The sequence below is a fragment of the Salmo trutta genome, chromosome 14 (assembly GCF_901001165.1).
Source record: "Salmo trutta chromosome 14, fSalTru1.1, whole genome shotgun sequence".
In the NCBI taxonomy this organism is placed as follows: Eukaryota; Metazoa; Chordata; class Actinopteri; order Salmoniformes; family Salmonidae; genus Salmo; species Salmo trutta.
Window position 1 is genome coordinate 19,069,076 of NC_042970.1, and position 144,179 is coordinate 19,213,254.

General features: G+C 42.0%; 5 protein-coding genes across 12 annotated transcripts; 3 read left to right on the top strand and 2 right to left on the bottom strand.

Moving 5' to 3' along the window:
- Positions 1 to 5,177: 5,177 nt before the first annotated feature.
- On the bottom strand, positions 5,178 to 39,652 carry LOC115207557 (microphthalmia-associated transcription factor-like). Of its 3 annotated transcripts, XM_029774740.1 has the most exons (10): positions 39,632 to 39,652; positions 31,654 to 31,924; positions 8,369 to 8,596; positions 8,044 to 8,139; positions 7,754 to 7,871; positions 7,420 to 7,503; positions 6,991 to 7,044; positions 6,786 to 6,861; positions 6,470 to 6,617; positions 5,178 to 6,322 (listed from the first exon to the last, which is right to left on the bottom strand). In XM_029774740.1, exons 1-10 carry the CDS (start codon positions 39,643 to 39,645, stop codon positions 5,921 to 5,923), a joined length of 1,491 nt encoding a protein of 496 aa, XP_029630600.1. In that variant the 5' UTR covers positions 39,646 to 39,652; the 3' UTR covers positions 5,178 to 5,920. The 3 variants fall into 3 exon arrangements, with proteins under 3 accessions (XP_029630600.1, XP_029630602.1, XP_029630601.1); XM_029774742.1 differs by lacking the exons at positions 31,654 to 31,924; positions 39,632 to 39,652 and adding an exon at positions 31,086 to 31,251; XM_029774741.1 differs by lacking the exons at positions 31,654 to 31,924; positions 39,632 to 39,652 and adding an exon at positions 9,067 to 9,349.
- frmd4ba (FERM domain containing 4Ba) lies at positions 30,144 to 115,363 on the top strand. Of its 4 annotated transcripts, none has more exons than XM_029774736.1 (23): positions 30,144 to 30,200; positions 79,659 to 79,724; positions 79,844 to 79,938; positions 80,429 to 80,521; positions 81,208 to 81,292; positions 86,393 to 86,449; positions 86,886 to 86,908; positions 97,010 to 97,093; positions 97,842 to 97,907; positions 98,380 to 98,437; positions 98,938 to 99,024; positions 103,589 to 103,665; positions 104,281 to 104,419; positions 106,689 to 106,830; positions 106,961 to 107,094; positions 107,177 to 107,293; positions 107,733 to 107,961; positions 108,192 to 108,248; positions 108,375 to 108,522; positions 109,161 to 109,298; positions 110,602 to 111,347; positions 111,584 to 111,725; positions 113,416 to 113,548. In XM_029774736.1, exons 1-23 carry the CDS (start codon positions 30,150 to 30,152, stop codon positions 113,537 to 113,539), a joined length of 2,958 nt encoding a protein of 985 aa, XP_029630596.1. In that variant the 5' UTR covers positions 30,144 to 30,149; the 3' UTR covers positions 113,540 to 113,548. The 4 variants fall into 4 exon arrangements, with proteins under 4 accessions (XP_029630596.1, XP_029630598.1, XP_029630597.1 ...); XM_029774738.1 differs by lacking the exon at positions 30,144 to 30,200 and adding an exon at positions 47,981 to 48,261; XM_029774735.1 differs by lacking the exon at positions 30,144 to 30,200 and adding an exon at positions 74,530 to 75,022 and having other exon boundaries at positions 113,416 to 115,363.
- Positions 115,364 to 127,288: 11,925 nt separating this feature from the next.
- Positions 127,289 to 131,440, bottom strand: LOC115207560 (PRA1 family protein 3). The gene is made up of 3 exons (XM_029774747.1): positions 131,168 to 131,440; positions 128,590 to 128,807; positions 127,289 to 128,399 (listed from the first exon to the last, which is right to left on the bottom strand). The coding sequence occupies exons 1-3, from the start codon at positions 131,344 to 131,346 to the stop codon at positions 128,221 to 128,223; spliced, it is 576 nt and encodes a 191-aa protein (XP_029630607.1). The 5' UTR covers positions 131,347 to 131,440; the 3' UTR covers positions 127,289 to 128,220.
- Positions 131,441 to 131,910: 470 nt separating this feature from the next.
- trnt1 (tRNA nucleotidyl transferase, CCA-adding, 1) lies at positions 131,911 to 136,277 on the top strand. 3 transcript variants are annotated; one of them, XM_029774743.1, is made up of 8 exons: positions 131,911 to 132,017; positions 132,371 to 132,509; positions 133,524 to 133,717; positions 133,953 to 134,091; positions 134,191 to 134,317; positions 134,458 to 134,651; positions 134,867 to 135,120; positions 135,271 to 136,277. In XM_029774743.1, the coding sequence occupies exons 2-8, from the start codon at positions 132,374 to 132,376 to the stop codon at positions 135,517 to 135,519; spliced, it is 1,293 nt and encodes a 430-aa protein (XP_029630603.1). In that variant the 5' UTR covers positions 131,911 to 132,017; positions 132,371 to 132,373; the 3' UTR covers positions 135,520 to 136,277. The 3 variants fall into 3 exon arrangements, with proteins under 3 accessions (XP_029630603.1, XP_029630604.1, XP_029630605.1); XM_029774744.1 differs by having other exon boundaries at positions 131,914 to 132,017; positions 132,374 to 132,509; XM_029774745.1 differs by lacking the exon at positions 131,911 to 132,017 and having other exon boundaries at positions 132,400 to 132,519.
- A 599-nt stretch (positions 136,278 to 136,876) lies between these two features.
- On the top strand, positions 136,877 to 138,177 carry LOC115207559 (oxytocin receptor-like). The gene is made up of 2 exons (XM_029774746.1): positions 136,877 to 137,738; positions 137,951 to 138,177. The coding sequence occupies exons 1-2, from the start codon at positions 136,877 to 136,879 to the stop codon at positions 138,154 to 138,156; spliced, it is 1,068 nt and encodes a 355-aa protein (XP_029630606.1). The 3' UTR covers positions 138,157 to 138,177.
- Positions 138,178 to 144,179: the final 6,002 nt, after the last annotated feature.

Here is a 144,179-nt window from a genome sequence, read left to right on the forward strand (position 1 = left end):
TAAATCCGACCACAACTCTATCCTCCTGATTCCTGCATACAAGCAAAAATGAAAGCAGGAAGCACCAGTGACTCGGTCTATAAAAAAGTGGTCAGATGAAGCAGATGCTAAACTACAGGACTGTTTTGCTATCACAGACTGGAACATGTTCCGGGATTCTTCCGATGGCATTGAGGAGTACACCACATCAGTCACTGGCTTTATCAATAAGTGCATCGAGGACGTCGTCCCCACAGTGACTGTACGTACATACCCCAACCAGAAGCCATGGATTACAGGCAACATTCACACTGAGCTAAAGGGTAGAGCTGCCGCTTTCAAGGTGTGGGACTCTAACCCGGAAGCTTACAATAAATCCTGCTATGCCCTGCGACGAACCATCAAACAGGCAAAGCGTCAATACAAGGCTAAAATTGAATCATAGTACACCGGCTCCGATGCTCGTCTTATGTGGCAGGGCTTGCAAACTATTACAGACTACAAAGGGAAGCACAGCCGCGAGCTGCCCATTGACACAAGCCTACCAGACGAGCTAAATCACTTCTATGCTCGCTTCGAGGCAAGCAACACTGAGGCATGCATAAGAGCATCAGCTGTTCCGGACGACTGTGTGATCACACTCTCCGTAGTCGATGTGAGTAAGCCCTTTAAACAGGTCAACATACACAAGGCTGCGGGGCCAGACGGATTACCAGGACGTGTGCTCCGGGCATGTGCTGACCAACTGGCAGGTGTCTTCACTGACATTTTCAACATGTCCCTGATTGAGTCTGTAATACCAACATGTTTCAAGCAGACCACCATAGTCCCTGTGCCCAAGAACACAAAGGCAACCTGCCTAAATGACTACAGAGCCGTAGCACTCATGTCCGTAGCCATGAAGTGCTTTGAAAGGTTGATAATGGCTCACATCAACACCATTATCCCAGAAACCCTAGACCCACTCCAATTTGCATACCGCCCAAACAGATTCAGAGATGATGCAATCTCTATTGCAGTTCACACTTCCCTTTCCCACCTGGACGAAAGGTACACTTATGTAAGAATGCTATTCATTGACTACAGCTCAGCGTTCAACACCATAGTACCCTCAAAGCTCATCACTAAGCTAAGGATCCTGGGACTAAACACCTCCCTCTGCAACTGGATCCTGGACTTCCTGACGGGCCACTCCCAGGTGATGAGGGTAGGTAGCAACACATCTGCCACACTGATCCTCAACACTGGAGTTCCCCAGGGGTGCGTGCTCAGTCCCCTCCTGTACTCCCTGTTCACCCACGACTGCATGGCCAGGCACGACTCCAACACCATCATTAAGTTTGCAGACAACACAACAGTGATCACTGACAACGACGAGACAGCCTATAGAGAGGAGGTCAGAGACCTGGCCGGGTGGTGCCAGAATAACAAACTATCCCACAACGTAACCAAGACTAAGGAGATGATTGTGGACTACAGGAAAAGGAGGACCGAGCACGCCCCCATTCTCATTGACGGGGCTGTAGTGGAGCAGGTTGAGAGCTTCAAGTTCCTTGGTGTCCACATCAAGAACAAACTAGAATGGTCCAAACACACCAAGACAGTCGTGAAGAGGGCACGACAAAGCCTATTCCCCCTCAAGAAACTAAAAAGATTTGGCATGGGTCCTCAGATCCTCAAAAGGTTCTCCAGCTACAACATCGAGAGCATCCTGACTGGTTGCATCACTGCCTGGTACGGCAATTGCTCGGCCTCTGACCGCAAGGCACTACAGAGGGTAGTGCGTACGGCCCAGTACATCACTGGGGCTAAGCTGCCTGCCATCGAGGACCTCTACACCAGGCGGTGTCAGAGGATGGCCCTAAAAATTGTCAAAGACCCCAGCCACCCCAGTCATAGACTGTTCTCTCTACTACCGCATGGAAAGCGGTACTGGAGTGCCAAGTCTAGGACAAAAAGGCTTCTCAACAGCTTTTACCCCCAAGCCATAAGATATTTCGTCATTTAGCAGACGCTCTTATCCAGAGCGACTTACAGTAGTGAATGCATACATTTCATATTGTACTGGCCCCCCGTGGGAATCAAACCCACAACCCTGGCGTTGCACACACCATGCTCTACCAACTGAGCCACAGGGAAGACAAGACTCCTGAACAGGTAATCAAATGGCTACCCGGACTATTTGCATTGTGTTGTGGGGGTGCTTTGCTGCAGGAGGGACTGGTGCGCTTCACAAAATAGATGTCATCATGAGGCAGGAAAATGATGTGGATATATTGAAGCAACATCTCAAGACATCAGTCAGGAAGTTAAAACTTGGTCGCAAATGGGTCTTCCAAATGGACCATGACCCCAAGCATACTTCCAAAGTTGTGGCAAAATGGCTTAAGGACAACAAAGTCAAGGTATTGGAGTGGCCATCACAAAGCCCTGACCTCAATCCTAATGAAAATGTGTGGGCAGAACTGAAAAAAACGTGTGTGAGCAAGGAGGCCTACAAACCTGACCAAGTTACACCAGCTCTGTCAGGAGGAATGGGCTAAGGAATGGGAAGCTTGTGAAAGGCTACCCGAAACGTTTGACGCAAGTTGAACAATTTAAAGGCAATGCTACCAAATACTAATTGAGTGTATGTAAACTTCTGACCCACTGGGAATGTGATGAAAGAAATAAAAGCTGAAATAAATCATTCTCTCTACTATTATTCTGACATTTCACATTCTTAAAATAAAGTGGTGATCCTAACTGACCTAAGACAGGGCATTTTTACTAGGATTAAATGTCAGGAATTGTGAAAAACTGAGTTTAAATGTATTTGGCTTAGATGTATGTAAACTTCCGACTTCAACTGTAGTACGTAGTACAATTAGCACACATTATGCAGTTAAATGCCTTGTTCAAAACAACTGGTCATCGGAACTCAGAAATCTCAGGCTTCCGACTTCAGTGTGTTCAAAACAACTGGGAACTTGCGAAAAAAAACGAGCTCCGACTGGGAATTATTTTTCTTGAGGGCATCTTTCTAGAGCTCCTACTTTCTGACATGAAGGTCACTGACGACATGATTTGACCTTGTTTTTTCCCGAGTTCCCAGTTGTCTTGAAAGCACCATACGTAAGTAGTAGGCAAGCCAGATTTCGGACGCAAAAACAATTAATTTATTATAATTTTTTTAATTGGGGGGGACTATCTTAATAGACATAGAAATGACTAAAACTAAATTAAATATGACGTGTTGGGTTACATTACCTACAGTATTTACTAAAGGGCTATCTTTTACAGTGAATCATGGCATAACGCCTCTGACCTAAATAGCTTGTAGCATCTCCCCCCTGAGCACATCTGGTGTTTGGGTTAAAGTTAAAGATAAGATGTGCCCTTGGCATTAGAATATCAGGTCCTGCTTAAAGAATGTAAACAAAGCCAGTAGATTAAGGACTTCGGTCATGCTCTGCATGATATGATACTCTGCTCAGCTCACTGACTAACTGAGGTTGTGAGAATCTCTCAGGCTGTTTAAAGAACATTGGTGCAGTGACATTAGGTTATCAGGGCCTGCCTCAGTAGAGCAAAGTATTATTGATGTATGGAATGTTGGGTTTAAGTGTATAAAGTGTGTACTGATGGACGCTGCTGAGTATGAATGTGGTGTGGGGGAATGAAGGTGGAAATGTTAGACAAGTTGCTAAGGTGGAAACCATCAAGTTGAAACTTTAGAGGGAGGAAACTACACGATTCAAGGTTGCTGAGATCACGTCTGTTAATTCTGATCATGGTGGCTAAGGTGAAAGCCACAGCAGAATCCAAGGACCTTAGTTAAAACTCCCATCTGATCATGGTTAATTTGATATAAGTAGGAGCCTAACAACTGCATCTGATCCTGGATAATTTTATATGAGTAGGAGCCTAACAACTCCTTCTGATCCTGGATAATTTTATATGAGTAGGAGCCAAACAACTCCTTCTGATCCTGGTTAATGTTATATGAGTAGGAGCCAAACAACTCCTTCTGATCCTGGTTAATTTTATATGAGTAGGAGCCTAACAACTCCTTCTGATCCTGGTTAATGTTATATGAGTAGGAGCCAAACAACTCCTTCTGATCCTGGTTAATGTTATATGAGTAGGAGCCAAACAACTCCTTCTGATCCTGGTTAATTTTATATGAGTAGGAGCCTAACAACTCCTTCTGATCCGGGTTAATTTTATATGAGTAGGTGCCTAACAACTCCTTCTGATCCTGGTTAATGTTATATGAGTAGGAGCCAAACAACTCCTTCTGATCCTGGTTAATTTTATATGAGTAGGAGCCAAACAACTCCTTCTGATCCTGGTTAATTTTATATGAGTAGGAGCCTAACAACTCCTTCTGATCCGGGTTAATTTTATATGAGTAGGAGCCTAACAACTCCTTCTGATCCTGGTTAATGTTATATGAGTAGGAGCCAAACAACTCCTTCTGATCCTGGTTAATTTTATATGAGTAGGAGCCTAACAACTCCTTCTGATCCTGGTTAATTTTATATGAGTAGGAGCCAAACAACTCCTTCTGATCCTGGTTAATTTTATATGAGTAGGAGCCAAACAACTCCATCTGATTCACAGGGACCTTGTTCATGAGCAGGTCCAAAACCTGGCACAATACCTCAGCTAACCCTTCATGGGTGATACTGTAACGCGTTACACAATATCTCAGCTAACCCGTTAAGGGCGACACAGTTTAGCTGAGGTGCTATATTCACGTGCTATATTCACGTCAGGGGAGTTTAGCAAAACAAGGTTGCTATATTCCCGTCAGCGGAGTTTAGCAAAAAGTGTCAGCCTATGTTATATATAAAAATACAAAAATGAATGTATTATGTCATGTTTTGTGTGGATCCCAGGAAGAGTAGTTGCCGATTTAGCAGTAGCTAATAGGGATCCTAATAAAATACAAAATACTTACAGAGGACCATGTAGTGGTCTTATGGAAAGTTATATTAGGAATTGATATTAGTCATCATGAAGTTATATTAGAGACAGTAATTCAGCAGTCTGACATTCAAAAACAATGGTTGCAGGTGCTCCTTCTGAGCTAAATATGTGTCATTGGTTTGACCTGGACAAAATATTATCTTCATGTGCATTACAACTTTGTACGGGGTAAGAGCAATGATCTAAATGATACGGTTGAGATAGCCAAGGGAATAAAAATAAAATGAATTCACTTTCAATTTAATACTTAATTAAAGGCCTACTTCAAAAAACTAAATCACAAAATATGTATATTTACAGTGTTGTTTTGTACAAATATCTTCACTTCAGATATCACCACGTCGGAAACAAAATTCATCAATAGATTGTATTCATTCAAATTGTATTCATTGTTCCTGAAAGTTGTTTCTAGTCGCAAATAATATTGTAGGTTTCAAACCATTGCTTCTAAATTTAAGGGTAAAAATGTGTCTTATCTCATCTTAAAATTTTGGTGAAATTTTATTATCAGTTAATTTAAGTATTCAACTAAATATATATTTCTCTATGATATCTCACAAAACAAATGTTTTAAACTAATTCAACAAATGGTCATGATATGAAAAAAATATCAAAATATTACACATGTAATACATTCTTGTCATGTTATTGTGCACTTCCTGTCAAATAATTCACACATGAAAAGTGAACGTTACAGTACAGTGAAATCTCAGCAGTCACCTTAGGTAGAGTAGCCTAATCTGAACAGCCAGATTTGATTCCAGAAAGAGACACAATATTGTAAAACAAACAAAAACAAAAGACAAAAAAAAATCCCACTGTCTTCATCCACTGAGTATGGAGGACAGCTTTGGATGCTAGCAGGGAAGCATCTCAAGGAATAGGCCATAGCAGCACCTAGCGTTGGCTCCAGTAATAACAATGCTACTTTATAAAATGTCAGTGTGATTTGAGCTTGTGGGCAGTGCTAACAACCATGATCATTCTCCTCCATGCTTGAGCTGCTGCTACGCCTGCTGCTGCTGTTGGAGGTGTCTGGGGAAGCTGAGGACAGAAGGGGGTCATTGGATGATATGGGCGACAGGGTGTTGTCCATTAGAATGTCCTTCAGTTTAGTGGATGCTTTGCTGGAGCCATATACCCCTGGGTCACCAGCATCCACAGGGCTGTCGTTAAAGTGGATGGTACCGTTGTTGAGGTCCAGTGTGGTGGGAGGGGACATGTCGGGACCTGGCTGCTGGTACAGGTCTGAGGGACAGTCTCCTAAGATGGGCTCCTGCTTGATGGCTCGGGCTATCAGCTCAGAGGAGCAGAGGGAAGACGATGGCAGAATCGCAAGACCATGAGCCCGTGCCTGCATCTCCAACTCCTACACAGAAACACACACAGAAAACACATTAACCCACAAAGAGTATTAAAGTACACATTCCAAGGAGTATTAAAGTACAGAAGTACAAAGGTTTTCCCTCAAGGCGCCCCTGTACCATGCTCACTGGCTCCCTCTGGACTGGCGTACCTGTATGCGCAGCATCAGATGGCGGTTGGCATGCTCCAGCCTTCTCTGTCTAAGCTCCACCTCCTTAGCTCTCTGCTGCTCCCTCTGCAGCTTCCTGATGTAGTCCACTGAGGCCTTCAGAATGGTGCCCTTATTCCAGCGCATGTCCCTAGGGACCGCAGGAGACAACAGTCAGTGCATACATGAAGCGTACATGTAGCAACTAAGCAGCTGATCCTTAAACTACATGAACCTTTATGCCATCCGGAAGCAGCCAGAGATTTTTGGTAGATAAAAAAGATGAGTATCCAAAAGTGGTATAAACTGTGCTACTTACGGATCATTAGACTTAGGAATCAGGGTTCCAAGCTCTTTGATTCGATCGTTGATGTTGAACCTTCTCCTTCGTTCAACTACAGCGTTAAGAGATGAAAATTAGGAATCAGTTATAGTATCGTGAGGATCTGCAAATCAACTCTTGAAAATATCAATATCAAAATATCCCAAATAACTGACTGCTCCTCTTTGCCATAGAAACTCACTTAAGTTGTGGTTGTCCTTTTTTTGTCTCTCTTTGGCCATCGCTCGAACCTCAGCTTTTGGGCGGAAGGGAAACACTTTTGAGTGACAAAAGAAGGTGTCCTATTCCATACATACTCAAGATGATTACAACCCATTTCTGGCTAAATACCATTCATGTTAGCTATCTTTGCTACAATTTTACTGAGACAGTATATAGATCCATATTGTGTTATATTTTTCAATATGCACAAAATACTTCACAGAGACCTTTAATGCTGCATTTCATATTACATACACAAAATATCCAATCTAAGATAGATTATTATGAATTCCCATTGGCATTTTAGTTCAGGTACATTAGTGAGCCGCCATGAAAATAGTTTCATAAATGTATTAAAATAATTCAAATGACAATGGCTTAAAAATGTGAAAATCTAGTGATAACGTACCAACTGGAAAGCCCTCGGGCCTTTGGTAGTTGTCAAACTGGCCATAGGATCCAGTATTGTCCAGTACGTGCATCATGCCAGGAGCTGGAGTATTGGTCAATTATTTGATCAATTTAATGTATAGCTAACAGTATATTTATGCATTTTACAAATTGTACACAATATTTATGCATCTTTGCTTCTTTAACTGTTAGTATATCACTACAATGGTTTCACAAATTGAATATAAACATCTTTAAATATTTTTAATTTGAAAGGGTTGAAATTATTAACATGGAGCTGCTTTGCTGAGGGTGTTATAATGTGTTATACCCGGTAGACAAAAAACATTAACCTGAGAATTCCCTTTTGATGTTGGATAAGCTACCAGGGCAGGAGTTACTGATGGCAAGTCCACTTGGGGGAAGCCCTTGATTTCCATACATGTCCAGAAGGTTACCAGATACAGGGAGCTGAGGAAATGAACAGAACATTCAATAATTGCAATGCAACAATTAAGAAAGATATTTATATTCTATAGCATACAAAGCTGTAGTTCCTATTCAGTAAATGTGTTGTAGGGCCTGTAGCTATTGCACTCATCACTTGAAAAAGTTGTTTCAATTGTAAAGGATGTCAACTTACTGTATTAGTAACCTGGAGTCCTGGGTCCATAAGTCCAAAAATATCCTCATTATAACTTGTTTCCAAGCTAATAATGTCATCAATGACATCATCCATCTGTAATAAGGATGGAAAACACATTAGAAACCAACCTATATAGTAGTACCAGATTTTTATTAAAATAATGTTCTGATAAATAACATTGAAAGATATACCAGAAATCTACATGTATTTTGTAATCAGTTTGCCATTTTCATGAAGTTAGTTATAAATCCACTGTGAAATCCAAATGAGAAACCAGGGTGAATGTTATATTGGATCTCTGTGGCATCTCTGTTATGCCTACCTCCTTCTCGCAGTTGGAGCTGAGGGTCAGCAGGGCCATGGGGCTGTTGGGGGCACTGCTGCCTGGGCCGGGGGGCATCCCGTGCTCCGGGGGCTGGCTGGGGCACTGTAGGCTGCCGGCCTGGCTGCCAGGCTTACCCCCAAGGGTTGTGGACAGGTACTGCCTCACCTGCTTCCTCTGGGCCTGCTGGATGTGATACTTGGTGGGGTTCTCCAGATGCGTCTGTACCTTGGTGGGGGAAAAGGAGAGACATGGAAGGCAATTAACATTTTTCAGAAGTCAGTTTTATTCAATGTCAGTATTGAGGTAGTCATCTTATCCTATGGAAACGCATAGTTATCCACTGAAATGTCGCTTTGTAAAATGTTGTCTCACAATACAGATCTTTGACATTGTGTGGATTGATCTTCAGACTAGAATGCATGCCTGAAGATCAACACACATGGATGTGACACAATCAGAAACAATGGACAGAATAATTTCAATCAGCGCCTCCAGTTATACACCACGTAATTTATATTACTCAATGACAGTCAATTATACAACACAGTTAGGACATTGTCATTGATTAGTGAACATTTCTGTTATATTATTAGAATTCTCAGAACAAACATAGTACTGTAATATACTAGAAATATAGTAATACTGCATCCTGATAGAAAACCAAACCAAAAAAATAGTTCAGTAGCACATCTCACCTGGTAATGGCTGTATTCAAGCATCTCCAACATATTGTAATTTGTATGATAGTATGTATCAGATATTCCCTTGTTCTGGTCAGTCAACTGTGTGGACACAGGGCTAACATGAAAATAACAGGACAGACTTGGTCAGTTGAACTTATTAAAGGAAAACCCCTCATGAGTTATGTAAGTTAGGAGACAGGGGGAGGATACCAGGGCTCATCCTCCCTGTGTTGTGTTGTTCTAGTTAAACTGAGAATTTATGTCTTCACAGGGTTCATTTGACGTCAACATCTCTGTCTCACAAAGGACCCTTTCTGCTGGTGGGTTACTAGTCTCCAAACTGAAACTCGCTCACGGCTAACTAACGTTTCATCTTTAGTTCCGCTCATCTAGTATAAAACATAATTTGTTCTGAGAACACGGAATACAATTGACACCACTGTTCCATTACAAACAGAGCATATGAAAAGATAAATCCCAAAATGTAGCAGCATTTTTAAACAGATTGTCCATCCCCCTACCAACTTTTGGTGTTAAGTATTTAAGCACTAGTCTGAGAGGTTCACAAATGGTGTTCCAGGATCCACTAGTCAACTAAGTCATAGCCAGTTCCTACTTAGTCTGCCATTTAAGAGGCCACTAGGGTTAAAAAGGCATGGCACAATAATGGAATCACTGCTGACTTGAAACCTCTGGAATATGACATTACCAGAAACAAATATAACTGTGTAATTAAGAACATTAATCTATGCCAAAGTTCAATAGTTGATCCAGATCACTAGGCCTGTATGCTAATAAAGTTCAACACTGCTTAGTGAAATCTGTTATATCTGGTTTGCAGAAGACACATGGCATTCATGGTTCCAAAACCATGTCAAATATAAATAAATAAAGACAATATAAGTAGTTGTATCTAACACAAGGGGCAACTGTACTTTATATAAATGAATCAGTTAAGATTCCTATAAACAGAGAATATTCTCACTCACACCCTTCTATAGAAAGATCATTGGTTTTGACTGGTTTTGGCCTGTCTCTGCATGTGTATAGAAGCTATGAGCCGAGTGTGGGTCTATATGCCCACTGGGATTTCCACTATGCAAAAAACAAAGAAAGTATTAGCTAATTTATAGAACTATTCGTTTTTAGTATAGAGAAATATGCAACCAAAAATTGTAGAATAAAAATAAATAAAAACATTTAATCCACAAATCGTTCCAAAAATCCTCATTAGAAACACCCGCCACCCTTTCCTCCAAAATCTATTATCATAAATGTTGAGCTCACATCTGACCATTCTATTCTAACAAAGCTAGCCCATTATTCTGGGACAGTAATTTAGAGTTATACAGCAGGCGTCATGCCTGGAGCCAAGACGTGTGATGTTGCACACCTCTCTCTCTCTCTCTCTCTCTCTCTCTCTCTCTCTCTCTCTCTCTCTCTCTCTCTCTCTCTCTCTCTCTCTCTCTCTCTCTCTCTCTCTTTCTCTTTTCCCACATTACTATTAGTAATTAGATTTAGTTCTTCTCTAGCTGCCTGTCAACAGTATATTATATTGACACTCCTTGCACCCTTAAGCACATACAGTGGATGCCTATACATACATGCTTTCACACAGGTCATAGTAATCAAGTTGTGGTACATTAAAGTATTGTATTGCTTGATTGTACTTCTTTAAAATATCACACAGAATGTAGATACACGTGTGTGCAGACTGTGCACATATCAGTGTCTATTGCCTTAGTTAAATAAAGGCTAACACCACACCCTCACCACTGACCAATCAGATCTACCTGACAAAGACTGTGTATACTGAGAATGAAGAAGGAACCCTTAGCAAAACATAAATACAACTTAGAAAGACTCCACAAGGCACATGCTTGACCAGTAGCACTATACAGTAATTAATCTGTCTTAATCGTCCGTTATACATTGTAGCCCTTGGATATATACGAATAACCACAATAATATGTTTGTTCCAGGTTTATTTAACCATTGTACAAGTTTGTTAAAGGCCCCTCATGAGTTATGTAAGTTAGGAGACAGGGGGAGGATACCAGGGCTCATCCAAAGTGTGATTTTCTTGTGTTTTATATATATTTCCACAGGTTGTAATAATATTGTGAAATTGTTAAAATTATAATAATGCCCTTTCAGTGTAAGAGCTGTTTAAAAAGAGCACCTGAAATTTCTACCTGTTTTGGTAGGATGGAGTTTTGGCCTGCCTGGTGTCATCATCAGGTGCAAAATTATCTAATAGGAAATAAGAAAGAGAGTTCCAATAGAATAGCATAGAATAAGAAAGAGAGTTCCAATAGAATAGAATAAGAATGAGAGTTCCAATAGAATAGCATAGAATAAGAAAGAGAGTTCCAATAGAATATAATAAGAAAGAGCGTTCCAATAGAATAGCATATAATAAGAAAGAGAGTTCCAATAGAATAGAATAAGAAAGATAGTTCCAATATAATAGAATAAGAAAGAGCGTTCCAATAGAATAGCATATAATAAGAAAGAGAGTTCCAATAGAATAGAATAAGAAAGATAGTTCCAATATAATAGAATAGAATAGAATAAGAAAGAAAGTTCCATTAGAATAGAATAAGAAAGAGTTCCAATATAATAGAATAGAATAGAATAAGAGAGTTCCAATAGAATATAATAAGAAAAAGAGTTCCAATAGAATATAATAGAATAAGAATGAGAGTTCCAATAGATTAGAATAGCATAAGAAAGAGAGTTCCAATATAATATAATATAATAAGAAAGAGAGTTCCAATAGAATAGAATATAATAAGAAAGAGAGTTCCAATAGAATAGAATATAATAAGAAAGAGAGTTCCAATAGATTAGAATAAGAAAGAGAGTTCCAAACCTCTCTGCCAATAACAGCTGGTTTTCAGTGTTCCCCTCCCCACTCTAACCACTCCTAGACAGTCATAGCAAATGTGTTGCTAGAGAAATTGCTCTTTGCTAAGAAGCTATTTTTGTTAATTTTTTACCATTTTAACTGAAAACAATCACAGTAAGGTGCTGAAATGATTTTTTGATTTACCCAGAAATTATTTGATATTGAGATAAAAACAGCTGCATTGGATCTTTAAGTTCCGCATGCCCTTCGAGCCATGCACACCATATGCTGCACTAGTCGAGACATAATTCTTGGAAATAACCCTTGAAAAGAAAAATGGAGCTTAATATCTTTAACATAGAATGTCCTTTCTAATTTAGGAACTTCTGCTTACTAAGCTGTTCAGCGCTGTACACCATTATGTCAAAGAGACAAACATTGTTCTGAATGGGTCAAAGTGTAAACAAAAAAATGTCATGTGTCTTTCTCTGTCTGAAAAATCTAAAGAGATGAGGATAGAAGCCCAGTCATTACAACACACTAAACTGCTGGTCTGAACATGCATATTTCCCCATCGATGTCTCCCAACTACATACTCATGTAATTGACTAGAGAAGTATTCAAAATGACTGTGCTAATAGTGCCAGCTCTGAAAACCCTTCCATGGATGGGAGGTGAACAAGTTGGTGAAAGAACTGCGCAGCCGTGAGTCAAAATTTATGAGGATCCTCACATGAGATAAAGCGATGTCAATAGCCGCTCTAACTAACGCAAAGGTCTACCATTCCATCCTAAACAGTATGATGCCTTTGTTGGGATTACTGGAAACCGTGACTTGGAGTGGAGGAACGGGCTTCCAGATAGAGATAGAGAGGTGAAGCACATGCAGGGGAAGTGCCCTACGGCCTGGCAGAACCTTCACCGATAATAACCCAGAGAAAGATCTCTTTGTGCTAACATAGTAGAGGACGTCTTTGTTCCGCCCTCATTTTGTGGCCTTTTCCTTCAGCCAAACCTTTGGGTTAAGACACATACGTGAAGAAGAGCAGTATTCCTCATCTCCCCACAGCGACTTTACCCCTCTTTTATTTATAGGCTCTTCGCGAGATGGAGGTTTACCACCTTCCCACAGAGAGCACATGGGCTTACATTGATGGCTATAGCCACTGGCTGCCATGATCCCTTGGCCTGTGTATAACTACTTGTACACACTGCTGAGGAAAAACTCTTGACTATTTATCAAACTGCATTGAACTAATGTTATTCTCCAACTAAAGTCATTTAAAGTATAGTTTACTATACATTACCACCTCACATTCTTCTAATCAGAGAAACAATGTAACTATTATGTTTATTTCAGAAATCACTGTAGGGTATCATAGCCCTACTAGTGACCTGCAGACCCTTTTCTTGCTCTATGATAAAACTGTCTGTTGTCTGGATGATAGCCCCTTTGCCTAAAATGGGATACTCTGAGGTCTTATCCTAACTTGAGACGTGTTCACATGCATCAGGCTGTCACTAATCTTGCATTTCCATGAAAATTTGACATTAGGGTGCCCTGGTGCCATGCAGTCTAGAGCGTAAAACTGGACCAGAAACCAGTCAATGGACACAAGAGAGGTTCATGCCCCATGATATATTCCTAAATGACCCTTCAGGTTTCATATCACCAGTCCTGGCAAAACCTTATCTCCCCAAAAAAACAGATGTTTGCTTTCTTTGGACTATTCTGTAATGATGGGGAGGTGAGTCGGAAGCAGGTGAAACGTTTTAATAAAACAACAAAATCACGAACACGACACTAACATAAGGCATAACGCCGATACACAAGAAAAATACCAGTGAACCTGGGAGAGTGACATATAAAGGGGAGGAAATTATGAAGGTAATAGAGTCCAGGTGTGAATCATAATGAGTCACAGGTGCGCGTAATGATGAGTGCCAGGTGTGCGTAATGATGAATCCCAGGACCGGTGGTTAGTACTCGGGCGACTTCGTACACCGGAGGGGAGGAGCAGGAGCAGACGTGACATATTCTTTAAATACTTTATGCTGAAGTTGTGGTCTGTACATTGTGATCATAAGAACGGTAATGTTATACTGTTGTTGGGGTGAAAAAAAGTAAATGCAAACATAATTTCCATTTTAGTCATTTAGCAGACTCTCTTATCCAGAGCAACTTACAGTAGAGCGTGCATACATTTCTCATACTGGGAATCAAACCCACAACCCTGGCATTGCAGTAACCATGCTCTCTACCAACTGAGCCACAAAGGACAAAATGCATACAGGTGACTATTAAATCCTTTTTAGGACCAATCTGAATTTTAAACCGCCTGGCCACTGCCAGCTTGTTTGGTCAGTTGTGTGATGGGGCAGGGGAAACCCTAACTTATCTCACATTCATAGACACAGCTAAGTACTAAGCTCATAAGGCATGTGCTGTATAAATTACATTCTTTAAAAATCAATGGGTATATATCTTCAACAGCAGAAAGCCTTATAGATTGTGCCTTTAAACCATTTCACAGATGGGATGTATACACTCTTATTCACCCCTTCTTCCCTTGGACTTTGATTTCTTAGATGCAGGGTTAAGATATGTGTCAAGGAGGTAGAGATTTGGTGAACAGAGTGGGAGAGAGATACAGCGTGGAAGTTGTTGAGACCAGACAAAACACTGAATGCATATCTGTGAAAGACAGCTCTTCGTTGAAAACAAGAGAGACTTTGTGAGTGTTTAAGTGACCGCTATGTGTTGGGTTCCATCGTAGCCCCAAGGCACTGGGTCTTGCTCTCTAGCCTTCCAGCCCATAGTTACAAGCCTCTGACATTGCAGGCGTGGGAGCTGCTGTGATGACATGGGCTGCTCAGCTAAGAGGATGGCAAACGGACAAAGAGACATCTTCTACTTGGACCAGGGGTTGTGTTGTGTGCTATTGGGCCTGTGGCAAGAGAAGTTAACAAGAATGTAACCCTTCTCTGCCCAGAATGGCAAACATTGTCCAATTTATGAGGGATTAAGAAAATGCACTTGCCTAAATTATGAACAAAAGAGCTTATGTTTGCAGCCGCGTAAACCCACAGAGCTGGTTTATCATAGCCTGGTATGGGACTATGAGATCTCAGATAAACTTGCTATGACAATGTAAGTCCATTAAACAAGGGAGGTCTGATACTGTACATCCTGCCGTAGGGTCAAGAGGCGTAGAATCTATAAATGTGTCATGAGTTCAGCGATGTACTGTATAGCACAATACTAAAAATACTAATGAATGCAGAAGGCAGAACATTTGTTCAGTGTGTCTAACATATATATATATTTTAAACTACTCAGTGAATCAAAAGTGGAGACTGCAATGCATTTATCAAATCTGAAACAATATCCCCCATCATGCCTCAGCTGGTCCTCTGTAACTCAGTTGGTAGAGATTTTGGGTTAAATTCCCAGGACCACCCATATGTAAAACGTATGCACGCATGACTGTAAATTGTGTCTGATAAATGGCATATATTTTGAGCAATGTTCCCTCTAATTTTGGGGGGCACTGAGCAAATTTTAGGCCTTGTGGTCGGAAACTTGAGAGAATTTTGTGCAACTTCCGGCGCGTTTACAGTGAACATTGAAGCTGTACCCTTACAGTTTTAGACAGTAGCCAATAGGCTATTGTGGCTATTTCAGTATAATGTAGGCCTACCAATGGAGCAAATCCCATAGCATTTTCTATGATATAGCCTACAGTAGCCTATATGTGGTGTTCATTGCAGGCCTACATTGTATGATACTTTTTAAAAGCGTTTTTACATTATGAAGGGCTTGACATTAATTCATGATTTTTTACTTGGTCTGTAAGACCATGGGCCAACTAGGTGACTGTAAATTGCATTGTATTGTGTTGTATGATGCAAGAAATCACTTTTCAAAATAAAATGTATTATTATTACCACACAGAATATTAGACAATGTAGGCTGCCCCTCTGCCTATTAGCTTATTTGCAAATTCAAGTCTGTCTCAAAATATAAAACTGTCTCTTTAATTAAGACATAAGCTTTTTACCTGACTGGCTTTTCAAATACAGCATGAAATGTAGCCTTCAGGTTTTGTGCTCTTGTAGGAAGCAGTAACTCCCCATTGCTGACCTATACTTATCTATAACTGGATTAATAACTCATTAACTAGCAAAGAATATCAACAAACGTGCACTGTGATCTGAAAAGCGTTCACTTGCGGGTGATTAAAAGACTGCTCGTGTGCCCCGCCAATAGAATTCTACTCCGTTCAGCTCTGGCTCTGCCTACAACAAAATCACAGACTCAATCTTTCAAAGTTACAGTTGTAGTTGGAAGTTTACATACACTTAGGTTGGAGTCATTAAAACTCGATTTCAACCACTCCACAAATTTCTTGTTCACAAACTATAGTTTTGGCAAGTCGGTTAGGACATCTACTTAATCTAGTAATTTTCCAAAAATTGTTTACAGACCGATTATTTCACTTATAATTTACTGTATCACAATTCTAGTGGGTCAGAAAATTACATACACTAAATTGACTGTGCCTTTAAAGAGCTTGGAAAATTCCAGAAAATGATGTCATGGCTTTAGAAGCTTCTAATAGACAAATTGACATCATTTGAGTCAATTGGTGGTGTACCTGTGGATGTATTTCAAGGCCTACCTTCAAACTCACTGCCTATTTGCTTGACATCATGGGAAAATCAAAAGAAATCAGCCAAGACCTCAGATTTTTTTTTGTAGACCTCCACAAGTCTGGTTCATCCTTGGGAGCAATTTCCAAATGCCTGAAGGTACCACGTTCATCTGTACAAACAATAATACGCAAGTTTAAACACCATGGGACCAGCAGCTGTCATACCGCTCAGGAAGGAGACGCGTTCTGTCTCCTAGAGATGAGCGTACTTTGGTGCGAAAAGTGCAAATCAATCCCAGAACAACAGCAAAGTTAGGTTATGTATAATTTGTCAACATAGTTAAGGTCTGTCCTCTGCTATTCCAGCACCATTTCAACTTAAACATTTAAACATCATAAAATCTACAAGGCTATATATGATTAGTCTAATACAGTGAAAACAAACTTAAAGATACCAAAAAGGCATTACAGAGGGTAGTGCGTACGGCCCAGTATATCACTGGGGCCAAGCTTTCTGCCATCCAGGACCTCTATACCAGGCGGTGTCAGAGGAAGGCCTTAAAAATTGCCAGACTCCAGCCACCCTAGTCATAGACTGTTCTTTCTACTACTGCACGGCAAGCTGTACCGGAGCGCCAAGTCTAGGTTCAAATGGCTTCTTAACAGCTTCTACCCCCAAGCCATAAGAACAGCTAATCAAAAGCCTCGCTACTGTTATTTTATTGTTGCTCCTTAATTATTTGTTATTGTTCTATTTTTCTTCTTTTTAATTTTTATTTGTTATTTTATTTATTTTTTACTTCAGTTTATTTTATGAAATACTTTATTAATACTTATTTTTCTTAAAACTGCATTGTTGGTTATGGGCTTGTAAGTAAGCATTTCACTGTAAGGTATACTCCTGTTGTATTCGACTTTGTGACAAATACAATTTGATTTAATTTGAATTAGATGGTTACAGTTCATGGTTCTTATTGATATGGATTATTATTTTGACTTTCTCCAAAATGAAGGCCATTATGCCAATAATAGGTTATCCCTAGACATTTGAAATATCTTTATGCCTAGAAGGACCCTATGATCACTCGGGCTACACAGCTGATGCCTGCTGGACTGTTCATTAACACGGTACTTCATTTTGTTTATCTGTCGGCCCCAGCCTCGAACTCAGGCCCTGTGTGTAGCTAACTGACCCTCTCCGCCCATTCATCGCCATTTACCCGTTGTTGTTGTCCTAGCTGTTTACCCGTAGTTGTCTCACCCGTTGTTGTCTTAACTCTCCCAATCAACACCTGTGATTGCTTTATGCCTTCCTCTAATGTCAATATGCCTTATATACTGTTGTTTAGGGCAGCTCTCATTGTTTTATTTTACTGTGGAGCCCCTAGTCCTGCTCAACATGCCTCAGATAGCCCCATTGTCCCACCCCCCACACATGCGGAGACCGCACCTAGCTTAACTGGTGCCTCCAGTGATACAACCTCTCTCATCGTCACTCAATGCCTAGGTTTACCCCCACTGTACTCGCACCCTACCATACCCTTGTCTGTACACTATGCCCTGAATCTATCCTACCACGCCCAGAAATCTGCTCCTTTTATTCTCTGTTCGCAAAGCACTAGACGACCAGTTCTTATAGCATTTAGCCGTACCTTCATCCTACTCCTCCTCTGATCCTCTGGTGATGTAGAGGTTAACCCAGGCCTTGTGTGTCCCCAGGCGCTCTCATTTATTGACTTCTGCAACCGTAAAAGCCTTGGGTTCATGCATGTTAACATCAGAAGCCTCCTCCCTAAGTTTGCTTTACTCACAGCTTTAGCACACTCCGCCAACCCTGATGTCCTAGCTGTGTCTGAATCCTGGCTTAGGAAAGCCACAAAAAAATCTGAAATTTCCATCCCCAATTACAACATTTTCCGTCAAGACAGAACTGCTAAAGGGGGTGGAATTGCAATCTACTGTAGAAGTAGCATGCAGAGTTCTGTCCTACTATCCAGGTCTGTGCCCAAACAATTCGAGATTCTACTTTTAAAGATCCATTTCAATAAGCATTTCTCTACAGCTGGCCATGCTTTCCACCTGGCTACCAAAACCCCGGCCAACAGCTCTGCACCCCCCGCAGCAAGTGGCCCAAGCCCCCACCGCTTCTCCTTCACCCAAATCCAGACAGCTGATATTGTGAAAGAGCTACAAAATCTGGATCCCTACAAATCAGCTGGGCTAGACAGTCTGGACCCTCTCTTCCTAAAATTATCTGCCGCCATTGTTGCAACCCCTATTACTAGTCTGTTCAAGCTCTCTTTCGTATCATCTGAGATTCCTAAAAATTGGAAAGCGGCTGCGGTCATCGCCCTCTTCAAAGGGGGAGACACTCTAGACCCAAACTATTACAGACCTATATCCATCCTGCCCTGCCTTTCTAAAGTCTTTGAAAGCCAAGTGAACAAACAGATCATCGACAATTTTGAATCCCACCGTACCTTCTCCGCTATGCAATCTGGTTTCTGAGCTGGTCACGGGTGCACCTCAGCCACGCTCAAAGTCCTAAACGACATGACCGCCATCGATAAAAGACAGTACTGTGCAGATGTCTTCATCGACCTGGTCAAGGCTTTCAACTCTGTCAATCACCGTATTCTTATCAGCAGACTCAACAGCCTTGGTTTCTCTAATGACTGCCTAGCCTGCTTCACTAACTACTTCTCAGATTGAGTTCAGTGTTTCAAATTGGAGGGCCACAGGGTTCAATTCTCGAGCCAACTCTTTTCTCTGTATCTATCAATGATGTCGCTCTTGCTGCGGGTGATTCTTTGATCCACCTCTACGCAGACGACACCATTCTGTATACATCTGGCCCTTCTTTGGACACTGTGTTAACAAACCTCCAAACAAGCTTCAACACCATACAACACTCCTTCCGTGGCCTCCAACTACTCTTAAAAGATAGTAAAATGAAATGCATGCTCTTCAACCGATCGCTGCCCGCGCCCGCCCGCCCGCCTGACATCCCTACTCTGGACGGTTCTGACTTAGAATATGTGGACAACTACAAATACCTAGGTGTCTGGCTAGACTGTAAACTCTCCTTCCAGACTCACATTATGGATCTCCAATCCAAAGTTAAATCTAGAATCAGCTTCCTATTTCGCAACAAAGCCTCCTTCACTCATGCTACCAAACATACCCTCGTAAAACTGACTATCCTACCGATCCTTGACTTCGGCGATGTCATTTCCAAAATAGCCTCCAACACTCTACTCAGCAAATTAGATGCAGTCTCTCACAGTTCGATCCGTTTTGTCACCAAAGCCCCATATACTACCCACAACTGCGACCTGTATGCTCTCGTTGGCTGGTCCTTGCTACATATTCGTCGCCAAACCCACTGGCTCCAGGTCATCTATAAGTCTTTGCTAGGTAAAGCTCCGCCTTATCTCAGCTCACTGGTCACCATAGCAACACCCCCCCGTAGCACTCGCTCCAGCAGGTATATTTCAATGGAAATCCCCAAAGCCAACACCTCCTTTGGCCGCCTTTCCTTCAAGTTGTCTGCTGCTAATGACTGGAACGAATTGCCAAAATCACTGAAGTTGGAGACTTATATCTGCCTCACTAACTTTAAGCGTCAGCTGTCGGAGCAGTTTACCGATCACTGCAACTGTACACAGCCCATCTGTAAATAGCCCATCCAACCAACTACCTACCTCATCCCCATATTTGTTTTTGTTTTTCTGCTCTTTTGCACACCAGTATTTCTACTTGCACATCCACATCTGCACGTATATCACTCCAGTGTAAATTGCTAAATTGTAATTACTTTGCCACTATTGGCCTATTTATTGCCTTACCTCCTTACTTCATTTGCACACGCTGTATACACATTTTTCTATTATATTATTGACTGTACATTTGTTTATCCCATGTGTAACTGTTGTTTTTGTCGCACTACTTTGCTTTATCTTGGCCAGGTCACAGTTGTAATTGAGAACTTGTTCTCAACTGGCCTACCTGGTTAAATAAAATAAAAATAAAGAGCCTCCATGCTTCCATCATAACGGTCAATTTTGAATGAGGAAAAAAAAATATTCCAGGGTTAGTTTGGTAAAACTAATCCCATCCGAATAGTCCACTGGAAAAACAAACATGCTGGGATAATAATTACATAACCGAAGTTATATAGTAATACTAGTCCCATGCCAATAGGGCTTATTGGTCATACTAGGCTACCATGCTAAAATGTTTGCTAGCCTAACTTCCTTGCATGGGCAAAAATGAACCAGCTAAATTAGATAGCTAGCTAGTTAACGTGCACCTACTACATCTAAGCTACATATTACACTTCAATCGTCTCAGGCCAGGCTATCATAATCATTGGCCTGTACAGAGAATTAAGTAAAAACACTAAGTCCAAATACCCATCTCCATTCATGGTTTATGAAAAGAAGGATTTAGCTAGCTAGCTACAACAGGACATCAACCCATCACATGCTACCAGAAACCAATGCTTTTGATGTGATTTGATTGGTGTGATGCTAAATCCAAACAGGCCTCCCTTGGGGGACGTTTTGCTTAGCCAAGATCACCCACAGTTTAGCTCAATGCAACGCTGAATGGTTAAATAGTTTATCAATGTTTTATCAATGGCAGCCAAATGCTCACTGGCATCCATCCATCAAATGCTACAGTGGCAACATGTCATACTCTTTTTGTCCAGACAGTATCAGATACATGGGCTACACATACTGAGGCTTTTGGGCGCTGTTTCACTCGCTCTGATTATTTCTCCTGTGGGATAGATACAGCCAATTGCTAATTGAATGACAATTATGAAAACACAGAGAGACGAAAGAGAAATTGTTTTCTAATTTTAAAAAATGCATTGGTCAAATTTTTGGGAAAGCCTGGCTTCCTTTGGCCTCCATGAATAAATGGCACTGATTATTTTCCTCCTAGAACAAAAGGGATCAAATTAAGATCCGACATACTGTATGTAGGATCTTAATTTGACCAGTATTGTTTTAGCAAAATAATCCTGCAGCAACAGAATTTAAATGTTTAGTCCATAATGTTGCTTGGTCGGTGGTAAGTCTATTAGCTGGACAAAAGCAGGCTAAAATACTGTTAATATAACCGTGTGTTAGTGCAGGTTTTCAGCGAATTTATGTAAATCTCAAAGCCCATCTGCATTTCCTGTGGTGCAGGAAAATTCTCAGCAACAAAAGAGTGATCAAATTAAGATCCAAAATCTGTAGGAAGAGAGTCCTCAGAAATCCAGAGTTATGTTGGTCTTCTTACTGAACTATGTTGAAACAAAGACCTTTTTCACATTGCTGGGTTTTGACAAAGTATTAAACCTCAGAGCTGGGCTCACCAAAATGAGGAGCACAATGATAAAGCATTATGCAGCTCCACACTAGGCCCCGAGCTGAACATTTCCAAAGTTCAACCCGACTACCAACTATCAGAGGGAGGGAAAAGACAGCAAGTCTACTCCGCACGTGGAGCTAAATCTGATGGTATTTAAAAGTCAACTGTATGGAAAGCATCTCCACTTAGTGCAGTCTGGGCAACTTTATCTGATATCTAATCAATACAGTTTATGAATTTAGATGATTTAAAAGGCTATTTATTTATTAAGCTAGACTGAGTCCCCTTCCAGTTCAGCCCTCTCCGACTCCTACTGTGCCCACCCAGGTGAAGCTTTGTTGAGCTCAATGGTTACAAAATACCTTATTGATGTCAAGCTGTGATAATCATCCTAAAAGCCACTAATCCTAACTCTGCACTACCCGCCACTACCCACCACTAACCACCACAGCACTACCATAGCCTCTACAGGTCAGAACCAAACAGAAAATATGACTCTCAAGTGATAAGCCCTAATAAAACCGTTATTGTACCGTAAAAAGTATCAGGTACGGATCAAAAGTGTACATTTTCACCCCACACGAACAATGTGATCGTTCCTCAGTCTGTATAACTGTAGCACAGGTTTGATTGAACATTCTGTAGAAGATCCCTTGGAACACAGATAATGTCTATAAGAACAATCGTTCATTTTAGTTTTTTTGCTCATTTGTCTGTTAATGTTTGTCTGTTCTGGTTTCAAGTGATTCTCCTAATTTAACTATTAATTTACAGTACTTACACTTGCCTTTGTGTATGAAAGAAATGAGAATGTTCCCTTTTGCCCGAAAAGACAGAGTAGATGTTTTTTCTGAATGGGCTTACATTATTTGGGGAGCTGAGTGGACGCCATACATCTGGGTCCCCCAATAGGATATATATATATATATATATATATATATATATATATATATATATATATATATATATATATATATATATATATATATATATATATATACACTGCTCAAAAAAATAAAGGGAACACTTAAACAACACAATGTAACTCCAAGTCAATCACACTTCTGTGAAATCAAACTGTCCACTTAGGAAGCAACACTGATTGACAATAAATTTCACATGCTGTTGTGCAAATGGAATAGACAACAGGTGGAAATTATAGGCAATTCTTTGGGGGGCCGCACAGCCCTCCATGTGCTCGCCAGAGGTAGCCTGACTGCCATTAGGTACCGAGATGAGATCCTCAGACCCCTGTGAGACCATATGCTGGTGCGGTTGGCCCTGGGTTCCTCCTAATGCAAGACAATGCTAGACCTCATGTGGCTGGAGTGTGTCAGCAGTTCCTGCAAGAGGAAGGCATTGATGCTATGGACTGGCCCGCCCGTTCCCCAGACCTGAATCCAATTGAGCACATCTGGGGCATCATGTCTCGCTCCATCCACCAACGCCACGTTGCACCACAGACTGTCCAGGAGTTGGCGGATGCTTTAGTCCAGGTCTGGGAAGAGATCCCTCAGGAGACCATCCACCACCTCATCAGGAGCATGCCCAGGCGTTGTAGGGAGGTCATACAGGCACGTGGAGGCCACACACACTACTGAGCCTCATTTTGACTTGTTTTAAGGACATTACATCAAAGTTGGATCAGCCTGTAGTGTGGTTTTCCACTTTAATTTGGAGTGTGACTCCAAATCCAGACCTCCATGGGTTGATAAATTGGATTTCCATTGATTATTTTTGTGTGATTTTGTTGTCAGCACATTCAACTATGTAAAGAAAAAAGTATTTATTAAGATTATTTCTTTCATTCAGATCTAGGATGTGTTGTTTAAGTGTTCTCTTTATTTTTTTGAGCAGTATATATATATATATATATATATATATATATATATATACACAAAAGTATGTGGACACCCCTTATTTCAGCCACACCCGTTGTTGACAGGCGTATGAAATCAAGCACACAGCCATGCAATCTCTATAGACAAACATTGGCAGTAGAACAGCCTTACTGAAGAGCTCAGTGACTTTCAACATGCCAACGTCATAGGATGCCACCTTTCCAACAAGTGAGTTTGTCAAATTTCTTCCCTGCTAGAGCTTCCCCGTCAACCATAAGTGCTATTATTGTGAAGTGGAAATGTCTAGGAGCAATAACGGCTCAGCCACGAAGGAATAGGCCACACAAGCTCACAGAACTGGATCGCTGAGTGCTGCAGCGCGTAAAAATTGTTTGTCCTCAGTTACAACACTCACTACAGAGATCCAAACTTCCTCTGGAAGCAATGTCAGCACAATAACTGTTCCTCGAGAGCTTGAGGAAATGGTTTCCATGGCCGAGCAGCCACACACAAGTCTAAGATCAATATGCTCAATGCCAAGAGCTGGTTGGTGGTGTAAAGCTCGCCACCATTGGACTCTGGAGTAGTGGAAAAGCGTTCTCTGGAGTGATGAATCATGCTTCACCATCTGGCAGTTCGATGGAGTAATCTTGGTTTGGCGGATGCCAGGAGAACGCTACCTGGCGAATGCATAGTGCCAACTGTAAAGTTTGGTGGAGGAGGGATAATGGTCTGGGGTTGTTTTTCATGGTTCAGTCTAGGCCCTTTAGTTCCAGTGAAGGAAAATCTTAATGCTACAGCATACAATGACATTCAAGACGATTCTGTGCTTCCAAATGTGTCAACAGTCTGGGGAAGGCCCTTTCCTGTTTCAGCATGACAATGCCCCCGGGCACAAAGCGAGGTCCATAGAGAAATGGCTTGTCGAAATAGGTGTGGAAGAACTTGATTGGCCTGCACAGAGCCCTGACCTCAAATCCATCGAACACCTTTGGGATGAATTGGAATGCAGACTGCGAGCTAGGCCTAATAGCCCAAACTCATTGCCTGACCTCACTAATGCTCTTGTGGCTGAATCGAAGCAAGTCCCTGCAGCAATGTTCAAACAACTAGAGGAAAGCTTCATAGATGTTATAGCAGCAAAGGAGGACCAACACCATATTAATGCCCATGATTATGGAATGAGATGTTCGATGAGCAGGTGTCCACATGCTTTTGGTCATATACAATGCATTCAAAAAGTATTCAGAACCCTTGACTTTTGAAACATTTTGTTACGTTACAGCCTTATTCTAATATTGATTGAATTGTTTTTCCCCCTCATCAATCTATAAGCAAAACCCCATAATGACAAAGCAAAGCAGTTTTTTTGAAAATGTTGCACATTTATTAAAAATAAACAACTGAAATATCACATTAACTTAAGTATTCAGATGCTTTACTCAGTAGTTTGTTGAAGCACCTTTGTCAGCGATTACAGGCTTGAGTCTTCTTGGGTATAACGCTACAAGCCTGGCACACCTGTATTTGGGGAGTTTCTCCCATTCTTCTCTGCATATCCTCTCAAGCTCTGTCAGGTTGGATGGAGAGTGTCACTGCACAGCTACTTTCAGGTCTCTCCAGAGATGTTAGATCGGGTTCAAGTCTGGGCCACTCAAAGACATTCAGAGGCTTGTCCTCGAAGCCACTCCTGTGTTATCTTGGGTGTGTGCTTAGGGTCGTTGTCCTCTTGGAAGGTGAACCTTCGCCCCAGCCTGAGAGCTCTGGAGCAGGTTTTCATCAAGGATCTCTCTGTACTTTGCTCCATTCATCTTTCCCTCGATCCTGACTAGTCTCCCAGTCCCTGCCACTGAAAAATATCCCCACAGCATTTTAATTTTTTAAACCTTTATTTAACTAGGCAAGTCAGTTAAGAACAAATTCTTATTTTCAATGACGGCCTAGGAACAGTGGGTTAACTGCCTTGTTCAGGGGCAGAACGACAGATTTGTACCTTGTCAGCTCGGGGATTTGATCTTGCAACCATTTCGGTTACTAGTCCAACACTCTAACCACTAGGCTACGCTGCCACCCCAGCTGCCACCACTATGCTTCACCATACTGGTGCCAGGTTTCCTCCAGCCGTGACACTTAGCATTCTGGCCAAAGAGAATCTTGTTTCTCATGTTCTGAGAGTCCTTTAGGGGCCTTTTGGCAAATTCTAAATGTGCCTTTTACTGAGTAGTGGCTTCCGTTTGGCCACTCCACTATAAAGGCCTTATTGGTAGAGTGCTGCAGAGATGGTTGTCCTTCTGGAAGGTTCTCCCATCTCCAGATGGAGGAACTCTGGAGTTCTGTCAGAGTGACCAAGGCCCTTCTCCCCCAATTGCTCAGTTTGGCCGGGTAGCCAGCTCTAAGAAGAGTCTTGGTGGTTCCAAACGCCTTCCATTTAAGAATGATGGAGGCCAATGTCTTCTTGGAGACCTTCAATGCTGCAGAAATGTTTTGGTACCCTTCCCCAGATCTGTGCCTCGACACAATCATGTATCAGAGTTCTATGGACAATTCCTTTGACCTCATGGCTTGGTTTTTGCTCTGACATGCACTGTCAACTGTGGGACCTTATATAGACAGGTGTGTGCCTTTCCAAATCATGTCCAATCAATTTAATTTACCACAGGTGGAATCCAATCAAGTCGTAGAAACATCTCAAGGATGATCAATGGAAACAGGATGCACCTGAGCTCAATTTTGAGTCTCATAGCAAAGGGTCTGAATACTTATGTAAATAAGGCATTTCTGTTTTTATTTGAAATAAATTTGCACAAATTTCTACAATCCTTTTTTTTCTTTGTCATTATGAGATATTGTGTGTAGATTGATGAGGAAAACCATGTATTTAATTAATTTTAGAATAAGGCTGTAACGTAACAAAATGTGGAAAAGGGGAAGGGGTCTGAATACTTTCCGAATGCACTCTATATACAGTACTGGTCAAAAGTTTGGACACACCAACTCCTTCAAGGGTTTTTATTTATTTTTACTATTTTCTACATTGTAGAATGATAGTGAAGACATCAACACTATGAAATAACACATATGGAATCATGTAGTAACCAAAAAAGTGTTCAACAAATAAAAGTATATTTTATATTTGAGATTCTTCAAAGTAGCCACCCTTTGCTTGATGACAGCTTCGCACACTCTTGGCATTCTCTCAACCAGGTAGTCACCTGGTATGCATTTCAATTAACAGGTGTGCCTTCTTAAAAGTTCCTTTGTGGAATTTCTTTCCTTTTAATACGTTTGAGCCATTCAGTTGTGTTGTGACAAGGTAGGGGTGGTATACAGAAGATAGCCCTATTTAGTAAAATATTAAGTCTATTTTATGTTAAGAACAGCTCAAATAACCAAAGAGAAACAACAGTCCATCGTTACTTTAAGACATGAAGGTCAGTCAATCGGAACATTCGAAGAACTTTTCAAGTTTCTTCAAGTGCAGTCACAAACACCATCAAGCGCATTGATGAAACTGGCTCTCATGAGGACCGCCACAAGAAAGGAAGACCCAGATTTACCTCTGCTGCAGAGGATAAGTTCATTAGAGTTACCAGCCTCAGATTGCAGCCCAAATAAGTTGCTTCACAAAGTTCAAGAAACAGACACATCTCAACATCAACTGTTCAGAGGATACTGCGTGAATCAGTCCTTCAAGGTCAATAAGAAACCACTACTAAAGGACACCAATAAGAAATAGAGACTTGCTTGGCCCAAGAAACATGAGAAATGGACCTTAGACTAGTGGAAATCTGTCCTTTGGTCCAACTGCCGTGTCTTTGTGAGACGCAGAGTAGGTGAACGGATGATCTCTGCATGGAGGAGGAGGTGTGATGGTGTGGGTGTGCTTTGCTGGTGACACTGTCTGTCATCCAATCTGGTTTGCGCTTAGTGGGACTATCATTTGTTTTTCAACAGGACAATGACCCAACATACCGCCAGGCTGTGTAAGAGCTATTTGACCAAGAAGGAGAGTGATGGAGTGCTGCATCAGATGACCTGGCCTCCACAATCACCCGACCTCAACCCAGTTGAGATGGTTTGGCCACAGAGTGAAGGAAAAGCAGCCAACAAGTGCTCAGCATATATGGGAACTCCTTCAAGACTTTTGGAAAAGCATTCCAGGTGAAGCTGGTTGAGAGAATGCCAAGAGTGTGCAAAGCTCTCATCAAGGCAAAGGATGGCTACTTTGAAAAATCTCAAATATAAAATAGATTTTGATTTGTTTAACACTTTTTTGGTTGCTACAGGATTGCATATGTGTTATTTCATAGTTTTATTGTCTTCAATATTATTCCTCAATGTAGAACATAGTGCAAATAAAGAAAAACCCTTGAATGAGTTGGTGTCCAAACTTTTGACTGGTACTGTGTATATATATATATATATATATATATAATTTTCATTGTTAGACATAAAATAAAATTACAAATCACCAGGAAATCAGCTCAACATGATTTTAATTTAGGAAATATGTTCCCAAGTATTTCCCCGCCTAAATAGAGGGGCATTATGTGCTCGTATCCCAATGTAATCATGGTTTGAAATGGTTCTGTTCTTCCGCCGAAGTCGGTCCCTCTCCTTGTTCGGGCGGCGTTCGGCGGTCGACGTCACCGGTCTTCCAGCCATCGCCGATCCACTTTTCATTTTCCCTTTGTTTTGTCTTTGTTATCTACACACCTGGTTTCTATTCCCCAATTACACGTTCATTATTTAACCCTCTGTTTCCCACATGTTAGTGTACGTGTTTATTGATTGTTCATGATGGTACTTGTCGGCTGGTTATGTTTGCCGGGTTATGTATTTATTTTCGAGTGACCGGTATTTCTCCGCACCTTTAGTATTGTCTGTATACTGGTGCTGTCGTGGAATTAAAACACTTGTACACTAATTTCTACTCTCCTGCGCCTGATTCACTGCACCAGTTACCCACCGCCTGACAATCTGTTTGGGCTTTATGCGGTCAATTTGCAGTTTCCAAATTATTTATAATTGTGTTCCGGCCCCCCGACCATCCGCTCACTAAAATAAATCGGCCTGCGGCTGAATGGAATTGGGACCCCTGCCATACATAAAAATACGTTCCCACCAAACAACAACTTAAGTGTTTTCTTGAGTACCCAACACCAGATAAATCACATTAACCACTGAGAATCAACAAACAAATGTACTGTATACAGTACCAAGGTTAAGCTAGACTTTATTGTAAGTCTGTGCACAAATGGCTATATGTACCTATGAAAGATAGTATTTATAGTGGCTAGTGAGCAGTTCACTTGGAATCCAATAAGTAGGATTGTAGTCTTCTTGGTCTGTGTTTAGACAGGCAGCCCAATTCTAATCTTTTTGTGAAGAAAAACAATATCTGATGTGAAAGATCTAATGTTATCGGTCAAAAGACAAATTAATGGAAAAAATATCAGAATTGGGCTGCCTGATTAAACGCAGCCTTGGGGAGAGGACTTATGAACTTCACCAGGTTTTCATGACATTAACAATTTTATTAAGGGTCACTCATATAGTAATTAGGAAATTGTATTTTTGGTATGTGCTACCCAAAATTTCAAACATTAACTGTGATAATGTGTCTGATAATTTTGAGCTCATTGGATACGAACCTATGATCATTATTTCAATGCAGTAGTTTTTTTTCTTAAACAAGCTCAAGAATGAAAGTATTGGGCCTAATTACAAGCATTCTTTGCTGACTTAGTGTTCTGTGTGTGGTAAAACTCTGTGCCTGCCATTGTCTTGATCCCTGAACTGGATTCTTACTAGTTTCTTGTGGGGTCAGAGGTAACTTTGCTAATTAAGGGTCTCCTCGGTCTTTAGACAAACTCATCTGAGCTTAATGTTTTCACTTTCATGGCCCAGCGGCTCTGCCTGGTACCTCTCTAAGCTAATTTTGCCTGCCTGCATAGTTTTGGTGGGACCCTGTTAATCTAGGCATAGCCAGGTCAAGTTCAAACTGCCACAATACATTTACCAAGGTCTTTAGATTCTGGTTGGTAATTTTTACAATGAAAGAAAACCCTACACATCTAAGAACCTCTTTAATGTTAATTATTTCTCCAGTTAGTAACCCCAAAGCTTTCCTGGAAACAGTTTGATGCTCCAGTAAAGCCTCACAGCTCAGTTTTAACGTTATTGAATGTAAAATGTATGATATTCTCAGAAAATATCTTAAAACCAAAGAAACTTGAAAAAAACAACATTTATCAAAACAAAACATGAACCAACGTGTTTTGCAAGGTTGTAGTAGGGTGGGGCCACACCACTGTGTGACTCAAATAGAAATAAGACGTCTGATAAGTCTGCAGCAGAATGGAGATACAAGGCTATCAAATGTGGACAAACTCTGCTGGTCACTACTCAGACTACTCTGATAATCAGAATGTAAGTAGAATATAAAAATGTTAAAAAAATACTTCCATATCAAAAACTTGCAGATAATTTCCCCTAAAAACGATTGTGTGCCACGTGTGCAGTTAGGAGCGGATATTTTGCTCACATACAGTAGATCTCTCATTGTTTACCAATAGCATCTCTATCAGAACACCTATTGATATGGGATCTTAATTTGATCACTCTTTTGTTGCTGAGAAATGCAGATGAGCTTTGTGATTTACTGAAAACACACACTAACACACGGCTATATTAACAGTATTGCACTTTTCATGTAGCCTACTTTTGTCCAGCTAATAGCCTAACCACCGCTCAAGCAACATTATGGAGTAAATATTCAAATCCTGTTGCTGCAGGATTATTTAGCTGTGACAATATAGGTCAAAGTAAGATCCTACATCTGTATAACATTGCTGGATTCTTTACTCAAATATCTTATTAGCCACAACTGCAGCACATGCATATCTCTGAATATTCATCTCTGGTGGAGCATTTAGTAGAAGAGGAAACGCAGCCAAACAATCAGTCAACCAGCATAAGCAAAAATAAACATACAGTTTATAACTACTGAGACTAATGGCAAACAAATGCATGCTATTAGTCTCCAATACTGAGCCAATCTTATTCTGCTAGGATGTTATGATTTGACACATTTAAAACGCAGACATTTGCTGCTTGACTCCCTTTCCTGTTTATAACAATCACATACTGTACATTCTCCATGCAGTAGGTTCGTTTGATCAGGAGAATTTGGCATCAAATAACAATGGGTTGTAAATCTACACGGATCATCTTTGTAAAACCATTTATCACGACGATTAGTGACAGTCAAATAAAACAACGAATACATGCAATGTAGAGAATATCAAATCTTACCCGTTGTTGATTCCTAAGAGTTGGCTTGGGAAAACATTGGTTTCTACATCAGTAACATCCTCTGTCTCATTACAAAAACATAATACTACTACAATCAGTTTTTAGAATCCACTCGGACATACCAGAAATCAAAGCAATGAAAATACGTCAATGTAGTGGAGCAAATAGGATTAAACATGTTGAATGTCTGGAAACAGAGGAATTCTTTCAGGAGATAATCCCCACTATGGATTTAACACAGTTCAGTCTTAAAGAGCTGTAATGTTTTGTTTTAAAGTGGCACCGTCACCAGAATTTCTGTAGCATAACCTAGTTAAATTAACAATCTAAACAAAATGCTATAAACTGTAATCTGTTTGTAATCACGTTTAATCAAGGATCTAAATGAAATTCAGAAAAACTGGGCACTGAAAGACAATTCCACTGCAGCACTAACAATAGGAACCCATGTACCTAGGAAACTATCAGTAAAAGTTTCAGATGAGAACCCCTACCTTCTGGCAGCTCCTCTAGTGAGTGGTGAACGAGAGTGTCCAAAATTACCTGCCTGGCACTGTAGACGGCTTACCTTGAGGATTTCCATGGGCACATGGGTCACAGTGGGCAGGTTGGAGGGCAGCGTGACATTGATGGGAGGGGTCTGGGGGCTGCTGGGGTGCAGGAGATGGTGTGAGGGGTGCCTGGTGCTCCTCTCTCTCTGTTCCCTCTGTTCCCGCTGGTCCTGCTCCTGGAGCTGGTCCTGCATCAGCTGCTGGTGGAGCAGGGCACGTGACGTCACTGCGGGGAGCACTGTGGGGCTCTGGGGGGGCTTGGGGAACCCATGTTGGTCCAGAAGATCACTGCAGGCCACGGCCCAACCAGAGCAGGGCAGTGGTGGGGAGAAAGTCACAGTCAATCAGGACACACACAGTGATAGGCTGATTGCATTATTCTGAGCCATCCAGGTTTAAACAAACATATTAGAATACAATTCAATGAGAGAGGGAGGTAGAGAGAGGCATTATGAGTATGTGTTGGGAGCATGAGAAGGAGGATATGTCAAAGAGGTAAATAGTATGAAGGTAGCAAGCAGGTGCAGTTACAGATGTAGGACCTTAATTTGACCTTTATTGTCGCAGCAACATAATCCTGCAGCAACAGGATTTGAATGTTTAGTCCACAATGTTGCTTGATCAGTGGTTAGGCTATTAATGAACTGAGGCTTCATGCAAAGTGGAATACTAATATTTCTGTGTGTTAGTTGTGTTCCAAGATGGCGTAGCAGTCGTGCGTGTGTTTTGTCTTGTCCCGGCCTGTCCTGTGTAAATATCGTTTTCCTCTGTTTTTTTCGGATATATTTCGTATATATTTTAATCTCATTTTTCATCTAGGGACTGAATATACTCTCCTGCAACCCACCTCACCCAAATGTGGTATGGATCTGCTATTTTTATACTTTAGAACCGGAACCCCCATCAGAAGCTAGCCAGCTAACTAGCTACTAGCTAGTTGTCAGTTAGCCACTGCTAGCGGTCTTCCCCGTTAACTTGGACACCAGCCAGCCTCAGCTTGGTCAATACCTGCCAGTCTGCATAGCGCGATATCAACCCAGAGCATATTGGACTGCTTTTTCTCTACCACATCTCCGGATTCCTACCGCAAGCTCTGAACATTTACACCGGATCATCGCAGCTAGCTAGCTGCAATCAGAGTGGCTGCTCCTGGCTAACGTCTCTGTCCCGAAGCAAGAACCAGTAAGCCTTGAGCTAGCCTCGAGCTAGGCCCATCTCCCGACTAGCCGAAGAGGTCCACCAGCTAATTCTTGGGCTACAATATCTCTTTTGCCAATTGGCCTGGACCCTTTACTACCAACACGGAGCCCCGCCAATCCATCACGACTGGTCTGCCGATGTAATCGTCCGAGGTGGTGTCAACAGGCTCTTTCGTTGCGACGTCGCCGAAGGCCCATCTGCTAGCCCCGTCCCGTTAGCTGTGTGAATCGCCGTGTCTCCAGCTCGCCTAGCGTAGTTGCGACTACTGAATCGGCTCCCTGACTCACCTATTGCTACTCATTGGACCCTATGATCACTCGGCTACACATGCCTCTCCCTAATGTCCATATGCCTTGTCTATTGTTGTTTTGGTTAGTGATTATTGTGTTATTTCACTGTAGAGCCCCCAGCCCTGCCCAATATGCCTTAGATAGCCCTTTTGTCCCACCCCCCACACATGCGGTGACCTCACCTGGTTTAACTGGTGCCTCTAGAGACAAAACCTCTCACATCGTCACTCAATGTCTAGGTTTAACTCCACTGTACTCACATCCTACCATACCCTTGTCTGTACATTATGCCATGAATCTACTCTTCCAAGCCCAGAAATCTGCTCCTTTTACTCTCTGTTCAGAACGCACTAAACGACCAGTTCTTATAGCATTTAGCCGTGCCCTTATCCTACTCCTCCTCTGTTCCTCTGGTGATGTAGAGGTTAATCCAGGCCCTGCAGCCCCCAGCACCACTCCAATTCCCCAGGCGCTCTCATTTGTTGACTTCTGTAACCGTAAAAGCCTTGGTTTCATGCATGTTAACATCAGAAGCCTCCTCCCTAAGTTTGTTTTATTAACTGCTTTAGCAGACTCCGCCAACCTGGATGTCCTAGCCGTGTCTGAATCCTGGTTTAGGAAGGCCACCAAAATTCCTGAAATTTCCATCCCCAACTACCACATTTTCCGACAAGACAGAACTGCCAAAGGATGCGGAGTTGCAATCTACTGCAGAGATAGCCTGCATAGTTCTGTCATACTATCCAGGTCTGTGCCCAAAAACTTTGAGCTTCTACTTTAAAAAATCCACCTTTCCAGAAATAAGTCTCTCACTGTTGCCGCTTGTTATAGACCCCCCTCAGCCCCCAGCTGTGCCCTGGACACCATATGTGAATTGATTGCCCCCTATCTATCTTCAGAGTTTGTACTGTTAGATGACCTAAACTGGGATCTACTTAAGACCCAGGCCGTCCTACAATCTAATCTAGATGCCCTCAATCTCACACAAATGATCAAGTAACCTACCAGGTACAACCCCAAATCCGTAAACATGGGCAGCCTCATAGATATCATCCTGACCAACTTGCACTCTAAATACACCTCTGCTGTCTTCAACCAGGATTTCAGTGATCACTGCCTCATTGCCTGCGTCCGTAATGGGTCCGCGGTCAAACGACCACCCCTCATCACTGTCAAACGCTCCCTAAAACACTTCAGCGAGCAGGCCTTTCTAATCGACCTGGCCCGGGTATCATAGAAGGATATTAACCTCATTCCGTCAGTAGAGGATGCCTTGTTGCTCTTTAAATGTGCTTTCCTCAACATCTTAAATAAGCATGCCCTTTCATAAAATGTAGAACTAAGAACAGATATAGCCCTTGGTTCACCCCAGACTTGACTGACCTTGACCAGCACAAAAAGATCCTGTGGCATTCTGCATTAGCACCGAATAGCCCCGGCGATATGCAACTTTTCAGGGACATCAGGAACCAATATACACAGTCAGTTAGAAAAGCTAAGGCTAGCTTTTTCAAACTGAAATGTGCATCCTGTAGCACTAATTCCAAAAAGTTATGGGACAATGTAAAGTCCATGGAGAATAAGAGCACCTCCTCCCAGCTGCCCACTGCACTGAGGCAAGGAAACGTTGTCACCACCAATAAATCTATGAAAATCGATCATTTCAATAAGCATTTTTCTACGGCTGGCCATGCTTTCCACCTGGCTACCCCTACCCCGGCCAACAGCTCTGCAACCCCTGCACCAACTACCTCTCAGATAGAGTTCAGTGTGTCAAATCGGAGGGCCTGTTGTCCGGACCTCTGGCAGTCTCTATGGGGGTGCCACAGGGTTCAATTCTCAGGCCGACTCTTTTCTCTGTATATATCAATGATGTCACTCTTGCTGCTGGTGATTCTCTGATCCACCTCTATGCAGACGACACCATTCTGTATACATCTGGCCCTTCTTTGGACACCATGTTAGCAAACCTCCAAACGAACTTCAATGCCATACAACACTCCTTCCATGGCCTCCAACTGCTTTTAAATGCAAGTAAAACTAAATGCATGCTCTTCAACCGATTGCTGCTCGCACCCGTCCGCCCGACCGACATCACTATTCTTGACGGTTCTGACTTAGAATATGTGGACAACTACAAACACCTAGGTGTCTGGTTAGACTGTAAACTCTCCTTCCAGACTAACATTAAGCATCTTAAATCCAAAATTAAATCTAGAATCGGCTTCCTATTTCGCAACAAAGCCTCCTTCACTCATGCTACCAAACATACCCTCGTAAAACTGACTATCCTACCGATCCTTGACTTCGGCGATGTCATTTACAAAATAGCCTCCAACACTCTACTCAGCAAATTGGATGCAGTCTATCACAGTTCCATCTGTTTTGTCACCAAAGCTCCATATACTACCCACCATTGTGACCTGTATGCTCTCATTGGCTGGTCCTTGCTACATATTCATCGCCAAACCCACTGGCTCCAGGTCATCTAAAAGCCCTTATCTCAGCTCACTGGTCACCATAGCAACACCCACCCGTAGCACGCACTCCAGCAGGTATATTTCAATGGACATCCCCAAAGCCAACACCTCCTTTGGCTGCCTTTCCTTCCAGTTGTCTGCAGCCAATGACTGGAACGAATTGCAAAAATCACTGAAGCTGGAGAGTTATATCTCCCTCTCTATCTTTAAGCATAAGCTGTCAGAGCAGCTTACCGATCACTGTACCTGTACACAGCCAATCTGTAAATAGCACACCCAACTACCTCATCCCCATATTATTATTTATCTTCTTGCTCTTTTGCACCCGAGTATCTCTACTTGCACATCATCATCTGCACATCTATCACTCCAGTGTTAATGCTAAATTGTAATTATTTTACCTCTTTGGCCTATTTATTTACATTTTACATTTTTTTTTGCCTTACCTCCCTAATCTTCTCCATTTGCACACACTGTACATAGATTTTTCTATTGTGTTATTGACTAGACGTTTGTTTATGTGTAACTCTGTGTTGTTGTTTTTGTCGCACTGCTTTGCTTTATCTTGGCCAGATCGCAGTTGTAAATGAGAACTTGTTCTCAACTGGCCTACCTGGTTAAATAAAAGTGAAATAAATCTTAAAAAATTAAGTTAGTGCGGGTTCTCAGTGAATTTATGTAAATCACGAAGCTCATCTGCATTTCTGCTCATCTTGCAGGAAAATTCTCATCAACCAAAGAGTGATCAAATTAAGATCCTATACCTGTAGTTCCTAGATGTAACTGCACCTGCTTGCTACCTTCATAATATGTACCTCTTTCACATATCCTCCTTCTCATGCTTCCAACACATACTCATATAATCTCAGAGACCTGGCAAGTGGCAACAGCAGACTGGCTTGGAACAAGACTCCACATCTAGTTTAATCAAACAATGCACTCATACTCACGGGCACAAATACAAATGTTTTAACCAATCAGCATTTTAAGATTAGACCCACCCATTGCATAAATGAGCAATAAGTCATTCCTCTCCATCTATCACTATTATCTCCATCCACTCTCATCTCCCTTATGAAATACATGCAAAATATGTTTCTCAAGACGGACTCTGTCCATCCCAGACCTAAATGGATGTGGCAGTGCATGCGCTGTCAGGACGAGGCATTCCCTAGGTAAGTGATCCTTTTGATAAAACCCCTGCAAAGCCTCTCAGCCCGTGCATCTGTGTGATAATCGCACTAATTAGCAAGTCATGTCAAATCTAGCCATGGTCTGCAACTATCACTTAGCATCACCATGCACATACTACAGCACAGTGGAGGCTTCATCATCTTATAGCCCCAATATAAATGTCTAGACAACAGTTACAGTTACATATCACAATACTACTTTTGCAATATTATATAGATAATTTGATTTCAAGTATCGATTTGTAAAAAAAATATATATATATATGCTAGGCAGTGTTAGCTAGCGCTAGTCAGCTGTTCCTGCGCCAAAATGCAGGTATTTTCCATCCTATAGCTTGTTCTCCATCTTCTTTTTAAATCGTGAGCCAACATGTTTTCAGCACTTTTATTTCCATGACTGATCAAAACAAATTTTCTCATGTGCCCTCTTGTCTCGCTGCAGCAGACATATATAGTGAGTAATATGTTTGGAACATCAAATCGCAATAAAATCGTAGGATCGAATCGCAGGAAACGTGAGAATTGTAATACATATTGTGTCGGCACCTAAGTATCGTGATAATATCGCATCGTGAGGTCCCTGGCAATTAATACATATCGTATCCGCATCTAAGTATCGTGATAATATCGCATCGTGAGGTCCCTGGCAATTAATACATATTGTATCCGCATCTAAGTATCGTGATAATATCGCATCGTGAGGTCCCTGGCAATTCCCGCCCTACTATTCACGCAGAATTCAAGAGTCCTCTGGCTCTCGTCTATTGACATACAGTTAAAGTAACTATACATACGTTGATAAAGGCCTTTATAAAGACATGAAGTTTGTGTAGTTTGTGGCCACTTAAGGTACAGAGAGACATCAGGGAGAGGGTACAGAAATTTACCAAACCAAATATCAAATCATCATTGTGCCTTGCGGGGACAACAGCATTCTGTATGGCTTGACTGGTCCGTTCCTTCCGAACAAAACCAAAACATTTATCATACTAGCATATATAGGGTAATCTTCAGGCTGTGATTGACTGACCTCATCATTGACCATAGCCACAAACCATTAACCCCTAAGAGTCTAAGCCTCTAGATTGCATTATCTACTAAGCTAACATATGGAATTGTTTTAATACGGTTATAAGATGGACCATTTAGCTATTTGTTTTTGAGTTTTAGGAACTCTGTAGGTATCCATTAATTAATAAAATACATGTTTTTGATGAAACATTGAATTTGGCTTTACTGTTATTAGCCGATAGAAACGCAGTGAATAACATTCATACATGGCAATTTTTTTTTATCCCAAAACCTTATCAAAAGGAAGTATGGTTTGAGGTGTCTGAAATGCATCTGAGAGATATAGGAAAGCTAAAAAAAAGGTTACAAAAAAAAGGTTACATATGTAACCCTGGTCCCCAAAAATCATATTCAGTAATTTTTTACCTCAGTCACATTGACTTTCTCACGAGTCCTGTGAAGCGTGTGGGCGTCGTAGAGCGTGTTCGTAAAAGTCTCAGCTTTCCATAGAGTAGTCTTTTTAGTGTCTAGCCCAAACCGTTTGGACTCTACATACGTTTTTTTTTTAATACTGACTTTCTGGATGTCTCCTGGTCTGACAAACCCTGTTGTAGCTCTGCCACCTTCCACCGCAGATGCGGGAGGCCGACATACTGTAGGCGAATGAGGTGGATTGAGATGCAGCCCATGCAAAAACCCAGAAGTCTTTTGAAACTGCTTAATAGTTTTTGTTGTTGTTGCTAAATTAGCAAGGCCACCATGTAGTATTAGCTTGTACCGATCGGTCGATTCATTTATAATTATAGAATAGGTTGTAATAGCAGTGTGCCCCATACATTAAATAATTAATTAGGCCAATTATAATTATTATGGATGCTAAGCTAATAAAAAGGTCTGGTGACAGAATGTTCCAGACCGCTGAGATCAATTAAGCACATCACAATGCAAGGATGTCTCAATATTTAATCTACTTCCTAATCTTAATACATTTCAATAGCACAACATGCTATTGAGACATTTGAAATGTATTGAGACACTGTGAAATGTATAGATATGCCACAATGCAGTTATTGTTCCATATATCACTAGAGTGGCTTTTGCCAATTCACTAACATACATTTTCTGGTCTGGTTAGCAGTTACAAAGTATCAAATTGCAGCCAGGGACAATCCCTCAAAAGGCTGGTTGAAGAGAACCAAATATGCTCGGGCAATTCAATAGAACAATATCATAGATTCACACCTGGAATATATATATCTTTTTTTAAAGAATCATAATATTGGTAAAAGCACGTAGCAAGAAGAATTTGGGAGCACATGCACCTAACTCACCAGGGATACCAATTCAGTATTCAAATATAAAAATGACCAAGTTGTTTCTTCCCATAAAATATCATAGAAAAACAAGCATGCATGACAACTAGGGGAGGACTGACCTCAATGTCCCATGCCGCTAGATAAAACACAATGTTTTCCAGCCATTTCCTCCATAGTAAACAATAGTAATCCAGAGTAAACAATTACCCTGTGTGCGCGTGGCTTGGACACAAATCATCAAGTGTTGCCAATTGGGTAGATATGGCAATGGTGAAAGGTTTCGCACCAAGCATGCATGCATCAATAAGTGGTTCCAACCAATAAAACTAGATAACCCCAGAAGTTATGTTGAATATAAACTGGAAGAAGTAAACTCTCAAAGCAATTACAAAGCAAGGTATAATATTATGTCAGATAGCCTAAATATTGTTAAGTATGAGCAGATTACACTCTGTAGATTAGGTATCATAATGTATTTCATGAAAGACAGTTGATCATATCCTACCTTTTTATTATCATGATTGGCAGTGGCTCTTTTGAGACTAACATCAATATGTATGTGGTTTAAAACCTAGAGTCCTTTTAAAGGAGAAGAGGATGGCAGTACTTCCGGTTATGACACAATAATGTCTCACTTTCAGATCCCCACTCTGCTTTCTGAAGTATCATTGAATGTCTAGAGGTAATAAGCCTTACACGCAATTAGCTGTGATACTTTCATTGATAATGTTGATTATTTACACTAAACATGATAAATAAATCCAGATACACTCCCTCCAACCATATTTGACGTTGGGAAAAATTTGGGTAACACTATATTTATTGCAATAACATATATGTCTGTAAAAAACATGTAAACGCAAACGGCCTGTGTCCTGTGACGCAAATGTGTTGACTTGCTTCTTTTGAAATATGACTGTTCACCATTCTGATCTAGTCAATGATCAGTTTGTCTCAGATACACACCACATGCACACAATAAAACACACAGCCGTACACAAAACACTCGTAAAGAAAATACATGTTGAGACACTAAACTCATAAAAATACATGATGTTTCTAAATAATTGCTGCAAAACAATCCTAAAGATATCTTTGGAAGACCTTGTGATTTTTACTAAAATATCTGAGTCTCCATCTCGAAGTACACATTTTCCAAGACACTTATTTCAATATATTTAGTACAGCCTGTGGTCACAGAATAACAGGAAGGATGGGCTGTGATTCAACTGTTTCCATGTAGTAACGGTATAAAAATAAAGTGTTCTCTGTTCCAGACCCTAGTAAAATGTTTCACCTTCCTATTATTGCATGAGTGGAAATCTCAGAGTCCTCTACTATAGTTCAATAATTTTGAGGTAAAAATGAATCACACCGGAGGAACCTGTTCACCAACTTATTATTATCAGTGCATTGCCCTCCATTTCATATTTCACATGCCATTTCACAATATCACAGATGACAACATGTTAACCTGCCAAATAAGTAAGCTAATGGCATGACGGGTCTTAACAGTTACGGAGAGGTACACAGAAGTGCTATTGTATGTATCCAAATGCAGTGGGTGAATACTGAATAGGTCCGAGCCTATATTGTATCTCTCTTTCAATAACATTTGTTTCAAGGATATTATTCTAAAGGAAATCCCAGCAAAATAAGGTAATCATTAGCAGTTAAATAAAGTAAGGAGTGAAAGGTAATGACATAACACAAGCCAAACCAAGGTTGTTGCGCAACACATACACAAGATGCTTCATAAGTAACATCAGTCTTCGCATTGGCATTTCGACTTGGTTCATAACAAATGCACAGTATCTCTGAAGGAAGTAACTAATTAGATGTAATTTTAGCGTACTAGAATATCTGTCCACTACTTTATGAGGCATGAAAATCCATGTCTGATTTCACATGTGGAAAATCACATGATTTCAGATGCAACATCATATGTGAAATCATGTGAAAACGTGTTTTTGGAACACTTCACATGTGGTCACGTGTTTTCACATGTATAGTTTCATATTATCACATGTTGCTTTACATGTTGTCACATGTTATCAAATTAACGCCAGGCAAGATCACGTGATTACATGAAAATGTGTTTTTGGAACACTTTCGTAATGGGAGTTAAAGCACCATCTTGTGTTCACTTCACAAGCATACAGATGATATACTGTAATACATCTACTTTAATGTATAAAATGCTGTTGATATTACCGAAACCCAGGAGAGTATCAGATAGTATACTGGTTCAGTACAATTTACCTTAGAGGGGAATATGACTGAGTAGAAATTATAATCAACCAAATTGAATCCATACAAAATCATCAAAGCATTCTGTGCTGTATACAGTACATCTACAGAACATCTCACTCACATTTCTGCATTCATGTAACCAAATTGCATAGCCTTATATAGCAAACATGTACATTTTGAAAGTAGTTACATGACTGATCTCATTGAACATTTTCAGTTGACTGCCTCAGGTGAATATACAGACACTTCCCGTTCAGTGAATCCATGTCACATGTTTGTACAGCTCACAGACATGTTATCTTAATCCCTTGGGGCAAATTCCTGCTCTCTCAATCTGCATCTTCCCTATAAGGGACCACACCTTCATACACCACCCAGACAGGGAGGCCTGTCAGAGCAAGCTTGACAACACAAAGCATTATGTATTAGTATCACTGTGGGATCAGTTGAATAACGATTACAATAAGGTGCCAGATGGGACAACCCATTCACAACAGGGATAACTGTCTCTGCAAAAAGGATGTCTGCTCTGATAAAAAGGTGATTCTATGCCAGGATAGTCTGAAAATATTTGTGCATGTCAAACATCCTTCCTCCCAGAACAATCTGAGATACCACATGACAATACCAGTCTTTTCACACCTGTTGCCATGTGAGATTTGGTTATGGGTGCCAATTTTACTTTCTGCACACTTCTGGTCAATCTTAAGACAAAGGTACAAACCTGATAAGCACACGACGGCCATATTCATTATTTTATCATGATCAAGATTCATGTATATTAATAAGGTTTCAGCAATTCTGCTGGCCAGAATTCTACACTTGCTACACTTCAGTGATGTACATTTACCACAGAGAAGGGAGAGGGAGAAAGAAATGTGAAACATGCTCAGCTCCAGTGCTTGAAGCATTGAATTGGATGAACACTGGAGAGCAGTGTTCAGACAAGGTCTTCATTCCAGGGGTAATGCTGTTCAGTAACTGAGTCACATGTTGTCTCCACATTGGTGCTACCTACAGTCCAAACAGAGAATGGCCCATAATGTACATGTTACACCCACTGGGCAAAAACTGGTTGAATCAACTTTGTTTCCTCGTCATTTCAACACAAAAATCTGATGACATTGAGTGAACATGGAAAACTCATAGTTTTTTTCCCCCAACTCAACCAAATGTGAGACGTGAACTGACGTCTGTGCCCACCGGGACATAACAGACTTACTCTGATGATCCATCATAATTCTAGCTAATTAGACATATTTATATATTTGAAAACATCAACAAACCATGTGCACTTTAATGAGCCTATCTGTCAGACTTACTGCACTACACTGTGTTGACAAGTTTAGCTTAATCTGCACTGAAAACCCAGAGTGGGAAATATGCATACTGGGAAACATATCTGGTTTACTTTAGTCTTAAGCCTAGGTGTCCCCAAATTCAATGGGTTATTGGGTTATGATGTTGTATTTAAGTAGCATAGTATCTGCACAAGATGTTGCTCAAATGTCAGGAAAGTTGCTTGAAAGGTTTAGAAATAAAATCTCAAATGTCTGGTGAAACATTTTGGCTGAATGTGCAAATCTGTCTATCAGCAATCATAAATTAATCATCATCTTACCCATCCAGCTCCAAGGCAGGCAGTAGGTTGTAAACATCTGGACTGACTTGCTTTTCAAGGGCTTGCTTTTCAACTCGTTAAACGTTTTGGATTCGTCCTGAAAATCTTCGTCGACCACAATATCTGGAACAATTCCTGAGTCTGTCGGCATTCTTTCCCCGTGAAACTTTCGCACGTATCGACAATGGCTAAAATACAAATAGCCTAAACAAATTTGATAAACCGTCATTTGAAAACGTTATTTTCCGCTGTCATGTCCTCTGAACACTCTAGATGGCGCCAAATAAAATAAACAACTGATTGTTTTCTGTGACGTTCCTCAGTGGTGATGATTTGGCTTATACAGAGAAAACAAAAGCCAGCTAAAATAATGCAATTTATATATGTTACAAACTAAAGATATTCTACAATATTGTTATTTTTAATACCTAGAATACTCTACCAAAATGTTTCTGGCATAAATTAAGATAAGTGAAGCCATTAAGTCCACTAGATGGTAGTGTAAATCAAGAGGAAGTCCAGTATTATTCACTCAAGTCTGTTATCGCTGTACAAATATTGAACAAACTGATGTCATCAAAACCAGGATAAAAAACCTAGCTTGAAAATATTATAAAAAATATATTAATGTTTTAGAATAGTCGTTAATGTTAAAATTGTATTTGAAAGTGTTTTCTAAAGTAAGAATGTTTGCACCTTTTTCAAATGAACACAAAAACGAACTCTTCTTATATCACATTGTCTGGCCTAAAATATATATTTTTTCTAATATTGCATTTTGTTACACTTTCGTTAAGATAAACATTATGAAATATATGCAGGTAAATGAACAGTGCTGTTATTTTTGTATTTCATTTTTATTGAACCTTTATTTAACTAGGCAAGTCAGTTAATTAAGAATACATTTTACAATGATAGCATACTAATATGCTAATATGGTTTTAGCTAAGAAAATGTGGAACAAGAGTTACAGAGAGACACACGGGAGAAAAACTGGAAATTCACAAACAAAAATCCCTCAAGCTTCCTCCACACTATCCCCCAGTCACATAACACCTCATCTTTAAATGAGGGATGGGGGATAGGGGATGGGCGAACAAAGCTGAAGGAGAGACTAATGGTGGATTATTTCCCTGTGACCTGGAAAATACTAAAATTGTCCTTTCATTCCAAAGAAATGAACAAGCAGAATGAGGGCTGGTGGCTGTATTAATACAGTACCATTATACAGTCGACCTGTTTCGGCTGCTCTGCTGTATGAGATGGGATGTCTATAGCCCATATAGACACTAGCCCATATGGTTACACACCCGCAATTCTTCTTGTGTCCTTTGTTTTATATTAAGGATGTAAACAAGTTAAAAACACAGAAAACAATATGATTTACAATGTTAATGAGAGGTGATGTCTAAGCATCAACTATCATATTACCAGTTAACCAAGGTCAAGTCTAATGGTAGTGGCTGTCAGAGTTAATCTGGCCTGAGGCCTGTAATAGGAGACAGATACTTGGAGATGCATGGTGATGGGATGCACACTGACACACTGACAATGGCCCTACCAAGGAGATTGGCATAGTGTGTGAATCAGCTCCGGGTCTCTCCTGCCCCCATCATGTCCCGGGAGGTTATCCCTCCTCTCCATGTTAACATCTGCTCCACGAGGGTCACTGATGGAACATAATCCTCTCTATTTAATATTCATGGTGTTAATCTCCCCTAAAACAATGATCCCTCCACTTTAGCGGTTGATATCTCTGCTTGTTATTTTGAATAACTATGAAAATATGACTTACTGTACAAGTTATTCATCAATATTCAGTTTTCTATTAAACATTATTCATACAATTATTCTCAAAATCAGTCATTTGTTGTTTTTTTCATCTCAAGGGACCTGTACATTTTTAGCTTATAAATAAATAATTGTATGGTGAGGCTTTTGGTTGTTCATACCTGCACAAATAGGTCTTATTCTTATTTATGTACAAAATTAATTTAATAGAGGTTTTACTCTGTAGCCAATACCGTCTTTCTCATCAATGACCAGACTGATTTTCTTTTTCTTTTGGAAAACTGGCTCCATCCTTATAAAAAGAAAATTAGTGTGCAATCTATATTTATTTTTTAGTGTATCATGAATAGGACAGATATAGGAAGTGTCAAAGTGACAAGGCCTTCTGTGGTAATCGCCATGGGACCTGAGGCCAGGATGAGATTTGGGGGTAGAGATGCTTAGTGCACACATGGCACTGGGTTAAGCCTAATCACTCGCAAGCAGAAATCCCCCAAAATGGGGGATGGGGGTGAGGCAGTCCCCTGGGTGACTAATTTAGGCTTTGAACTAAACATTTTGTCTCCGTACACACCAGTAGGTTGCCTAGACACAAATGATAATCTTTTGTTTTAAATGGGTATGCAAGGGTGAGATTGAGAACAGGGCACCACCCACCTTTAGTTTGTCTGTTAACGCTTTGACCTGGTTGAGCTACCTTACAGTAAACCTAGTCATTTTTTCAATTCCTCCCATTTCCTAGTCCTGCAGTTTCTGGGGATTTCAGAGTTTTTCCATTGTTCAGTTTCCAGTGACTCCACAATGATCTGGCACTCCCTTCCTTTCCCGTACAACTTGTTCCACAATTCTGTCAGTTGAAAGATATGCATTTTGCACATTCACATAAATTCTACTGACCAAGTACTACTCAATCATTTTCTATTTTTAGTAATGGGCCTGTTCATCATTTTAACAATGTTATAATTTTCATGATAACTCTAACAGCTTCCTTTTTTGACCTATAGATTAATCATCATAAAAATTGAACTTTCTGCAGACTTAGTCTAAAAAACGTATTACCCCATTGGTTAGACTATCACTGTGCTCAAGAGAGAACAGCAGCATCCACAGAGCCAGCCATGTTTGAAATCAGAGGTCTGGACAGGACTGAGAGTTGTTATTATATTTCCCTGAAAGCAAAATACACATTTCTGTGATCAATGTAATTGAATGAAGTGCACCTGCAAATATATTGGCATATAAATGTTAGTGTTGGATAGGTTTTGTCCTTCACAAGAAAATACACATTCAGCTCTTTAGCATCAATACCTTGAGAGGTTGGATCCCCAATGTTGTTTTCATCAAGTGGGCTTGCTATTTCTCCGACAACTGAAGGATGAATGCAATGTTTGTTCCAATGTTAACTAATTTGAATGTCCAGCATAAATACATTTTACAGTTCAGAAAATATTTAAACCCCTCTAGCTATCCTACATCCAATTAAAACATTATTCTAACTTGAAATGAATAATGTGGTAATTGAGCAAGTTGAGTACGACTAAACTACTTGGAGGGGGGCTCCCGAGTGACGTAGTGGTCTAAGGCACTTTGTCTCAGTTCTAGAGGCATCACTATAGACCCTGGTTCAATTCCAGGCTGTATCACAACCGGCTGTGTTTGGGAGTCCCATAGGGCAGCGTACAATTGGCCCAATGTCGTCCAGGTTAGGGTTTGGCTGGGGTAGGCTGTCGTCGTTTATAAGAATTTGTTCTTAACTGACATGCCTAGTTAAATAGTTAGATAGATAGTTAAATAGTTTCAACTGTTCTGCCTGCGGCTACGGAACCCTGACCTGTTCACCGGACGTGCTTGTTGCACCCTCGACAACTACTATGATTATTATTATTTGACCATGCTGGTCATTTATGAACATTTTAACAACTTGACCATGTTCTGTTATAATATCCACCCGGCACAGCCAGAAGAGGACTGGCCACCCCTCATAGCCTGGTTCCTCTCTAGGTTTCTTCCTAGGTTTTTGGCCTTTCTAGGGAGTTTTTCCTAGGGAGTTTTTCCTAGCCACCGTGCTTCTTTCACATGCTTTGCTTGCTGTTTGGGGTTTTAGGCTGGGTTTCTGTACAGCATTTTGAGATTTCAGCTGATATACGAAGGGCTATATAAATAAATTTGATTTGATTTTTTGATTTGATTTGAAATAAAGGTTAAATAAATACAATAAAAAAATATAAAACTTTTGTAAACGATTATGGTCAAAACATTAATACAACAGTAGCTAGGATGTGCAGAAGTCTGTCCATAATAAAGCGCTGCTCTTCGTTCTTAACAGCACTATCAAAAAGGCAGGTCCTACAGGCCCTAGCTTTGTCACACCTGGACTACTGTTCAGCCATGTGCCACAAAGAGGGACAGGAACATTGCAATTGGCTCAGAACAGGGCAGCATGGCTGGCCCTTAGATTTACACAGAGAGCTAACATTAATCTCTCCTGGCTCAAACCGGAGGAGAGATTGACTTCATCACTACTTCTATTTGTGAAAGGTCTTGACATGTTGAATGCACGAGCTGTCTGTTTGAACTACTGGCACATAGCTCGGACACCCAAGAATACCCCACAAGACATGCCACCAGAGGTCTCTTCACAGTCCCCAGAACAGACTATGGGAGGCGCACAGTACTACATAGAACCATGACTACATGGAACTCTATTCCACATCAAGTAACTCATGCAAGCAGTACAATTAGATGTAAAAAAATATATAAAAAATACACCTTATGGAACAGCGGGGACAGTGAAGCAACACAAACATAGGCACAGACAGACACATGCATACAAACCCACAATAACATACTCACTATGCACAAGTAGACATGAATTTTGTGTTGTAGATAGGTGGTAGTAGAGTAGTGGCATGAGGGTACACACTTAATATGTTGTGAAATCTGTTGTAAATGTATTGTAATGTTTAATTTTTTTTTTATAACTGCCTTAATTTTGCTGGATCATAGGAAGAGTAGCTGCTGCCAATAATAAATATAAAACACAAATTTAGAGCTACGTTTGCAGAGCAGAGACTGACAGAGCTTTGTTTATATGGACTATAGTTCAGCAGGTCCCGCATCGCTTGTTCGTGGACCGTGCATTTGGTCAGGTCATGCCAGCACTGGCACAGAATAAATAGTGGGAAATTCGTCTTCTCTGAATTGGCTGAAGGAGACAGGGGAGGAGGCAGAGAGAGTGAATGGATGGGACTGTGGACGATAAGGATATGCGGACCTAGTAGACAGCTTCGCTTTCTGGACCCAATGGATCACTAGCGAAAGAGCAGCGGTTAATTTTACGTTCGTTATTCGTTTTTGTGGGCTACAGCCGGAGAGAACGCCGGTGGAATAATTTGTTTTTATCGCTGCCGGTAAAAAAACCTGTTCATACAAAAAGTTCAATTCGACCATAACAGCGACAATAAAAAAAGGTAAGGAACTATCCAGTTTCTTTTCAAACGAATCAAACATGCTTTTGATGGTAACTGAAGCAATGTTTATCAAAAGCCATACTGATTGGGCTGGCAACCATCTGTAATTGTGCCATGCCCATTTTATATGATGTATGGTATAAGTTATATTTTCATCTTCATTGTAGGCTACACTATTTTTTTCTTCAACAATAAGTAAACCTATGTAAAACAAGCTCGTAATTGTTCTGTTCACTCTGTTCTCTTCCTTTATCTTGTTGCATTGTGCTTACTTGGCACATGTTATACACTTAAAACTATTTTAAACACTCTAGTAGCCAACAGCATGAATATGCCTACCTATTGTACCTAGACACTTTATACAGTAATAAGTATTCCCCTAGTTTATAGGTTGTATTTAGTTTATGCCATTTCATCATTGGAAGTAATGTTAATTTATTAGTTTATCTCAAGAAAGAGATAAGATCACCCAACAATATGAGAAAAAGAAGATAAGAATGCAATTCTTTTCATCACCTTCATTTACTTACTCCCACAGCTGCTATGAGGTGATGACCGACTGAGGTATCACACCAAAACATGTGTACGCTTGTTTTCTAATAGACATGCTGCTGTTAACATGCACGCAGGGTGTTGATTATGTCAATACCATGTCCAGAGGGACAATAAAGACATAACAGACAACATACATTCACACACACAATCACACACACACACACGCACGCACGCACGCACACACACACACACACACAGGCTGAGACACAAACAAACAGGTTTTAAAGTCACAGACTCACAACTTCTGCCTGAGTTTCCTGTTTCCTGGGAAAGACAAACAATGGGAGAAAGAATGTGATATCCTGTATGGGGTTTGTGTCACTCTGGACTCAAGTACCAAAATAGGCCCATAAGAGGAATTAGACTGTAGACTTGTAGGCTACAGATAGGCTACTCAAACCATTAATTTATAGGACAGAAGCTACAGATAGGCTACTCAAAGCATTAACTTTATAGGACAGAAAAGCCACAACTAACTGTAAACAAGATGGATAGGTAGCCTACAAAGTTTGATTAATAGACCTCAGTTTACCTCAGCAGCTCAGTTCACTCAGTTCACTCAGGTAGTTTAAATAGCTGTACATGCTGAGGACAGGCAGTGCTAATGTGCCTGTCCTGTCCCTGTCACTATACTGCATGGGTCTGGTTAGTAAAGGGGACAATATTAAATTAGAGGCTCATAAAAGAAGTGTCACACACAGATACACACAGACACACATGCACGCGCACACACACGTACACACACACTACATTAGAGTACAAAAGCAGGACAGCATTTTGTTTACTTCAGTCTGGGATGTTCAGTTGGTTTTAATGGGGTCAGTGCTTCCAATTCAATAAAGCTATTAACTGTCACCTAAGATTCCATTGCTGGTGCTCCAACCTGGTCTCAGAGCATTTTGTATTATTCTGTACTTAAAATCTAAAATACTTCCTTTCTTATTTGATCTTACATTTCGTATGTTGTGTATTAATTTGTGGCTGTCCATCGCCCAATTCGTATTATATGTTACACATTTGCAAAACGTACCATATGTTATGTATTTGCACAATGTACTATATGTTACGAATTTGCAAAACTTATGATATTTTACAAATTATAGCTAGGTGGCTAACGTTAGCTAGGCTAGGGGTTAGAGTTAGGGGTTAGGATTAAGGTTAAGTTTAGGAGTTAGGTTAAAGGGTTAAAGTTAGGGTTAGGGGAAGGGTTAGCTAACATGCTAAGTAGTTTGAAAGTAGCTCAAAAGTAGTAAGTAGTTGAAAAGTTGCTAATTAGCTAAAATTGTCAGTGATGAGATTTGAATTCGCAAACCTTTGGGTTGATAGAAATTTGCGTTATACACCCACATATCCACCCCGACCAACCACCTACTTTAGTTTTTGCTTTAAGTAACCATCTGTCTTATGTAACCATACCAAACATAACATATCATACTAGTGGTTAGAGCGTTGGGCCAGTAACCGAAAGCTTGCTGGATCGAATCCCCGAGCTGACAAGGTAAAAATCTGTCATCTGCCCCGAGCAAGGCAGTTAACCCACTGTTCCCCAGGCGCCGAAGACGTGGATGTCGATTAAGGCAGCCCCTGCACCTCTCTGATTCAGAAGGGTTGGGTTAAATGCGGAAGACACATTTCAGTTGAATGCATTCAGTTGTACAACTGACAAGGTATCCCCCTTTCCCTAATTTGAGTGTCCCGATATGTTACGTCTAGTCTATGAGACCAGGCTGGGTGCTCAGCCAGCACAGATAAGAGTTATTTGCTAATCAGAATACATTAATTCACGGAGCCATTCATACAAACTAGCCTTTCAGAGAGTAAACAGTAGAAACAGAGGGACCTTTTCTGTCTAGACGTAACTTAGCCTACAAAGGCAACACATGCAGAAACCTGGGTCTGAGAATAGTGTTATTATAATTTCCCACCTTTAGACCCAGCCTTTCTTTTGTCTTGAGACTTGGTTATGAGCATTTTCTGTTTTTCACACACATATCATTTGAACGTTTTTCATGCACATAGAGCAGGAGGATTGGTAGTTATTAGATTCTGTGGTCATGCAGGTGTCATCTGACAGAGTGAGCAGGTCCTGTTGAACAGGTTTTCCACCCAGGTCATTCCTCTAGTCTACAGGATATACTCTAAACCCCTTACTGCGTACAGATTTCCACAAAAAGACAAAATACGAAAGAAAAGGAATAATGAAATAAATTGATGGCATCTCTCTCTTCGCAAAATTCTGTACTTTCGTAGAGTTTGAAATAGTTTGTTTGTACTTCAGCATGCTTACTTTTATGAATAGGCCTAATAGTGTGGCTACTCAACTTGATTATGGTGGGTTCTAATGTAAGTTTATGCCCCAAAGCAGTGCTGATCAATTCCACGGTGACAAAGTAATGCTGAGACTCCGATTTGTCACATTAAAATGCATGCCAAACAAAAACCAATGATTGCAGTTAAACAAACCATGCAACTCTATGCACAAGGATGCCTTTTAACAATTTCCACACGGTACTCTACCCTGAACCTTAGTCACTGTTGCCCTATGTACAGTACATAGTCATTGAACACTGGCCACTTTAATCATGTTTACATACTGTTTTACCCACTTCATATGTAAAGTGTCTTCAGAAAGTACTCATACCTCTTGAATTATTCCACATTTTGTTGAATTCAAAATGGAATTCAAAATGGAATTCAAAATGGATTAAATAAAAACATTATCACCCATCTACACACAATACTCCCTAATGACAAAGTAAAAATAGTTTTTCGAAATTCTTGCAGATTTATTGAAAATGAAATACATAAATATCTAATTTACATACGTATTCACACCCCTGTGTCAATACTTTGTAGAAGCACCTTTGGCAGTGATTACAGCTGTGAGTGTTTCTGGGTAAGTCTATAAGAGCAAATGTTGCACCTGGATTGTGCAACATTTGCCCATTATTCTTTTCAAAATTCTTCAACCTCTGTCAAATTGATTGTTGTTCATTGCTAGACAACAATTTTCAGGTCGTGCCATAGATTTTCAAGTTGATTTAAGTCAAAACTGTAACACTCAGGAATGTTCACTGTCTTCTTGGTAAGCAGTGTAGATTTGTGCTTGTGTTTTAGGTTTTTGTCCTGTTGAAAGGTGATTCCATCTCCCAGTGTCTGTTGGAAAACAGACTGAACCAGGTTTTCCTCTAGGATTTTGCTTGTACTTGGCTACATTCTATTTATTTTTTATCGTGAAAAATACCCCAGTCCTTAAAGATTACAAGCATACCCATAACATTCTTGAACATATGGTGAGTGGTACTCAGTAATGTGTTGTATTGGATTTGCCCCAAACGTAACACTTTGTATTCAGGACAAAAAGTTAATTGTTTTGCCAAATGTTTTGCTGTGTTACTTGTATTATTTGCCTTGTTGCAAACAAGATGCATGTTTTGTAATATTTGTATTCTGGACAGGTTTCCTTCTTTTCACTCTGGCAATTAGGTTAGTATTGTGGAGTAACTACAATGTTGTTGATTCATCCCCAGTTTTCTCCTGTCACAGCCATTGAACTCTGTAACTGTTTTAAAGTCACCATTGGGCTCATGGTGAAATCCCTGAGTGGTTTCCTTCTTCTCCAACAACTGAGTTAGGAAGGACGCCTGTATCTTTGTTGTGATTGGATGTTGTATCAATACACCCAAAGTGTAATTAATGACTTCACCATGCTTAAAGGGATATTCAATGTCTGACTTTTTCTAGCAGTAGGTGCCCTTCTTGGCAAGGCATACTAAAACCTCCCAGATATGCATCTGTTGGTCACAGATACCTTAAAATAAAAGCTATGGATGTGGATCAGAAAACCAGTCAGTATCTGGTGTGACCACCACTTACCTCATGCAGTGCGACATATCTCATTCACATAGAGTTGATCAGGCTGTTGATTGTGGCCTGTGGAATGTTGTCACACTCCTTTTGGTAGGAACTGGAACACTTTGTCGTACACGCCGATCCAGAGCATCCCAAACATGCTCAATGGGTTTCATGTCTGGTGTGTATGCAGGTGTCAGGCGGTGGGTGTAGCTGGTGCATGAAGTCAGGCGCAGGAGAGCAGAGATGAGTGAACAACGCAACGGGTTAAAAACATGGCCCACCTTGCCTGACGAGGATTCAGTCCCCTCGCTGCCCGGATGTACTCCAGGTTGCAGGGGTCAGTCCAGATGAGAAAAGGGTGTTTAGCCCCCTCAAGCCAATGTCTCCACGCCTTCAAGGCTTTCACCACAGCCAACAACTCCCGGTCCCCCACATCATAGTTCTGCTGCGCAGGGCTGAGTTTCTTCGACAGCACTTTGAGATATCAGCTGATGTAAGAAGGGCTATATAAATACATTTGATTTGATTTGAAGAAAGCACAGGGGCGGAGCTTCGGTGGCGTGCCCGGGCGCTGAGAGAGCACGGCTCCTATCCCAGCCTCGGACGCGTCCAACTCCACTATGAACGCCAAAGAAGGATCCGGATGGGCCAGCAAGGGAGCCGAGGTAAACAGAGCCATTAGGTGACCAAAAGTCCTGTCCGCCTCAGCCGACCACTGCAAACATACAGGACCCCCCTTCAGCAGTGAGGTAATGGGAGCCGCCACCTGGCCAAAACCCTGGATAAACCTCCGGTAGTAATTGGCAAACCCTAAAAACCGCTGCACCTCCTTTTCCGTGGTGGGAGTCGGCCAATTACGCACGGCTGAAATGCGGTCACTCTCCATCTCCACCCCTGAGGTGGAAATGCAGTACCCTAGGAAGGAGACGGCCTGGACGTACAGGTCATGCTCCAACAATCGTCCTAGCACCCTGCGCACCAGGGACACATGCTCGGCGCATGTAGCAGAGTATATCAGAATGTCATCAATATACACCACTACACCCTGCCCGTGCAGGTCCCTGAAAATCTAGTCTACAAAGGCTTGGAAAACTGATGGAGCATTCATCAACCCGTACAGCATGACTAGGTACTCATAATGCCCTGAGGTGGTACTGAACGACGTCTTCCACTCGTCTCCCTCCCGGATACGCACCAGGTTGTACGCGTTCCTGAGATCTAGTTTCGTGAAAAACCGGGCCCCGTGCTTTGACTCAATCGCTGTTGCGATGAGAGGTAGCGGGTAACTGTACCTCACCGTGATTTGATTTAGGCCTCGATAGTCAATACACGGGCGCAGACCTCCCTCCTTCTTCTTCACAAAAAAGAAACTCGAGGAGACGGGTGAAGTGGAAGACCGAAGGTACCCCTGACGGAGGGATTCGGAGACATATGTCTCCATAGCCGCCATCTCCGCTTGTGACAGGGGATACACGTGACTCCTGGGAAGTGCGGCGTCTACCAGAAGATTTATCGCACAATCCCCCGTCGATGGGGTGGTAATTGAGTCGCCTTCTTCTTACAGAAGGCGACAGCCAAATCGGAATATTCAGGGGGAATGCGCACGGTGGAGAACTGGTCTGGACTTTCCACCGTAGTAGCACCAACGGAAACCCCTAAACACCTCCCCGAGCACTCTCGTGACCACCCCGTGAGAGCCCTCTGTTGCCACGAAACAGTGGGATCATGACAGACTAACCAGGGTAGGCCTAGCACCACGGGAAACGCAGGAGAATCAATAAGGAAGAGACTGTTTCTCTCCTTATGATCCTCCTGCGTCACCATGCCCAGGGGCACGGTGACCTCCCTAATCAACCCGGACCCTAATGGTCGACTGTCTAGGGCGTGAACTGGGAAGGGCATATCCACTGGAACAATGGGGATCCGTAATCTATGGGCAAATGATCTGTCAATGAAATTCCCAGCTGCGTCTGAATCGACGAGCGCATTATGCTGCGAATGCGGGGAAAACTCAGGAAAAGTAAAGTTCAAAAACATGTGGGCAACAGAGAGCTCTGGGTGAGCATGGTGCCGGCTCACCTGGGGTGACACGAGAGTGCCCTGCCTTCTGCCTCGACTCCCAGAGGAACCTCCCCATCACCGAACCTCCCCATCACCATCATGAAACGGAACCTCCTCCGGTCTCCCTAAGCGCAGCACCTCCCAGCTCCATCGGCGTCGGAGCGGTGGTGCTGGGGGATGGAACCGACAGACCCCGATCTGGATATCCGCGGGTAGCTAGCAGGTTATCCAACCGAATGGACAGGTCCACCAGCTGATCGAAGTGAGGGTGGTGTCCCTGCAGGCCAACTCCCGACGGGCGTTCTCGCGCAAACTGCAATGATTGTGGTCGATCAGGGCCCTGTTGTTCCATCCCACACCAGCGGCCAGGGTCCGGAAGTCCAGAGCAAACTCCTGGGCACTCCTCGTCCCCTGCCTCAGATGTACGAGACGTTCACGGCAGGTGAAATCTTTGAAGTGGTCCAGCGCCGCATCTGCTTCTCCCCACACGGCGTTGGCCCACTCCAGGGCTCTCCCTGAGAGGCATGAGACGAGGGCGGACACCCTCTCTTGGTCCGAAGGCGCCGGGTGAATGGGTGCTAGGTAGAGCTCTAGTTGTAATAGGACACCCTGACATTGTGCAACCATCCCATCATACTCCCTAGGGAGGGCCAGACGAATCCCACTGGGACCGGGTGAAAGAGGGGCGAGTAGTGGAGACCTTGGTTGCACTGGCGGAGGCGCTGGAGGACCTCCCTTTCTCTCTCAGCGATCCATAGTCTGTAGAACGCGATCCATGGTGGCGCCGAGATGATGGAGCATCGCTGCTTGCTCCTGGACGTGCTCCTGGACCCCAATAACAGGGGTACCTGCTCCTGCTGACTCCATGACGACTGGTGTGTGATTCTGTCAGGCGGTGGGTGTAGCTGGTGCATGAAGTCAGGCGCAGGAGAGCAGAGATGCGTGAACAACGCACTTTACTTGAGAAGACAGCACAAAGTAACAATACTAATGTGCGAACAATAACGGTTGCCACAAAACACGGGAAAAAAACACCCGGAAACGTACCGACCTTTACAATAAATAATCACACTCAAAGACATGGGGGAAACAGAGGGTTAAATACATGACCAGTAATTGGGAAATGAAAACCAGGTGTGTGGGAAACAAAGACAAAACCAATGGAAAATGAAAAGTGGATCGGTGATGGCTAGAAGACCAGCGACGTCGACCGCCGAGCGCCGCCCGAACAAGGAGAGGAACCGACTTCGGCGGAAGTCGTGACAGCAGGTCATGGAAGATCTGGGACATTTTCAGATTCCAGGAATTCTGTACAGATCCTTGCAACATGGGGCCATGCATTATCATGCTGAAACATGAGGTGATGGCGGTGGATGAATAGCACGACAATGGGCCTTAGGATTTTGTCACGGTATCTCTGTGCATTCAAATTGCCATTGATAAAATTCAATTGTGTTCGTTTTCCATAGTTTACGACTGCCGATGCCATAACCCCACCACCACCATGGGGCACTCTGTTCACAATGTTGACATCAGCAAATTGCTTGCCCACATTAAGCCATACACATTGTCTGCCATCTGCCTGGTACAGATGAAACCGGGATTCATCTGTGAAGAGTATACTTCTCGAGCATGCCACTGGCCATTGAAGGTGAGCATTTGTCTAATGAAGTTGTTTATGACGCCGAACTGCAGGTCAAGACCCTGATGAGGACAACGAGCACTCAGATGAGCTTCCCTGAGATGGTTTGTGACAGCAGAAATTCTTTGGTTGTGAAAATCTCCAGTTTCATCAGCTGTCCGGGTGGCTGGTCTCAGACGATCCCGCAGGTGAAGAAAACGGATGTGGAGGTCTTGGGCTAACATGGTTACACATAGTCTGCGGTTGTGAGGCCAGTTGGACGTACTGTCAAATTCTCTAAAATGACATTGGAGGCGGCTTATGGTAGAGACATGAACATTAAATTCTCTGGAAATAGCTCATGTTGACATTCCTGCATTCAGCATGCCAATTGCACGCTCCCTCAAAACTTGAGACATCTGTAGCATTATGTTGTGTGATAAAACTGCACATTTTAGATTGGCCTTTTATTGTCCCCAGCACAAGGTGCACCTGTGTAATGATCATGCTGTTTAATCAGCTTCTTGATATGCCATAATGATGGATTATCTTGGCAAAGGAGAAATGCTCACTAACAGTGAAACAATTGAGGGAAATAAGCTTTTTCTGCGTATGGAACATTTCTGGGAGCTTTTATTTCAGCTCATGAAACATGGCACCAACACTTTACATGTTACAGGGGGGTGCAGCTCAATATTAGGAAGATGTTCTCTATTTTTTATACACTCAGTGTGCATACAGTGGCAAGAAAAAGTATTTGAACCCTTTGGAATTACCTGGATTTCTGAATAAATTGGTCATCAAATTTGATCTGATCTTCATCTCAGTAACAACAATAGACAAACATAGTGTGCTTAAACTAATAACACACAAATTATAGTATTTTCCTTGTCTATATTGAATACATCATTTAAATATTCACAGTGTAGGTTGGAAAAAGTATGTGAACCCCTAGGCTAATGACTTCTCCAAACGCTAATTTGAGTCAGGAGTCAGCTAAGCAGGAGTCCAATCAATGAGACAAGATTGGAGATGTTGGTTAGAGCTGCCTTGCCCTATAAAAAACACAGTTTGCTATTCACAAGAAGCATTGCCTGATGTGAACCATGCCTCGAACAAAAGATATCTCAGAAGACCTAAGATGAATAAATATTGACTTGCAAAAAGCTGTAAAGGGTTACAAAAGTATCTCTAAAAGCCTTGATGTTTATCAGGCCATGGTAAGACAAATTGTCTATAAATGGTGAAAGTTCAGCACTGTTGCTACTCTCCCTAGGAGTGGCCGTCCTGCAAAGATGACTGCAAGAGTACAGCTCAGAATGCTCAATGAGGTTAAGAAGAATCCTAGTGTCAGCTAAAGACTTACAGAAATCATCTGGAACATGCTAACATCTCTGTTGACGAGTCTACGATACATAAAACACTAAACAAGAATGGTGTTCATTGGAGGACGCCACGGAAGAAGCCACTGCTGTCCAAAAAAAACATTGCTGCACGTCTGAAGTTTGCAAAAGTGCACCTGGATGTTCCACAGCGCTACTGGCAAAATATTCTGTGGACAGATGAAACTACAGTTGAGTTGTTTGGAACGAACAAACAACACTGTATGGAGAACAAAAGGTGCAGCACACCAACATCGAAACCTCATCCCAACTATAAAGTATGGTGGAGGGAGCATCATGGTTTGGGGCTGCTTTGCTGCCTCAGGGCCTGGACAGCTTGCTATCATCAGTGGAAAAATCAATTCCCAAGTTTATCAAGACATTTTGCAGGAGAATGTTAGGCTATCTGTCCGCCAATTGAAGCTCATCAGAAGTTTGGTGACGCAACAGGGCAACGACCCAAAACACAGAAGTAAATCAACAGAATGGCTTCAACAGAAGAAAATACGCCTTCTGGAGTGGCCCAGTCAGAGTCCAGACCTCAACCCGATTGAGATGCTGTGGCATGACCTCAATAGAGCAGTTCACACCAGACATCCCAAGAATATTGCTGAACTGAAACAGTTTTGTAAATTCCTCCTGACCATTGTGCAAATCTGATCCACAACTACAGAAAATGTTTGGTTGAGGTTATTGCTTCCAAAGGAGGGTCAACCAGTTATTAAATCCAAGGGTTCACATACTTTTTCCACCCTGCACTGTGAATGTTTACATGGTGTGTTCAATAAAGACATGAAAATGTATAATTGTTTATGTTATTAGTTTAAGCAGACTGTGTTTTTCTATTGTTGTGACCAAGATGCAGATCAGATCAAATTATATGACCAATCTATGCAGAAATCCAGGTATTTCCAAAGGGTTCGCATACTTTTTCTTGCCACTGTACAATGCAAACAGAAAAATCTCAAATGATTTGTGCATATTGCCCTCTGTACTCCCAGTCTCTCAGAGAAGGCAACTGTTGCGAACATGTCAAAGGCTTGTTGGCGGTTTACAAGCAGTCCGCAGGCAGAGCATCTCTGGACCTTTTCCTTGTTGGCGGTTTTCAAGCAGTCCCCAGGCAGAGCATCTCTGGACCTTTTCCTTGTTGGCGGTTTACAAGCAGTCCCCAGGCAGAGCATCTCTGGACCTTTTCCTTGTTGGCAGTTTACAAGCAGCCCCCAGGCAGAGCATCTCTGGACCTTTTCCTTGTTTTACGTCTGACATTTGTCCTTCCACAGGACATCCTGTGTAAAACAAATAGTCTGTAACTTATTTTCACTTACAAAACCATGGACACACTGAACTGTCCCGTTGTCCATTTAGGAACAGTCTTTTGAAATACATGAATAAACAGAATGTTTTTGTTTGATCTAGCAGACATTTAGGAATTAAATGTGTTTCTTTTTCCTGTTTGATTTTTTTTTGGTGTTATGGTTTTTGAGTGACTGTACTCATCCTCCTTCATTAGTGGAAGGTTTGAATACCTTGGCTTACTGACTGACGGTGACATACATTTCTTTCTCCTCTTTGACTACTCGTGTGTTTGGTGTTCAGTGCGATGCAGAGAGCAGAAAGCAATGGGATTAGGCTGGACACGGGCTCCTCAGCTGGCAGGGAATTCCTCTGGGAGGCAGGGCCCATATCATTTAGATTAGTGTGTCCAACCTTTGTCGGTTAATGTACCACCAACTGAATTCTGCTCTCCCCAGAATACCCCTGAAGTATGCCCTCATTTGCATTTTACCAGTAAGGTAAGTAGGTCTCATGAGTTTTCTTAAGTACCCCCTGTGGATAGGCCAAGTACCCCTGGTTGGGAACCACTGATTTAGATGAAAGAGACTGCTTGTTGTCCTAATACAATCTATTTAAGGAGGAGAGAGGATTTCCAGTTTGTTGACAAATTCCACCCAAAATTGCCAGAGCACATGCACCTCCTTATAAATAATTTAAAAGATGGACATACTGTAAGGATGGATTTATAGATTACCCATTTGTGTCAGTGGACATTGACAGAAGCACTCTACATTAAGTGCCCCTGTCTCATTGGAATAACGAGTAATGTCACAATTCCAAGCATCCATATTCCAAACACTCATTCTTTGGGCATGGGCCCCAATTATAAACAAAATGAAAACAAAAATGGCTTGCTTTGGATATATCTTTAATTGGTCTATTTATGGGAAACTCTGAGAATTATCAATGTAGCTAACGTTGTTGACAAAACCATTCTTTGTGTAAATTCTGGCCACTTTTCACCTCTCAGAGGATATTGTGTTGTATAGGAAGACTGTTTCTAGCAGATCTAAGATGGAGCCTGAGCAATAGAGCAACCTGTGTCCCAGTGGGCAATGGTTGTGCAGTGAGGAATGCCCTGAGGCTGTAGCTACTGTAGTTCCCTTAAGAGCCACACCACAGTGTAGAAAGCACATTACCGTCCTTTAGTTATTGTTGGTCTCTTCCTCTGCATTGCAGACCAGCACTCAATTCCTCTGAGGCTTAGAAAATGAGAATAACAACAAAGCAGACCCCATCTTTAGCTCTTGCTCTGTGTCCGGTCTGCTGGCTGTGGATGCTATCCTACTGCTTTGCCTGCAAGCTGTGGGAGCTGTCGATGATCCTTCCTGTAATTACCCTGTCTGTGTCTCTCTCCTCTTTATTACTATCCTACTCTCTTTCTCACTATATCTCTCCATCTTTCTCTCTCACAAACATACACTCACGCATGCACGGATGTACACACACACACACACACACACACACACACACACACACACACACACACACACACACACACAGTCACTTTACCCCTACCTACATGTACATGTATCTGTTATGATTAAACATTGTTTATTTACTCCTTGTCCTATTCTTTTTTTCTATATTTTTCTCTCTGCGTTGTTGGGAAGGGTCTGGAAGTATGCAATTCACTGTTTGTCTACACCTGTTGTTTACTAAGCATGTGACAAAAACTATTTGATTTGATTTGACACACATACACACACACCAGAGGAGCTGGAGTGCTCATTTAGGAGCTGTTTTTGAGGGCCTGAATGATAATGACCACTGAGAGGACTGTGCTGAATGGGGGGATGGTAATGGACGGATAGACCTGAGATGAGCAGCTATTATTCTCTCACTGAAGCAGCAATAGTGATGTGTATGTAGAGCATGGAAGCAGCCGTGTTCAGGCAGCAGACATATCCCACAGCCTTGAGACCAGAGTAATCAATACTGCTCAATGATTCAACCCCCAAGTGTGTGTTTCACAGAGCTACAGCTGGAGGGGATGGCTTGGTAAAGAGATGGTTAGCTCGCTAAAGAGCCCTCTGAACGTGTGATATATATATATATATATATATATATATATATATATATATATACACTGCTCCAAAAAATAAAGGGAACACTTAAACAACACAATGTAACTCCAAGTCAATCACACTTCTGTGAAATCAAACTGTCCACTTAGGAAGCAACACTGATTGACAATAAATTTCACATGCTTTTGTGCAAATGGAATAGACAACAGGTGGAAATTATAGGCAATTAGCAAGACACCCCCAATAAAGGAGTGGTTCTGCAGGTGGTGACAACAGACCACTTCTCAGTTCCTATGCTTCCTGGCTGATGTTTGCATCACTTTTAAATGCTGGTGGGGCTTTCACTCTAGTGGTAGCATGAGACGGAGTCTACAACCCACACAAGTGGCTCAGGTAGTGCAGCTCATCCAGGATGGCACATCAATGCGAGCTGTGGCAAGAAGGTCTGCTGTGTCTGTCAGCGTAGTGTCCAGAGCATGGAGGCGCTACCAGGAGACAGGCCAGTACATCAGGAGACGTGGAGGAGGCCGTAGGAGGGCAACAACCCAGCAGCATGACCGCTACATCTGCCTTTGTGCAAGGAGGAGCAGGAGAAGCACTGCCAGAGCCCTGCAAAATGACCTCCAGCAGGCCACAAATGTGCATGTGTCTGCTCAAACGGTCAGAAACAGACTCCATGAGGGTGGTATGAGGGCCGACATCCACAGGTGGTGGTTGTGCTTACAGCCCAACACCGTGCAGGACGTTTGGCATTTGCCAGAGAACACCAAGATTGGCAAATTCGCCACTGGCGCCCTGTGCTCTTCACAGATGAAAGCAGGTTCACACTGAGCACGTGACAGACGTGACAGAGTCTGGAGACGCCGTGGAGAACGTTCTGCTGCCTGCAACATCCTCCAGCATGACCGGTTTGGCGGTGGGTCAGTCATGGTGTGGGGTGGCATTTCTTTGGGGGGCCACACAGCCCTCCATGTGCTCGCCAGAGGTAGCCTGACTGCCATTAGGTACCGAGATGAGATCCTCAGACCCCAGGGCCAACCGCACCATATGCTGGTGCGGTTGGCCCTGGGTTCCTCCTAATGCAAGACAATGCTAGACCTCATGTGGCTGGAGTGTGTCAGCAGTTCCTGCAAGAGGAAGGCATTGATGCTATGGACTGGCCCGCCCGTTCCCCAGACCTGAATCCAATTGAGCACATCTGGGACATCATGTCTCGCTCCATCCACCAACGCCACGTTGCACCACAGGATGTCCAGGAGTTGGCGGATGCTTTAGTCCAGGTCTGGGAGGGGATCCCTCAGGAGACCATCCGCCACCTCATCAGGAGCATGCCCAGGCATTGTAGGGAGGTCATACAGGCACGTGGAGGCCACACACTACTGAGCCTCATTTTGACTTGTTTTAAGGACATTACATCAAAGTTGGATCAGCCTGTAGTGTGGTTTTCCACTTTAATTTGGAGTGTGACTCCAAATCCAGACCTCCATGGGTTGATAAATTGGATTTCCATTGATTATTTTTGTGTGATTTTGTTGTCAGCACATTCAACTATGTAAAGAAAAAAGTATTTAATAAGATTATTTCATTCATTCAGATCTAGGATGTGTTGTTTAAGTGTTCCCTTTATTTTTTTGAGCAGTATATATATATATATATATATATATATATATATATATATTTATAACCTTGTTTTTTTTAGCCCTGAATGTTGATTGGCTGACAGCCGTGGTATATCAGGCTGTATACCACAGGTATGAGAAAACATTGGGTAACCATTACTTTGGGTAACCAGTTTATAATAGCAATAAGGCACCTCGGGGGTTTGTTATATATCGGCAATATACCATAGCTAAGGGCTGTGTCCAGGCACTCCGCGTTGCGTCGTGCGAAGAACAATCCTTAGCCGTGGCATAATGGCCATGTACAGTACCACACCTCCCCAGGCCTTATTGCTTGAATATATATATTAGTTTTCTCCTCAATAGCTTGTCTAAAGCCTAAAGTGTATTCTTTATTCTTATTTTCTATATTCTGTGTTTGCTCATATTGGCACTGTTCATTAGGGTGTAGGCCATATGTTGTGGATTTAGAAGTCATTTCAGTGCTGTCTGGCAGATCGAAGACAATGTGTCATCCATGAGTGGATGAGCCCTGCATCATTAATGTTGTGTTATATGAGCCCTCCTCCCTTCCTCATTAGAGGCCACCTGTCCTGTTCCCCTCCACACAGCAAGCCACTGAGCAGGTAGCCAGCAGCAGTCAGTCACCTTCATAGCACCATGGCCTGTTATTACTCACCTCTTCCATTAGTGTGCATTGGTCTCTATATGGCAATACCCTTTAGTCACGTACAATAATTGGCTTGCAGTGTAAATTCATGTTTTCAGTCAATGTTGTTGAGTACAGCCCCTGATAATGTGACCTGGACATTGAAACAAACCTGATACAGAGGCAGGCTCGGCTGTAAAGCTGGATCGTGCATAAGAGGTGAGGAAGACTGTTTCAGGCCTACCAGAGTTTCTCCTATAATCTGACAAGATAATACTAATCTTTATGCAAAATATTCGGATAGAAAATGTACAATTTACCCTCTTTCTGTACGTCTAGCTGTAAAGCAGACCCAAAAGCCATCTGACATAAAGAAATGCATGTCGATGTCTTAGCATGCCATCGACATATACAGTATCTAAGTAAAAGTAAAAGTATACATAATTTCAAATTCCTTATATTAATTAAGTCAACCAGACGGCACAATTTTCTTTTTTTTTGTTTTAATTACGGATAGCAAGGGGCACACTCCAACACTCAGACATAATTTAGAAACAAAGCATTTGTGTTTAGTGAGTCCACCAGATCAGAGGCAGTTGGGATAACCAGGGATGTTCTCTTGATAAGTGTTTGAACAGGACAATTTTCCAGGCTCGCTAAATATTTTATGTGTAACAAGTACTTTTGGGTGTCAGGGATGTATGGAGTAAAAAGTACATTATTTTCTTCAGGGATGTAGTGAAGTAAAAGTAAAAGTAAAAAAATATATATAAATAGTAAGCTACAGATACACAAACAAATTGCTTAAATAGTACTTTCAAGTACTGTATTTTTAATTAATTACTTTACACCACTGTAAAGAAACCTATGTTGTGATATTTGCGTTGTTTGCTTTATAACCCATTTGTTCATACGCCACTGTGATATACAATAAGTCCGTGACAACAAAAAGACAACAGTCACACAGTGGCGGAATAAATTCAACTACACATACGTTTGTTTCATCACAAAACCGAAGACCAACATCTGTCCAGTGACGGTCACAAAGTCAATATTGCATGTAACAAGCTATGACCTGCAGCTTGGTCAAACAAGTAAATGTTTTCGACAGTTTACTAACTACTGATTTAGAACCACGGAGTTACCGCAAGTCAGCACAAAGACAACGGGAGTACTGCCTCCACTATTCCAGCACCATTTACACTTAAACATCATCAAATCAACAAGGCAATATATATTTAGTTTAATACACTGAAAACAAACTTAAAGATACCAAAATATCATCTGGCTGTCCATGGTACTTCTGTCTGTCTGTGTGTGCGTGCTCGCGCAAGAAAATATATTTTTGGGGACTCACCCTACTTGTAGACTTGTTGAACACCAATGCTGTCCTAATTTCTTTCATGTGGGCAATTGGTCTATGGCTCTGTAAGCCTTTAGTTTTAGTTTTCATAGGCAATCTAGCTAAAATTCTTGCTAGCCTAACTTCCTCCCATGGGCAACAATGAACCAGCTAGTTTATCTAGCTAGCTAATGTGATCCAACTAGGCTACATCTACAGTAGGCTACATATTGAACTTCAATCATCTCAGACCAGTGGCACAATATATTAATGTATGGTTAAATCAGAATCACCATCATAATCGTTGGCCTCTACATAGAATTAAGTCATAACCAAAAGTCCAAATCCCCCTCACCGTCCATGGCTTAGGAAAGGGCCGATTTAGCAAGCTAGCTACTGCAGGACATCAACACAAGCAGGCAAGAAACAGACACATTTTTCTGACAATGATGGACGTTTTGCTCAGGATGTGATTTGATTGGTGGGAAGCCAAATCCAAACTGGCCTCCCTCGGTGGGTGTCCCAGGACAACCCACAGTTGAGCTCAGCTCAACGCTGATTGGCTAATTACTTTATTTATTTTTTTATTATCAAGGGAGTCCAAATACTTGCTGGCATCAATTATTCAAATGCTACGGCGCCAACATGTCATACTCTTTTGTTCCAGACAGTATCAGATACATGGTCTACACATACTAAGACAGAGGGGTGCTGTTTCCCTCGCTCTGATGACTTGTCAGGTGAGATTCAACCACTTGTGAATTTACAGAGAAATTATGACAATCAGAGAGACAAAAGATACATTATTTTATAATTTAAATGTTTTTATTGGTCAAATATTTGGGGTAGCCTGGCTTCCTTTGGTATCCATGAATACACACCATTGCATATGCACCCCCCACCAAAGCACAACTCAATGCCAAATCCTGACTTTCCATGAGCTCAGTTTGCCTCCTAAGTGTAATAGACCGACCCTGTGTTCACACTATGACAGATTGAGAGGTCCTCTGTCACATTGGTGGTTTGCTCCAATGGACCAATGGTGAGTAATCCACAGTGACGGAGGGTCTGTTCTGTCTATAAAATCCACACATAGTGAAAAGTCCTTACTCCTTATCAAATTCGGAGTGGTAAGGTTCTGAGGTTTTCATTGCCCCTCTAAGTCAGGGAGGTCTTCCCTACACATGTTTTGCTGGCCTGATAAAGCTGTGCATTTGTTCTGATTATGTAGTGTTAGAGGATTGTTTGACAGTGATAAGCTTAAGTCACCAGAGGGTCTCATTACATTATCCAGTAGTTATGGTAGTTATCAACTGACAAACACTCTCTAAAGGATGTACAAGAAAGAGCAGTGCATCAAATAAGTCAGTGAGTGACAAGACTGGGTTGGGTTGTAGGATTTAACTGGAGCCAGATATTTGGTTATGTAGGTCTTGGAAGTATAGATATTTTGTGTTGATAATGCGACACATGTCCACTGTGTGTCTGCAAGGTCCATAAAGGTCCATAAAGACCTTCCCCTGGGCACCATTCACATTACTGTGGAAATTGGATGCATGATGGTGGTAATTCATCTATATTTACTGAACAAGGACAATGTCATTGCCGAATATATAGCTTTAAGTAAAACCAGGCAGCACAAACTTTTTTAACGAGGGCTGGCTCAAAGGACAATTAAGTTTCTGTTTTTGTTTTTGTGTTGACTAAAATGAAAAAAGAAAAAACGATTTTAAACACGACTGAACAGTGATGTGTTGTTGAACAGGCATAGCGTGACACTCATGTCATTTATAGAATAAAGTCAATTCCTCAATCATGAATATGTAAACAAGCTAAACAAAAACAGTACGTTAGAGGAGCTAGACAATCAAGCATGAGATATCAGCATACATGTTATATGAACCTCTCGCTCTCTCTCTCTCTCTCTCTCTCCCTCTCTTTGTCTGTCTCTTAAGACCCCTGCAGAGATGTTAAGAGCAGCCATTCATGTCCTCCATCTCTTGCAAATCATATTAAAACCCTGCAGCTCCAGGTCATTTTTCTCTCTCTAACAGCTCTGCCTTTCAGTGGTGTAAAGTACTTTAAAGTACGACTTAAGTTATATATTTTTTACAACTTTTACTTTTACTCTGCTAAATTCCTAGAGAAAATAATGTACTTTTTACTCCATATATTTTCCCTGAAACTCAAAAGTATGCTTTACATTTCGAATGCTTAGCTGACAGGATTTTTTCCATTCACACACTGATCTGGCGGACGCACTAAACACAAATGCTTCATTTGTCAATTATGTCATCGGTGTGCCCCTGACTATCCGTAAAATAATAAATCAAGAAAATTGTGTTGTCTGGTTTGCTTAATATAAGGAATGTGAAATGATTTACTTTTACTTTTGATACTTAAGAATATTTTAGCAATTACATTTACTTTTGATACTTAACTATATTTAAACCAAATACTTTTAGACTTTTACTCAATTAATATTTTAGTGGGTGACTTTCACTTTTACTTGAGTCATTTTCTATTAGGGTATCTTTACTTTTACTCAAGTATGACAATTGGAGACATTTTCCACCACTACTGCCTTTGCAAATCTCAGCAGCACCCACAATCCCTTGGGGCCGTGGGCTTATTTGATTGGGGCAGACAGTGTGCGACTGACACCATGGGCACTGTCTCACCCCCTCAGCCCCTTCAGCTCAGTGGCATCTGGGTTATGCACGCACAGTGTTTGTCACAGGCCAGGGCCTCCAGCAGGCCCCAGAGCTGTGTCCTAGGGTGCAGAGAACCAGGCCCCACGTCCCCAGTCATAACAGACATCTCAATGGGACGTAGTGGCAGTCCAGACCCCCAGGCCCTTCTCCTCCAACCCCTGCCATGCTGCACAAAGCCGGGCTTGACTCTACCGCCCGGCTGCACACAAAAAGCTTTTCTCTCTCTCCACATTCACCATCTAGAGCTTAATCACATGGCTTTAATTGGGTATAATCGGGTATGTCCTGTGTGTGTATTACAAAGATGTACTGACAACTTTCCTCAAGGAGTGTAATGTGGACCTCTCATTCACAGACATGGTGTTGTGACTTTAAGAGCTCACAGAGGGGGAGAAGATACATCCCTCTCAGAATCTATAGGTTCATCCCTGTTGATTAAATGCAGAATGTGTGCTTATGAAGCCACCTGTCTGAATAGGGAGAGCATATTAGAGCAGTAAGGAAGAGTAAAAGTAAGTGATCAAAATCCATTTAATTTGGTAAACACAAACACTACAACGTATGAGATGTAGCAAAATAATCAAGCAATCACTTATGCATAACTAGACTTGATTCTTTTACATTTTTTATTTGATTTATTTTAATCCACTCATATTTGATTTATGACTACAAAATGCCGCTACTGGAATGTGATGTCCTGGAACAGAGGCAGCAGTCAGGAGGCTTTCCATGTAAAGCCATGGGAATGTCCCTGTCACTGAAGGCATGTCATGGGCGTCATCTCTGAGAATAAATGGAATGCTAACACTGTCCACCATGCGGCCCTTGCCTTGCCTTGGCCCTACTGTACTATATGTGTTTGTGTCCTAGCCTGCCTGTCTGACAGCTGTATCTCTGTATGTGGCATGGGGCTGTGCCCTGTCAGCCCTACTGTACTCTGTGTGTTCTTGTCCCAGCCTGCCTGCCTGTCAGCTGTAGCTGTGTGTTAACAGATGTTACCCTGCCCTGTGCTGGAGCTGTGTGTTAACAGATGTTACCCTGCCCTGTGCTGTAGCTGTGTGTTAACAGATGTTACCCTGCCCTGTGCTGGAGCTGTGTGTTAACAGATGTTACCCTGCCCTGTGCTGGAGCTGTGTGTTAACAGATGTTACCCTGCCCTGTGCTGGAGCTGTGTGTTAACAGATGTTACCCTGCCCTGTGCTGTAGCTGTGTGTTGACAGATGTTACCCTGCCCTGTGCTGGAGCTGTGTGTTAACAGATGTTACCCTGCCCTGTGCTGTAGCTGTGTGTTGACAGATGTTACCCTGCCCTGTGCTGGAGCTGTGTGTTAACAGATGTTACCCTGCCCTGTGCTGGAGCTGTGTGTTAACAGATGTTACCCTGCCCTGTGCTGTAGCTGTGTATTAACAGATGTTACCCTGCCCTGTGCTGGAGCTGTGTGTTAACAGATGTTACCCTGCCCTGTGCTGGAGCTGTGTGTTAACAGATGTTACCCTGCCCTGTGCTGGAGCTGTGTGTTAACAGATGTTACCCTGCCCTGTGCTGGAGCTGTGTGTTAACAGATGTTACCCTGCCCTGTGCTGGAGCTGTGTGTTAACAGATGTTACCCTGCCCTGTGCTGTAGCTGTGTGTTGACAGATGTTACCCTGCCCTGTGCTGGAGCTGTGTGTTAACAGATGTTACCCTGCCCTGTGCTGTAGCTGTGTGTTAACAGATGTTACCCTGCCCTGTGCTGGAGCTGTGTGTTAACAGATGTTACCCTGCCCTGTGCTGTAGCTGTGTGTTAACAGATGTTACCCTGCCCTGTGCTGGAGCTTTGTGTTAACAGATGTTACCCTGCCCTGTGCTGGAGCTGTGTGTTAACAGATGTTACCCTGCCCTGTGCTGGAGCTGTGTGTTAACAGATGTTACCCTGCCCTGTGCTGGAACTGTGTGTCTGCTACTGTGGGAGGCCATCCTCTTTTAGACAATTAACTGAGCGTTTACTGCACATGGTAATTGACATTCTAATGAAATTAGCTCGGGGACACAGACGTGTGATGATCTCGGTAGCACGGGCTGTACTGTCATGCCCTCATTGTATTCTCTACAGACCCAAGCCTATTAAAACTGATGAGTTATGGAATTGGACTGAGAGGTATCTAAATTGAAACAGACATCCGCTGCCTCAGTACCAGAACCAGAGCATGCCTGTGGTGTGTAACCATCTCCTCAAAGGACTCACTAATCAGATGAGAACGCTATAGGAACATGAGAGGAGGCTGCGCATGATTGTCATAAACATAACACCCAGGACATGACTGTCATAAAGGTAACACCCAGGACATGACTGTCATAAAGGTAACACCCAGGACATGACTGTCATAAAGGTAACACCCAGGACATGACTGTCATAAAGGTAACACCCAGGACATGACTGTCATAAACGCAACACCCAGGACATGATTGTCATAAAGGTAACACCCAGGACATGATTGTCATAAAGGTAACACCCAGGACATGACTGTCATAAACGCAACACCCAGGACATGACTGTCATAAAGGTAACACCCAGGACATGATTGTCATAAACGTAACACCCAGGACATGACTGTCATAAAGGTAACACTCAGGACATGACTGTCATAAAGGTAACACTCAGGACATGACTGTCATAAAGGTAACACCCAGGACATGATTGTCATAAAGGTAACACCCAGGACATGATTGTCATAAACGTAACACCCAGGACATGACTATCATAAAGGTAACACCCAGGACATGATTGTCATAAAGGTAACACCCAGGACATGACTATCATAAAGGTAACACCCAGGACATGATTGTCATAAAGGTAACACCCAGGACATGACTGTCATAAAGGTAACACCCAGGACATAACTGTCATAAAGGTAACACCCAGGACATGATTGTCATAAAGGTAACACCCAGGACATGACTGTCATAAAGGTAACACCCAGGACATAACTGTCATAAAGGTAACACCCAGGACATGATTGTCATAAAGGTAACACCCAGGACATGATTGGCTGAACATTCTCAGCACTAAATGTACTCCTTACAGATCAGGGGTCTCAAACACCTGTTCTAAAGAACGACAGGATGTGCAGGGGTTTGTTCCAGCTCAGGACTAACACACCTGATTCAGTGGGCTAGAACAAAAGGACGAAAGTTGTAGACTGACCACTGCCTTACACATATTCAGTAGTGGTGTCTGGTCTAGTAGTGTGATGTTACTCTGCCTACTGGTGATGTCTGGCAACTGCAGTATGAATTATAAGTCAGCAGTGACTTCATTCTCCGCAATTGATTGTATTCTACTCATTAGGAGAAAAAACACAATTGGTGGTAAAGCACACTCTTGAAGTCATGAGGACAATAATCATCATTCAAATAAATGGATTCCTCTGTGGAGCAGATGACTTGGAGGGGGCTTGTCAGTGAAGTGTTTACGAGAGTGACCTCAGAGAGGAGAGTGGGCCAGAGTGTGAGGTCATGCTGTTTACAGCTGAGAGCAGAGCTGCAGTCAGTGGCACCAGCCTCTCCAACGGGTCTCTCATTATGGAAACAGATGGGTGAATCAGAGTGAGAGAGACAGCTGGAGCACCTGTGTCCACTCACAATGCATCAACAACCAGAGGAGCTAGAGGAGAGGATAGATCTATTCTTTCTTTCTCATCAGGGACTATAAGGAAATATTTAAGGTTTCACAGATCAGTGACAGAAAATATCCTACACACCTCTGCATTGTATCACCTCCATTCTTCAAAAGGCCCAGATTAACTGACGGTTTTTATTTTGTGTGAGGGTAGTCTCATTCCCCTGCACTGCACTGCACTGTAAGATCGGCCAAGCAAGACTAGTGTGAGGGGAAATGTCAAACTGGCCTGGGGCATCTATTTACAGAGCTGAATAGAATATCCTCTTGAGACATGGACTCTTGCAGACAGATGATTTTAGGAATAGATAAAGAGTGGTTCTCCCTATGAGAGGTGAGAGTGGTCGACGGTTCTCATTCCCATGGGATCACCTCTGTCTGTAAATTCACAAACGGTTTCTTGTTTTGGTCTCACCCCTACCTCTACCCCACCGCCGCCCAATGAAACACATCACACATGGATATCAGCTGTGAATAGCAGGCACCTGCGGGCGGTGTGTGGGTGAGTGGGTGTGTGTGTGTGCGTTTCTGTGTTCTCAGGTTGCTGTGTGCACGTGTGTGTTTTGGCTGTTCCTTTGTCTCTCTATGGAAGGCAGCCCCTGAATGTCCGTGTGTGTTATACAAGCAAACAGACCTTTACTCCTCTCACTGTGGAGGGAATCATCTGGCTACTGCCTGGTCCAAGTCTCTGGATAGAATGGGATGGGAGATATGGCCAGAGGGAATGTAATATCACAGGACACCTCCACTCTATTTACAGTTAAAAATGCCATCTATAGGTTCTGCACTGGTTTTATATTGTATGTGCTTGCTTTGTCTAGTGGACACAGGCAACAACTCTGTACTCTTTATTTTTTGTTGCTAAATATGGTGACATACAGTCTGTTGGTGATAACGATGGTATTGTGTCCACCACAGCTGTGGTCTTCATAGTTGTTACCACTCAGGCAGCTGTGTGTGTGTCATAAGCAACATGGTTCATTGAATACACCCCCTCCCCCACTGCACTCTTGTATAGCTTCAATGTGGGCCTCTAATGAATTATATCTATCAAGCCTCTGGCTAAGACCGAGATGCAGATAGTACAAGTCTTAGAGTTTATTACAGGGGCAGGCAAAGAGTTGTAATCCAAATCAGAGTCAGGCAGGTATAGGACAGCAAGCAGGGTCAGGACAGGCAGAAAGGTCAGAACTGGGAAGACTAGGAAAACCACAAACTGGAGCACAGGGACCACACTGGTAGGACTTGACAGGACAAGACAAACTGGCAACAGGCAAATAGAAAACGCAGGTATAAATACACAGGGATTAATGAGGGTAGATGGGAGACACCTGGTGGAAGGTGGAGACAAGCACAAAGACAGGTGAAACAGATCAGGGTGTGACAATATCACCCTGAAATGGATGCATCCAAATCCAGTCATCACCTAATACACACATTAAATCATCAATACCTAGGTTATGTCATTAGATGTTTTTATCAAACAACTTTTTGATTAAACTATTTGAAATCTTAAATACAAAATATTTTATGGTTGTCACCTTGAAATAGAATAACTGAATTCCTCCTGAAGGTCTTGTCATAATGGAGCTAGACTGTTAAAGCTAGACTGCAGTGCCATACTTTGTGTCTCATCTGCAATAGATATGTTATTTCAAAAATGCCAGTTGGACTTTACCCTGGGTGATTGTTTAGTTCAATAAGTGTTTGTCTTTACTGTGCTAGGAAACTACCATAAATGATCAGACTATACATTTACATTACATTTAAGTCATTTAGCAGACGCTCTTATCCAGAGCGACTTACAAATTGGTGCATTCACCTTATGATATCAAGTGGAACAACCACTATACACATGAAGTCCAAAAGATTCAACAATCATTCATGTCCTTCCAGTCAGGACAATTGGCAGTGGGCAGAGATGATACGAGATTCATTTTCCATAGATGAGATAACAGATGCCTGCTCTTTAACTATTTGTTATTTAAATGTTTTATTTTTAATTATCTATTTTTACTTAACACTTATTTTTCTTAAAAACTGCATTGTTGGTTAAAGGCTTGTAAGTAAGCATTTCACTGTAAGGTCTACACCTGTTGTATTCAGCGCATGTATGTGGATTTTATTTGATTACTCTCACAGTAATCAGGCCTGTTACGAGTATTCCATGATTCAGCTTTGTTTCAGATGATCCCTCGGATGTTGTTCAGAGGGCTTTGCGACATGTTCTGTACGTGCTGACTGCAGACGTGTTAAGGTTTTATGAGACTCAGAATGCACAAACAAACAGCAAACTATTGTTGCCAGATGAGACACCGCTAGTTTGACTTAACTAAAAACGTATAGGTCCACAGCCGAGAACACATTTTCTCTCTTTTCACTTGTTTTCTTCAGTTTCTGTCAGAACGGTGTACGGCTCTTTGGGGAAATATGCACATCCTTCTTTGCTAAAAGGAATGTATAAATATTCAAAATAAACTAAAGAATATGAGTATGTTTTTTCCCACAGTATTTCAAATGTCAATGTTTGATATCAAAAGCAACTACACTATGGGAATCTTTCCCCACTTTTCCTAAGCTATATCCGTTACATTCTGATGTCAGATGTCGGTTCCAACATTAAACAATTTCCAAAAAAATACAGTTTCAGTTTTAGTACTTTTAGTAGTGTGGATAATGTGGAGTAGTGTGGAATATGATGGGTGTAGACGTCTACTGTCCTTGGGAAATTGCACCCGGAGTACTGTACAGAGAAAATGAATGACCTTCAGAAACCATCCTGAATCACTCAAATCAACACACGCTATTTCACACTATTATATAGCAATATCTTATATCTAATGTGATATTATATATTTGAATACCATTGTTAGATAATGATAGGAATTGGATGTTAGTGATTGATTAGTAATGCCTGGCGAGTGCCTATAAATTGGTGTGTGTCAAGCAAGATCATTGAGATGGTGGTTGCCTGTCAAGAAAAAAATCACATCTTCTAGAAGTCCTGTGTGCTGCCTCTGTTTGGTCTTAACTGTCATATAGTTGATGTTCCACTCTCTGAACCTTCCAAATGGCGGGTAACACTAGCATTACAGTTGATCCATTTCCTTAATGAAGGAACAACTGCAGTCTAAAATCAAGTTAACAACAGAGTGGAAAACCTCAAGAAAAAGACTAAGCTGTAAGTCAGAAAGAAAATAGAGTGTTTATGAGGCGGGGATGCAGTGACTGAGCTGTCCGTCAGTCTGCCTGTGAGTGTAGGTACAGCATGTATGTGTAAAATGTGTTTATGGGGTGTGCACTGCAGACCAATCTTCTTTAGGCTGATTCTCTGTGGCTCTGTCCAGCCCGTTGCCATGTGAGTGTCAGGCTGTCTTGGACCAGGGCCCAGGGCGGGAGGCTGGGAGCTCACCCTTTGGCGCGCCACTCCACTCCAGCTCTACAACTCCAGCCTCTCTAGACCAGAGCTGTGACTCTCACAGATTACATCAGCAGGGAGACATAGTAAAGCGTGTGTGTAGTAGTATACTACTACTGATGCTCCTCCAGGGCATTGACATTCTGAGTCACAACAGCATCTAGACGCAGAGTGAAGTTGGTGTTTTACTCAGCAGTGTACATTCTCTTGGGCCAAGAAGACGGAGTAGTGTGCTTACCTTTCAAGCATCTCTCAAGCATCACAGGCTTTCTACAACTTCATCAGTAGAGAGAGGCTGTGCCGGGCACCGGGTATCTCAGTCTGGTTTCTGGGAGTGAGTGAGTGAGCGGTGAAGTGACAGCCATGGCTCTGGGCTTCATGTCTAGAGTGGAGGAGTTGCTGGCATCAAGCAGCAAGGTTGTGTGGAGCTTGGCAGAGCAGACCCTCAGAAGGTGGTCCTCTCAGGGGTTCATGCCAGCCCGCCGCTTCCTACAGACATGGTGGCACCTCGGGGAGTTCTATCAGGTACGCTGGGACTGTGTTACCAATCAATCCCTTTACTCCAGGGGAAAAGTTGTACTGTACATGCTGCTCTAATCAATGTGGATTTTATTGACTACTCTGTTGACAGCAACTGTGCAAGCTGCGGACTGGGATGTACTGGTGGCTGAAGCAAGATCATGTCTAATATATATTCTAATTTGACCTGTCTTGTTGATACTGTTTTACACCTTGATTTCTGTAAATGTATATATCTGTCAGGTGTTGTCTGGAGTCTGTAGAATAACCATCACATTGTGGCTATAACTATGGAGCATATCCAAATGGTACTACGTTTTAATTTGACTTTTAGAATTGCATATTGTATTTGATAGATTGTCTGTTGGGTGAAAGTTTACTGTTTGTGCCTGTGAGGACTCAGGACAGGGTGTTTCTTTATGAGTCACAGAGACAGGTTTAACATGGGTCTCATTGCACATATGGAAGTCCTCAGGAAGCAGCACTGCCAGTCTTTTGATCTTTGAAGGTTGTCTTTGAAGTGCTGTCTTTTGTTGGAGCACCTGAATGGGATCTTGTTCATGAACAAATGAGACATCCTCTAACTATATACGTTTCTGTTCCAAACGTTAAAAACATTTCAAGATTTCAAATTAGGAAAGGTTGTTTATGAACTACCACTAAAAGCTAAATTACATCATCAGTGAAGATAGCTGGTGTTAGGAGATGGTAATCAGTGAGAATATGTCAATAAGCCTGATAAGCAGTCAATTACAGGCATGGCCTAATGCTGCAGGGTTGGAGCTAAGCCTATGTAGGTCAGTGGCTGGAGGTCGTGTGAAGCGGCCACGGCTGGAACGCCCCGCCCCAATGACAGGCCTTTAGGGGGATGACCTCTCTGGCATGGCTATTACACATCACATTATCTTCCTTTAAACCTGCGGGTCAACCACTCTCTAAAGCCATGGCCTCTAGCCTTTCTGCCTTATGTGAGAGGCAGTTCATCTTGACACTTGTTAAAAAATTGTTAGGAAAAATTGTCAGAGTGAGGTGTTCTCTCATTTATGTCTGGAAGTAGCTAGCATGCTGGCTAACTTTAGCCAGTTAGCTTGGGTGCTTGACTGCCGTTGTGAGGTCAGAACGCTCTGAATTAACGAACGGAGAATCTGACAACACTCTGAATTCGTTCTCTGGCACTCCAGAGTGAATTTATGAACACACCCATAGTCTAGTGAAAAGCATGAGCTGGTGCACACCCAAAAAGTTAGGAGAGCTGCTGACTAATGGCGAATCAACAAATAAAGAGTTGCACATTATATATATGAACAAATGAGACATGTTCTATGTACATTTCTGTCAAATTTGGAAAATGTTCCAAAACACTGCTTTCTTCAGCGGTCCATCCTGACACTTGTTAAAAAAATGGTTAGGATTAGAGGTCGACCGATTATCATTTTTCAACGTCGATACCGATTATTGGAGGACCAAAAACCTATTTAGTCTCAAATAAATAATGAAACATGTTCAATTTGGTGTAAATAATGCAAAAACACAGAGTTGGAGAAGAAAGTAAAAGTGAAATATGTGCCATATAAAAAAGCTAACGTTTAAGTTCCTTGCTCAGAACATGAGAACATATGAAAGCTGGTGGTTCAATATTCCCAGTTCTTCAGTATTCCCAGTTAAGAAGTTTTAGGTGGTAGTTATTATAGGAATTATGACGTGTCGACTATTTCTCTCTATACCATTTGTATTTCATATACCTATGACTATTGGATGTTCTTATAGGCACTTTAGTATTGCCAGCCTAATCTCGGGAGTTGATAGGCTTGAAGTCATAAACAGCGCATAAATTGCTAAGAGCTGCTGGCAAATGCAGGAAAGTGCTGTTTGAATGAATGCTTACGAGCATGCTGCTGCTTACCACCACTCAGTCAGACTGCTCTATCAAATATCAAATCATAGACTTAATTATAATATAACACACAGAAATACGAGCCTTTGGTCATTAATATGGTCAAATCTGGAAACTGTCATTTCGAAAACAAAACGTTTATTCTTTCAGTGAAATACGGAACCGTTCAGTATTTTCTCGAACGGGTGGCAACCCTAAGTCTAAATATTGCTGTTACATTGCACAACCTTCAATGTTATGTCATCATTATGGGAAATTATGGAAAATTAGTTCACAATTCGCAACGAACCAGGAGGCCCAAACTGTTGCATATACCCTGACTCTGCTTGCACTGAACGCAAGAGAAGTGACACAATTTCCTTAGTTAATATTGCCTGCTAACATGAATTTTTTTAAACTAAATATGCAGGTTTAAAAAAATGTACTTCTGTGTATTGATTTTAAGAAAGGCATTGATATTTATAGTTTAGGTAAATTTTTCACGAATGCGCTTTTGTTAAATCATCAGTCGTTTGGCGAAGTTGAAGTAGGCTGTGATTCGATGATAAATTAACAGGCACTGCATTGATTATATGCAACGCAGGACAAGCTAGTTAACCTAGTAATATCATCAACCATGTGAAGTTAACTAGTGATTATGTGAAGATTGATTGTTTTTATAAGTTAAGTTTAATGCTAGCCAGCAACTTACCTTGGCTCCTTGCAGCCACAAGGTCGTTTTGATGCTGCACTCGCATAACAGGTGGTCAGCCTGCGACGCAGTTTCCTCATGGATTGCAATGTAATCGGCCATAATCGGCGTCCAAAAAGGCCAATTACCGATTGTTATGAAAACTTGAAATCGGCCCTAATTAATCGGCCATGCCGATTAATTGGTCGACCTCTAGTTATGATAGATAGTCACCAACAAAACTTACCGCTGGGCACAGACTGGTTGAATTAACGCTGTTTCCACATCTTTACAATGAAATTACGTTGAACCAACGTGGGGATAGGTTTGAATTGATGTCTGTGCCCAGTGGGTCTTCTTTTACTGCCACACTACTAAAGTAAGGAACATGAATTGTTGTGTAATGATTTTGGGATAGGGTTCAGACTGAGCAGTAGCTCATTAGATGTCTTGCAAAGGTGAATTTGAAATGGAGTTATTGGGGCTTTGGGGGTAGACAAAAACAGGCACAGAAAAGGAGCAGAAAAGCAGGGAGTGTGGGGAGCATGTTGGAGATACTTGATTTTTTTTATACTTTAACTCAAAATTAGTACTCATATTGTCCCACTTCATCCCATGAAACAATGTTGGAAGACTAACACATTTTAGGCCATGGAGCTACTGGCCTCTTTGTTTGTATGCTTGGATGTCATTTGTCCGTAACAATGCAGCATTGATAAATGCACCGTAGTGTGGATCATGCACTGGACAACCCACACAATCACTATAGTGACTAATCCCTGTTTAGACAATGGAGATTGTGTAATGAACAGCTACAATAATTCTCTCTATTAATACGGATTACACACAATCCTATGTTGTTCTATGAAGTTTTTTTTCTCTGTGTTATAAAAACTTGTCATCTAGTAATCCATGCTTGTGTTTCTGATTAAGGTTCTTGGTCTTTGCTATACAAGTGGGCTATTGAACCATTCAGAAAGGGCTTGAATTCTCAAGGAAATCATCTCTAGAGATTCAACTTTGTTTTTGAAATGCCTAGAAACTACAGTTTGACTTCAGAAAAAGAGAGTTTACATAATAGAATAGAATTAAACTTTGTCCATCCAGGATGGACATTTTTCTTTGGCATCACCTTCCATTAAAAGGATCACATATGCAAACATTCTCACATCATACACATTTAAACCAGTCAGTCCATTATGTTGCATACACTAAAAACATAGAGGATATTGATACATTCACTCACAACCGACCGCTGTCCCAACTGCACTGGATAGATAAGTACATATACTGATACAATTTACTTTGCATTTAGCAGTCCAACAGCACAAGGAACAAATGAATGTTTGAACACATTCTTCTTGGCCAAGGGCATTCTGAAGTGCCGGCCAGAGGCAAGTCTCTCGAACTGAGGTGGTAGAGGGTGGGTGGGGTCGCCAATGACAGCCAGTGCCTTCTTTTTGGTTGCCTTGTGGAACAGACTGCTCAAATGTGCCTGTGGTCGACCAATTACTTTGGTCGACCACAGGCACTTGACCAGCATCATTTTTGAAGGTTGATGGTCTGTTTAAAATAGCTGTCCCCATCTGACGTAGCATCTTTAAAAAAGAGTCCTACCAGAACCATGTCATCCGCTTCAGTGTTTGCGTGACAATAAATAAAATACTTTTTCCAGACATGCCCATAAGTCAGTAATTTCAATTAGATTTAATGTGTTCAAAAACAAAACACAAAAGTAGCCTGTAAAACAGCTTAAAAGCAGCTCTGTTGTGGAGGTGGAGGGAACAATATCCTGGTAGACTGCAGTTAACACCAGCTCAGAACTTCTATTTCCACCCTGTGGTCACTTTCCACACCAGAGGCCAGGCCAGCCTAACCAGTTGGGAGCCACATGTTTTTCACTCAACACGACCCTTCGCCATAATCAAGCAGCCTTGAGAGTCAACACTGACACGAATCCTGTGCAGCCTCTTTCCCTTGTGGAGGGGATTGATCTGTGGGCCTTCAAAAGGGGGGCATACCGCAAGTTGCCCATCTCTATTCCAGGGGATCTCATCATGTCTGTTCCCTTCCCACAGATGACAGAGGGCCGGCTGTGCCAGGTGCACCTCCTGGACGACAGGAAGCTGGACCTAATGGTCCAGGTACACACCCTTCACACATCCTCAACCTCCGTACTTCTAATGTTGTTCACTGGGATGTTACACTCTAGTGTGGACACTTCATATATTTGTGTTAATTTATACTGGTTTCATTTTCCTAGCCGAAGCTCTTGTCCCGGGATCTGTTAGACTTGGTGTCCTCACACTTTAACCTGAAGGAGAAGGAATATTTTGGAATATCCTTCATCGATGACACGTACGTACAACTCCTACAGATGTTCTATCTTAATTTGATCACTGTTGTCGCAGAGAATGTTCCTGCACAGCAGGAAATGCTAATTGTAGTGTATTCAAGGTTTAAAAAAATGCTTCTAAAGTTTGTAATTTCTACTTTAAAATGTCAGACTTGATTCATGCTAACAAAAGACGTATCAACCCCTACATAAATGTCCATTCATTATAATACACATAATAATTCACAATTCCTGTTGCTGCAGGATTATTTTCCTGCTGTGAGAAACTGATCAAATTAAGATAGTACATCTGTAACTACATTCTAGTTCATTGATGTATTTTCAATCTTGTGGTGTCAGGTACAAAATACTGTGAATGGGTGCAAACCGGTTTAGATCCTTTTCCTGCTGCTGATTGCATGCATCTCCATGACACAAGTGAGACAACTTTGTATCAGTCTAGCAGTTGACATCACAGTTAACGGTGTAGCATCTGCTCGTATCCTTCCCCAGTGGTCAGAGTAAATGGCTCCAGCTGGATCGCAGGGTCCTGGATCATGACTTCACTAAAAAGACTGGTCCACTGGAGCTCAAGTTCCTGGTCAGGTGAGTGATCTCTCTCTCACTGCCTCTCAGCTGGTAGCCTACAGTATGGACCACTAAACTGTAGTAGCCGGCTACCCATAGTGTACTCTATCACAAACATATCATCAGTCTGAGACGTTGACAGTGTATCTTACACACTTTAATCCATAGACTCCCCTTCCTCTTTGAGAGCTAGACTCCATATAGTTTATTTGAAAATCCATCTGAAAATGTGAGGTATCTATAAATGTTGCCCAAGAGAAGGCTCAAAGAGCTACTACAGTGACAACCTCCAGTGTTAATCAGCGTTAATCGGAGGTACAGTTATTGTAGGGGTGGCAGGTAGCCTAGTGGATAGAGCGTTGGACTAGTAACTGAATGGTTGCAAGATCGAGTCCCCGAGCTGACAAGGTTAAAACAAAAACATAATAATAATCTGTCATTCTGCCCCTGAACAAGGCAGTTAATCCACTGTTCCTAGGCTGTTATTGAAAATAAGAATTTGTTCTTAACTGACTTGCCTAGTTAAATAAAATGAAACTTGTAACCCAGACCACATGTAGAGACTCCTGTCCAGTAGATGGCAGTAATGTTTTGACAATCTGCAATAAGAAGATGTTCTGAAATTGGAAGGGGGGTACTAAATACCCTTATACCTTATTCAAGTGCTCCATATTATTTACATAATGTATATATGTGTTTTACAGGTTTTATATTGAGAAGATAACATTTTTGAAAGAGAATACAACAGTGGAGCTGTTTTTCCTAAATGCCAAATCGTCAGTCTTCAATGTAAGTGGATGTAACTCATTTTCTTACATTTGTTACTCAATATGATTGTATTGAGCATACCATGAATCAGCCTTCCGTAGCCTGTCCTTCAATTTCCATGCCATTGCACAAATAATGTGCTTACCCTGTTTGGGCTCATCCACTGCATGCACAGACATAAACCAATTGTGTGACCTGTGATCATTTGGGTGAAAATATAGTCCCACAAATGGAATTACAAGACAAAAGTTCCTGCTGTGGAATCATTGTGGGGCATTCTAGTTGGTAGGATGAGTTGCTGCTGGAACTGAAAGTTGTCTCCAGATGTCAACATCTTAAAACAAGCAAGGTGGGCCCAAAACACAGTTGGTGGCCAGAGTTATTTTGTCTACACATCATTTACAGAAGACAGTTGTTTAGTAAGGAGTGCCTGTTTGACTGGACACTATTAAGTTGAAGGCCATTACTATTCATTATTTCAAGCTCTTTCAAAAACAGTCTTACGAGTAATTGTTCTGTACATAGTTCATTACTCATGGGGCTAAACTCACTTCACTTGCTGACTTCACAGAGACTTCCCGCTTTTGTTTTATGTACTCTTAATACTACATTCTTCAACACAATGAGTATCAAATAGTTCCATAATCCTCCAAAATATCATTTGACTCAGGGCTTTCTTTTGGAAACGCTGCACTATAACAACATGAACAGGAACAATATCCTGATTCACTGCCTCCCCCTCTCAGAAACCTGTGTATATTTCCCATGCCACACACAGCCAGAGTAGCAGAAATGAACTGTATTGTTGTAAAATATTAGATAGCGTTAGTGGTAATTAACAGCAGGAAATAATCTACCATACATGTTGGATGATGGAGCTGGAGAAACCGGTCTTAAATTTCAAACACATACAGACACACATACATCACATATTAGCCTATATTTACACATACACGCTCGCACGCACACACACACACACACACACACACACACACACACACACACACACACACAAAGCAGTGATTGTAGTGTGTATGGCCCAGTACATCATGGGGGCCAAGCTCCCTGCCATCCAGGACTTCTATATCAGGCATTGTCACAGGAAAGCCCTTAAAATTGTCAACGACTCAAGCTACCCAAGTCATAGACTGTTCTCTCTGCTACCGCACGTCAAGTGGTAACGATGCACCAAGTCTGGAACCAACAGGAGCCTGAACAGCTTCTACCCGCAAGCCAAAATACTGCTAAATAGCTTGTTAAATAGTTAAACAACTAGCTACCCGGACTATCTGCATTGACCCTTTTTGCACTAACTTATTTGACTTGCTGCTGCTATTTAGGGGGTAGATCAGTTTTAAAATAATTAAGAATATTAATTAAGAATATTTTTTTTATATACTGTATTTAAAACATATATTTCCCTTCTTTATTATTTTCCCCTAACCCTACCTCCCGTCCCCTAATTGGAGTAAAATTAATGAACAACAACACTTAGGCTTCTACTTCCAGCTTACTATATACATTTTACTGACCCAGTATATTTTACATCAGTTATCTTTTTTTTGTTTTTTGTCCCAGCCGTTAGCTCCCCTCAATGCCTCCCATCTACAGTACCAGTCAAAAGTTTGTACACACCTACTCATTCAAAGGTTTTTCTTTATTTGTACTATTTTCTACATTGTATAATAATAGTGAAGACATCAAAACTATTAAATAACACATATGGAATCATGTAGTAACCAAAAAGTAGTTAAATATATTTTAGATTCTTCAAAGTAGCCACCCTTTGCTTTGAGGACAGCTTTGCACACTCTTGGCATTCTCTCAACCAGCTTCATGAGGTAGTCAACTGGAATGCATTTCAATAACAGGTGTGCCTTGTTAAAAGTTCATTTGTGGAATTTCTTTCCTTCTTAATGTGTTTGAGCCAATCAGTCGTGTGACGAGGTAGGGTTGGTATACAGAAAATAGCCCTATTTGGTAAAAGACCAAGTCCATATTATGGCAAGAACATCTCATATAAGCAAAGATAAATGAAAGTCCATCATTACTTTAAGATATGAAGGTCAGTCAATCCGGAAAATTTCAAGAACTTAGAAAGTTTCTTAAAGTGCAGTCGCAAAAACTATCAAGCGCTAAGCTGTTCCAGATGACTGTGTGATCACGCTCTCCTTAGCCGATGTGAGTAAGACCTTTAAACAGGTCAACATTCACAAGGCCGCAGGGCGGATTACCAGGACGTGTACTCTGAGCATGCGCTGACCAACTTGCAAGCGTGTTCACTGACATTTTCAACCTGTCTCTGAAGGAGTCTGTAATACCAACATGTTTCAAGCAGACCACCATTGTCCCTGTGCCCAAGAACACCAAGATAACCTGCCTAAATGACTATCGACTCGTAGCACTCACGTCTGTAGCCATGAAGTGCTTTGAAAGTCTGGTCATGGCTCACATCAACACCATTATGCCAGAAACCGTAGACCCACTCCAATTTGCATACCGCCCCAACAGATCCACAGATGATGCAATCTCTATTGCACTCCACACTGCCCTTTCCCACTTGGATAAAAGGAACACCTACATGAGAATGCTATTCATTGACCACAGCTCAGCGCTCAACACCATAGTGCCCTCAAAGCTCATCACTAAGCTAAGGACCCTGGGACTAAACACCTCCCTCTGCAATTGGATCATGGACTTCCTGATGGGCCGCTCCTAGGTGGTAAGGGTAGGTAACAACACATCTGCCACGCTGATCCTCAACACTGGGGTGCATGATCAGTCTCTTCCTGTATTCCCTGTTCACCCATGACTGCATGGCAAAGCATGACTCCAACACCATCATTAAGTTTGCCAACGACACAACAGTGGTATGCCTGATCACCGACAATGATGAGACAGCCTATAGGGAGGAGGTCAGAGACCTGGCAGTGTGGTGCCAGGATAACAACCTCTTCCTCAACGTGGTCAGGACAAAGGAGATGATTGTGGACTACAGGAAAAGGAGGACTGAGCACGCCCCCATTCTCATCAACGGGGCTGTAGTGGAGCAGGCTGAGAGCTTCAAGTTCCTTGGTGTCCACATCACCAACAAACTAGAATGGTCCAAACACACCAAGACAGTCGTGAAGAGGGCACGACAACACCTATTCCCACTCAGGAGACTGAAAATATTTGGCATGGGTTCTCAGATCCTCAAAAGATCTACAGCTGCACCATTGAGAGCATCCTGACTGCATCACCGCCTGGTATGGCAACTGCTCGGCTTCTGACCGCAAGGCACGACATCACTCCTGCCATCCAGGACCATGATTTGATTTGAAACTGGTTCTCACGAAGACAGCCACAGGAAAGGAGGACCCAGAGTTACCTCTGCTGCAGAGAATAAGTTCATTAGAGTTACCAGCCTCAGAAATTGCAGCCCAAATAAATGCTTCACAGAGTTCAAGTAACAGACAAATCTCAACATCGACTGTTCATAGGAGAATGCGTGAACCAGGCCTTCATGGTTGAATTGCTGCAAAGAAACCACTACTAAAGGACACCAATAAGAAGAAGAGACTTGCTTTGGCCAAGGAACACGAGCAATGGACATTAAACCGGACATTAAACCAGAAACGTGCATCTTCTCTCTTCGGATGATGATAACACGCTGACCTGAGTGGACGGGTGCAGTGTCCAGATGTGCATTTCCAAGCTCTCTGATTGGTTAGGAATGGCAGGGCTATGATGGGTGAGGTATAACTAAGGTAGGCTGAGCAGCCAAACGAATGGGACTTAAGGGAAACTGAAGGGACTGCGAGGGCAAGTTAGGTAGAGAGGAGAGAAGCAGGACATACTTTCTTTTACAATGACACCTCCACTATGGGGTTCTATCACCACTTTCTAAACAACTGGGAACTAGGAAATCTCAGACTTCCAACTTCAGTGCATTCAAAACAACTGGGAACTAGGAAATCTCAGACTTCCAACTTCAGTGCATTCAAAACAACTGGGAACTCTGGAAAAAAACAAGCTCTGACTGGGAAAAATCTATTTGAACGGTCATTGCAACTCGGGAACTCAGGCGTCTTTCTATATCTCCAACTTTCCGACCTGATTTTTTAATTTATTTTTTATTTCATCTTTATTTAACCAGGTAGGCCAGTTGAGAACAAGTTCTCACTTACAACTGCGACCTGGCCAAGATAAAGCAAAGCAGGCCGACAAAAACAACAACACAGAGTTCTGTGATCACTGACATATGATTTGACCTCGTATTTTTCCAAGTTCCCAGTTGTTTTGAACGCAGCGTAAGAACTAAGAAGACCAGACACAGCTGCTATTGCATTGGTGTCTATGGGAGACACCCAGTTAGGTAGACAGGAACTAACAGTTTTTTTTCATGGTAAACGACCTGAGTGAATTATCTTCATTTATCCACCATCTTAGATCCAATGCTGACAACTTGCCAGGGGTGCATTCATTGTGCTGATTCTGTTGAAAAACGGGGAATTACCTACCTGAATTTTATCCAATATAAACTCTTGTTTTGCTCTGTTTGTTTCCGTTTTGGACTTCAGGGGTGTTTCTTAAACAAAAGCAAACAGAGCAAAACGAGAGATTCTTTTGGACAAATTCAGGTAGGTATCTCCTCGTTGCGTCCCGTTTGCTTCCGTTTAGGAAATGGTTTGAGACAGAATTGGCGTAATGCGGAATACGCTCCAGGACCATATAGCTCAGTGCCCACGACGATTTTTTTTTTCAACACTAGAGGAACGTGAACTTGCTCGTATAATGTACTATTTTTATGATTAGGTGGTTAAAATTATAAATAACTGTGGTTATAGAGGCTTTGTGTAGCTATTGTATGTACTTTGTCGTTCCACGCTATTATGTATTCTACGCAACAATATTTAGTTTCGAACGTCAATGAAGAATATGAATAACTTTTAAGATTCCGAATCAACCTTAAATACGTACAACCGTTTTTCATTGACATTGGTTCAGACGGTAACTGTGGCGTTGAGGTACATACTGGTGGGAATGATATTTATCTTAAGTCAAGTGCTACTGTACGAACGTGGTACCTTTGTTTTTGTTTTTTACACTATTACACATTTTCTCATTTTTTAACGACAGGAGATCATCGAAGTGGAGAGTGAAAATGTTTTCAAATTAGCTGCATATGCTTTGCAGGTAAGTGCATTTTTGTAGCTTGTGTGACTTGTAATTCATCAGCAATTTGAATATAAACTGAATCAACACTCTCATACACGCTGTTAAAATAAGTTCATTTCAGGAATCGCCTTGTGAGTGATGTACAGCTACGTTTTTACTTCAATATTGAAATCATTGTACTTCTTATAGTGTGCAATAAGACGTTTTGCTGTAAATACTATTCAAAACTGAGTAAGATTGAAAAGTGTTACCGTAGTCCTAAATAACGTTGAAGACTTATGAATTACTTATTAACAAGTATTTCGCTACACTCGCATTAACATCTGCTAACCATGTGTATGTGACCAATACAATTTGATTTGATGACGTATTGATAATGTTTTAATAAGTCCTCCAGGCTAGTACTTGATGCATATGAATTATTCTAACTTGTAACGGTACTCTTGTTTCCCAGGAGGCCAAAGGAGACTACACAAGGTAAGTCACTCATGTCAACACTAATAGATTATTATTATTATTATTAGATCAAAATTATCGCTGATCTGCATACATATTTTGTTAAATATCAAAACAAATTGCTTCAGCTTGCACCATTAAGTTACTCACTCTGTCACATTTGTCAGCCACAGTAGGCTACTTGCAAAGGGACATTCTAAAACATGTAGGCCTATGGAAGAATACAACTGGTATGTCACTGGGGCTAACTTATTAAAGATGTTTTTGTGAAAGTTTCAGGGTCATTCCATGTCAATTCAGCAAGCCATGTCACCCACCATCTCAAATTATTCTGAAATTGTTTCTGTAGTCAGAAACCGATAAGATTAGCATTCCTGAAACATTATTTTGTTGAAATATCATTTGATCTCTGAGAAATTAAGCAAATTGATTTCACCCAAATTGGTCATTTTAATTAATAGGATTCTTATAATCTTCAATAAATATAGTACCTAATGTATAAAGTATCAGCTCTCTGTCTGACAAGTAGTATGGAGCTGCTGCTTGGGGTATTGCTTCTTCAACCTTTGTAATGTTTTCCCTGTAAATCTGGTGATGGTTTTCTTCCCCTGTTCAAAGAAATTAGCCATTGAAGTCGCTTACATTCTTTACCATAAATTAGTGTGAAAGTACCAAGTTCTGCCCACTAGATGCCACTGTTCCTGCTACTGCCACCACATCCTTTTATCCATTTTGCTGGTATCTTGTATTTAATAAATAGGACTCAATGTTTTCTTTGCAACTTTTGGTAGAAACCTGATTATTTAATTCATCATGAGAAAAAGCTGTGTGGTCAAGCCAGTCCTCCATGAAAGCAATTCAGATTGTTCTTCTCTTAGCAACCTAATGCTTCAACCCAACTCTCCTTGAATAGTCCAATATTTCAACAAAAGAATGCTTCAGGAATGCTAATCTTATATGTTTCTAACTACAGAAACGTTTTCAGAACAACCTGAAATGGGGGGTGTCAAAATTCTCTTTCTTCTGCTTTCTGAGGTGGAATGACATTAAAAGCTTCTTCAGGATCGGTGGGTCTCCTGCGGGACGTTGAGCTAACATAGGCTAATGTGATTAGCATGAGGTTCCCAGGACATAGACATATCTGATATTGGCAGAAAGCTTAAATTCTTGTTAATCTAACTGCACTGTCCAATTTACAGTAGCTATTACAGTGAAATAATACCATGCTATTGTTTGAGGAGAGTGCACAGTTTTGTACATGAAAAGTTATTAATAAACCAATTAGGCACATTTGGGCAGTCTTGATACAAACTTTTTAACAGAAATACAATGGTTCATTGGATCAGTCAAAACAATTGCCCATACACTGCTCCCATCTAGTGGCCAAAATCTAAATTGCAGCTGGGCTGGAATAATACATGATGGCCTTTCTCTTGCATTTCAAAGATGACGGTACAAAAAAATACAAAATATTGTTGTTTTTTTTCTTTGTATTATCTTTTACCAGATCTATTGTGTTATATTCTCCTACATTATTTTCACATTTCCACAAACTTCAAAGTGTTTTCTTTAGAGGTCGACCAATTATGATTTTTCAATGCCGATACCGATACCGATTATTGGAGGACCAAAAAACCTGATACCGATTAATCGGACGATTTTTATATATTGACAATTGCAACAATACTGAATGAACAATGAACACTTTTATTTTTACTTAACATAATACATGAATAAAATCTATTTAGTCTCAAATAAATAATGAAACATTGGTTTAAATAATGCAAAAACACAGTGTTGGAGAAGAAAGTAAAAGTGCAATATGTGCCATGCAAAAAAGCTAATGTTTATGTTCCGTGCTCAGAACATGAGAACATATGAAAGCTGGTGGTTCCGTATAACATGAGTCTTCAATATTCGCAGTTAAGAAGTTTTAGGTTGAAGTTCTTATAGGAATTATAGGACTATTTCTCTCTATACCATTTGTATTTCATATACCTTTGACTATTGGATGTTCTTATAGGCGCTATAGTATTGCCAGCCTAATCTCGGGAGTTGATATGCTTGAAGTCATAAACAGCGCTGTGCTTCAAGCATTGCGAAGAGCTGCTGGCAAGTGCAGGAAAGTGCTGTTTGAATGAATGCTTACGAGCCTGCTGCTGCCTACCACCGCTCAGTCAGACTGCTCTATCAAATACCAAATCATAGACTTAATTATATTATAACACACAGAACTACGAGCCTTTGGTAATGAATTTGGTCAAATCGGGAAACTATCATTTCGACAACAAAACGTTTATTCTTTCAGTGAAATACGGAACTGTTCCGTATTTTCTCGAACGGGTGGTATCCATAAATCTAAATATTCCTGATACGTTGCACAACCTTCAATGTTATGTCATCATTATGTAAAATTCTGGCAAATTAATTACGGTCTTTGTTTGGAAGAAATGGTCTTCACACAGTTCGCAACGAGCCAGGCGGCCCAAACTGCTGTATATACCAGGTCGCAATTGTAAATGAGAACTTGTTCTCAACTTGCCTACCTGGTTAAATAAAGGTTTTAAAAAATATATAATTAAATGAGGGCCTTGATGTTCTTTTGACACTGAGCTGGAATCTGATATTCAAATTCTCGACAGTGGTTGCTCCACTAAAAGTTTTGCGATTATGCTGCAGTACTTGGAGGTAATTTGTGGTTTAGTACGGTACCCTGCGTCACCCCTTCATTGCTCCAGACCAGTGCAAGGGGGAGTTAGAGCACTGATTATGCTTTTGGGTCCTACTGTGACTAACGGATAATGAATGGGTGACATAAACCTAAATAGAAACTGATAATTGTACACGACTTCAGTATTACTTACTAAAACTGTTGTTACACTAAGGTTTTTATTTTGTTAGGATTATTTTCCTCTTACTGTAGTACTGTAGGCCACTCCTGACCGGTCACATTGTACAGCACCTGAGTGGCGCAAAGGTCTAAGACACTCCATAGCAGTGCAAGCTGTGTTGCTACAGATGCTGGTTCAATACCTGTGCTGGCCTCAACTGGGAGACTCATGAGATGACTGTAGGTTTTTGGTTTCTCTCCCTCTAAAAACAGAAATAAATAATTCTAAATAACAAACTGGCTTTATTTACAAATTAGTAACAATGTCTCACCCCATGTTCAACAATGGCCTTTTTCTCGCTCATTTTACGTTATCATCTCCAAAATATTGTTATTTTTTTTAAACAAAGTGATTATTATTATTAATTTAGAATTATATAAAAGCCTGTTGGATATTCTCACAGGATATATTATTAACCCTGTTATTAGCAAGACAATATATATTGGTCATATTGGTCATGTGTCCCGAGTGGAGCACAATGGGACTGCCTTGCCGTTCTCAGCTGTATCCACTGAAAGCGCGCAAGGTTCAAGGCGCGAGGGAAGGGGGCACGGGATGGGCCGCAGAAGACAGACCTAGCCCAGACCTAGGAAAGGGGGGTGGACCCCCACCCCACCACACTGGGCAGCACAGAGCAACAATTTAAGGGGTATTGCACTAATAATGGCGCTGACTAGGGAAACGTTCTAGCAGGGAGCTGGACAATAGACTTGCCTAGATGGAGGATAGGGGTAGAATTCTATCGTCAAATGTATTTCTAAGTTAGGTTCTAAGTTAAGTATTATTATTATTATTATGTCTCACATCCAACCATGATTGGGAGTCCCATAGGGCGGCGCACAATTGGCCCAGCATTTCACTCCCTCTAAAAACAGAAATACATTTTTTGGCCTTTGCAAATATTATTTTGGCCTTTATTCAGATTACAATCGCTGACTTTCATTTTTTTTGAAAACGAAATAACCTCCAAAATATATATTATCAAGTTGATGGCACAGTCATATAGCGGCACCTACATAAAGCTGAGTGACTCACTCATTCATGGCTTCGGATCAAAATAAATAAGTACCAACATTCTTTCTGATGGTCTTTAATAAATACATGTTTTGTTATCCTGACCTGGACACCGTGTACAGTATTATAATAGCCCATTTATGAGCTATTATCAGGAAAATATACCTTTACCAACACCTCTCTGTATTTTGATACTTTGTGGATGTGGCCTCCCCAGTGGCGCAGCTGTCTAAGTCACCGCAATGCAAAATGCATTGCTACAGATACCCATGCCGGCCAGCACCGGGAGACCCATGATGCGGCTTTTGGTTTAATTTAGAATCCTCCAATCCTCTACATGTAATTATTGGCGGAGAGTCACGTCATATTTTTCGATATACTGTAGGCCTACCGTAGGTAGCATGAGTCTCACTAGTATTGAGTAATGCGCTGTTAAAAGTGGTGTAGGTCTTATTTAAAGAGCATATTGAAGTTGGAAGCAATAGGATTTGAAGCAATAGCCTATTTTAGCACCATTTTGTGCTGCTCTGAGACAAGCATGGGGATTGGTCTTGATAAATCAATGAGATTTTTTGTTGTTGACTGAATCTCCGTTTGGGTATTGGTTAGACTAAAATTATGGTGTAGAAATGTTATGCTCTTAGTGTAACCTTTATTTAACTAGTTAACAACAAAGTCTTATTTACAAGGACAGCCTACTCCTTCCTCCCCATCAGGGAATTGAACCCCGGTCTCCCGTGTGCCCGCATGACATGGGGATTCTTTAGCTAAATAGCCCAGCACTGTAGCCTACTCCCGACTGTCACGTTGTACAGCGCCATATTTTCCGTTCCATCCTGATGGAAACCCAGAGGGTTTTTTTTTTTTTTTTGGAATAGAAACACAATAATATTAATCAAATTAATTAAGCCATATTTCTTAATCAGACCCATATACTATGTTCTTACAAAAAAAGGTTTTAAATTCTCTATTACAGCCACTATTGAAGGCTATCAAATGCTTCTCAAAGATGCCCTCTGGTGGTCAAACTAGCACTAACTAGCATTAATGGTACTAGTGGTTGGCCCTTAAATAACGTGCCATAGAATTCTGCTGTACCCCGCAAGCTGTGCTGCAGGACGCTGCAACTTTTTAAAGGACGAACCACTGTACATATCTGCTTTACCTGTGACTGTTTATATATTATAATTATGTATTACTCAACGATAAAGGCATCTATAGAACATACAACGTGATGTATCTAGATCCGGTTTTCCTGGTCAGTGTTTTATTGTTGTTTTATTTATTGTTTTATTAACTCCATTCCTCAGTAGCCAAAAGCTATAGGCTCTATACTCTGGCAAACCTGACCTCAATTGCTTTCTGTTTGACTTTGTGTCCTGGCTATTGAATTTCCTTTCCCACTCCCATCTGGTTCAGTCTAAATATGTCTTGGATTAGATTATCATCGGTATCTTGTGCAGGCAACAACAATCATTAATCTCCCCCAGAAATAAATAAATATATATATACACACATACACACATACATTTGAAGTCGGAAGTTTACATACACTTAGGTTGGAGTCATTAACTTGTTTTTCAATCACTCCACAAATTTCTTGTTAACAAACTATAGTTTTGGCAAGTCGGTTAGGACATCTACTTTGTGCATGACACAAGTAATTTTTCCAACAATTGCTTACAGACAGATTATTTCACTTATTTCACTGTATCACAATTCCAGTGGGTCAGAAGTTTGCATACACTAAGTTGACTGTGCCTTTAAACAGCTTGGAAGTTCCAGAAAATGATGTCATGGCTTTTGAAGCTTCTAAAAGGCTAATTGACATAATTTGAGTCAATTGGAGGTGTACGTGTGGATGTATTTCAAGGCCTACCTTCAAACTCAGTGCCTCTTTACTTGACATTATGGGAAAATCAAAAGAAATCAGCCAAGACCTCAGAAAAAGAATTGGAGACCTCCACAAGTCTGGTTCATCCTTGGGAGCAATTTCCAAACACCTGAAGGTACCACGTTCATCTGTACAAACAATAGTACGCAAGTATAAACACTATGGGACCACGCAGCCGTCATACCGCTCAAGAAGGAGACGGGTTCTGTCTCCTAGAGATGAACGTACTTTAGTGCGAAAAGTGCAAATCAATCCCAGAACAACAGCAAAGGACCTTGTGAAGATGCTGGAGGAAACAGGTACAAAAGTATCTATATCCACAGTAAAACGAGTCCTATATCAACATAAGCTGAATGGCCGCTCAGTAAGGAGAAGCCACTGCTCCAAAACCGCAATAAAAAAGCCAGACTACGGTTTGCAACTGCACATGGGGACAATGATCGTACTTTTTGGAGAAATGTCCTCTGGTCTGATGAAACAAAAATAGAACTGTTTGGCCATAATGACCATCGTTATGTTTGAAGGAAAAATGGGGAGAAGAACACCATCCCAACTGTGAAGCACGGGGGTGGCAGCATCATGTTGTGGGGCTGCTTTGCTGCAGGAGGGACTGGTGCACATCACAAAAAAGATGGCATCATGAGGCAGGACAATTATGTGGATACATTGAAGCTACATCTCAAGACATCAGTCGGGAAGTTTAAGCTTGGTCGCAAATGGGTCTTCCAAATGAACAATGACCCCAAACATGCTTCCAAAGTTGTGGCATAATGACTGAAGGACAACAAGTCAAGGTATTGGAGTGGCCATCACAAAGCCCTGACCTCAATCCTATAGAAAATTTGTGGGCAGAACTGAAAAAGCGTGTGCGAGCAAGGAGGCCTACAAACCTGCCTCAGTTACACCAGCTCTGTCAGGAGGAATGTGCCAAAATTCACCCAACGTATTGTGGGAAGCTTGTGGAAGGCTACCTGAAACGTTTGACTCAAGTTAAACAATTTAAAGGCAATGCTACCAAATACTAATTGAGTGTATGTAAACTTCTGGCACGGATGTCGTAAGGATTGGACCAAAATGCAGCTGGAATATGTATACTCATCTTCTTTTTATTTGAAGAAGGAGAAACAACTAAATACGTATACAAAAAAGAACAAAACAGTTCTGTCAGGTGCAACAAACACTAAACAAGGAACAACTACCCACAAAATCCCATAGAAAAAACACCCTTCTTAAATAGGACCTTCAATTAGAAGCAACTAGGAGCAGCTGCTTCCAATTGAAGGTCAACCCAACAAACACCACATAGAAATAGACATACTAGAACATAGCCCAACAAACCCCGAAACACTCTAAACAAACACACCCCTGCCATGTCCTGACCAAACTACAATAACAAATACCCCTTATACTGGTCAGGACGTGACAACTTCTGACCCACTGGGAATGTGATAAAAGAAATAAAAGCTGAAATAAATCATTCTCTCTACTATTATTCTGACATTTCACATTCTTAAAATAAAGTGGTGATCCTAACTGGCCTAAGACAGGGAATTTTTACTCGAATTAAATGTCAGGAATTGTGAAAAACAGAGTTTAAAGGTATTTGGCTAAGGTGTATGTAAACTTCCGACTTCAACTGTGTGTGTGTGTGTATATATATATATATATATATATATATATATATACATTTTTTTTTTTTTACAAAGCCTAATGTGTTTTGGTGGAGAGATAATGCACTGAAAGGCTTGACCTGGTGATAAGGTTTGTTATTTTAGTCATCAGGTGGAGAAGAGAGGGCTGAGGTAATCAGGAAATATTGTCCTGTCCGTTAGAGTGGACGAGCACTGAGCAGGTTGAACCTGTGGGGTGTTATCCCAGCTTGGGTCTCCTAGAGACTACTGGGCATCAGGCTTATCTGAACACAAAAGCTTTGCTCTGCTCTGTAAGGAATTGTATTGTGTGAATGCACACTGTGATATTTAATGCTTAAAATGCAGTTTGTTTCTACGTCAAGGTCTTTGTACTCGCAAAACTCTAATTTCAGCAGCACCTGTTTTTTAAAGCCCACTTCTCGGGCAAGCTTCAGTTCATTGTATAGTATTCAGGATGCCCAGTGATGCCCTTCACGGCCTTGTGTTGCAGTATATTAGGGGTGCGTTTTCAGATTGTTTAGCCCTGAGGTGTCAGGCAGCTTCGTCAGTTAATGTTTCAGCTGCGCTTTGTCCTGACTGAAAGCACAATGAAACAGACCCTGCCAACAAAGTCTGTAAAATCAGTGTGGATGGGAGCCTGTCCAACTATATAGCCCAGCCTACTCTCTCCTGGGTTGTTTTTAGACTAATACATATTTTTCCTCTCTGATGGTTTTAATTTCTACCTTTTTGGATAAGGAAGGTTGGCAAATCCTCTCATAAAACATGTGCAGCTCTAGTGTTTAGCCGACACCCTTGCTGTCTGGCAGGGTGGAGGAGTTGCCCCCAGCCCACGTCACAGGACGTGTAATGAATTCCAGATTGCTGACAGCGCAATGTGGCTACATAGTAGATCACCCTAACAACACCAGCCCCAGCGCCCTATAAAATGTATGCCATCCAACTCCACAGCAGTGAACTAACTGCCATGGCAGCAGAGACTAGTGAATCTCCAATAGGCAGCTAGCTAGGGAACAATGATTGAAGTGGCTTTCTCTCTGTAGTGTTTCACCTTTCTACTGAGTGAGCAGGTTCATATTACTAGATCATTATGGCCTCTGCATTCTAAGGATTGTTTAGTTCTTTTCATTTCACTTTGGAGATCATTGAGAAACTGCAAGTGACATATTTGAAAAAGTTCAGCTCATGCTTTGTAGTTTCTTTTATTGATTTTCTTCAGTAGTTATTACATCAAATAGTTTCAATGAAAAAATACAAAAACATAAGTATACTATGTTGTCTCAGTAGTTTAGAACATGATACAGATATGAAGGATCTACTGGTCTGAGTCCTGTCTGAGAGGCCAAGTCCTATTTTTGAAAAGCTCTCTGTGAGTTGTGTACCTTTCAACACTGCATGGGCTCCCAAAACTGGTGAATGGCTTTTGTTCCGGGCTCCAGTGCTCTGGCCTGCCAAGTCATAGCCCTCTTTGTCGATCAGTAATTGTAGACCAAATGCTCCCCCATCATGTGTTGGAGTGACTCATAGTTCACTATCTCAGACCTTGACAGTGACATACAACACAGTTAGTACAGAGAGGTAATTTGCTATTGTTGTGTATTAGATCACCTCCAGACTTGAGGTACCTGTGGCATTTATGATTAAATTAGGTCTTAATTGTGTGTTTATGAAATTGTATGGTAAATGACGTATGGTAGGACTATCTCTCACTCTTTACACTGGCATGCAAAGATTGATGTCAACGCCTGTACTGTACACACCAACCTCAAAGAATGCACATGTGATAACATTGAAAAACATTTGCTCGTGAGTCATTATTACCATCCCATTCTGGAACTGCGCCTTGACATGATACAACTATATTTCAATTTCCTCTCTTAATTTAAAGGGCTTTTATCTGTTTCTATTGAGACACTTTGGCAAACCTAAGTAGATATTAAGCCTAGTCTGTTGGAATGCGTCAATAGCCTGCCAGATAAACATATGAAAAATGTTCAGACATGACCACTTTTTATTTTGATTTGGTTAATTTGTACAACATTTTCATGTTGATATTTCACATGATCTCTGTCCCCTGTGTTCTGCTCTGTAGAACTCATTTGGGGTTATTATTGGATATAGGGGTTTATTGAACTCAGAGATGGTCATCATTGAGATCTAGAGTAGTAATTACACAGTGTAATGCCAGTATAATAGTGTAATGCCAGTATAATAGTGTAATGCCAGTATAATAGTGTAATGCCAGTCTAATAGTGTAATGCCAGTATAATAGTGTAATGCCAGTATAATAGTGTAATGCCAGTCTAATAGTGTAATGCCAGTATAATAGTGTAACGCCAGTATAATAGTGTAATGCCAGTATAATAGTGTAATGCCAGTCTAATAGTGTAATGCCAGTATAATAGTGTAATGCCAGTATAATAGTGTAATGCCAGTATAATAGTGTAATGCCAGTCTAATAGTGTAACGCTAGTATAATAGTGTAATGCCATTATAATAGTGTAATGACAGTCTACTAGTGTAATGACAGTAATAAGAACTTTTGATCAATCAGCAGTGTTGTTATTATGGAGCCTTAAAATGCCCCCTGAGCCTTTTTAAGATACAACTGTTACTGTTCTTGTGAATTAATTCAGTTGATCATTATGTTTCAATCATTCTGTATTTACAGTGTTGAAAGCTCCAGGTCGGACCTGAACAAGCTCCCGGTTTTACCCACTAGAGTCCTGAGGGAGCACCCCTCCCTGGTATACTGGTAAGCAGTGTCACATTAACAACACTTTAACCACAAATGCACAAGGGGTATTAATCCAAGTGGATTACACACAGTCCCATAGATATCAGACCGCAGTCCTGTCAATACCAATCCTCCCCTCACCCTGTCCCTATCCCCATCAAATGGCTTTTTAATTGTAGCTAACACCTAGATGCACAAAGCAATTATATTCCCATGCAGATGAGCTGGTGTGGGCAGCGAGGTGAAGGTACACCCAGAGTCCTGCCAGGCTGTTTATCTCAGATGGGCTGTATTAATTAGTGCTCTGTGTTAAATACGTCTGGCTGCATCATGAACAGCCAGGGTGGTGCTGATTTCATCATGTCCTCATGGGAGCTGGGCTAGACAGGAGGGAGAGAGAACGAGACGGCCAGGCCAGCCGCTGGTTAACAGCTCTTGTGTCTGTCTGAGTGCATGCTGCTGCATCTTGTTCTTCTGCCTCAGCATTCATCTGAGGCTGCAGCCCTGCCCACTGATGAACAGCAGCTGTATGGATTAATGGGCAGATTGGAATTACAGGGCCGTGTGTGTGTGAGCAGATGGGTCGTGTGTGTGAGCTGAGAGGAGATGAGAACCATGTTCAGGCCAGTAGGCCAGACAGAATTCTCTCCATGAACAGGAACAATCTGTGTCAGGGAAGGACTGTCTCACCACTTGTCTCTGTTTGGGAATATGTTACAATCACTGATGGCTTATTCATTACGGCTTTTATTTTTCTCTATTACAGTGAAGACCGAGTGATCGAGCACTATGAGAACCTGAAGGGCCTCAGCAGAGGGCAAGCAATTGTGCAGTAAGTCATGTAATAAATGGGCCTTTTTATGTTAATCTTGGTCAAGTGCATGGAGGAAGTGAGCTGCTGTGTACCTCTAGTTCAGTACGTTCATCAGTCCTCTGTAGCGTCTACTCCTGTGTTTCTGTTTAAAAGGGCTTGCTGTCACACTGCCAGAATGTGTCATTAATTAGGGGACAGCGAACTCTTACTAGCCAGCAGTGTGTGACAGAGGTCCACTCTGTTTTCCCTGGGAGGGCTTAGCCTAGCGAGGTCATTTACACACTGTATGATTTGTGCCCTTGACTTGATCAATTGATTCTCCAAGGCCCTGTAAAGAAATCGATGGCTCCGCCACGGTAAATTAATTTGTCTGGTGAATGAATGACTGGGGCTTAAAGCCCATTCAAACTTCTGTAGAGCAGCCACTCACAGATGTTGATGAAGTGTAACTGCCTGAATTACTGCTAACGTGTCCCTCTCTGTTTTGAAGGTATTTGGCCTTAGTGGAATCCCTCCCTACATATGGAGTTCATTATTATCCAGTAAAGGTAAGAAAAAAATCAACCCTGTATCTTACAGTAGGAAGCATCAAACATCTGTACATATTTTTTCATCTTTGCTTTCCCATATAACTAACATTTTTAAAATATAAAAAAGTAGTGTGTTCAGATAGAAATACAGCTGTTTTCCCTCTGGAGGCTGGACAGGGACCTTAGCTGGCTGTTTTCTCAGGCTCTGTGCTTAGTAAACTAATGATTGAGGGATCCTTCTCTCAGCAACTCTCTCACTCCCAGAGCCTCTCCCCACCAGCCCCGCTGTCCTACCTCACTCATTAAAGCAGGGTGTTTGAGCACATCAAACGCTGCTGTTAATATGACTCGGTCTGTGGCTTTTTAGGGCTGCTTCAATGCATTTGATCTCTCCTTGTGTTGCTAGTGCTGCTAGCCTAATGGGGTAATTGTCACTGTAATGGCCCGTTCTTCTTTTTAAAATGTACCGCTTAAGCTGCTCCTAATGGCTGGTGTGCCTTGCCTTGCCTTCCCAACAGGACAAGCAGGGCCTGCCGTGGTGGCTGGGAGTCAGCTATAAAGGCATTGGACAGTACGATTTACAGGACAAGTTGAAACCTCGGAAGGTAGGTTGACCTTCTGTGACTTGTTTCTCCTTATGGTCTAACTGAACAACCAGCCCCACTCTGGTTAATAATCCACCAAACTGTAAATAATGGCAACAAAAAGCTTGTGTTCTTGGCCAGGGTAAAGGGAGGGAAAGTTGTTATCAACGTGGGTGTGATAGTATCTGGATTATGGTGATAAGATTGTGGCATTCCTCATTTAGGGTGTGATTGAAATAACCACGACTGTGATTCCAAATATGAAACCTAAAGTTACAGTTTTGGCCTTAAATGGCGGTCGAGCTAAAAAAAGTAACATTTTATTCTTGTGTGTTTTCCACCGCCAGCTTCATTATTATGTCTCTTACCTGTTCCCATGTTGGATCCCTGTTGACACAGCTGGGTATGCTGTTCCAATGAATGCCACGGCATTAATGGGCGTGTCCCAGGTATTAAACCCAGCGTTTCCCAGCTCCTTTCTCAGTAGCCCTTCCAGTGGAAGGTGTAATTATGGTGTAGGATGGGGGGCAGGCAGGCAGGGCTCTGGGGCTGGATGAGCCGGCACCAAGCCAGCCTGGGCGGTCTCTGTGAGGGGCTCAGCTCTGAGAGAGAGCTATGCTCTACCCAGGCCAAAACTCCTCCGTAGCAGACCCCTGGTGAAACGGTGGACTTTTGTAATATGCTTTTTTTGAAAGTGCACAACTCTTGTTGCTGTTCTAGAGGGGCCTGTCATCTGGTAGAATATTGATAGTGATTCCTGTCCAGGCTGGCGACCTTTGTATTCATCGGGCCCCCCTGCCCTTCTCCAAGCATGCTGTGCTCATTATGCAAAGCTGCCTGTCATTGTGTGTGTGTGTTTCTCTCAGGGAGCAAACAATTGATCAAGCAATAAAACACAATCACCTTGGCAGGGGGGCTGTGAGAAGCTTGGAAGGGTGTGAGGGGCTTGGAAGGGGGGTTGAGTGGGTCTTGAAGGGTGGGGGGGTTGTGGGGGCTGAAGGGGTCTTGAAGGGGGGGCTGCAGAAAAGGAATCCCACTGCAGCAGTCCAATCGTCCTGTGAGGAATCTTGGGAACTCGGGATGAAAAGGCTTTTCAAAGTGATGATTTCCCAGAGTTCAGTGACATGTGCTGAAAGAAGCCACTGTAGCTTAACCTCTTAGCATCCTTCTCATGGATGTCAGCTTTATCACAACTTAATGGATGGGATGAATCACAACTTCCTATCCCTGTCTGTTGGGTAAAAGAGAACTGGGGCTTTTTCCAAAATCTCAATAGTAACCAACACGTTGTTCTGATAGTCTGCGTGTTCAGACATAGTCATAGATGGACCATGACTATGGAAGAAGGGAAGGGTAAGTATGTATTTTAATGGGTATAGGACCCGAAAACCATACAGGAGAATAGAATGTATGCTAGAGCACCACATTTTATACAAAGGCCGTACTTTAAATGAAAAGTTATTTCTAAGATGGTCTGAGGAGCAAATGGCTGTGATATAGAGAGCGCTCTCTCTCTCGCTCTGGCTCTCTGTGTGCGTCTCTGTCTGTTTGTTTTAGTCTCTCTCTCTCTCAATTTCAATTCAAAGGGCTTTGTCACTCTATCTTTCTCTCTCTCCATGTCTCTGTCTGTTTCAGTCCATCTCTCTTCTTCCTCTTATCAGCAAGTAATTTGACACTTACTTGTATTATAATCACTTGCAGGTCCAGTTATATGGTCAACCAATAAAACCAATGTAAGCACAGCTCAGTAAGGATAAAATCATTTCTGTAATGGTAATAATCATATATGATTAGACCCTTCATTTTTTTTTATCTTGGAACAATAAAAGGCTGCTCAAATATTTATAAGGGTGCTAAAATCCAAGGCTAGCTGTGTCAGTGGACCATTCCCTATAAGCCGTCTTCACACTTCTTTCACCTCAGTATATAATAGGTTAAAACCAGAGCCTTAATTAATGTGTGTGTTTGTAGTCGACTGTAGCAATCTCTCTCGTCATGCCTCTGCTGGAAATGTTCAGTGAACCAGCATGCCATGTGACTGTATGAGAAGGGTGTGGTGGTTCTCTTCCTGCGTGTAAGTCCCGACCTTTGACACACATTATTTATCTTCCTCAGAGGATTCCTCCATCACGTCACAGGGCCTGGGGGAGTCTGGGGAGCTTGTTGTGGGTTCAGGGTTGGGTCTGCATCAGAATGTTCTGGGAATATCTCAAACCACAGGTATTTTGGCATGGGCTCTAATGAGAAGTGAAACTGCTAACATCTGAAATAAATGAGACTGAGATGGGGAACTACTGTTCTGTTCTCCAGATGACTGGACTGTCTCTCTACCATTCACCTCATGTTTAGTTTTGGTGGTGGTTTCTCTGCAATGCAGTTTGGCAGCACTGGCTTGGACTGTTTCCTCTGTCCAAATAGTAAGTGGGGTCTTGTGATCAGAGTTAAAGGTGTGTCACACATCCTTGATATATTTTGGCACTTACTACCTTCGGCCATACATGAGCACTCATTAAAATGGTTGTGTGTGTGTGTGTGTGGTGTGTTGAAACTGTCTAATGACCTAGTTATGTAAATGTGTGTTATCTGTTTATTTTCTGAATGTGCTGTAGTAAGTATCCAGGAGGTTTGTGAATTAGAGAGGGGTGTCCAACACAATGGGGTGAGTCTGTGGGAAGTGTGGAGCCTGCTGGTTCCCATTGTTCAGTAATTACCATGCTCCCAATCCACAGATAGACTGGGGATCTAATTGATTAGGCTATGCCTACAGTATTGGCTGGAGCAGCAATGGAGAAAGGGTCTGGATCACTTTACTTAAAGCATGAAGTAACATCTTATGAAACATTGACACCTAATACACTGTTATTGGCTACAGCATTTGCTTTGTGAGTTGCAGAAATTCAGTTTTACATTTTCCTTTGGTTTTAACAACTGACTTTAGAGGTGTAGTGAGAGATTCTTCCTTGTCAGCTTGGGCCCAGTTCTGAGAGCTGACCGTGAGCTGTCCTGTATTCACATGGAGGTGAAGAGGGGCCCGCTATTAATGATTAGACCAAAGTAGTAGATTCCTGAAATATTTGTCTTGGGGAGCGGTGGGAGGCTGGAGTTGATAGCACTCTGAACAACAGGGGTTGGCATGGTATTTAGAACCCAGATAACACATCACAAAGGGTAATGAAGGTACTAAGGTTTATGACTGTGGAGGGCTAATCTAAGATCTGTGGATGAAGGGAAACACACTGAAAGAAAGGGGGTCATAATGGTCTTTTCCCAGAAGTGGAGAGGAGGTTGAATACCTCTCTGTGCACAACTTGTTCATCTGGTTTGACTGAGGAGGAAGATTGTGATAGAGGGAGAGAAGGAGTGAGTTACACAGCGAATTCATGAGGAAAGGAGAGCAGAGCAGTGGAAGGTGGGCGAGGTCAGAGTGAGGTGTCTGTGATGTCAGAGGGGATGGGGAGAGAGGCGGAGCCTGCTCAGCTGACACTCTTGCAACACCTATCTGGCTGCCTGAGAACAGATGAGTGTATTGTTCAAGGACGCTGTAGCCCTGTGGGAAACTTGGCCAGAGGATTCAATACCACCCTGATAATTCACCCGGGATTTAAAAAGCACTAAAACCTGCTCTGGTAAGCCCCCTTTTACCTGACTAGGTAGTTCAGGATATATTCAGTTGAGTTGCTGTTGTCATTCTGTTTTTGGGTTACCTGTAAGTAATTGTATGTTAATGTGCTGTACAATCCACAGTTGTAAAGCAGTGACTGTGGTGTATACTATACTGGAAACATGTAGAACCTGTTTACAAGAATAAGATCCCTATTGTGTTATTAACATTTTTACCAAGACTTCAATGTACTAAAATCAGTTCTCAGACCATAGGGGATGAGGGGTAAAAAAAGAGCAGTACACAGTGTCATGGGCTGGGTTGCTTGTGAGATCGTTTAGATTTCTCGCTGAGGACTGTAGTCAAGGGTCATGTGTTCTATTATTTAGAGCTATGGCTATCTGCCTGGTTTGCCAGTACCTGGTAGAGAATGTTTATTAAATCTCTCTGCCATAAATCTACACACCAGACCCTGGTGCTTGTGGTGGATTCTCACACAGCCAGACCAGGGGAGAGCCCATTGCTCTCAGCGAAAAGAGCTCCAAATCTCTCTAAAGAAAGCCCGGTTTTGCTGTATGCAGATGTTTTACCCCACTCCTCCTCCTGTTTTCAGTGCTCTCCCTCCAGGGCAGAATGAAATGAGAGGCTTCTTGCTAGGCAAGTCTTGCTCTCCACACTGGCTTCATTACTGAGTAGTAAGTAAATTCCACCTGACTGAGTGGCTGTCCTCTGTTCTCAGCTGCTACTGTTATTGTTAAGTTGCAAGAGAAAGGCTGGTGTATCTGGGACTAAACTAGAGTCTTTCCATGCTAGTGGCATTGTGTTTGAGTTTAGATGGTCCACACATTGGATGCCTCAAGCCGTTTGGAATAAATAGGGATTTATCAAAGCACATCTCCCTAGGTCTGCCACTCACTCAAACAGGGCATGGTCCAGTGGACTATTTACTAAGTGGCGTGTCCTGTTTTCTCTCTCTGTCTGCAGTTGTTTCAGTGGAAGCAGCTGGAGAATTTGTATTTCCGTGAGAAGAAATTTGCTGTAGAGGTGAACGACCCTGACAGGTGAGATGGAACAGACACTGGATGCATATAGAGATCCTGGGTTGTGTTCTGTAGGGTCAGGTTCTTTAGCATCTCAAAATGTCTGGTGCCTACTGAACTCAACCCAGGAATCCGTTGTCTTCTATTCTGATCCTAGCCTTTCTGAATCATAACACGCGTCATTTCAGAGCCTAGTGTCAATGAGCTGTCTCCAATACAATATCTTGCTAGTGTCGAATGAAGGCCTTCCTTCCTGCTGTAAAGGACTGCTGCAGTCAGTGTTCTCAGGACATTGCAGCACTTCCAGCCTCAGTGCTGTATCACATGTTTAATATGGTGCTGTTAGCCACCTTGGCTGGAATTAAAAATCTCTGTTCCAACACTGCATCTCTCCCCCATCAATGTAATGAATTTCAGAACCAGTCATGAGATTAGTTTATGCAAGTAATTGTTTTCTAATCTCTGATTGTGTAGGATTCTGATATCAGTACCCATCATATTATTAAAAGTGTATCTATTGTTAGATATCCAGGTATTCACTTATTGTGTTGTCAGTCTGGATTAAAGAGATTAAATTACTCCTACCTAGCAGTAACATGAAGGATTAAAACTGTCTGTCTCTCTTTTTATCCACAGAAGGATAGTTTCCAGGCGTACATTCGGGCAGACTGGATTGGTCATTCACACGTGGTATGCCAGCCACTCTCTGATTAAGACCATCTGGGTGATGGCCATCAGTCAGCATCAGTTCTATTTGGACAGGAAGCAGAGCAAAGTGAGTGTGTGAGCAGCACAGCACTACTGCTCTTCTCCTACCCTCATCCCCGTACCTGCATCTGTGCCTCTGTGCTGTTCCTAGCCTTATCAGGGCCTTGTCACCCCCACCACACTCCTTCTCACTCCACTCTACATCTGAGTGCTCCTGTCCTTGTCTTAACCTTTGCTCCTCTGTTTGCTAACATGTTTCTTATGGCTGACCCAATTTAGTCGACTGGTTGACTGTTTGGTCGATAGGCTGTTGGTCGACCAAGATTTATTTTTGTCGAGCAGTAGCAAAAAATGTTTTTGTTAAATCATGGTGTACAAGACACCTGTCTGATTCGTGCCTGTCTGAGTGGACTGATCCATTGTTGGGATGGCACAGTCCATCAGTGTAAGACATGCTACTGAAATTGTATATGGTTATATTATGTAATAATAATGGTGCAACACAAAAAATTATCGTATTTTATAACAAATGCGCTTTCTCCCACGTTGGATAGTGGTCGCTGTCCGTGGTTCTGAAAAACATCAGTTCGCTTCCTAGACGATGTTGCTGTGTGCATAATTGCAACGTTAACCAGCATATTGGTGTTGAGAACAATGTGGCGGAGGCATCAGAGGAGTTAGGAGACCAGAAAACAGCCCTTGCCTTAATTGTCTAAGAAAAGTGAGGAGAGTGGAAACCACAACTTAATTAGGTCTATATATAATAGCCTAACTGTTAAATGTGCCTGGCTTTATAAATCATCCATATATATGTACAGGAATAAGACAGATCCTGCTTCTGTTGGATGTTTAATAGCCTACTGATTCTGTGAGCACCAAGCCTCACGCAACCACAACATGTTGGATAAACAATTTCACAAATTCTGCTTTTTTAAATCTTTGCTATGCTGTAATAAATGCTTTACAATGTTTTTTTTGTTAGACCAGCCTCTGGTATTATTTATAACTTATTTAGTGTTGTTTACACTCTTCCAAATTGTCCCAAAAACAAGTCAAATTTATTCCACACGTCTGACTTTCCCTTTGCCTCCTGAGCAACGAGTGAACATTCCCCGGTATCGAGTTTATGTGTCACTTCCTCTGCGTCCATTTTGTGTTAGGAGTTTGTTATAACCAATTTATTGATGTGATTATTTTGTATTTAACCTTTATTTAACTAGGCAAGTCAGTTAAGAACAAATTCTTATTTACAATGATGGCCTACTACAATGGCGGCCTACATATTATGATATGCAATAAGTCAGGCGCTATTGGTCACGTGCATGTGATGCATACATGTGTCATGTAAGTAGAGCAAGGGTTGAGGGAATGGGGAATGTTTTTCCTAAACAAATGAGGGATTTCGAGAAATAACTTTTCAGTCAGAAATATCTGTAATTCTGTTGCAGCGTCAGCAACATGGACAGTGCAATACACACTGTTGATGTTCTGTGGTGGTCTCTGCAGCATGGAGGAGAGGGAGACAACGGGTGCTAGTCAGTCACTCGCTGTTTTTTTAACACAGTGCAGCAAGTCTGAGCCAGGCCCAGCACAATCAAATCAATTGCGTTCGGACTCCCTCTAGTCATTTTGTGTCTTCATTTTTTATCAAACCGTTCACTTAAAGCATCAGATAAGCTCTGTGCATATAATTGATTTGATTAAAACACATAGAATTTGTCTATATGCAGAAGACACATTTCAGTTGAATACATTCAGTTGGACAACTGACTAGGTATCCCCCTTTCCTACATATTGAAAATACACATTTTAGAGTTTCGACCAATCGGTTGGTCGAAAGAACAAGACGACTCTTGATCGACCAAGATTTTTTTGGGGTCTGGGACAGGCCAAATGTCTCTGCCCCATTTTAATTGATGTATATTATAGTATTCTTAGAATAGCTGTGGGGATTCTGTATTTAATGTATACTTTCCTTGCTGCTCTATTTGATGAATCAACACAGAAGTACATTTTTTTACGTGTTTGTTTAGATGGTGCATATTTTGGTGGGTTATTTTGCATTACTGTCGTTACACAAGCTGAGTGTGAGCTATGATAGTTGCTCCGAGGGGTGAATGAGTGTGTGGCTGCAGTCAGATGGGTTTCAGCCGTTCAGAAGCAGATAATGCTCATCCAGGAATAGTGCTGAGAGAGAGAGGGCTCCGTTCCCAGCCTGGGCTGAAGCATGCAAATGGGGCTGTTATCTCGCTGCGCAGTCATTTAAGAATAAATACTGATGTGTGACTGTTACCGTCTCCCTCTTTTTCCTTCTTCCCCTCCCCCTCTCTCTCCAGTCCAAAGTTACCACGGCCAGAAGTTTGGGTGACATCGCCATGGACCTGACAGAGATTGGAGCACCCAGGATCAGTAAGCTGTCCAGCATGGAGAGTAAAGACCAGCTCATCATGGCCAGCAACGGATCCCTCATCTCAGCAGGTAGACAATGAGCTAACAACGGACAATGCTTGACGGACATATCGGTCCTATTGACTTCATTAAGACAAATGCTGATTAGATGAGATTGAAGTGGTCATAATGGTTTTAATAGAATGTCTGCCTGATGCAGGGTCAGGAGACTCTGATGTGAGCGAGGAGTTAAAGAAGGAGAAGATTGCTGACCTGAAGAATAAAGAGAAGGACTTGCAGGACGCTCTGACTCAGAAACTAGAGGAGCTCAAGAAGATCTGCCTGCGAGAAGCTGTAAGCATCTTCATCAGTACTTGAATTCAATAATTTCAATTAGATTATATCACTGCTGATTGTTCTCTTTTTGTTTTTCCAGGAGCTGACAGGCAGGCTGCCTAAAGAGTACCCTCTGGCCTCGGGTGAAAAGCCCCCCGCAGTGCGTCGGCGCATGGGGACAGCCTTCAAACTGGACGACCTCTTCCCCTATGATGCGGTTAGTATAGGAGTCACAGGATGGGAGCACTGGCTGTCATAAATATTATGTGTTCTTTTGGTTAATAAATCTTAGACTTGATTGACATTGTAATGTAATGTGGTCCCGTGTAGCTCAGTTGGTAGAGCATGGTGTTTGCAACGCCAGGGTTGTGGGTTCGATTCCCACGGGGGACCAGTACGGAGAAAAAATGTATGAAATGTATGCATTCACTACTGTAAGTCGCTCTGGATAAGAGTGTCTGCTAAATGATGTAAATGTAATGCAACATTTTAATCGCGTGTGTGTGTAATACATTCTCTATATGCGACCAGGATAAGGAATTTCTAGTGATGAATATGCTTATTTTATCCTGTGAAAATCCCTTTTGCACTGATCTGCATGCCTGTGTGCAAGTTACTAATCTCATCTGTTTCTACTGTGTCCTCTTGTCCTGCAGGATCCCCATCTCAGAAACCTGGAGAGCAGGTTTGCCCTGCAGCAGAAGATCGTGGAGGCGGCCAAGAAACTGGCCAACGAGGCTGAGCTCTCTAAGACGGTGAAGAAGAAGAGGAGGAGGAACTGCCTGGACGCCATGAGGAAGCTACAGGAGATTGAGGAGGAGATCAACAAATACAGGATCAAGACAGGCAAAAAGCCCACTCAGAGAGCATCAATAATCATAGCAGGTAGCCTACACCACGCCATACCAACAGCCAGACATTGCATACAGTCACAGTGATAGCACAGTTTAGATTGACTGTAGCATACTGAGGAATCACAATTCCTGTCAGCAGCACCTTGTCTGTACTAGTCTGAAAGAAAGAAGACTTCAGGACATGGGTTTTTATCAGATGTGGCTTCTAATGAAAAGCCCAACACAAGCATGTGTTAACCTCCGTTTCTCCCCTTTTCTCAGATGATGTGAACCTTGCAGAACTCAGCTCACTATCCGACAGTCTTACTCTGGACGATGGTGAGTGCTGCGGAGGTTATATCATACATACATTAGCTAAACTTCTCTGTTCACATCTGTAGCATCCCCATAGCTTTTAGCAGGCTGTGACAATGACAGTTCCTTCTGTTCACATGTGTGTTTCAGACGAGGATCTGGGAAGCCAAAGGCAACAGTCCCATTCTGTGCAGTACTCTCCCCGGCCCCACCACTCAGAAACCCTGAGCCTCCACTACCAGCCTGACCGACTGGCCTCAGCCCACGAGCAGTCCCAGGACCTCAGCCCCAACAGCAGGTAAGTGCTCTTGCATGGGCCTGGACACTGGCTACAGCTCTCCTGGCTCTGGGTTGTTTTGTTTGTTTCAGACTGTTATTCTTGGGGCCCAGGGAGCAGCAGCGAGTATAGACCTGTAGAGGAGAACCAGGGAGAGCTGCCTGCATTCCTACCAGCCTCTTCTCCTGCTGCCCCCACAACCTCCTCTTATCAGCCCGAACACGCTCCATGTAAAAAAAATAGACAGCAGTAAGCATGTCTCTGCCTGCTAAGAAAGAAACCACAATCCCAAGGAGGGGAAAATAGTCTGGGACCGAAAAGCTGCCCTGGAATCTCTGTATTTGAACATATTCGCTCACTGCATGAACATTTACCAAATTACTTGGATGATATGCTGCTGGGAGAGAGGAGAACAGGAGTTCTACTGCTACTGTTTGCTAATGTTATTTGTTTACCGTTCCATGAAGAGAAAGATCAATGAGCTATGAAATGACAGTCATCCAGGTGAAAATGATGACTGAAATCGCAGCACACGAGGATACAGATTTTATATTCATGTTTTGAGTGGCGAGGAGAGGGAGAGGCCGTGTAATCACGGTACAAGCTCCACCCTGAGGAAGTCATGTCTGTGAAAAGCATGGTTCTTATCTGTGTTTCAGATTAAATTATGGCGAAGTCCAGGAACCTTTCCACTACAATCACCGAGATGCCTTATTGAGCCACAAGCCTGCCTCTGCACACAGCATGCCTCCCACCCCCCTCCTCACCCGCAATGCCTACAACAGCATCCAGTTCAGGTAGGTCAGGCCCGTATCCACAAAGCATCTCAGAAAGGTCCTAGGAATCCTATTCAAACCTGTTTTAAGACAAAGAATCTCCCAGCTCAGAGCAGATTTTAGAACAATGTTAAAAGACTGCTCAGACAAACTCTGAGCCAGGAGTAAAATCAACTTGTAAAAATTATTCCACTGTTAATCACGACAGTTCGAGGTACCGCAAAGTAAAGATAGTGATGACGCTCATTGACATGTTGCAAATTATGGGGAATAGCCAATCGCGATGAGGCATAGTCCGCTGTGAACTATATAGCACCATTCAGACAACCACAGTGAATGTACCTGTACATCAAATGTTGCAATGGTCAAAATGCTTGTAATTTTAGCCTGACATGATCACTTTGCCTACTCTTTATTATTGCCTAATATGTTGGCATGCATAAGGCTTTTTTAACAAATTCCTATTGTTGTTAACAGCTGAATGTTTACCATAAAACTGTTTTATCAACACACTTGTCACTCCTGTCTAACAACTCTAAATCCTTTTGGCACAGTAGGCATCAAGTCACTTGCCGATAATGTCGCATACAGCTTTTAAAAAGTCTAACTTTCATCGAACACAATCAAGTTAACATAACCCTAGGATCAAGATGAATTCAACTGCCAAACGTTAAGGCATGCCCAATTTAGACATCTGTTTTAACAACCTGATGTTGCGCTCCAAAGGGATAACTTGAAATGTCATGATGTAGGTAATTCAATAAGCGAAAGAAAAACATTATTTATTTAGGTATATCATGTGAAATAGGCCTCATAAGAAATCATTATCAAAAGTGCATGCGGTACTGTTGCATGTAGGTCTAGATTATTTATGGGTTGATCATGTAGAAATATCAAAACAGGAACCACTGACTTGCTGCATTTTTCTATTATCAAGACACCTGCTGGTAACTCTTAACTGGTTAGGACAGCTCATGAAGTGTCCTAAATATGTCGACTAGGCTTCATGCATAGCTTTTATTTTTACCCATAAGAGTAGGAGTAAAATGTTTGTTCTCAGCACCAATTTTCTACTCTGAGATGTTTTGTGAATACAGGCCCTGGCCTCCATGCCCTCCATACACCCCTCACATACAAAGCTGCCTCTGATGTTCTTCAACACCGGCCAGGAGCCCCAATTAGACTAGCATCCTGTCTAGACCTTTGTTCTCTGTATAACTTCTGGATGGGATTTCTAACCCTATGTCAGGTAGTGATCAATCTAACTCTGTATATAAGAAGGACAGAGGATCATGTTGTTCATCATGATGTTGTTTGTTTCCAGGTCAGATGACGACCCCCAGCATTTCCGCCAGCGGAGTGGCAGTCTGGAGTCCCAGTCTCAAGAGACCACACCCCCGGCGCCAGCGTTCGTCCCGTTCCGCCGCAGCAACAGCACAGAGGTCCTGGACGATGGCTCATCCTACACCAGCCAATCCAGCGCGGAGTATACAGCGCCTTGGAACCATACCCACCGCCCCAGGGATCGCCGGCGTGGCAGGAAGGGCAACATCTACGCCAACACGGGCAGCATGCCCAACTTGGCACAGGCTGATGCCTGCTACAACACATACCAGCCCCCCCGGGCACCGCGACCCACCACCACGGCCTACTACGTGACGGGCTACCCCAGCTACCCAGAGCCAGAGCCCTACTCTAACGGAGTCTACATGTACAACAACGAGTTAGAGGGTCACTACAACGTTAACACTTCGTACCACGCCGCGCCGGCCTACCACGGACATGATGCGTACAGCAGTCGCTATGGTGACGACGAGATGGACAGTATGGCTCAGAACCCCTATGCCACCCTGAGGCCGCCCAGGAACCGTCAAGCTCTGCCCAGGACGGAACATTTGACCAAGAACATCCAGAAGGCGCTGGTGGCAGAGCACCTGAAAGGCTGGTACCACCGCAATGCAAGCCACAAGCAACCACAGGCCTACGACTACAACCAGAGGGGTTCCCAGCAGAGCCTGGGTTACCAGACCATGCCAGCTCCCTACAGCAGGAACACATCCTACTCCTCAGGTACAGACAGCCTGCAAACTCCCTCATCTCACATGCAAACAGAATGATATTCCAGTCTGTTAGTCAAAGGCAATTATTTGCGTTCACTTAAATGGGCAATGCAAAATTACACGCATCAGCCAACTCTGCATTCAAGCATGTCAATGAATGCTAACATTCAGTCACTCATTTGCGTTCTATATCTCAGAGGTAAATTGTCCTATTGTAACTTTTCTTTGTTGTGGTTTCTGTTCCAGTCTCGTCACAGCAGTCCTCCACAGCAGGAGGCTGGCGCGGTCACCTGGGAGGGGGTATGTCAGAGTTCCACATGCCCCTACCGGTGCAGCAGCCTTACCCCTCCTACGGCACCGCTCAATACAGCCACCACGCCCACAACAGGTGAGAGAAGTAACTCTTAGTCCCAATTCAGCTCCTTATCTGATTGGCTGTCCCTGATCCTACTTAACAATGGAGCTAAACACCACTACTGTGTCATTGTGGAGAATGGATGCTCGCTGGAAAAAATGAAGCTTCTCTTTGGTTTTATCGGCCACACACCATTGTGACCTGTGTGTCTGACATTCCCTTGCTGACCATGATATGTCCCAGAAGTATTGGAAACAGTTTGATAGTTGGTGCTCACTCACTTGCAGGCCAATTAGCATGGCTGCTTGAAATGGATTATAGCGTCTGTCTGTGCAGCCAGTGGTTAGCTCTTCATCTTACTGGCCTTAGGAATGGTTCTTCTTCTTCTCCTGCTTTAACTGTCCACTGGGCTGCTCTCTTCATAGATATGGCTCCTCTTGTTCCTCCTACCAGCGCTCTAGGGGCTCTTGGTACAGCCCTGATGGCCAGAGGTGCTGTGCCTTTGTCCCTGCTAGCTCTTTATCCTCCACCACCTCTCCTCCTTTCCTTCCTCCTCCCCTGGCTGTGGGCTCCGGCTGGGCCCGGGGCCAGGGCAGGTGGGCCAGGGCTCCAGTCCCCTGCAGCAGCCCCACAGCTACAGAAGCCAGAGGCTTAGTAAAGTCTCCTTTGCTAAGTGTAGCCCACGATAGTAGTAAGTAACCAGCTACCAGTCTGTCCTCAGCGTGACTTCATTGCTTGCTTGTTTTTTTTAAAGTGAGCTAAAACAATGTCCTGGTCTGTGCTTTGGGCTTCTCTTTTTCAATTAGTATCAAAGCTGTTTGTTTGGGCTGTCTCTCTCTCCCTCTTTATGATAAGGTAACTGCATGGCTTTTATGATTGTTGTTCATTTCTGCCATCTCTTTCAGCTGCCATACCAAATTGTCATCCAGCGGTCACATTTCTCTTAAGGGGTGTGCATAGACATACACCACTTAAACTGTCAGTTACCCCCACTGTCTCCTCTCCCTCCCCATTATCACTATCACTGACCTTTGACCCTCTCGTGCACAGATGTCCCCCAGCAGGGTATGGGTGGAGGAGCTGTGATAGACTGGTGCCGGGGCCAGCAGTGGCTACAGGATCATTAGAGAGGTTTGATGCTGGTGCCTGTCATGGTACTGAGTTCTGACCAGCGAAATTAAACACCCGCGCTAAAGAAAGGGTGAGAGAAGAAACAAACTACCGCCACAGATTCTATGTTGTTGGTGGTGACTCATTTTGTACGTGGCAGTAAAAAAACAACAACACAAGACTGCTTTGGTTGTCCTAGTACTCTTTACTCTATGGTGGTGTACACTGGTGGTGGTGGGGGTGGTGGGGCAGCAGCTCTGGAAGTGGTGGTATCTGTGGAAGAAGGAAAGTGACCCTGCATTTTGGATATTTGAATGCTGCGTGTGTTTGATGCTTGTTGTTCATCTGTCCATCTGCTTTGTTTTAAGGTGTGTGAATAGTTTAATCCTGGTGGAACACACTAACTAACACCTGTCATTTTGAAACTGGGATAGAACTCTCTTAAAGGTGGAGTGTTCCATTTCATTTCTCCAGTGCTGTATTCCAATGAAGTAACAACCCAGGGTTAAATTACTCAAATAACTTTTCACCAGTGGAGATGTCTCTTTTCTTGGATTGTATTACCAGTTTTTTGTTGCTAGCCTAACCTGTATACATCCTGTATGTGTTGCAGACCCAATGTAGATGTGAACCAAACAGAAACCTACATCAACAGCCAAACGAACTGCAGCTTGGATCCAGATGACCAGAGACTTTACTGGCACGAGGGCTCCTCCAAACCTGGAACTATAGTGTAGCAGTCAGGGCCATCAACTTTCTCAACTTCCACTTTGTGACACTAACATGTGCCTTGGACTGCACTTACCTGTTTCTCTGGATGGAAAAAGGATCCAAAGAATCAAATATCAACCACTGTGGAATTCACACAGGGGAGGACCTTAAGTCTAAGTATAGCTGATTTGAGTTCTCATACATGGAATTGCCAAAGTAGATCCACCTGCATACGCTCTCTGAAAGCAGAATGACAAGACGGTCACCTGATCTGAATGTTCTGGATTGCTAGGGGGGGTGTCTGTGCACTGAGTTGCACTTGGTGCTGTGGCTGATTGGGTTAGTCTGAGAGGCTGGGATGAGGATGGAGGATAATGAACAAGACTTGTCCTGCAAGATCGATAATTGGGCAAGCTGTATGCTCACCATTACAATGACAGATCTCTCCAATATTGACACTTTTTTTAAATGTTGAAATGAAGGATTGAAATTGGATTTTGAGTGTGAAGATGACTAGCAATGGCGACCTGCTGAAACATTCTCCAGTCACTACTAATTTCTAGAGCCCATTCTATGATAGTGTTTGTAGATACTGTACAGCTATTCTTAGGTTGTCAGTCTTTTTGCACCAGCCATTTAACACAGTATTTGGACCTCTCTCTTGTTCTCAGTACTTTGATCATCTTTACTGCCAAATGCTTCAGACCATTAAAGTCTAGACTCAACCATGTCAGCTTTTATACTTTCAAAGACCATGTTAACACTTTATCAATGCCGGTTATGTAATACGTCCACACTATTACAGGGCTTCATATTATTGCTCAGTGCAGTGAGACAAAATGTCAGTTTTAAGTGCTTATTGCATCCCATGCTGGAATCCATGGACTGGTGCTTTCGATTCCTCTCAAGAAGGAATTTGTATGTACATGTTGATAATGTAAATAGATTGTACAGAACTGTTTTTGGAGCATTTTTTATATATTTTAAGAAGCATGTTATGAATAGTAAACCATCACATTTGTCAAGCTGGTTCTTAGTCGTTTGTATAATTTGAAATGTGTTTGAATTAAAACAAACATTTTGAGCTATGTCCTCAGTTTATTCATGTTTTAGTCTATAAAATGGTTGTGATGACATCTGTTGAGGATCTGAGAAGAACCGAAAAACAAATCTCCTGTAACTGATTCAGTAAAACACAGGATTTAAATCTAGATCCATTTAATCAATCACTTAAATTTGTCTTCTTTCAGCCAGTGTAATTAGTTAATTGGGTTTTACCGTAAAGAAAATACAATGCTTTTTTTACTTAAGATAATGAACTTAAAGAGCTCAGGACGATAATGACTCTTTTACGTTGCTATAATCCCCCCCTAAATAAATCAGTTTCAGTAAAGTGTCGGATGAATGGCTTTGGATTGGGACGTTTTTCAATGTGACTGTGACGAACATTTTCAACCTCTTTCCCACCAGACTATGTAATTACTACTTCTGTTCTAACCATCACCACAGTAACATATCTATCTCCCTGCACTTGCTAGGGACAAGTTAGAGGGATGAAATATGCCTGACTGTTCCGCCGAAGTCGTTCCCTCTTCTTGTTCGGGCGGCATTCGGCGGTCGACGTCACCGGCCTTCTAGCCATCGCCGATCCACTTTTCATTTTCCATTTGTTTTGTCTTTATTTTACACACCTGGTTTCAATTCCCCAATTACATGTTCATTATTTAACCTTCTGTTTTCCCCATGATTTTTGTGAGTGATTGTTTTATTGTAAGTTCGGTCCGATGTTTGTGGGCTTGGTATTACTTAATGTATTTGGAAGTTTTGAGTAAAGTTCATTGTGTTACTCATCTCTGCTGTCCTGCGCCTGACTCCTCTGCACCAGCTACACCCAGAACCTTACACTGACACAGAAGATGTTACCCCCTCGAGCTCGTGTGGTGGAGGAGATCTTCGTGGGCTATACCCAGCCTTGTCTCAGTCTGGTAGGCTGGTGGTCTGTTAAGCCAAATACAACAGGTGTACAACATGCGCTGAATACAACAGGTGTAGACCTTACAGTGAAATGCTTACTTACGAGCCCCTAAACATCACTGCAGTTTTAAAAAATACAGATAAGAATAAGAGATTAAAGTAACAAGTAATTAAAGAGCAGCAGTAAAAAATAACAATATATACTTTGGGTTGCCAGTACAGAGTCAATGTGCGGGGGCACCGGTTAGTTGAGGTAGTATGTACATGTAGATTGTGTTAATTAAAGTGACTACGCATAGATAACAACAGAGTGGCAGTGGTGTGGAGAGGGGGGGGGGTTCAAAGCAAATAGTCTGGGTAGCCATTTGACTAGATGTTCAGGAGTCTTATGGCTTGGGGGTAAAAGCTGTTTAGAATCCTCTAGGACCTAGACGGCGCTCTGGTACCGCTTGCCATATGGTAGCAGAGAGAACAGTCTATGACTAAGGTGGCTGGAGTCTTTGACAATTTTTAGGGCCTTCCTCTGACACTGCCTGGTATAGAGGTACTGGATGGTAGGAAGCTTGGTCCCAGGGATGTACTGCGCCGTTCGCACTACCCTCTAGTGCCTTGCGGTCGAAGGCCAAGCAGTTGCTATACCAGGCAGTGATGCAACCAGTCAGGATGCTCTCGATGGTGCAGCTGTAGAACCTTTTGAGGATCTGAGGACCCATGCCAAATCTTTTCAGTCTCCTAAGGGGGAATTGGTTTTGTCGTGCCCTCTTCACGACTGTCTTGGTGTGCTTGGACCATGTTAGTTTGTTGGTGATGTGGACACCAAGGAACTTGAAGCTCTCAACCTGCTCCACTGCAGCCCCGTTGATGAGAATGGGGGCGTGCTCATTCCTCTTTTCCTGTAGTCCACAATCATCTCCTTTGTCTTGATCACGTTGAGGGAGAGGTTGTTGTCCTGGCACCACACGGCCAGGTCTCAGACCTCCTCCCTATAGGCTGTCTCGTTGTCGGTGATCAGGCCTACCACTGTTGTGTCGTCGGCAAATGTAATGATGGTGTTGGAGTCGTGCCTGGCCGTGCAGTCATGAGTGAACAGGGAGTACAGGAGGGGGCTGAGCACGCACCCCTGAGAGGCCCCTGTGTTGAGGATCAGTGTGGCGGATGTGTTGTTACCTACCCTTACCACCTGGGGGTGGCCCGTCAGGAAGTCCAGGATCCTATATGCCTCTATCATATAGGATCTGATATCCAGGATCTGATATGCCCCCCCCCCCCCCTCTCAGCCTCCAGTATCTATGCTGCAATAGTCTATGTGCTGGGGGGCTAGGGTCAGTCTGTTATATCTGGTGTTATTCGCCTGTCTTATTTGGTGTCCTGTGTGAATTTAAGTATACCCCTCTCTAATTCTCTCTCCCTCCCCTCTGCGACGACCTGAACCCTAGGACCATGCCTCAGGACATCCTGGCCTGATGACTCCTTGCTGTCCCCAGTCCATCTGGTCGTGCTGCTGCTCCACTCTTCTGTCTGTGGCTATGGAACCCTGACCTGTTCACCGGACGTGCTACCTCTCTACCACATCTGCTATTTCAACCTCTGAATGCCTGGCTATGAAAAGCCAAGAGACATTTACTCGTGATGTTCTGACAAGTTGCACCCTCTACAACCACTGTGATTATTATTTGACCCTGCTCGTCATCTATGAACGTTTGAACATCTTGGAGAACAATCTGGCCTTAATGGCCATGTACTGTTATAATCTCCACCCGGCACAGTCAGAAGGGGACTTGCCACCCCTCAGAGCCTGGTTCCTTGCTAGGTTTCTTCCTAGGTTCCTGCCTCTCTAGGGTTTTTTCCCTAGTCACCGTGCTTCTACATCTGCATTGCTTGCTGTTTGGGGTTTAGGCTGGGTTTCTGTATAGAACTTTGTGACATCTGCTGATGTAAAAAGGGCTTTATAAGTACATTTGATTGACCTATATCAGAGTAGCAGAGTATAAAGTGTCATAGCTGTAAACAACTGTTGCTAGCCTCAGGTTTTGACTCCATTTTCTCACAGCTATGTAGTCAAACTGGTTTTGTCTCTGCATAAGCTGTAAACCAGACAAAACCAGTTTGTTTAAAGACAGATGCCCACTCTGTCCTTCCCACGTATGACAAGCTAAAGTCAACCACACTGAACCTGGGCCCGTTTAGGAGGGTGCAACATTGAACAACATTCAGATAGAAATGTACATATGATTGTCATGCTCATTGGGAAATGAGGCAGGTTGACGTTTATTGGGATGAATCTGTACACAGCTAGAAACATAAGAGTTTCGCTGCACCTGTGATAATGTGCAAAACTGTACACGACCAGTAAACTTTAATTTGATTTGATCTTGTCCTGGAGGCTGAACTGAGCAATTTCCACTAGATGGGCCAGCTGTAAAGTCAAAATTGGCTATATATTGTAAAAATGAATGAAAACAGTTTAATTTAAGATAAGGGTTAGGCATAAGGTTAGCAGGGTGGTTAGGTTTTAAATAATATTTTATGACTGTGGCAGCTCGTGACTACCCTGCAGAGCTGCCTCCAGTACATGAGTCATTCCAATAATGCCAACCTGCGGAAATGTGTCGGCTCTATTTATCACATTTCTTTCTACATTCTGAATGTTTCACCTCACTGGATAGTCAAAGCCTCCACTCTTCCGCGTGGACCAGTATGTGACCCCAAGGCAGCAGCTACTCTTACTGGAGTCCAGCAAAAATGAAGGCAGTAATATACTGTTACAAGCATTGGTTTTTCCATTTATGTTTTGAGGTTGGACTTTAGCACGTATAGCTCGTTAGCGTTAGCACGTATAGCTTGTTAGCACGTATAGCTCGTTAGCATGTAGGGCACACCGATTGATGTCACCTTGTTAGTCAGTATGTGTTACACCTGTGCTATTTGCCATCTCGTTAGTGGAAAGGTGTTTCACCTGTGCTGGCCCAGGTGCTATTTAAGTTGTCTTGATAGATGCGGAGGGTTAACACCTTTAGTTGGCTCGCCCTATTTTGATTTCTAGACAAACAATATTTTATCTGATTTTGTTTTGCTCCACCTTTTTGATTTGCTTCTTGTCTTTAAGTTGTGGGTTTTTCTTTTGTTTGCCTCTAGGGCAAATTCAGTGGGCACTCATTGTGAGTGTCTTTCAGGTTCCATTTGTTGCTAGTCAACTGTCAGTGGACACCCCCATGAGTGTCTTTCAGAACCCCTCCTAGAACTCCACCTGTTTTGTTTTGGTTGTTGTCAATGACTCTTTGTTAGTTCCCCCTTCTGTTTGAGTGACATTATTTGGTTTCTTGCTGGGGAACGTAACATATACATTATTTAAAAATAATAATGTAAACATACATTTTACAACAGATCTCACAATACATGAATTGTGTGCCTTCTGGCCACTACTGTACTACAACACACAATCTAGGTGTACAGTACATGTGTGTGTGACTCTTGACAGTCCTCGCTGTTCCATTAGGTGTATTTTATCATTTTTATTTTACTGCTTGAGTGAGTTACTTGATGTGGAATAGAGTTCCATGTGTCCAGATGCCACTCCCGAGTTGTCTTGGCTGTGTGCTTAGGGTCGTTGTTCTGTTGGAAGGAGAACTTTCACCCCAGTCTGAAAACCTGCTCGAGAGCGCTCAGGACTTCATGTACTTTGCTCCGTTCATCTTTGCCTCGATCTTTACTAGTCTCCTAATCCCTACTGCTGAAAAACATCTCCACAGCATGATGCTGCCACCAGCATGTATCACCATAGGGATTGTTCCAGGTTTCCTCCAGACATGACGCTTGGCATTCAGGCCAAAGAGTTCAATCTTGGTTTCATCAGACCAGAGAATATTGTTTCTTATGGTCTGAAAGTCTTTAGGTGCCTTTTGGCAAATTCAAGCGGGCTGTCATGTGCCTTTTACTGAGGAGTGGCTTCCGTCTGGTCACTCTACCATAAAGGCCTGATTGGTGGAGTGCTGCAAAGATGGTTGTCCTTCTGGAATGTTCTCCCATCTCTAAAGAGGAACTCTAGAGCTCTGTCAGAGTGACCATCGGGTTCTTGGTCACCTCCTTGACCAAGACCCTTCTCCCCCGATTGCTTAGTTTGGTCGGGTGGCCAGCCCTAGGAAGAGTCTTGGTGGTTCCAAACTTCTTCCAATTAAGAATTATGGAGGCCACTGTGTTCTTGGGGACCTTCAATGCGGCAGAAATGTTTGGGTACCCTTCCACAGATCTGTGCCTTGACACAATCCTGTTTGCCTGTTCGGAGCATTATAGACAATTCCTTTGACCTCATGGCTTGGTTTTTGCTCTGACATGCACTGTCAACTGTGGGACCTTATCGTCCGCTATCATCCTCGGCAATTTTCCATCCAAGTTGTCAGACCCAGGTGGCTTGTCATTATTGATAGACAACAATAATGTTTTTACCTCTTCCACACTCACTTTACAGTATTCAAAATCACAATGTCTTTGTCATGGGCGTCGTAAGGATTGGACCAAAATGCAGCGGGAATGTGTATACTCATCTTCTTTTTTATTGGCAGAAAGAAGGAAAACCAAAATAAAACACACAAATACAAAAATAACGTCGACAAACAGTCCTGTAAGGCACACAGCTATACACGAAACAAATACCCACAAAATCCCATAGAAAAACACCCCTCTTAAATAGGACCTTCAATTAGAAGCAACTAGGAGCAGCTGCTTCCAATTGAAGGTCAGCCCAACAAACTCTACATAGAAATAGACATACTAGAACTAACATAGAAATAGACTAACGAGAACATAACCCAAGAAACCCCGAAACACTGTAAACAAACACCCCTCTTAAAACAGAACATAGCCCAACAAACTCCGAAACACTCTAAACAAACACACCCCTGCCACGTCCTAACCAAACTACAATAACAATTAACCCCTTATAATGGTCAGGACGTGACAGTACCCCCCCCCCGGATGCACCTTAAACAAAACACAAAAATAAACCCAAAACAAAAATTATCCCAAACTAAAGGGAGGGAAGGGAGGGTGGCCACCGTCACCGACGGTTCTTGTGCTACACCCCCCCCCTCCCCAACCTCCTCCTACGGAGGTGGCTCAGGCTCCGGCCTTACTCCCCAACATAACCTGTCCACCCCCGCTAACTATTTATTATATTTTACCCTTCCCGAAGTCTCTTGACTAAGGCGCATCGCTGAAGACCTCGGGCTGATGCACGTCGCTGGAGACCTCGGGCTGATGCGCGTCACTGGAGACCTCGGGCTGAAGGGTGACTCTGGGAGCTCCGGACTGGAGGGCGACTCTGGGAGCTCCGGACTGGAGGGCGACTCTGTCGGTTCCGGACTGGAGGCCGTCTCTGTCGGTTCCGGACTGGAGGCCGTCTCTGTCGGTTCCGGACTGGAGGCCGTCTCAGTCGGTTCCGGACTGGAGGCCGTCTCAGTCGGTTCCGGACTGGAGGCCGTCTCAGTCGGTTCCGGACTGGGGGCCGTCTCTGTCGGTTCCGGACTGGGGGCCGTCTCTGTCGGTTCCGGACTGGGGGCCGTCTCTGTCGGTTCCGGACTGTGGGCCGTCTCTGTCGGTTCCGGACTGTGGGCCGTCTCTGTCGGTTCCGGTCTGTGGGCCGTCTCTGCCGGCTCTGGACTGTGGGCCGTCTCTACTGGCTCCGGACTGTGGGCCGTCTCTGCAGAGGCTCCGAACTGTGGGCCATCTCTAGACTGGGTACTGTCGCCGGAAGCTCTGGACGGGGCACTGTTGCCGGACACTCTGGACGGCGCACTGTTCCCGGACACTCTGGACAGGGAAGACATCCTCCTCCCTCATGTGGTACCTTTCCTGCAGGCTCATCCTGACATGACCCTCCAGCATGACAATGCCACCAGCCATACTGCTCGTTCTGTGCGTGATTTCCATGGCCAGCAAAGAGCCCGGATCTCAATCCCATTGAGCACGACTGGGACCTGTTGGATCGGAGGGTGAGGGATTGGGCCATTCCCCCCAGAAATGTCCGGGAACTTGCAGGTGCCTTGGTGGAAGAGTGGGGTAGCATCTCACAGCAAGAACTGGGAAATCTGGTGCAGTCCATGAGGAGGAGAGGCACTGCGGTACTTAATGCAGCTGGTGGCCACACCAGATACTGACTGTTACTTTTAATTTTGACCCCCCCTTTGTTCAGAGACACATTATTAAATTTCTGTTAGTCACGTGTCTGTGGAACTTGTTTAGTTTATGTCTCAGTTGTTGAATCTTATGTTCATACAAATATTTACACATGTTAAGTTTGATGGAAATAAACACAGTTGACAGTGAGAGGACGTTTCTTTTTTGCTGGGTTTATATACTGTATGATTTGTCTTTGTTTCATAGTATAGTTTCTTCTTCTTTTTGTTCTGTTTAGTCACATTATTTCTCAATTTGCAGTAGGTTTGCCAATCGCTTATGCAGCCAGACTTATTTTCCATTCCTTTTGCCTCATCCCTCTCAACCACATTTTTCAATTCCTGAGCAATCCACAGGGATTTAAGTTTTTACAGTCATATTCTTAATGGGTGAATGTTTATTTGTAACTGGAGTAAGCAATTTCATAAATGTGTCAAGTGCAGCGTCTGGTTGCTCCTCAATACACACCACAGACCAGCAAATATTATTTACATCATCAACATAGGAATCACTACAAAACCTCTTGTAGAACCTCTTATACACAATATTAGGTCCAGCCTTTTGAACTTTTGGTTTTCCTAGATATGGCTACCAAATTTTGATCACTACATCCGATGTATTTCGATACTGCTTCAAAAAGCTCTGACGAAGGCTGTGAGGCCGATACGTAAGCTTATTAAATATCAGTGATACTATCAAGAGCAGTGTGCGGTTTCCTTTTTCCTTCCTTTTTCCTTCATCTTGTTCAACTGTTGCCATGCACCTGCAAAAAGATTGCTCAGATGTGCGAGTGCCTCTTGAATTTTGTGATACTGCTTTAAAGCAAAAGATGTGATCAATACATGTGGAGGATTTAATTCCTGTGCTGTTTGTAAATAGGTTCAACAGCTTGGGTTGTATGTACAGTTGAAGTGGGAAGTTTACATACACCTTAGCCAAATACATTTAAACTCAGTTTTTCACAATTCCTGACATTAAATCCTCGTAAAAATTCCCTGTCTTAGGTCAGTTAGGATCACCACTTTATTTTAAGAATGTGAAATGTCAGAATAATAGTAGAGAGAATGATTTATTTCAGCTTTTATTTCTTTCATCACATTCACAAGTTGGGTGAATTTTGGCCCATTCCTCCCTGACAGAGCTGGTGTAACTGAGTCAGGTTAGTAGGCCTTCTTGCTCACCCAAGCTTTTTCAGTTCTGCCCACAAATTTTCTATAGGATTGAGGTCAGGGCTTTGTGATGGCCATTCCAATACCTTGACTTTGTTGTCCTTAGGCCATTTTGCCACAACTTTGAAAGTATGCTTGGGGTCATTGTCCATTTGGAAGACCCATTTGCAACCAAGCTTTAACTTCCTGACTGATGTCTTGAGATGTTGCTTCAATATATCCACATCATTTTCCTCCCTCATGATGCCATATATTTTGTGAAGTGCACCAGTCCCTCCTGCAGCAAAGCTCCCCCACAACATGATGCTGCCACCCCCGTGCTTCACGGTTGGGATGGTGTTTTTCGGCTTGCAAACCTCCCCCTTTTTCCTCCAAACATAATGATGGTCATTATGGCCAAACAATTCTATTTTTGTTTCATCAGACCAGAGGACATTTCTCCAAAAAGTACGATATTTGTCCCCATGTGCAGTTGCAAACCGTAGTCTGGCTTTTTTTATGGCTGGTTTGGAGCAGTGGCTTCTTCCTTGCTGAGCGGCCATTCAGGTTATGTCGATATAGGACTCGTTTTACTGTGGATATAGATACTTTTCTACCTGTTTCCTCCAGTATCTTCACAAGGTCCTTTGCTGTTGTTCTGGGATTGATTTGCACTTTTCGCACCAAAGTACGTTCATCTCTAGGAGACAGAACGCGTCTCCTTCCTGAGCGGTATGACGGCTCATGGTGTTTATGGTGTTTATACTTGCGTACTATTGTTTGTACAGATGAACGTGGTACCTTCAGGCGTTTGGAAATTGCTCCCAAGGATCAACCAGACTTGTGGAGGTCTACAATTTTCTTTCTGAGGTCTTGGCTGATTTCTTTTGATTTTCCCATGATGTCAAGCAAAGAGGCAGTGAGTTTGAAGGTAGGCCTTGAAATACATCCACAGGTACACCTCCAATTGACTCAAATGATGTCAATTAGCCTTTCAGAAGCTTCTAAAGCCATGACATTGTTTTCTGGAATTTTCCAAGCTGTTTAAAGGCACAGCCAAAGTGTATGTAAACTTCTGACCCACTGGAATTGTGATACAGTGAATTTTATGTGAAATACTCTGTATGTAAATAATTGTTGGAAAAATTACGTGTCATGTCCTAACCGACTTGCCAAAACTGTAGTTTGTTAACAAGACATTTGTGGAGTGGTTGAAAAATGAGTTTTAATGACTCCAACCTAAGTGTATGTAAACTTCCGACTTCAACTCTATCTCCTCACAGTATTATGCTTCTAAACTCCAGTGCACTTTGAGTAGGTCTCGGAGGTTTCCAAGTCCTTGAGTTTACCCTGGGCAGAGAGGGAGGAGGAGAAAGAGAAAGGGAGGGAGAGACATTCTTCTGCAGCTGTCTTCCCCAGTCTCTCTCCGCTTCCTCCCTAGACACCAGCTGCACTAGAATATCACTACTGCTGTTCCAGCTGACACACAACTACACAAACAATGGGCTCCCTATGTTCTGTATGTCTATACACCACAAACACTGATGTCAAATGCAGGTATGTGTCCCACGTGTGGCTAGACCGCGCCTGCTGCTAATCCTGCTCAGGTTAAAGCAACTGTAAGTCAGGATAAGTCATCACGCCTCAGGGCAGCAGATCCAAGCTCTGCTCAGGGAACAATCCCGCTGGGCACAGACCTCAGTTCAACATGTAGTTTGATTTGCATTTGGTTGAGTTGTCAACTAATGTGAATTCAATGTGAAATCATAAAAAAAATTCACCATGTCATTGGATTTAGGTAAAACATTTGGTGAAAAAAAAAAAACATTTCCTCACGTTGATGAATTTCTTTCAAATCCAATCTGTTTTTCACGTTGACTCATCATCACATTACATTTTTTTGTTGAAATGACATGGAAACAACATTGATTCAACCAGTTTTGCCCAGTGGGATACTCCTTATAGTTGAGGAGTGGATAGCTGGATCAGTGTCCTGCACACCTAAACTTGGAGTTCATTATTCATGAGATCATGTATAACCTTCCCATGAGTAATATAGGGTAGAGATATCTCCTCTGCAGGTTAAAGTGGTCTCATCAGGATATAACAGACTGACAGGATTGTTATGGTCATCATCTCTGTGTTGTACAGTGAACAGCACGCTTTACCATGAGAGACCCCATAGCAGAAAGCTGGTGAATGACAGATTGTTTGTTTGAGTGATGATGAGGCTAACCAGCTTAACCATCCCAAAGCCTCTCAGGCAAGCCAAGCATGCCGGGGGGCATGATGGGTCAACGGATGCACAGCCAGCTCACAGGGTTGAAGTGTGCCTGGATTAGCTGACACTTAATGAATGTTGCGTTATGCTGAATTACTACCTTTCATGCCAATGACTGAGTTGTTGCAACAAAGAGAACAAGAGACAGATGTAATCTCCAAACCAGTAACAGCACATGAGGAAAACACAGTGTGTCAAAATGCTAAATACAAACTACATGCCAGTCAACTGTGGTCAAATGTATGCATACAGGAAAGTAAAAGACGCCTGTTGGTGTGGTCATGGTCTGACAGTGATGACCAATTAGAAAACACTGTTGAATCCCAGTTCAAATGATTCAGCCTGGTCTCAGAGTAGACATAACATAGAAAACGTAAATCCGGGACATTCAAATGAGTATGATATGTTACGTTTAGTATGATTACATAGGACAGAAGGTTACTTAAGGCAAAAACGAAAGTAGGGTGGTTGGTCGTGGTGGATGGATTGGTGGGCATATAACGCGAACGTCAAGCAACCCAAAGGTTGCGTGCTTGAATGTCATCATGGGCAACTTTAGCTATTTAACAACTTTGCAACTACTTACTACTTCTTACCTATCCCTGTAGCTCAGTTGGTAGAGCATGGTGTTTGCAACACCAGGGTTGTGAGTTCGATTCCCACGGGGGGCCAGCACAGAAAAAAAAAAAAATGTATGCATTCACTACTGTAAGTCGCTCTGGATAAGAGTGTCTGCTAAAATGTAAATGTAAATTATACCTACTTTGCAACTACTTAGCATGTTAGCTAACACTAACCCTGTAACCTAACTCCTAACCTAACCTTAACCCCTAATCCCTAGTCTAGCTAACATTAGCCACTGAGCTAGCGTTAGCCATCTAGTTAATATTAGCCACAAGAAATTCATAACAGATTGTAAGAATTGCAATTCGTAATATATCATACAAAATGGATGATGGAAATCCTCAAATTAATACAAACCATAGGAAACGTAACATATCATACTAATTGTAGTGTCCCAGATTTACATTTACTATGTTACGTCTACCCCTAAGTCCAGGTTGAAATATTCCAAACACACTACAACAAAGATACATGTGTTTTTGAGAGTCTCTGCAGCACAAAGGATGTTTCCTCACCAGGCTCCTTGCCAGTAATGTGTCTGTTCTTAAAGCCTCACACTTCACGTCTGTTCAGATCAGGAGGCAATAGACCAAAGACACATGCCTGTTGGGTGAGCTGCTGCACACAACAGACACTTATGTTTGTGTGGATAAGTACAACAGCTGCAGGGGTGAGAGAGAGAGAGAACAAGGGCCTCCACTGTGTTTTCTGCTCTGAGCCTAGACTTTACTTGAGTTTACTGCCGCTGGGCCGTGTGCGTTCGTGTGCTCCCAGGTTGATCAATGTAGTCTGCACGAAGGAAGAGTACTGCAGGAGGGGACATGAATCAGTTCTCTGAGAGCTCAAATAAGGCTTTGCAGCTGAACTTAAACTTAAAGCACTGCACCTGATGTCATTAGTTCCTGCCCTCTACTTTGTCTTTATCTCTCTCTCTCCCCCATATGCACACACACACCCAAAGACTATTGTTATGCAAATCATAAACCTTCTTAAAAACTTTATGTGCAAAACGTCTAAGTGAAGAGTGCAATAGAGAGAGCCCACTTTGGGATTTGTAATACATTTCCAATGTGAGCCTGGTTGAAGTAGCTGACACCGCAATCCAGAGAAGGTTTAGGGGTTGGGAAGTGAGTGACTGCAGATGAATCCACTCTGTCACTGACTGTGCAGTACTCTGCTCTTCACTATAATCTACTGCAGCCTATTGATTAGCATTGGGACAAGTGGGGAGGAGGGAGAAGTTAGATCATCCATAACCTTGGAGGTACTATGGAGATGAAATAGTGTGAGGTGCTGAGTGAATGCTGATGGACATAGGTTAGTACCCCTTATTCCTTTTGAAGTTCTAAATCATATACTTGTTTAAAGACCATTTGATGTGATTATGAAATACAACACATTAAAGTTCTACATCTCTCTCACATGCACCAAGACACAAAGCATTGGCTTGGTTCTTCTAGTTCTTATTTTATTAGAGTGAAATGTGGGACTACTTTCCATCCAATCTTGTAGTTAAATACACCTTTGAATTTAGTGAGGAAAAACACCCTGTACAAAACAAAACACTTGAAACTCTCTTGCCTTCAGAATAGTTTGGCAGTGATATTTATTTTACACAATTAATAATTCACAGTGATTTCACAACCTCTCATTAATAGGCAAGCCTGTCAGTTTCTCTTAATTGAAAATAATTAAGCATAGATTAAATAATTCAGATCCTTTGTTGAGGACGGTAACCAATAAGGTAGTAAAGCTTAGAAATTAAAGTAGTAAAGTTCTACTCTCCACAAACCAGCATTTTCACATTGCAATGTTTGTATATACTTCAGAGAGAGAATCCACAGTATTTAAAAAACATAATTCACTACTGCTTCATTTGCGAGACAACTGAATTCATTCATGGTACAATAAAACATAGTTCTGTTTGTTTATTTTTTCAAACCAAGTGACGTCAATCGGTCAGGTCACAGATGTGCTTTTAACACCACAATGTTTTCACTCGTTATATTTACAAAAGTCACAACGCATGAATAGGTTGTGTAAATATTGCAAATGGGATTTGGAAACATTTGCCCACTTACACACACACATACATTCAACAAGGAATACTAATTTGCAACTTGTTTGCAACATTGCATAGCAAGGATGTGAGCCAGTATCGAGATGCTGTCATCACTACTTGAAAGAAGTGTTCTGACAAGTTCTGGGTGAAGTAACAAATATTCTGAAGTAAAACTAAAGCTTGTGTTTTCAGCACATGTTCTCTAGACTAAACCAACAAACACACATACACCTGCATGCGAGATAAGCTATACGGTTTGTAGTTGAAGTGTTCAAACATGTATTACAATAATTTCTATCCAACATTGACTGAATGCATTGAGACTGCACATTAAAGGTGGTGTGCAAAGGAACGCGTTCCCATTCATCAGAGGTCAGGGATGTTGATAGGGGACCTATGACAACATAGGGACTGTGGCGTATGTGTTGTTTGTTTTCTGCGTAGAGTTCATCCTTCCTTGGGTTTCCCCTCTAGGAACTCCTGGATCTTCTGCAGGCTCTCTTCCTTCTGGCCCAGCGCCTCCAGTAGAATACCCATTGGTGACTTCTTCAGCCCCGCCCCCTCTATCTTATTCTCCAGTTTATTCTTCATGTTGCGAAGGCGAAGTGAGGCGTGTGCAAAGATCACTGAAGTCAAAATATATAGAAGCAGATTAATACCCTTACTTTGCACTAATGTAAAAACACCAATGTAAGTAATACCTCCAGGATATATTCTAATTGGAATAACTTCAATTCAAGTTTGCCTATTTATTTACCAATGGCATAATTGTGGTGTAACTTGAAGACACATTTAATACTAAACCGTTAAACTTACAGAGAATAGGAAATGTGATCCCAAACATGAAGACCATGACGCCATCGAAGAGAGACATGAGGAAGTAGCTGGCTACCATCACTGCCATGACAAATAATGTGGGGTTCTGCCTCTTAAAGTCTTTGATCATGGCCTTATTCTCTCCAGCCCACACTGAGCCCAGGAAGACCAGCGACACCACCGCCATGCCCATGAACATCCCCACAGGGTTGAGGAATCTGCAGGGAAACACACACACCACAACATAACGAGACGGCTGGGTGGGTGGAACAGTTGATATTTCATGTAGTCATGGACACCATCTAGTGGTGATAGGTTGTCAACACATCAACATGACTTTTTAGACCAAATGCAAATATTTATACAAAAGATGTTTCATTAACAACCACAATGAGAGCAATTTCAAAGATTATGATGACATGTTACAGAAGTGAATCTACAAAAGAATAACCCACTTAAGGATGAGTGGGACATTTACACAGCAAGTAGTTTTGACATAGCCCTATGGTGCAATGTTAGGAATGTTATAATTTCCAATGGTTTGTCTCAAACTTCATTCAATAGTGTTGTTTTAGATAATATGACTCCTGGACGTTATGTCTTCAGACTCCAATAGTGAACTTTGCCCAACCTCCAGTGAATAACGACAGCTGTTTCTCATATCCCTGTTATCTAGAACAGCAGCTGATAAGTGAGCAGGGATTAGGGGCCTAGTAGTTGACCACCATAGCAGCGGTGTGTCATCAGAACCAAGTAGGCCTAGCCAAAAGATGACCATTTTTTGGAAAAACTGAATCCACATTTTTAAAGTAAAATCCCTTCCTCCATAGTGATTTTGGTGATCAATTGTTAGTTATGCAGTCATGACAGGATACCACCATTTGTGAAATTACACATTGTAAATCTGAGCAATTCTAGAAACAAATTAGACACTAGCAAGGGTTTATATTAATTTTCTAAAAGCATTGTGAAATTAAATAAATGAAATGTTAATGTGATATCATACATAGAAAAGCATTGCATTTGCACAAGCTAGCTCCATGGCTGTTTGGATTTAAAAAAATGCAGCCCCGGCTTTCATCTGTCGGGAATAACTACAACAAGGACTGCATGCTGCATCCAGAGCCATTGCATCACCCAGGTGGGTGCTACATGTTCGGCAATAGAGGACCAGTACATTCGGAGGAGAGACGTTTGGAGGAATTGACCGTCAAAGCAGGTGTGGTGCACTGATGAAGAGCTCCGGGCCTGTTTGTCAGACTGTCTTTGTTTCTCTCTGGCTGTACCATCAATACCCCTTCAGCTGAAGCTACACTGCATTTCCAATCCAAGCTGCCTCAACTCCCGGCCTTTCCAACATCCGAAGCCAACTAGAGACATTCAATCTTCAACTTCATCATCTCAATTTGAAAGTGTTGTTTCTTCACTTTTTGTGCACTTTGACATTATTTTCTGTAATGAAAAGTGCTATAGAAGTTAAATAAATTACTGTTATTTTCATGAAGAGCTTCAGCAGGATGCAAGACATGAGTCTCTCAACCTGTGAAGCATGCCCACATCCTCTACGCTCAAAATAAGTCTGGAGGTTTCGGTTGACCAATCATGCGCTCTGTCTCCCTTGGCATTAGTCATAAATAGGCCTAGCAAGGTGCCAACATTCAGATATGGCAACGGAAAGAGAAAGCTTATTCAGGTGAACTGTAAGACAGTATAAAGCGTCAACATCATGCATAGTAGCCACATAGTGCCATAACAGCTGCTATGGGCAGCTCCTATGTTTAGACTTTAAAGTGAGTCCCTGCATCCATAATTAGCTAATGAGACCCAACTTCAATTTCAGGCATTAGTTAAAGGTGGAATCTGGGATCTGAGAATCTGTTTAATGGCCATTGATACCCAATGAAAATGATTCTTTAAGAACTTATAAATGGCTCAGCTCAATAGCACAAATGCTTTACCCTATCACACCAAAATTATACTCCATTGTTTACACACACACACACACACACAAGAAAGAAAAACCTAACAATGTATACCAAAACAAGGAGCGGGTTGTCATTTAGCTGAAAAACGATCCAAGATTGTAGTTTTAATTGATGTTAACTGTTATAACTAGTGACGGTGAACTACAGTGAATCAGATTTCCCAGCACTTAAAGCTGCAATATTTAACTTTTTGGGCGACCGACCAGATTCACATAAAGATGTAAGTTATAGAGCAAGTCTAAGAAGCAGTATATCTTTTAAATGTTCACTATTTATATGCTTCCCGTTCTTACGTTCAGTTTGTCTTTTTACTTTCGATTTTGTACACTAGCTCCAAACAGCTGAAAATACTATTTCCTGGTATTGAAAATATATTGTACTGCAGTTTTGAAGGTACAATGATTCTCGACACTATACATTGTTTAATCACATAAACTGAAATTAGGCAAACTATTAGAAATTTAGCAAACAGGAAATGGCTGAGTGATTTCTGCTTATTGCACACCCAGCCCATTTTAACCTGAGTGTAGTATGACACACCAGATATTTTATGTCCTTGATACAAATTGTGGACAGTGTCTCATGCTACTTACCCCACAATAAGGAAAACAATGATAGCCATTGCAAAATAGTTTGTCTGATAGTAAAGCAAGTTGTTGACAACCCTGTTGTTCCATCTAGGTAAATCTCTCGCGTCTGGTTTAGCAAATCGGTCGGAACCTGGGAAGAAATCGTCCCAGGGTTTCAGCGGTGTGAGTTCTACCCTAGCCATGTGGCTACCGTGTGAAGAGTGTAAAATATAATGACTCGGCTTGTTGTAGGCTACAGCAAACAGAAGATCAGATTCAACAATCACTAAATAAAAAAAAAATCAGTTTCTCGCGATAGCTTTCGAAGTACCACCCTGTAGAACCCATAGATCAATGAATGGTCTGATCATAGATGGAACAGAAGCCACAGAGCCATTTATTCAGCATGCTGAAAATGCGTTTTATAATCTCTCTGGTAACAGTTAATTGATGTTAGAGTAATCTATTGAATCAATTTAAAAGCGTTATTAACCATACATATATTTACAGTATTTTCATCTCTGTCTTGCTCGGTCAAAATGAGCTGACAAGTGGAATTGTGGCATTAGTACTAAGTTTAGGGAAATGTTCTCCGCTACTAGACATTGCGCAACTGTAGTAACAAAGTGACTGAGGCCACAAGTGTCAAATAAATTGCAACAAAGTAACAGTAATTCATAAAATTATTCGAATGAAATCGCGCGTTGTTTCTTCTGTACCCCGCCCTTTTTATGACGATTCACACTCTTATTGGTCACAATCAACGACTTCCTGTGGTGAAAGTAAGTACACTTCCTGCTGTCGAAGTATGGAACGGGAATAATGTTTCTACCCACATTCTCAAAGAAGGGAAATTATTCATATTTTATTGCAGGTCTGTCTATATGAGATTAATAGTTAGCTGCATGATGATACAATTATACTTTACCAGATGTACTTTTTAAATATATGTCGCTTACAAGAGCCAATATGCTTGCTTCAGTTTTCTAAATTAACTAGCAATAGCTAGTGAAACATGGAACGTGAGAAACATGGAATCCAATTTCTGTGCTAACTAGCTACTAGCTGTAATGAAAATATTACCATAGTTGTTTGGTCTCTAAACTAGCTGAATGTGTGTGGCAATCCCCACAAGTTAATTCACTGCAATTGCACATCAATAGTTAACGTTAGCTAGCTAACCACAGCTAGCTATAGCTAACATTGACTTGCTCTGCTCAACGACAGTAGATGTGGGGGAGAATCCTGAATCCTGTGGTGATTAGCGGAGTTCGTCTCACTTGGAGTGCCAGAAGTCTCTTCACCATGCAGCTGAAGACTACAGAGTTCAAGTCCTTATTCAGCGATGGACTGAATGGCATAGCAGGTGAGAGCAGGTACATTTTTGCTACCAACCAATTTGGCTATATCAAAGTCTAGGTCAGTGGCACTTAACTTCACAAGCAGAAAGTGGAAGATGAGAACTGCTCAGAATAAGTTTATCCTCGGGAGTTTAAAATATCCCATTTCTCTACTTAGTGATTTGTAATATTATTAACCTTTATTTAAACACGGAGTCACATTGAGAGAACACTTTCAGAAGGGAGCCCTGTATATGTTTACAAAAAACAATACATCAATAAAACACAACAGCCCTACAAAACACACTATAACAAAACACATAATAAACAACATTAAACATATTTAAGAAAAGCAATCGCATTCTGTAACAGTCTCCAATCAATAATTGAAAATGCCTGAAAGGAACCAGAATATTGAATAGCAAGGAATTGTTTGTGTATTGTTCCACACACAAGGGGCAACAAAAACTAAAAGCAGATTTTCCCAATTCTGTGAAGACCAAAAAGGATCTCCAGAGTTATCCATCCCTGAGAATGGGTTTGGTCATTTGTACATCTAAAATTAATCAATAATGTAATGTACAGAGGAAGCTTCTGCAAGACTGCTTTGTATATAAATAAATGCAGCTCTCTTACACGTTTGTAAAGAATACAAGGAGTCCTAAAACTGAACCCAGTCCAATGGTTTCAAAACAGAGGCTGCCACGTGCGTATAAATAATGTGACCCTAGTCTATTACAGGGAGAAGTGTTGTTTGAACAGTCTTCCTTATAAATCCAGCCTCAGTTCTGAAAATATTTCTAAATAAAAAAACAATCATAGATCTCAGATTCTTTCTCAAGTTTTCAATGTGTGTTACAAAAGACAACTTGTCATCAATCCAGATACCATGAGGCTGGAACTTGAGAACCAGGTTTGGATCAGAATGTATTAATCAGTGTGTCTGCTTATATTATGATTAATGAATTAAGCGATGCATGGGCATTCAATGCATGTCAACACTAGACATCTTATCAATTTATGCATGTATTTCTCCATAGAGATCTTTGAGAAGCACAAGTTTGAGCTGAGGATAGCAGGGGGTGCTGTGAGGGACCTCTTGTCTGGGAAGCGGCCAGAGGATGTGGACTTTGCGACCACAGCAACACCAGAGGAGATGAAGAGCATGTTCCAGAAGGCAGGGATCAGGATGATCAACAATAAAGGGGAGAAGCATGGGACCATCACTGCTCGAGTAAGAGTACCCAAGATTGATGTGCAGTTTGACCAGCTATACACAAATATTCCAGATCCAGAATGAGAGACTGATGTGATGTTGAAATGTTCTCTTACACTACATTTCTTTCTACAATCTGATTTTGTTACGATGGGGTGAAGTGTTAATAGTCAATGTAGCGTGAATTCTGCTGTACAGTAGGCCTGTGTGTTTGTGGCTTTAAAACACATGACATTTGTCTTTTCATCTCTAGCTTCACAATGAGAACTTTGAAGTGACCACACTGCGCGTAGATGTTGAGACGGATGGACGTCATGCAGAGGTGGAGTTCACAACAGACTGGCAAAAAGACGCAGAGCGCAGAGACCTCACTATCAACTCCATGTTTTTAGGTGTGTTTATAGCATATTTTCACCCCTTCTGAAATGAATGCCAAACTTGACATTAGAAGGGGGGAAAAAACATGTCTTATTTGATTTCTGACCAAACAGGGTTAGATGGGACCCTATATGATTACTTCCAAGGATACGAGGACCTCAAGAACCGAAAGGTTCGGTTTGTTGGCAGTGCTGAGCAAAGGATTCAGGAGGACTACTTGAGAATATTACGATACTTCAGGTAATCTAGACTTGTCTGGGGTGTAAATGGGGCAGGTGTTTGTTGGAGTTGGCTATGGCTATTAACAAATTAAACTTTATTATGTGAGGGTTTCTGCATGTTATTTCTGTCCTTGTGTATATCCCCCGGTCTGCCCCCAGGTTTTATGGCCGGGTGTCAGTAAAGGCAGCGGAACATGACCCTGCCACCTTGGAGGCCATCAGGGAAAACGCCCGTGGCCTGGCAGCCATATCAGGGGAGCGCATCTGGGTTGAGCTGAAGAAGATGGTGGTGGGAAACCATGCTGCCCACCTACTAAAGGTCATGTATGAGCTGGGCCTGGCTCAGTACATAGGTGAGGGAGAAAGCCCTGTTTGCTAGGAACAATGTTATGGGGAGTCATGCAACCAATTATAGTAACCATGCAACCAACTACATAAAGCATACCTCAAAGCACTATATTTAGGGCGCCCCGGTGACAGACCACTAGAAATGTTCTCAGCTAGAGCATAGGTATTTATAGATGTTATTGTAATTGTAGTTGTGTAAGTGTTATACTTTTATTCCAAGGTTTACCTGCGGAGGGCGACGTGGAGGAGTTGAAGCAGATCTGGCAGCATGTGAAGGACCATTCTCCCAAGCCCGTGACTGTTCTGTCGGCCCTGTTCCGCTGCTCCCAGGATGTGGAAAAGATGGATCTGAGGCTGAAGGTCTCCAGGGAGGAGAAGAACCTGGGTCTGTTCCTGGTCAAACACAGACGGGACCTCCATAAGTCCCAGGATGATCCAGACAGCCTGAAGCCCTACACTGATTTTATCATAGATGTAAGCAGTCAAAATGAGTTGATGTAATACCACTTACTGTATTTAAATTAAGATTGTCAAGATGGTGTCCTTTTTGGAACTGAGTGTATGAAGCCCAATCTGATAGAACCACATGGTCTGGTAGATAATTTCTATGTATCTTGTTTGCAGAGTCGGGAGGTGGATGCTCAGAGTAAAGTATGTGAACTGCTCAAGTACCAAGGAGAGGACAAGTTACTGGCAGAGATGAGCAGATGGTCCATTCCTCGCTTCCCCGTGAGTGGGCACGACTTGAGGAAGATGGGCATCACCTCAGGCAAGGAGATCGGCACTACCCTACAGAACCTACGAGATGTGTGGAAAAGGAGCCGTTACCAGATGGACAAAGACGAGCTGCTTTGTCATGTTAACAAGACATAATTCCAGTGTGTAGCAGGTGTTACCCCCTCATACACCTCTGTTGTTTTCCAGACTGAGTGTTGAATATGAAAATGAGAAAGAAACCCTACATGGACTGAATCATATTTACTGTGTTTAACTAATTTAGCCCAGTGCAGCACTTAGAGTTTGGGTATTATGCTCTCAGCTGCACAGCTGTCCTATGAAGAAAGTTTGTAATCAACCTAAGCCACTGCAGTATCTCAACATCTGTGGCATTATTGATATCAGAACTATTATTTTGTACATTTCCTGCCCCGAAATGCCTTTGAGATTGGCCAATCTGCTGTTGGGATTTTAGTTGGGATTCAGTCAATACGATTAAGTGGAAAACTAGATATTTTGCCAATTCTCAATGGTGATTGGAGAGATTTGAGCAATGAAAGGCTAATGAGCAATGTGGAATTGTTTTAAATGCCCTATAATCATATCTCAGAAAGCCGGTCTTCTTTGACCAATGTAGTGAACCGAATAAATCTGTATTTCATGGACTGAGAAAAAACATGACTCCAGGAATTTCGAATTTTGTTTTGACAACTCATCAAATGGCTTCAGGGTGAAATCAGCTTGTGAAAAGTGTGGTTTCTTTGTGTGTTTTCTCTTATTAAATATTTAATCTATTTAAATAATGTTTCATAGATAAAGCAGATGGTGTGTGAAAAGTTAAACTATAGCCTAACTTTGAAAGGATGATACTTAAGTGACACAAATAAAAAAGCCCAAGCTTGACTTGAACAAAATACAAATGAACAAAATACAAATGGTATTCTACTTACATTTGATATTCATATATATATATATATATATATATATGCTGCTTACTGTGTGATGCCTATGAGTCCTATCATGTTGTACTATTTATTGCATGCCACTTTCTGCCTTTTGCAGTGAATCCTGAGTACCGGTATGAGCTTTCCAGATGTATAATTTATTTATAAAATGTATAGAAGCCGTTATTGTAAAGATGCAGAAGCATAGCCCCTCCCTCCTGCTGCGCATCCAAGATATAAATAATTTTCTGCAGCCGATGCTCTATTCACATCGTTGCACGCACTTGATGCCATCCATCTCCCAAGTTTTCGCGGGTCAAGACGCTTTCTAGGTCTATCCTTTAAACAATTGCTGTAGAACAGTTAACGTCTTTAGTCTGTTAATGATTATGTGTACATTTTCATAAGGACATTTGTATTTCAGTTGCATACATTTTCCAAGGCAGATTTTGGTTATTGTGATATGCTGTGCAGTTGATAGGTTATATTTTAACTATTCGTGAACATTAGCTTAAGAACCGAATTATTTGAGTTTTTATCTTAAAATTGTGTCATTTTGTGGCGAAATTATGACTTTCTTTACTTCAAATAATAGTAATATAAGTTTGGAAACGGAATTGGCAGATGTGCCACGCGATGAGCGCTTGGCTCGAGTTGAAATAGCCCTTTTGAGCATCATATTTTTCAGTGCCGCAATATTAAACTTTGTACTGCTATTGGTGCTGTGGAAGCGGAGGAAGCAGCTGTCGAGGATGCGCGTCTTTGTTTTTCACCTTTGCCTGGCAGACCTGGTGGTCACCTTTTTCCAAGTTTGTCCGCAGCTGATGTGGGATGTAACGGACAGATTCATTGGTCCTGACATAATGTGCCGCCTGGTGAAATACATGCAGGTCGTTGGCATGTTTGCCTCCACTTACATGATTGTAGTGATGACCATTGATCGCTACCAAGCCATCTGTAACCCCATGGTTACGTTCCAGAGGCGCAGAGCGAGCTGGAACGTGCCTGTGTGCGTTGCATGGTCCGTGTCCCTCTTCGGCAGTCTCCCTCAAGTGTTCATCTTCTCCCGAGTTCAAATTGCGCCTGGTGTCTATGACTGCTGGGCTGACTTCATCAAACCTTGGGGACTAAAAGCTTACGTGACCTGGACCACTCTGGTGATATTTGTGTTGCCAATCTTAACTGTTATCGTTTGCCAGGTGCGTATTTGCCGAGCTGTTCAAATCAACTTTCACATGAAAACACATCAAGCATCGGAAATTGTCACCAAACCTCTGCACTCCAGGACCAGCAGTGTTGCTGGAGTGTCCAAAGCCAGCATTAAGACCGTGAAGATGACTGTGGTTATTGTTCTTGTCTACATTATCTGTTGGACTCCTTTCTTCACTGTCCAGCTGTGGTCTGTCTGGGATGTCCAAGCACCCACTGAGAGTAAGTGCTCTTCAATATTCTGAAAAACTTAGAATTCAACTAGAATTCAATCATATTGTCAAATGTTTTATTGCCTGAATTAAAACTTTACAATGTAGGTTTAATTTATTTATCTTCTATTAGGGTAGGCCTATGCTAAAATGTATAGAATTACATGGAATCAGGATGCTGCTGCTTGATAATAATATTCTGTGTTTTAATATTGATTTCAGCTGCAACTTTCTCTATCCTGATGCTTCTGGCAAGTCTGAACAGCTGTGCAAACCCCTGCATCTACCTGCTCTTCAGTGGGAAGCTCCCCAAGAGACTCATGGCGGTGTTTGTTAGCCAGTCGGACATTAAGGACTCCATACAAGAAGAAGCCACTGTGGTCAGCTCCTTGTACATCAGTTTTAAGAGCCTTTCCGAATCCAGATGAAACAAGCGGCACAGCGCTCTCTCTGGCTGATAGAGCTTGATGTATACAGTTGAAGTCGGAATTTACATACACTTAGGTTGGAGTCATTAAAACTCATTTTTCAACCACTCCACAAATTTCATGTTAACAAACTATAGTTTTGGCAAGTTGATTAGGACATCTACTTTATGCATGACGCAAGTAATTTTTCTCATCAATTGTTTACAGACTGATTATTTCACTTATAATTCACTGTATCACAATTCCAGTGGGATAGAAGTTTACATATATTAAGTTGACTGCCTTTAAACAGCTTGGAAAATTCCATAAAATTATGTCATGGTTTTAGAAGCTTCTGATAGGCTAATTGACATCATTGAGTCAATTGGAGGTGTACCTGTGAATGTATTTCAAGGCCTACCTTCAAACTCAGTGCCTCTTTGCTTGTGTAACAGTGTAGGTTCCGTCCCTCTCTTCGCTCCAATTAGCGCGCACCACCGCTAACTAACTAGCCATTTCACATCGGTTACACTCACCCCCCCTTTGACCTCCTCCTTTTCCGCAGCAACCAATGATCCGGGTCAACAGCATCAATGTAACAGTGTAGGCTCCGTCCCTCTCTTTGCCCCAACCCGGGCTCGAACCAGGGACCCTTGCACACATCAACAACTGACACCCACCGAAGCATCGTTACCCATCGCGCCACAAGAGCCACGGCCCTTGCAACGCAAGGGGAAACCCTACTTCAAGTCTCAGAGCGAGTGACGTCACCGATTGAAACGCTATTAGCGCGCACCACCGCTAACTAACTAGCCATTTCACATCGGTTACACTCACCCCCCCTTTGACCTCATCCTTTTCCGCAGCAACCAATGATCCGGGTCAACAGCATCAATGCAACAGTGTAGGTTCCGTCCCTCTCTTCGCCCCAAACCGGGCTCGAACCAGGGACCCTTGCACACATCAACAACTGACACCCACCGAAGCATCGTTACCCATCGCGCCACAAGAGCCACGGCTCTTGCAACGCAAGGGGAAACCCTACTTCAAGTCTCAGAGCGAGTGACGTCACCGATTGAAACGCTATTAGCGCGCACCACCGCTAACTAACTAGCCATTTCACATCGGTTACACTTGACATCATGGGAAAATCTAAAGAATCAGCCAGACCTCAGAAAAATAATTGTAGACCTCCACAAGTATGGTTCATCATTGGGAGCAATTTCCAAATGCATGAAGGTACCACATAAATCTGTACAAACAATAGTACGCAGGTATAAACACAATGGGCGCCCGCAGCCGTCATACCGCTCAGGAAGGAGACGCGTTCTGTCTCCTAGAGTTTAACGTACTCTGGTGCGAAAGGTGTGAATCAATCCCAGAACAGCAAAGGACCTTGTGAAGATGCTGGAGGAAACAGGTACAAAAGTATCTATATCCACAGTAAAACGAGTCCTATATCGACATAACCTGAAAGGCCGCTCTGCAAGGAAGAAGCCACTGCTCCAAAACCGCCAATAAAAAGCCAGACTACGGTTTGCAACTGCACATGGGGACAAAGATTGTACTTTTTGGAGAAATGTCCTCTGGTCTGATGAAACAAAAATAGAACTGTTTGGCCATAATGACCATCGTTATGTGTGGAGGAAAAAGGGGGAGGCTTGCAAGCCGAAGAACACCATCCCAACCGTGAAGCACGGCGGTGGCAGCATCATGTTGTGGGGGTGCTTTGCTGTAGCAGGGACTGGTCTACTTCACAAAATAGATGGCATCATGAGGGAGGAAAATGATGTGGATATATTGAAGCAACATCTCAAGACATCAGTCAGGAACTTAAAGCTTGGTCACAAATGGGTCTTCCAAATGGACAATGACCCCAAGCATACTTCCAAAGTTGTGGCAAAATGGCTTAATAAGGACAACAAAGTCAAGGCGCGTGTACCGATGGTGACAGGTGTGCTTAATAATGAGCAGCCTGCTGCCATAGAGCACCAGAGAGGGAGTATACGTGACAGAGAGAGTACAGGAGAGAGTACAGATGCATTTAAATGTTCTTAATTGTTTTTCAATCTTTGTAAAGGCACCATGTATAGATGCATAAAACATTTATGCTCAGATTAATTGAATATTGGGGATATCAAGACAAAATCCCCATGTGTTTTAATGCAAACCGGGCTCAATAGGAGCATACTGGGCTTAGTTGGAAAAACAATGATTTACGATAAAGACAGCATATCAAAGTTTACTCATACAATATTTGGAAACCAATGGTCTGGTGTGTAAATATACATTATAGTCCTCCATAGTGGACGGTCATAATACCCATTAAACCTTGCGGTCAATCATCTTTCCATCATTCATTGTGAATTTTACAAACACTTCAAATTAAGTATGTGTGTGGTGTAGGCTTACGTTTTGGCTTACATTTTGATAACCATGTAGTTCTCTCTTGGACAAAGTGAGTTTTATCAATATATTTACCTAAATTTACTCTAAATTGAAATGCAAATTAGCAACAGAGAAGACCTCAGTAAGACTAAAGATTTCTGCAGGAAGCTCTTGCATGTCATCTCTAACCAACACTGTCAGCTATCATTCACCAGAGCAATCAGAGAACTTCTGTGCCCAATCCATGATGAATCCATGTGGTGTATTATAATGAATTGAATAAAGTGTTGAACTTCTTACATCCCCTTTCTCTGTCTTAGTTAGCTTCTGGCTACACTTTAGCTGGCTAGCTGGCAGAGCAGTAGATCAAAAATATTTTGTTTTACTTAGCCTAGATAATTGTTTGTACAGTATGTTGAATTTTGGTGTCTAGGCAACTTACCAGTTTGGTCAGGGCCAGCATGAGGGATAAAGTTTATCCTGTGTCGCTGAGTGTAGCTATTAAGTTAAGTTTGAGCATATTAGCAATACAATGTGTTCTATACAGCTGTCAACATTCTGCAAGGAAAGAGCCACTTACAATTCTATTATATAATCTTTAACCAGATTACCCCGATACCAGACTTGAGATAAGTGATAACTCAGTTCTAGAATGTTTTCATTGATGAGAATTAATCCAAAAATATATTGACATTCAGAATTTTTTACTTTGTTTAGACATCCAGCCTGTATTGACCATAGACAAATCTTCAAAGTCACAGTATTTATTTATTTGGAGTGGTACATGAAGCCAGACAGTCTTCATGTATAGGATCCTTCACACTGTATGATTGCTATGTCAAGTGCTAAAAAAGTTATCAACTAAACCTTAATGGAAAAACTGTCCTCGTGGAAATTCGAGCTTATTAAATATTCTACAGCTGTAATGCTTATTTCCCTCATTAAAATGCAAATCATTTTATAACATTTTTGACATGCGTTTTTCTGTTTTTTTTGTTGCTATTCTGCCTCTCACTGTTCAAATAAACCTACCATTAAAATTATAGACTGATCATTTCTTTGTCAGTGGGCAAACGTACAAAATCAGCAGGGGATCAAATACTTTTTTCTCTCACTGTATTCACCCCCTTTGCTATGAAGCCCTTAAATAAGATCTGGTGCAACCAATTACCTTCAGAAGTCACATAATTAGTTAAATAGAGTCCACCTGTGTGCAATCTAAGTGTCGCATGATCTGTCATATGATCTCAGTATATATACACCTGTTGCGAAAGGCCCCAGAGTCTGCAACACGACTAAGCAAGGGGCACCACAAAGAAAGCGACACCATGAAGACCAAGGACATCTCCAAACAGGCCAGGGACAAAGTTGTGGAGAAGTACAGATCAGGGTTGAGTTATAAAAAATATCAAAAACTTTGAACATTCTACGGAGCACCATTAAATCCATTATTAAAAAATGGAAAGAATATGTCACCAATTATCAAACCTGCCAAGAGAGTGCCGCCCACCAAAACTCACATACCAGGCAAGGAGGGCATTAATCAGAGAGGCAACAGAGAGACCAAAGATGACCCTGAAGGAGCTGCAAAGCTCCACAGCGGAGATTGGAGTATCTGTCCATAGGACTACTTTAAGCCGTACACTTCACAGAGCTGGGCTTTAGGGAAGAGTGGCCAGAAAAAAGCCATTGCTTAAAGAAAAAAATAAGCAAACACGTTTGGTGTTCGCTAAAAGGCATGTGGGACTTTCCAAACATATGGAAGAATGTACTCTGGTCATAGAGAAAAATGTTGCTTTTTGGCCTTCAAGGAAAACGCTATATCTGGCGCAAACCCCCAACACCTCTCATCACCCCGAGAACACCATCACCCCGAGAACACCATGTTTTTCATCAGCAGGGACAGGGAAATTGGTCAGAATTGAGGGAATGATGGATGGCGCTAAATAAAGGGAAATTCTTGAGGGAAAACAGTTTCAGTCTTCCAGAGATTTGAGACTGGGATGGAGGTTCATCTTTCAGCAGGACAATGACCCTAATTATACTACTAAAGCAACACTTGAGGGATTTAAGGGGAAACATTTAAATGTCTTGGAATGACCTAGTCAAAGCCCAGACCTCAATCCAATTGAAAATCTGTGGTATGACTTCAAGATTGCTGCACATCAGCGGAACCCATCCAACTTGAAGGAGCTGGAGCAGTTTTGTCTTGAAGAATGGGAAAAAATCCCAGTGGCTAGATCTGCCAAGCTTGTAGAGACATACCCCAAGAGACTTGCAGCTGTAATTGCTGCAAAAAGGTGTCTCTACAAAGTATTGACTTTGGGTGGGTGAATAGTTATGCACACAAAAAATATGTTGCATCTTCAAAGTGGTAGTCATGTTGTGTAAATCAAATGATACAAACCCCCCCAAAAAATCTATTTTAATTCCAGGTTGTAAGGCAACAAAATAGGAAAAATGCCAAGGGGGGTGAATACTTTCGCAAGCCACTGTAGCTGCTAAAAAGTATCTGGATGGGGTATTGTCTGTAAAGTGGTCTGGAGATAACGAAAAGGAGGGCATCAAGGCATTCAAAATGGCTACAGGGATGGCTGTGCAAGAGCAGGGCTTTGGGTAACGAGGTCTGGGATCCTGGGTGCCTCACTGGATGGTCTGGTGGGCACCACAGTAGTGGTGGAGGTCAAGTGTCCCTGTGGTGCAAGGGGCCTTACCATTGAAAAGGCAGTGAATTTGAAAGATTTCTTTATCCAGGAAGAGGGACCTCCTCCGTGAAGACCATCCTTACCGGATCAGTGTTCTCGTCACGCCTCCTGTCAGTACCTGTTTTCAGGGAAGCCAATGGTCCAAAAATATTTAGTTTATACACACAAAAGGCTCCCAGAATAGGTTGTATTAGATAGAACTAAAGTAATGTAGTTAACTTTACCATGGGCAGAGCGTGAACTTATATCTGTGATGTTTCAAATAATTTCTTACCTGTGTCTTACTTGCTGAAGGCCCCAGTCATCCCTGCCTGTATCTGACATTGTTGAAAAACATGTGAACAATGAATAAAAATCATACACAAACAACAGGTTATACTACATTCAAGTTTTGGTCAAAGCAGCCAACTAAAGTAATGTAGTTCATCTCTGCACAGTATGTTAGTTTGTCAGCTAACTAGCCAGACAGTTTAAGTGTCTATAACTGTTTACATTGAACTCCAAATAAGAAGTAGGTAGAGTTTGATAGGACACACCCTACAAAAATCATGAGAGCGAGGGAGAGAGAAAGAGAGATATTCCAGCAGATCTCCTTGATGAGGGTGGCGTGGATCATGCACTGCTTCTCCTGGGATGAGCCTGATGTTCCGCATGTCACACCTTATGTCCCAAACATGGGGAAAGGGGACATAAAGTCAAAATGTTGATGCATCTACAGTGAGGGAAAAAAATATTTGATCCCCTGCTGATTTTGTACGTTTTACCCACTGACAAAGAAATTATCAGACTATACTTTTAATGTTAGGTTTATTTGAACAGTGAGAGACAGAATAACAACAAAAAAATCCAGAAAACGCATTTCAAAAATGTTATAAATTGATTTGCAATTTAATGAGGGAAATAAGTATTTGCCCCCCTCTCAATCAGAAAGATTTCTGGCTCCCAGGTGTC

What these genes read in the sequence shown, in the direction of transcription:
- LOC115207557 (XM_029774740.1), bottom strand. An exon ending in GCTCCAACTGCGAGAAGGAG is followed by an intron (nt 8,140 to 8,368) that starts GTAGGCATAACA and finishes TCCTTATTACAG; the next exon opens with ATGGATGATGTCATTGATGA. An exon ending in ATCTGATGCTGCGCATACAG is followed by an intron (nt 6,323 to 6,469) that starts GTACGCCAGTCC and finishes GTTTCTGTGTAG; the next exon opens with GAGTTGGAGATGCAGGCACG.
- LOC115207559 (XM_029774746.1), top strand. Translation starts at nt 136,877, where the DNA reads ATGACTTTCTTTACTTCAAATAATAGTAATATAAGTTTGGAAACGGAA. An exon ending in TGTCCAAGCACCCACTGAGA is followed by an intron (nt 137,739 to 137,950) that starts GTAAGTGCTCTT and finishes TATTGATTTCAG; the next exon opens with CTGCAACTTTCTCTATCCTG.
- trnt1 (XM_029774743.1), top strand. Translation starts at nt 132,374, where the DNA reads ATGTGGGGGAGAATCCTGAATCCTGTGGTGATTAGCGGAGTTCGTCTC. An exon ending in TGGACTGAATGGCATAGCAG is followed by an intron (nt 132,510 to 133,523) that starts GTGAGAGCAGGT and finishes ATTTCTCCATAG; the next exon opens with AGATCTTTGAGAAGCACAAG. An exon ending in ATGGGACCATCACTGCTCGA is followed by an intron (nt 133,718 to 133,952) that starts GTAAGAGTACCC and finishes TTTCATCTCTAG; the next exon opens with CTTCACAATGAGAACTTTGA.
- LOC115207560 (XM_029774747.1), bottom strand. Translation starts at nt 131,346, where the DNA reads ATGGCTAGGGTAGAACTCACACCGCTGAAACCCTGGGACGATTTCTTC. An exon ending in ATTGTTTTCCTTATTGTGGG is followed by an intron (nt 128,808 to 131,167) that starts GTAAGTAGCATG and finishes GTTTCCCTGCAG; the next exon opens with ATTCCTCAACCCTGTGGGGA. An exon ending in GATCACATTTCCTATTCTCT is followed by an intron (nt 128,400 to 128,589) that starts GTAAGTTTAACG and finishes TTTTGACTTCAG; the next exon opens with TGATCTTTGCACACGCCTCA.
- frmd4ba (XM_029774735.1), top strand. Translation starts at nt 74,861, where the DNA reads ATGGCTCTGGGCTTCATGTCTAGAGTGGAGGAGTTGCTGGCATCAAGC. An exon ending in CACCCCTCCCTGGTATACTG is followed by an intron (nt 97,094 to 97,841) that starts GTAAGCAGTGTC and finishes TCTCTATTACAG; the next exon opens with TGAAGACCGAGTGATCGAGC. An exon ending in TTCATTATTATCCAGTAAAG is followed by an intron (nt 98,438 to 98,937) that starts GTAAGAAAAAAA and finishes CCTTCCCAACAG; the next exon opens with GACAAGCAGGGCCTGCCGTG.